The following is a 144,179-nucleotide window of genomic DNA, read 5'->3' on the forward strand; positions in this document are numbered from 1 at the left end:
TCCTGTACCTCAGCATCTTTCCTGAGGATCATCAAATCAAGCATATGAGACTTATTCGATTATGGATAGCAGAGGGATTTATCGAAACAAAGGAAAGCAAGACATTGGAAGATGTTGCAGAGGACTACCTCAATGAACTATTGAATAGAAGTATGATTCAAGCAGCGGAGACAACACCTGATGGAAGGGTCCAAAAGTTTCGAATTCATGACCTCTTGCGCGAAATTATCACCTCCAAGACAAGAGATCAGAACTTTGCCACAATTGCTAAAGAGTACAATATGCCATGGCCAGACAAGGTCCGGCGCCTGTCAATACATAACACACTACAAAATGTACAGCAATACAGGTCTGCTTCTCAACTGCGTTCTCTCTTTATGTTCAGAGTTGCTGAGAAGCCATCACTGCAGAGGTTCTTCCCCACAGGCTTTACACTGCTTAATGTGTTAGATTTGCAAAGTACACCTTTAAATGTTTTCCCAGCTGAAGTTGTCAACCTTTTCTTTCTAAAATATCTGAGCTTGAGAGATACCAGGGTAAAAACTGTTCCGACCTGGATAGGGAAGCTTCAAAACCTAGAGACTTTGGATTTGAAAAATTCTCGGGTTACTGAACTTCCAGTTGAAATCCTCAAACTCCAACATCTGCGCCATCTCCTGGTATATCGTTATGAGTTTGTTCCTCATGAAAATTTTCACTCAAAATATGGTTTTAAGGTGCTAGGAAAAATAGGGGCTTTGACATCCCTTCAAAAGCTCTGTTTCATAGAGGTGAACCAAGATGGTGGTGCCATATTAATAGAGCTGGGGAAACTAGTTCAGTTGAGAAGGTTAGGCATTGTTAAGATGAGGAAAGAATATGGTAAGGCTTTCTGTTCATCCATTGAAAAACTGACGAAAATTTGCTCATTGTCCATAACTTCAGTAGAAGAGGACGAGATCATTGATTTGGAGTACCTTTCTTCTCCTCCTCTACTGCTTCAGCGGCTCTACTTGCGCGGACGACTGGAGAAATTACCTCACTGGATACCTTCTCTTCATAGCCTCGTAAAATTATATTTGAAATGGAGTAGGTTAAAGGATGATCCACTTGTATTCCTTCAGTATTTGCCCAATCTAGTACATCTTGAACTATCTGAGGTGTTTGAAGGAGACACGCTGTGCTTTGGAGCTGGAGGATTTAAGAAGCTCAAGCATCTAGGTCTCGATACATCTGATGAACTTAGATGCATACGGGTGGAAGCGGGAACAATGCCTTGTATTGAACAGTTAAGTATCAAGCGCTGTAAATCATTGGAGAAGGTCCCATCAGGCATTGAACATCTCATCACACTTAAGGTGCTGAAATTTTCTGATATGCCAGAAAAATTAATCAGGACACTACTTCCACATGAACCAGGAAATGATTATTGGAAAGTTGAACATATCCCAGAAGTTTATATCACCTATTGGAGGGAGTGGGAGTGGAAGGTCTACTCCTTAGAGGGCTTGAGCGAGGCACAAAACTCCCACTTCTGTTGTAAATAGCCTTCAAACTCTTGTAACTGTAAATAGTGAATGGTCTCCCTTCCCTTGGTTCAAGTGTTTCTTAATGCTTTCGACCAAAGAATAAAAAAGTGTTTCATAATGTAGAAAGCTGGTTTGTACACAAGAGTCTCTATTATTGGTTGGTGATGCCTTGGTTCATTATTGTGTAAATCTTATGCTGTCAATTTATGCTACTTAATTTCTGTAAGATTCGATTATTAGAATTTCAGGTGTTTTATTTGTTTTGTTCAATATGTCTTTGTTGGGTAAAAAACTTATATATAGATCTGTTCTTCATTCTGCTTCTGCTTGAATCTTTTAGCCTGGCCCTTTCATTTCTATCCATTTTTCAGCTTAAATGAAAGAAATGTTGGTTGTTGATTTCCTAGCTAGAACCATCTTATTGAGCCACTGTCCTCTCCATTCTTCACATGTCTGGTACTTTGAACATTTTCATGTCACGTTTTATTTGTACCTTTTTCTTCTGCAAGTGTAAATTCCCCAAGTGCATGCTTGAAGAAAACGTTTTCAAATAAAATTTTGGTGAGAAAAAGATAGCCAAGAGAAGCAATGTATGAAACTTGTACCCAGCAAGATCTTGGCTGGCAGGTAAAAAATGATTTAAGGGAGATGCAGCAAAAGTCCTATGATCTATATTCTATATCATAAGACTAGGCTGATTAGACTTTTCTTTTAGTTCCATTCATCCTACAATTTAAGCATAAACATATAATCTTATAAATAGCTCCCATTTGATAACCATTTCATTTTCACTTTTTTTGAAAACTGAAAACAAATTTGGTAACAATTTTCAAAAAAGTGAAAATTAGTTTTCAAAAGCACCGTTCTTTTTTAAAAGAACTTGGAAGTATTTTCAATTTTCGTTTTCATTTTTACCTCTCCTTGCTCATTCACCAATTTTACATCATCACACATACATTGCACTTAATTACCAAAGCTCGATATTTTTGACCTCTCGACTTGGACCCAACTGCTCAACTAGGTGCGTAAATTTTGGCAACCAATCATAAGGTGACACATGGATGAAGGAATATTCCTTAGGTCAAATAATTTTGCTAATTGAATCCAATTTAATTAGTCTATTATCTTTGATTTGCGATAGGAATATCTTCCCAAATCAAGGATCTGATTTCCCTCAAATCTCCTTGATATTAAAAGTATCCTGTCATTTATAGTGTGTTTGGATGCGGAAATTTAAAAGTAGGGAATTCATAAATGACAGAATTTAATGTTCTAGAATTTGTAAAGTTTTTTTTTGTTTGGATAACGGATTTAAATTACGGAATTTAACCTTTATTTGTAAAGTTATTTTTTTAAAAAACTCAATCTCTCTTGGAATATTAGAAATGACAACTTTTAGATAGAATTTAAATTTGAGATTTATGACCTCCAAACTCCATTCTTTTCCCCCGCGGAATCTCTAAATTTTTATGTTTTTTTTATTATCCAAACACAGGAATCGGTTCATGTCAATTTAAAAATTCTGACTTTTGTCAAAATTCCAAGTTTATTTCCCTTATCCAAGCACACTGTTAAGGAAAAATAATAATTCTCTTCCATATGAGAATTATTCTCTACAAACCCTAGCCAACAAGGAGATTGTATAAATAGATAGCTACACTTCACACATGAGGTAATTCTAAACTGAATCCTGAAATCCCTCTCTCTCACCTCTCTCACGCCACCCTTTAGCCCCGTGAGAGAAAACTCCATTGTTTTAGTTATTTCTGCATCTCCTCGAGACCATTTAACTGACTTAGACATCGGAGGGCTTTTGGCAACCACCTTCCGAGTGTGCTCCATTGACCGAATCTATTTTGTAGGGATCAAGGAAGAAGAGGTTCGAGTTCAAAGAAGAAAATCATCTGCGAATATTCTCTCGTGAGATTATTTACACCAACAATATAATCTTATAAATATTTAAATTTCTCTGCTAATTAAGTCGACACGTCCGGTTCACAATACACAACTAGGTTTTAAAATACATTTTAGTCATTATCGGTGCATTTGTTTTCATAGGACTTTCAAGAAAAGCCAATACCGTAAGCATCCAATACAATAATACTCTGCGAAAGTTAGATGCTTTGACTTGTAGTTTCTTTATTCTTTATTTAGCACTACGCACAAACCTGTCACCCTCAGATGATGGTTACTTGCTTTTGGCACAAACCTGTCACCCTCAAAATATTGTGAAACTTCAATACAAATGGTGTAGCCGGACTTGGAAGTTAACTAAATTTCTCGGCAAGTATAGACAGATTGAAGTGAGATGTGGATTTTTAACTTGATACTCTATAGCAACTAGGTTTTATAATTCTAGAACAGATTTGATATTGGAGCAATTCTCCTCCAGCAAAGACTTGCGAAAGCTAAAAATCCACATCTTTTCAAGGAATTTTAAGGACGACGTTGTAGTGAGGAAGTTCAAAAATAATAGAATTTAAATTTTAAAAATGGAGATATTTATACTGACACGCCTTGAGGTTTGAAATGTTTTCACAAAACCCCTTTGAGATTTTAGAAATTACACTAACACTCTTGCAGTATATCTTTTTGTTTTCATAAAATCTCCTCCATTAATTTTTTGTCCAAAAGCTGTTTGATGTAATATAAAAACTTCTTCAAATGACAAAACAACCCTCAATGATTGGGCCTCATGGGTGTATATGCAATCTAATCTTGAAGTTAACTTTGTCATTCAGAAAAAAAAAAAAAAAATTACATCAACAATTTTTTGAGGAAAAATTAATATAAGTTTTATGAAAACAATTTGAAACTTCAATCTAGGTGTGTTTGTTAGTGTAATTTTCAAAACCTTCAGGGATTTTATGAAAACAACAATGGGGATTTTAATGTAAATACATTTTTAAGTTGTAGAGTTTGTGAATTTTATTGTTTGACTAACTTATTAAGTAAAATGTTACGGCTTGACAATATATAATTGAATAACAATCTAAAAGAATTGAAATATTACCAATATGTTATAAATATGTGGAATGTGGATGACCACTATAACATCCACTACCTCCAGGTTTTAACAGTTTATAACCTATTGTATTACTATTGTAATATGTACCTTTCACCTACAATTTATGGGTTAATTTTCTATGATTGTAAGCCTATAAATAGGTGATTATCAAGGATGAATGATACAAGTTCATAAAACAAATTCCTCTTATTTCCCTATACAATTTTGCTCTAGTTTTATAACACGTTATCTTTGGTATGTTTTCATTCTTTGATTTTTCTTTTTTCTTATATGAGCTAGAGTCATCACATGGTATAAAGTTTCTTTGTACTCACCATCAGACTTCATCATGCTCATTTCATAGAAAAAAAAAAAGTTTCTTACACATGAATATAATGCCATTTTTTTTATTTGTTTGTTTATTTAATTTTAAGAATGATCTTAATTAATTATAGCGTGTGAAATTACCTGTAGGATGACTAATAATGCCTAATCAATAAATAAAAACAAACTTCGGTAGCAGGATTGATATGGCTCATCAATCCTGAAACGTGAAGAGCATAAAATAAAAGAATACGTAGAGAATTATTTTATATGGGAAAATGTCACCTCTAGGGAAAATCCACGAAACTCCTCAGTCCAAAACAAATCCACAATAGAATGATGATTACAGGAAGTACTCACACACTTATCCTAGACACATTCTAGATAATGTTTGCCAATTTCTTCATACTCAACTTCTGTCACGGGATGATCTTTTGACACTCCTTATATTGAACGTAATACTGGTCATGATTGCTTCAAGCTCGCCGGAGTTCTTCCAACTCTCCTTATGTTGAATCTGATACTGGTCACGATCGATTCAAGCTCACCGAAGAAAAACCTCCACCACGGTCTTGTTGCTCTCAATCGTATGAGTCACCAAACTATGTAAATGAATGCATTATGAATGTCAAAAGTTTTTGATAAATCACCAAGTAAACATGGAACACTTGATGATTTATATCAAATAAAAAAGCAGCTTTCTTAAATGTTTAAGCACACAAAACTAATGTTGAAAAGCTATGCTAAAAACAAAACATCAAGCCTGATTTTATATTACTTTTTCTTCTCTAGGAAGAAAAGCCCACGTCCAAAATAAAATCAATTTCATTGAAGGCTAACCAAATAACCAAAGATATGTTTCCTAGTCAAAACCAAAATCAAGAGTAAACCACCAAATAGATATGAACCAAAGCAAGAAGGTTTTTTTTCTTCACAATATTACTCTTTAATAGAGTATCTGATAGTAAATGTGATTTTGCAAGCAATCACAACTTGATCCAAAAGTAAGACGCTTTTTAGGACATGAAGAGCAGGAAAGCAAATCAATTTGAAACAAACATGCTTAAATAAGACGCACTCCTGAAGGGATTTTAATTGATTTAAAAATCAATAAAATTAAATCATATCAGACTTTAAACAACATTCCCAACATGAATGCATGAAAAATGACATGTCTTACCCCTCAGATCAAATGTCTCATACGTGTTAAGTCACAATTCTGGTATTCAGGGATTGCTGAGCTGTTTCAATCTTGTTGTTTCTAGAAATCAGAGACATCAATTTTGCTTCAACCCTACAGCTAAATGACACTTCCAAACCTATACTAAGATCTAGGAAATTCCAATACAATTTCATACTAACAATCTCTCCCTTTGGCATTTCCTAGACAAAACACCCGTTACAACTCAAAAGGAATTACATAGGATCAAAAAAAAGAAATTCTACTCTAAACTCAGTGCTTGCAATCCCTGCACATTATGAAACAACAAAACAAGTGAAGTATGTAGGAGAAGAAATGTAATGCAAAGCAAAATTACAAGACTACTCCTTTCTTAATTCCACAATTGAAAGGACCCAACCCAAATTCCACTTTGGAATCAGTATCAAACCCGGTGCATGTCCAACACTTGGCAGGTGTCGGGCACGAATGACTAAAATACCCTTCTTGCCCAAATCCAAAAATTACTTTAGGGTTTGACTTCTTCCAGAAAACCGACAGAGTCTCACCTGAAAAAGGCTCAAAGCCCTGAAATCTTCTTACACAGCAAACTAAACTACTCCCAAGCATTCAACAAATTCAACTTACAAAATTGAACATAACAAACAAATCATAAAACTTGTGGCTACAACTAGGTTAGCCTAGGTTGCCTACATACCCTTACTGAGGAATCAAGACACACGTAGTTCTTTCTACTAAAAAAAACACAATTCAGATAAGTTAATATTGTTTAAAGTAAAACCAACAATTAAATTCTAGAATAATTCTTTACTTTATTTTCAGTTAGCTATATAATTGAATGACATGCCCTAAAATTGTGCCTAACTATTCAATCAATTTATCATTGTACATCCAAACACTTACATAACCAAACCTCTTACTTGAAAGCCATACCTGCAACCGTCCGCATAGTGCATATGTCCTGCAATCACCCACTAGGTGGTATATGAGAAATATCATAAATTCGAAGGCAACCAGAGAAGGGAAAATGTAGCCAACCACCTGTGTAGACAAGTCGGGCAGGTGGCTGAGCCGCTGGGGATCTTGGCCAACCCTGTGCAGATAATATGAGCAGAGTGGTGAAGAATATCCTGTTAACTATATAAACAGATAAGTAATGCACTGCTCTCCGTATAGGGGTACCCCAAACATAATTCGTCAATTCCATAGATAATCTATTAATTCCAAGTACTACATATGTAGAACAGTCCACTCCACATGTGCGGTACATCCTAGCAGAATCGGGGGACAATAAGTCATCCTGAGACGCAAATCCTAGTAGAATCGTGGGACACGAAGTTAGCTCGGAATGCAAATTCTAGCAGAATCGGAGTACACGAAGTCATCTCGAGACGCATATCCTAGCAGAATCGGGGGACACGAAGTCAGCTTGCAGCAAATCCTAGCAGAATATGGGGACATGAAGTTAGCTCGAGACACAAATCATGGCACCACACGATTCCGGCGTCCCCGAGGCTCGTTGGGCAATATCATACGCACGTAGACAATTTCGAAGGCAATAGGGGTGTTCGAAGACAATCTGAAGGAAACCAAATGTCCAAAGACATTCCGAGGGCAACTGTATGTTTAAAGACATCAATATTTCTGAAGGCATCCAGGATGTTCGAAGACACCAATATTTTCGAAGGCAACCAGGATGTCCAAATACATCAATATTTCATAAGGCAACCGGGATGTTCGAAGACATTAATATCTCTGAAAGCAACACAATCCAATTATTAATCCATTTAGCACATATATAAAAATAAACATGGATATATCATGCTTAGAAAATACCATTTAAAAGTCAAACAACCAAACCACAAAAAACCCTCAACCAATTGGTCCCAATTGGGCCAGCGAGGCCCACCATCTAGGTCAATTAGGCGTGTGGGGCCCACGACCTCTGATTTTCGATTCGAAAGTTCCTACAGGTCCAACAAAGTTTGCTAAAAAAGTCTCAAAAATTTGGTCTTGATCGAGCAGTCGGATCTAAGCCAATCGCACGATCGGACGGCGATCGTTCGCCTAAACTTAGAATCTTTAACTTGGAGTATCTTGGACTCCAATTTTCGATCAACAAGTTCCTACAAGATCCTAGAGGTACAGAAAACAACATATTTGAAAATGGGACCCATTGAATTATCTGAACCTATTGAATCCGGATATCGCATAATAGGTGCAATATCCGTTTGATAGTCAAACGGTAATCAATTTTAAAAACGAACATAATGGGCTGTCAAAAGGTGGCTTACGCGCCGCCACTCGCTTCTGGCAGTGGTGGGTGGCTTAAGAGATTTTCTGGGGATGGAAAACTCTTGAAACTCCTGTAAAGCCCTATATCAACACAATTAGACTAACAAGGGGAGCAACTTTCATACTTGCGCCGACCTCCAATTTGATTGGGAAGTGGTAGGAATCTATGTTTTTCTGTCGGAAAACCCTAACTTTCCTCCATCGCCGATTTGAACAATTCGGCACGGAATTAGGCTAGGTCTTGGATGGGAAATACAAAGGAGAGGCCGGTGGTCATTTTGGGACCCACATTGTAGTTGGTGGTGGCTGGAGTTGGCAGGAAAAAGCTCTAGAATTGGTAGCTTCAAATGGGTTGGTTTCGGTTTTGATTTGGCTTAATTTTCTGGGCTAATCTCGTGGAATCAAGGCTGGAAGTGAAGAGGAGGAAGAGGTGAGCAAAACCATACCAAGATTGCTAGCAACCATGGCCGGACAGCAGAGATCTCTGGTCGGGAAGTCAAAGAGGCGTGTGCACCGTCCACTGGGAGAGAGAGATAGCGTAAGAAAGCGAGAGAGAGAGAGAGAGAGAGAGAGAGAGAGAGAAGCTATCCATGCATCCAAAATTTAATAAGATACTTCAATCATACTGTCTATCAACATAAGAAAAAATTTATGTATATGCATATTATATGTAACCTATGTAATATATCGCTTGTAGCCTAGTTTGTTAAGAGCATTTATTCATGCATCCAAGGTCCTAAGTTCGATCCCCCCTCCGATGTCCTTTCATATACTATAGGGATAGATTCGCTTGTTAAATTAAACTAGTATGCACTTGTGAAAATGTAATTGCTATATTTAGTAGAAAATAGTGTTGGCGTGACTTGTGGACCATTGACTTTCTTTCCTTACACACCAAGGATTCCCATTATAATTATATTTGATCTATTTTAATTCTTGATTTCCTACTATAAGTAGAAATAGGAATTTATGCCATTAAAGCTCGTTGTATTATAAATATAACCTCCTACAAGGAGAAGAATACACAAAAAATTCTCACAAACAAATATTCTCATATTAGGTTTCATATTTTAGTATGGTATTAGAGTGGTGATCTTGGAATTGCTGACTGTAGTTTCAAACCCCCGTCTGCCGCTATGGGGTTGATGATTTTTTTACCCCTTATGTAGGTAGCACCACCGACTCATTCTCTCATTCTCAACTAACCATGGCCGAGTTGAGTTCCCAGGTGGCTCAACTCTTACAGATGTAGACTTTGACCTCAAATCCGATCCTGAATCAGGATCCTATTTTCCCTACCCGATCCCGATCCCGACCCCGACTACGATGATGACCCCGACCCCGACTCCGATGATGACCCCGACCTTGACTCCTTTGATGACATTGACCCGAATTTGTCTTTGATTCAGACCCAGATCCCTACTTCGAATCTAACTCTGGCCCCGACTCAAGCTCAGATCCCGACCCGAATTCTACTAAACCTGTATCCTATGCATCTTCTGCTGCACAGATTATGACTTCCCGACACATGGACCAGATTGCGCATATTGTGGTGATCCACGTTATACTCGTGAGACTTGTTTTAAATTACATGGCTACCTCAAATGGTGGGCTACTCTCAAAGATCAAACACAATGCGATACGACCAGTAATGGTATTGGTTATGGATTCCATAGTTCAGATACGATTGATTCCAGGAGTTGGATAATTGATTCTGGTGCAATTGATCATATAACGTTTGATCCTGATGATTTTCTGAATACTACACAACCCCGACGAACTTGTATTGCTAATGCTAATGGAGTTACTTATTCTATGATAGGGGCTGGCACTGTTGCACTCTCATCCTCTTTCTCACTGTCTAATAGTTTACTTGTTCCATCTTTATCTAATAAATTGATGTCCGTTAGTCAGCTTACTGAACAATTAAATTGTTGTGTACTCATTTACCCGAGTTTTTGTTTGCTTCAGGATATTCACTCTAAGAAGATTCTTGGTCGTGGTACTAAGAGAGGGGGCTATATTATGTAGATGACTTCAGTCCCGGCATGGCTAACAGTGTGACACATCCTTTTGATAGCAAACACAAGTAAATCTAGTTGTGGCACTGTCAATTAGGACATTCGTCTTTTAGTTATATGAAGCATCTTATACCATATTTATTCTCAGGTTTCAAGGACTCTGACTTCATATGTGACACTTGTATTTTGGCCAAGAATCACCGTGTGCCCTATCCTTTGGGTGCGACCAAGTGTACTACTCTGTTTACATTAATTCACTCTAATGTCTAGAGACCTTCACCTATCACTGCTCCTTCTGGCGTTCGGTGGTTTGTCACATTTGTAGATGATTGTACACGGATGACATGGCTTTATTTGCTGAAGAATACAGATTCTTTTATCAGACAATGGTGGAGAATTTGTTAATCATGACTTTTTGGCTTATTTCCAACAACATGGAATTATGCATGAGACGACTTATCCTCAGACCACAACAAAATGATGTTGCTGAACTAAAGAATCGACATCTTCTCGAAACCGCTTGAGCACTTCTGATTGGCACTCATGTTGCTCGTCATCATTGGGATGATGTTATTGTCACCACAGTTCACCTGATCAACCGCATGCCTTCTAGTGTATTGACCTTTAAAACTCTCTTACAAGTGCTTGTGCAACACAAGCTCCTGCCCTCTGTTTTGGCACTTACACCTTGAATATTTGGATGTGTGGACTTTCGTTCATCTCCACAAAAATCAACGTAGCAAACTTGATCCCTGTGCGCTTCGTTGTGTTTTTGTGGGTTATGCTACTCATCAGAAAGACTATCGCTGTTATCACAATCCTACCCGACGTACCTATGTCACTTTGGATGTGACCTTTCTGAAATATGAGCTATTCTTCCATGACCATCATCCAATTCTACGCTTCAAGGAGAGATACGAAGTGAAGAGCATAATTGGAGCAACTTGGAAAACGAAGAAATTCTCCTTTGTACAGAAATGATCGATCGTCCGAGTCTGGAGCACTAGATTACTCTTTGCCAAAAAGCGATCAATCGCCCATTCATAATGATCAATCACCCATTCATAATGATCAATCACCTAACACCTGATCCCTATGAATATGTTTCTGATCCGAGTCCCACACCTACAGACAATACAGAACAACAAGATGAAGACCCTTTCTAACTCAACAATACCAACAGACCAATCTCCTGAGAATATCTTTGAGGTAATTACTCTTGCTACAGTTGTGAATTTAGAGAATAAATCTATTGGATACCAATTACCTTTCAGGCAAAATCGTGGAAAGTTACCAAATCCTTATTCACCTGATATTAGAAAAACATCAAAGTATCCACTTGTGAATTATGTATCCATTGAGAAGCTGTCTAAACCACTCAAGGCCTTTGTACATCAGTTGTTTGCTATTCATATCCCAACCAAGGTTGTGAAAGTATTTAAAGATCCTAAGTGGGTTCAAGCTATAGAGGAAGAGATAAAAGCTCTTGGGAAGAATCTGACTTGGACACTGGAAACTTTACCACGAGAAAAAAAAAACGGTCGGATGTAGATGGGTGTTTACCATAAAACACAACACTGATGGATCTATCGAGCAATACAAGGCAAGACTTAAAGCGAAATGGTACACACAGACTTATGGTGTAGATTATGAAGAAACTTTTGCACCAATTGCAAAATTGAACACAGTCAGAGTCTTATTGTCCCTCACAGCTAATTTGGATTAACCACGACACCAGTTTGATGTAAAGAATGCCTTCCTACATGGAGAACTCATGGAGGAGGTGTATATGGACATTTCTCCTGAGTATAATCCTACTAAGACTAGAACAGTATGCAAATTACGAAAGGCGTTGTATGAATTGAAACAGTCACTACATGCATGGTTTGGATGGTTCACCATGGCAATGAAGAACAATGGTTTCAGACAGAGTAACTCAAATCATACTTTGTTCTTGAAACATCAGAAAGGGAAGGTAACAGCTTTAATAATCTATGTTGATGACATGATTATTACTGGGAATGATAAACATGAAATATCTCAACTACAAGAATATTCGCTTAAGATTCCTTCGTATTCTTCGCTTCTCTTTCTCCCTACAAAACAAATCGGAGTAAAAGAACCATACCTAGGGGGTGTTGGCCAAAGGCCCTCCGATGCCTAAGTTAGGATGGGTTTTGTAGGAAAATCGGGTGGCCAGAGCCGTGTGTGGTGGCCGGAGCCTTGTGTGTGAGAGAGAAAGAGTATGACGGCTAGGGTTTGTGAGGGATAATTTCTGCAGAGTTTTAGTAGGAATTTAGACGTACCTCAACCCTTGTGCGTAGCCATCTATTTATAGGGGCCTCAGAGACTAGGGTTTCAGAAAAATTATTTCGTAGATGGAAAGGAATTATTCTTCCTGATTTGGCAAGGTTGGTGTAATTAGGGATTTGATTTAGATCAAATCTCTTATTAAGGCAAGAATCAAATACATCCCATTTAAATCAAATAACCTCCCACTTAAATTAGTCAACTCCTAATTAGGTCAAATAATTCCCAAATTGATTGGCTTAATTATTTGACCTAGGAGGAGATATTTTGCTTCCACAATGGTCATCTGAATATTGATGGTTTCACAGATGCAGATTGGGCAGGAAGTATAACAGATAAGAAATCCACATCCAGTTACTTCATATTCGTGGGAGGTAATTTGGTTACATGGAGAAGCAAGAAACAGAAGGTGGTCGCCTTATCCAGTGCAGAAGCCGAGTTCAGATGTATGACCAAAGGAATTTGTGAACTCATTTGGTTAAAGAGGTTGCTTACTGAACTTGGATATAAACCTACATCTGTAATGAATCTCTTTTGTGACAACAAGGCTGCAATAGCTATTGCAGAAAATCTAGTTCAACATGATCGCACAAACATGTTGAGGTAGATCAAAGCTATATCAAACAGAAGCTTGAAGCTAAAGTGATTCAGTTTCCTTTTGTAAAGTCCGAGGATCAATTGGCGGATATTTTGACAAAGGTAATTTCCAGTAAAGTGTTCCACAATTCACTGGACCAGTTGGGTATTGGAGACATCTATGCACCAACGTGAGGGGGAGTGCTGGCGTGACTTGTGAACCATTGACTTTCTTTCCTTACACACCAAGGATTCCCATTATAATTATATTTGATTTACTTTAGTTCATGATTTCTTACTGTAAATAGAAATATGAATTTATTATTTACTTGCCCATTAAAGTTCCATTGTATTATAAATATGACCTCCTACAAAGAGAAGAATACATAAAAAATTCCCACAAATAAATATTTTCATATTAAATTTCATATTTTAGTAAAAAGAATATAATTATTGATTTAGAGTAGACTAACACTTGCTGCTCTTCAACTAAAAAGTTTATTAATAGTTTCAGGTTCTTTAATTTTTTATATATAATATTTGTATTTAAGAAATCTAAATTTGTTTTAAATATTTACAAGAGTTTGCAAACTAACCATTGAGGTCCTTCAAGCCATACAACTTCATCAGAAACGGATTAAGAAATTGAGCAATTGCTTTTGTTTTAAAAGTTGAAAAATAAAAGCAAGCGAAATACGACTGAAGTGGTCAACAACAGCTACCCCAGCACATAAGGTCTAGTGTTTGTATCCTCTTTCTAAACATTTTTGTCAAAAAAAAAGAAGGTAATTTACTAAATTGGACTAATAAAATGTGTCTTTTTCGGAAAAGAAATAGGAAGCTGTTGGGTAGCTCTTAGAAAGTAAACTTTCAAATAACGTATAGAACGTATTAACCATTTCTTAAATGGGAGATTCTCCAATAAGTATTTAAGTTAAGAATTAGTTACATATCTAATCTCGGGCATTGGATTGCATTCATTAGATGTGTTGATAGATTTAAGGGAGACTTTGGAAAAGCCCAAAGGAGAGAGAAAATTTTTAAAAGAAGCAAAAATGGACAAAATTGCCCTTATTTATTTTTTGATTTCCTAAGAAATCCTTTACATTTACATGTCTTTAGTTTGAAAGTTGAGAGGTTATTCTGTCTTTTTTCAAAAAGCTTTGGCTTTTTCCAAAAGTGAAAGTTTTTTTATGGGTAAAACCTAAATTTACTTAGATTTTAATATGCAACCAATCCTTAACATAAAATACTAATCGGAGAATCTCCCAATACAAACTTATGAAGATATTTGTTAACACAACCTTTTGTGGATTCACACACGCAGATAATAAATGTAATGCTTTTTTTTTTTCCTCAGTCAATCTTCTCAATTACTTGTGAAGAGGGTCGTGATGTAAGACATTAATGCGTGTGTATATATTATATGTATTGATGTTGGCATTCATTTGAAGTAATATATGTCAGCTTGGATAAGATCACTAGCATTCCAGATCACACATTTGTTGTCTGCCCTATCCTTATTCATTCTAGACTACTAGTCATCAATGGAACAGAAAAGAAAAGAGCTAACAATCTTATTCCCACAAATTTGGGATATGTAAACTGGGTTTCGTGGAAATTGCCCACCAGCTGTGAAATTAAGCTTCACTGGAACTTCCCAAATTTAGGTAATTACCAACAAGTTTATTTCCCTTTATCAAATGAATTAGTCGCTTTTACTTTTTGGAGTCTGCTTAACCGTTAATGCTAGGCTTTGTAACAAAGAATATTATATTAGCACAAATACTAGTATAAAACTGCAGGGATTGAACTCAATGGACTTACTTGGATGCAGTGCAGCAGCTAGCCAAGTCACTTGGATATGCAGCCAATGTCTTGCTGCAATACAATTTCAGAGTGACAAGTTAGACTGTTGCAATGAAGTGAAAAACAATCCATATTGATGGCAGAGAGTTCTGTTAACTTTCTTCTGGAGAAGCTTGCAACCCTATTCGAAAAGGATGTACACCTGTTTGGAGGAGTTCGAGAAGAAGCTGTGTATCTGAGAGGAGAATTGGAAAGGATGAAGGCCTTCCTAAGGATCGCAGACACACTGCAGGAAAGTGATGAGGAACTCAAAGTCTGGGTGAAGCAACTAAGAGATATTTCTCATGAAACTGAAGACATTCTAGATGAATACACTCTTCTCCAGGGGCATGATCATGATCACGGTCGAGGAATATTTGGCTCTTTATACAGGTTGGGTTGCTGTATTAAGAATGCCAAAGCTTGTTACCGTATTGGTTCCGAGTTGCAAGCCATCAACTCAAGAATCAAAGAGATTTGTGAGGTTCACAAGAGACTTCGTCACAAATTCAGAAAGGCTGAACAAGATCCTGGATCCGACGACAGTGCAGGAAATACATGGCAAGACTGTCGAGGAGATGCCCTTCTTTTAGATAAATCTGATCTTGTTGGCCTTGATGAGCCTAAAAATCAGCTGGTGGGGTGGCTATTTAACGGCAGTTCTGGCCGCGAAGTAGTTTCGTTGGCTGGAATGGGAGGAATGGGGAAGACCACCTTGGCCAAGCAAGTCTATGATGACCCAGAAGTGAAGAAACATTTTGAAGTCCGTGCGTGGATCACTGTTAATCGGTCCTTCAAATTTGGCGACCTACTCAAAGACATGGTTCAACAACTCTTTAAAGCAATCAGAAGACGAATTCCACAAATCGTGGCAAACATGAATGACTATCAGCTGAAGACAACAATAAAGGAATTGCTGCAAAACCGGAGGTACCTGGTTGTTCTGGATGATGTATGGCATCTATATGAATGGGATGCTATAAAATATGCACTGCCTAGCAATGGTTGTGGCAGCCGAATTATGCTCACTACAAGAAATGCAGATGTAGCCTCCACCACGGGTGTACTATGTGAAGGTAAGGCCTATAACTTAAAGCCCTTACCTCCTCCCGAGTCTTGGGATCTTTTTTGCAGAAAGGCATTTCAGTGGAACAAATGCCCTTCTCATTTGGAGGAAATTTGTAAGTACATCTTAAGAAAATGTGAGGGACTTCCCCTTGCAATTGTTGCAATCAGTGGTGTGTTGGCAACAAAAGATAAACGTAGAATTGACGAGTGGGATATGGTTCGCCGCAGCCTTGGGGCTGAAATTGAGGGAAATGACAAGCTCAAGGATTTGAAAAAAGTTCTTTCACTCAGCTTTAATGATTTGCCATACTACCTCAAATCCTGCTTCTTGTACCTGAGCATCTTCCCTGAGGATCATCTGATTGAACGAATGAGACTAATCCGGTTATGGGTAGCAGAGGGATTCATCGAAGCAAAGGAGGGAAAAACACTGGAAGAAGTAGCAGATGACTATCTCCATGAACTCTTGAATAGAAGCCTAATGCAAGTGGCTACTACTACACCTGATGGAAGGGTCAAAACATGTCGGATCCATGACCTTTTGCGTGAGATCATCATCCCCAAGTCAAGAGATCAGAATTTCACCACAATTGTGAAAGACCAAAGCTTGCAATGGTTTGAAAGAGCTAGACGCCTATCAATACATAGCACGCTACAAAGTGTTCAGCCTAACAGGTCAGTTTCCCAGTTGCGTTCCCTGTTTATGTTTGGTGCCTCTGAAAATCCATCCATCTCTAAATTATTCCCAAGTGGTCTTAGGCTGCTAAATGTGTTAGACTTGCAAAACTCACCTTTGGAAAAATTTCCAGTTGAAGTTGTGGACTTGTATTGTTTGAAATATCTGAGCTTGAGGGAAACAAAGGTAAAAACTGTTCCCAGATCTATTGGGAGGCTTCAGAGTCTAGAAACTCTAGATCTTAAGCATTCCAATGTCAACCAACTTCCGGTTGAGATCCTGAAGCTCCAGCGTTTACGCCATCTTCTGGTATATCAACATGAATTTGTATCTTACGAACATTTTCATTCAAAAAAAGGTTTTAAAGTCATGTCAAACATTGGAGTTTTGCAAGCATTACAGAAGCTTTGTTTCATAGAAGTAAACCAAGATGGAGGCACCATAATAAGAGAGCTTGGGAAGCTAAATCAACTTAGGAGGTTAGGCCTCTTAAAATTGAGAAAAGAAGATGGGAAGGCTCTATGTTCATCTATTGAAAAGCTGACGAATCTTCGCGCCCTGTCTATAGCTTCAGTCGAAGAAGACGAGATCATTGATCTTCAACATCTACCTTCTCCTCCTTTGTTGCTTCAGCGGCTGTATATGAGAGGACGTTTGGACGCATTACCCCACTGGATTCCTTCTCTTCCCAGCCTAGTCAGATTGTCTTTGAAATGGAGTCAGTTGAAGGATGATCCACTCATATACCTGCGATACATTCCGAATCTTGTTCAACTTGAATTATGTCAAGTATTCCTTGGCGACAGATTGTGTTTCAGGGCTGATGGGTTTAGAAAGTTGAAGATTTTAAGCATGGATAAGTTTGATGAACTGAGATGCATAGAAGTGGAGATGGGTGCAATGGCTTCTCTTGAGAAGCTAAGCATCCAACGCTGCAAGCTTCTGGAGAATGTGCCATCAGGGATTGAACATTTAACGAAGCTGAAAGTTCTCGAGTTTTCTGATATGCCGGTGGATTTGATGAAGACGATTAGGACAGATGGAAAAGATAACTGGAAAGTCTCCCACATTCCAGAAGTTTATTCAACTTACTGGAGAGAAGGTGGCTGGGAAGTCTACTCTATAGAGAGCATGACTGATGGGGAGTACTGTCCCCTGCCCAGCAATCCCTTCAGCCATGAACTTCAAACTCGTTGGAAGTCCTGGAAATGATACTTGTGCTGCGACTGGGAATGGGAATGGGGTGATACATATCCTTGTAAATACGTCGTAAATACGATTATATATACTTGCATCTGTAATTAATACTTGTAAATTAATATGTAATGTAGTTGGGTCCAGGATCAGAGAGATTACCTGTGGCTGGTAGTTATAAACTGGTAGGTATGGATAGCATATGGCACAACTTGTACAAATTAAAATGGGTGTGAAGCTGCAGTGATCTGTAAATAGTATTAGTATCTGATTGTTTCTCCAATTTCATTTCCCATGCAACTTAACAACTCAATCCCATCAGTATCTCCACAGTAACTAATTCTGTAAATAGTATTAGTATCTGATTGACCCCTAATTCTGTTGCAATTATAGCAATGTTCAAAGGAACTCATCGTTCAGAGGAAGCTCTCAAAAACTATAGCAATGTTCTGCAATAACGGTAGAACAAGTAGAGCTCATTTTAAATAATGTTTTCTTCTCTTCTTATTTTTCTCTTTTTCTGCTTTGGGTGATCTGTCTGGGGATTGACAATGAGCTTGGAGATTTACTGAGGTGTTTGCTTGGCTAATGAGCTTGGAGAATTACTAAGGCGTTGCTTGGCTAGTGTGTTGTTAAAGGGGACCTAGTCTACACTATCCAAAGCCGGCGGCTGTATGGATTCGACGCCGCAACGTCCTAGCGACAACTTGCCTGCCTGAGCAAGATGACTAACTTGAGGTTGAGTCTGTTATATCATAGTTCATATCCAATAGTACCAAAATAACCAGTAGAAGCTACATTTCTTTTTCTTTAAGGAGGAATTTGATCATTACAAAGGTAATATGGAATCGTATCTATTATCCACCGATACCTGTCAAAATTTTCCAACTGAGTAACCAGTGCTGGTGTATCAAAAAATTTCCAGCTGAGGGTCTAACCGTCTAAAGAATGACCGTACCTAACTCTACCACCAGACTTTGCACTCTACAGCTGATGACAACTGTTTGCATGTCTACTGTTGATACATACAAATATACAAAAAAATTAACCAAACGGGCACAAGACCTTTTATGATAGGTTATCTCCTAAATATGTGAACACCCTTTTCTTAAACACTCGAGCTAGGTCTACAATTTCAGACTCCCGCATCTGCCTTGCAGTGCCATCAAACTTGTCACATATCTGGTCTTTCCTGGACAACCTGTTTGCAACATCGATGGTCAAGCTGGCCATGTCTCTGCTCTTTGTTAATAAACGCAAGACAGTAGCAGAATACGTCGGGTTTGATACCAGCCTGTTAAGTAGTATTAGAGCCTCCCGCATCAGCAAGGTCCTACACAACAATGCCCTCACAATATAAGCAAACAATTAAGAGATAGATAGGCCATTTTTGTCATGCAGATATACAGATATGGAACGTACTCCACAGAGACACATGACATGTATTCCTTGCAAGATGCAGAAAGAAGCCTGGAAGAAAATCTCAGTTCTCATAAATTATGCGGGATAGCCTTTATTCAACTGTTACAATGTACTAGAATGTGGGTACAATTGTTCATATGGTTAGTAAATGGCATTTGAATTTGTACAAGCATTCTGATAAATAATAAAAAATAGGAACCACTTGCTTTTCAAGTAATGCTATTTGTACACACTAAATTGACCACATTATGTGGCAGCTTAAATGTTTATGCCATGTCAATTAAAATGAAAACTGTTTTTTATTTTTTTAATTGTCTTTTATTAGGATTCTAATTAATTCTTTTTTGTTTTAAACCTTCTCCTGTCTCTTCTAATCTCCCCGACTTTTCTTCTCCTCCATTCACTGATCCCATCCATGGCTATTGCAAGGACCAATAAAATGAAATTGTTTCATTGGAGAAAACAATCCAACAGAAGAAAGACAATTAACAAGCATCCTTTCATGCCAACCGAGTAACCTCTTGCCTCTTTGATGACTCATAGCATTTAAACTAAAATGATTTTTCAGTTGTATGGATCTACTATATCAACAACTCAACCCAGCCCACTTGTCTATCTACATCATTGATTCCGGTAATAATAGCCTTTGGTGCTGCTGGCAGAAAAGAAAGACCAGTGCCAAAGAGTAATACGAACAAACAAAAAAACCATAAATCATGGATGAGATAAGAGCAGGGAGATGAAAATTCGAAGATATCATAGGAGAGAGGAGTGAGGGTCAGAGAGGAAAAGCTGAAAGATTATAAAAAATACCCTAAATTAATAAAAGACAATTAAAGAAAAAAATACAGTTGTCCATTTGAATTGACATGACATGAACACATAAGGTGGTCTGTTAAATGTGGTCAAAGGTGTGTACTAAGCAATATTCTTTGCCTTTTGTTTTTTAGCACACAAATTGAACTACAATGAAGTCAACACAAATAATAACAATACAACAAGTAATTATGAACTCATTTCAATGTCAGAAGAAGGAAAAAGGGAAATCAGGAACAGAGAAGACAGAAAGGGTAGGTGAAACTGCATTACCAGAACCATGATATCACCAAATAACTATGAGATATTTAGTGGCACTTACAATGAAAGTAGAATACAGAAAAATAGAACTCGGCAAAGTAATGCCCAAGAAAAGAATGTTTGATTCTTGCATCTAAGTAAAAATAAGAGAATATAAAATTCAAGGGCATCCAGAAACCTCTTACTCATCAATTACCTCTCTTTGAAAACCTGTGCATGATCAGCATTAACTGCTACTTCTATATCTACCTCTGATATCAAAACTTGTAAAATCAACATTAGAAAGTTTGCATCTTGATAGAGCTTGTAAGCCACAAGTATTTCGAAGCCAGATTTTTCAGATGAGGATAGGAAAGCCAGCAAAAGAATAGAATTTCTGCGAAGTTTCAGTTCCTGAAAATACAATAACAAGAAAGGAGTTGATATATTGAAATTCATATTACTAAACATAAACCTTTAGCTAAGGTTTGAGGGTTTATGAGATGGGACAGAAGCACCTCCACCTTCTCCTGTGTAATTCAAAGGCCCAGAAGCCCTCCAGTGAATCAAAAATACATAAACTGGGAACTGAAGATAGAATGATATAAGACTGGGAAAACAAAAAGTTAAATATAGAAGGCGATCCCACTGTACGGTATACCACACATGACAGGGGTGGGAAACAAAGTTCTTAATGCCATTCAGACAGAGGTGAGGCAAAAATATGGTTATCGATGAAGCATATGCAATGCAACTAAATTTTTTTACTTTAACAAGCAGAGATTTTAATAAAGGATCCTTTCAAAGGACTTTTCAAATCTCTCAGATTATAAAGATACCTTTCTCTTGACTTTGACAGCAAAACAGACATTTTGAATTGACAATCAGGCAACAAAATAAAATCCCAGCTCAACTTTCAACACGAAATGCAGCATTATCTACAAAGAAATAACACAAATAGAAGGCCTAAATGCATGGTGATTCACTTTTTAATTTACATTACCATCCTATTCCATACAGGACTGAATAAAGTTTGTTGTCTATGATAAGGTTTAAAGCCTGTAGATGAGGCTTCTATTCTCTTTTGAACAAAAGCTACAACGATAGTTTGCAAGTAACATGAATGGGTGGGGACCATTCCAGGAATAGGTGCACGATTAGAAATTCGAACAGAGACTACCTGGAAATACTTTAGTGCACATACAACCAATGTAACATAAGTTCTGTGAAACCAAAAGCAATTAGTATGGCAACTAAAAGATAACACATCACTCAGTCTCATCTCTAGTGACTCCACATAGATTAGTATGGCAAGTCATTTTCTAATACAAGTTTATGTCGGCATGCGCAAGTGTGGTCTCTTGTGACCCTACACATATAAATATGGCAGGTCATTTTCTACTACAGTTTTTTTCCATAGGAGAACAGGTCAATCTACACACTAATATATCTATAAGCAGAGCAAAAAAATAAATTACTTCAAGAAAAGTGTACAACTGAAATGGAGAGAAAAGCAGGGGGGATGCCTACCTGTAAACCATTTCCACAGCAAGTTATACAATCTGCCAATCCTTGAAGGATCATACTATACTTCTGGTAAGCTGAAGCATCTCCTACATCACCATCCATAGCACCAGCACCCTTCCCATCTTTATAATATGAACAGAACTTGACCAGTATTTTAGGACCTTCAAATCAGCAAAGAAACATAAGGTGTTCAGGGTTTAAGACAGGCAAGGAAGCTGAGTTGTGCAGAGTGGTAGGCTGCTCAAGGTTAGCTCTAATAAAATAAGATCTTCAGGCTTCACACAACCAAAATAAACAAGCAGTAGAAGGCTACCAGTTAGAGGGGAACAAATAGCTTAAAAAGCAACGTTTAAACAATGGACTGAACCTAAAACAGAACAGTACCAGCAAACAGAAAGGTTTAAGGTCATAGAATGTTATGAACGCATATAATGTGCACTAACAGTGAGAACGTTAAATTCTTGGTGTGCTCTCTTGCTTCACTCATTGTCATCTTGGCACAATTTCTTTTTATGTTTCCATCAGTTTTGTCATGACGAGGGGGGGCCAATTTTCTAATACAAGTTTATGCCGGCATGCATAAGTGTGGTCTCTTGTGACCCTACACATATAAATATGACCGGTCATTTTCTACTACAGTTTTATTCTACATGGTACATGCATCCATTGTTTGTGGATGGTGGTCAGCATGCATTTTTTGTATGTGCATGGTTCATGGAATTTGGTGCATTGGTTTGTGATATGCATGGACAGTGCAATGCATCTAGAGGCTTCTTCCATAGCTATATAAAGGGAGGTTTGTTCTCATCTAGAGGATTCTTGTACTTGTATTTCTCTCATAGTGAAGGTGGTAACACTCTGTGGACATAGGTAGGTTTTTGCCAAACCACATTAAATTCTTGGTGTACTCTCTCGTTTCACTCATTGTCATCTTGGTGCAGTTTCTTTATCTTTCCACTGGTTTTGTCGTGATGAGGAGGACTAATTTTCCGAACAATTTGTACATTGAAGAAACAGAAGAATTGTGCATGGAACACTTAATTTAAGATGAAATGTATGAAACTCCAAAATCGAAAAATTACAAAAAGTTTTGGAATATATAAGGATTTTTTAAAGCTATAGTGGAGAGGGATGGAGGGATGGAGGTATTATAGGACAAACTCTACAATGTAATAATCAGAGTTTGGTTGTTTGGTTGTTCGGTTGCCTTTTCCTTTTCTTTTTTTCTTTCATTGATTCTTTGTTACATTATGAGGTGGATATCTTGTCCACTTTGATAGTACTCTGTTTCGCTATCGATAAATTTATGTTTCTTAAAAAAATAAACGAAACTACACGTAGTTCCACTAAGCAATAATACCAATTACAATCACTATAAGCTCCAACTCCATGCAATTATTGTAAAAACAAAACAAAATACAAAACGAATAAACTAAACTGATGTGAACTTACAATTCAGTAGCATATATAGAAGTTGCACGGCTTGTATTCGCACCTCAAAACCAGCTGCTTTTGTAAGCAAATGTGAAAGAATTTCAAACACCAGTGTCTGGCCAAACCTGCCTCCAATGGGGCTCCATCAGAAAATGAGGAAAAGTAGCAGTATAGAAATCTCAACAAAAAAGGAAATTTTGATTCTTACTTTTCCCTCTCAATAAAGGGATTACTTCTCATTATAATCATATTCATAATAGAGACTGCTTCTAGCCTTACACCTGGTTTTGAATTCTTCATGGCAGTTTGTAGGATCACCTCAAAGAGAGAAACCCAGTCTATATGAGAAAACAAAGTTGCAATGCCATTATTCCAAATTCCATTCTTGCTTTGAGTTTCGGGATACGAAAATTTCATTCCAAGTGAGCATGCATAAGACATCTGATCCATGTTCACACAAAACAAGGCTCCTTTATTTGCACCTTCAGATCCATGAGGATTTACAATCTTGTTTCTACAGTGAAGTCCTTCAATCATGACATTGACCCTGAGTAGAGTGCACTGGAAAAATCAAATCAAAGTTGATAAGCATGCGAACACACAAAAAGAGAACACAGACAAATATATATATTCTATGTTTCATTCCATTGCCAAGGGGCAGATAGGAAAACTTAACTTAGTTGCTTCATTTACAAAACACACAAATATACATTTAAGTGAACCCACATCTCTTCAAATCTCCAACCCATTACGGTGGTAGCAGGGATGGCACATTAGCAATCACATCTGTTCATCTCTTCTTTTTATCCTTTTTTCAGAAAATAATTGTTTATATACGTGCTAACGCTTTTTACGTACTTCTTTCTGTAAAAGGGCTATGGCACCCTACATATTTTTATATTAGTTCCTTGTAGACATATGATGAACACCAAATGATGATACTCTAAAGTAGAATCATTTTTAAAAAAAGCAGAGTCAATGGGGATCACTCAATCAGCAATACAATCACAGAGGTTTCTCGCTCCTGCAAAATCAAACTGGAATACAGAAAGAGCAAATGAGAGAGAGTATGTTATATACCTTCCCTCGAATTTCCTTTCCAGACTAATCAGGTGCTTCAGATACACATGCAGTATATGTAGAGACGCCTGAACAATGATAACCTATGCCAAAAATAACTGATTCACCAAAAAAAAAAAAAAAAAAAAAAAAGAACCCAACTGAAAGAGTTCAAGGAAATAACTAGCATACTGAACTTATGAAACTTCATTCAATGGTGACATACAATAGTGGACTTACAAAATGATATCAAAAATTAGAGGGCCTTGCAAGCAGGAATATTCTGACAAACAAAACTTATCATGTTGTAATACTGTATGACAAAATTAGAGCAAGGCAATGGGGTTCCAAATGCAATTATGAGAACATAAAGTACTAAATAATTTAACAAAAGAAAAAGTTATCAATCTTAAAATTTGTATCAACAGTTGAAGATGTAAAGATGTCAATGGTGCCAAAATTGATGGCAGCTACTCATTTGTCTCTAAAAATATATGGAATTAGCAGTACGATATTAAATTTTTAATGATAGCTCTTAGAAACACTTCAAGTTTCTAAGATCACAAGCATTACAAGTATAAAATCCATATGGAAGTAAACTACACACCAACAACAATTGCTTCTGGAACAAGGCTTAGCTGAGTTGAGCTTAATAAGGAGGCAAAAGTATATGTGAGACCATATTGGTGGCACCTCCCTCCATGGTGGAGGGTACGGGCTAGGCACTAAAGTTAAAAGACAAACAACGGATGGAAAGAAAGTAGCCCTCACCCTAGCCATAAAACCTTCGAAGTAATTAGTAAAATTGTTAATAAAAGAAAAGTTTTAAGGGTTAAGAAAACTAAGAAATTGAAACAAAAAAGGAAAATAATTACAGAAATAGAGGAATTGTGTGGTGCAGCCTTTGGCTAAAGTTTGCATGTCTGTGTCACTCCTTAACCAATGAAAACAACATTAGAAAACTTCCACCAGTCAAATTGCATTTCAATGTTACCTCACCCTGTGCAATAAACATACATGAGTCATAGCAATTGTCAAGTTTAAAATCTATTGTGTTGGTTTCTCATAGAGCAGACGGGATTTGGAGTTTGAAGCCTTCAGGATTTTTTTTCATGTAAATCATTCTCAAAGCACCTTCTGGACAATCCCTCTATTCCTTCTATCTTCACACCTTCCCATGTGATTTGGAGAAGTTCTGGGAAGATGTGCTATGTGGCAGATTTTTGGTTAGTGTGGGTGGAAAGAAATAGGAGAGTCTTTTATAATCTTAAGGGTGATGAGATAGATCAGTTATGGGATCAGATTCTGTTTTGGGCATCCTTGTGGACATCTACTTCATCAGAGTTTAGGGAGTTTACCCTTCATTTTTATCTATTTGTATTGGAAAGCAGTAGTACCGTAGAGATATTATTTCAAGTGAAATGTGGTAGAGTGGTGTCTTAGTTTAAAGGTTCTGATTGCTGTATTTTTGGTGGATTTCTTGTTCACCGATTGTACATATTGGTTTTTAAATAAAATTGTTGTTTCCTATAAATAAATAAAACAATGTCATTAATACCAATACATTTAAAATCCCCAACACCAATATTTTTAAAATCATGGACCTATCACATCCTAACAGACAACTACAGACTTTCAATTTTAGTAAGTCAATATCAGTAATCAACATCCCCAAATGTATCAGGTGGATTAAACTCAATTCAATTTTCTATTAATTAATTTGATCGTCCAACTTAGATGAAGTTCCATGCCAATCTAATCCAAAACTACAGGCTAGCTTAAATAAAAGAGACTAAGGAGTATTCTTTGAAGAGTACATCCTCTAGGAAGTAAAACCATAATTATATTACCCAGCGTATCAAAAGTTTCTTAAATCAAACATACCGAAAATGCATCTTATTGAACAGTATGTGGTCCCAACTCCCAATCCATAGAGTAAACTGAATCTAGAGTAATGTCAATTTACTCAAACTACACGTTGGTGGATAACAAAAATAAAAGTAGAACATCTATGAAATTGTTGCAAGAAGTCAAAGCACATCAATTCACCAACTTACATTTTCAAGACCACAGAGGTTGACTAATGGTTGAAATAAATCCTCCAACTTTACCATCCCACTTTTAGCCTGCAAAAAGAACAATCAACAGATACAAAATACTCATATCCAAGTTAAAACGAAAAAGGAATAACATCTCCGCAACACTATATGAATGGATTTTCTAATTCTTTTTCCTTGTTTTTTCTTTAAGTTCCACTGCACATGTATGGCATAAAGATTAAAGGTTAAATAAAGTAGCAAAATAAGACTTGGCCTGTATAAGAGAACTTAGCTCAATCACCATAAGCAGTTATACCACCGAAGAAAAAGAAAAAAGAAAAAAAATAATCTGTACTGTTACAGACAACTTGATACGGTAAGACATGGTGTCCCTTATAAAACTATCCCTTAAATATAAGTTTAACAATGATACACAGATTTTACTATTTACTTGGTTATGAAACAAAAACATTGTGAGAAGACCCCTCATGTATTGTGCATCAACCCAAGCCCACGAAATACATATAAAGATGAAATAAACAAATTCCAACAGAATGTATGATGACCAGATAGATTGGCCTGTTCATTACTTCACTTGACAATTAGTGCACAAGGTGGAATAACAGTAGGATCTAATGTGACTAACACCCTTTTTTAAATAGAAGTGGCTAACACCACCTTTAAATCTACAACTTCCTTGTTTCTAGCCATAAATTCTTTCTGAAATAGTCAAACAATCCAATGAAGATGTATCTCCATGTCCAAACTAAAAGAAAAATGATTACAACACAGAAGCAAACATCATTCATCCTCCCTCCTAATCCCTTCCCAACCATATATCAAATAATGATCTTTTTGAGGTTGTCATGAAAATCTTGGAGCAAGTTCTGATCATTATCAGCACATCTAAGTTTCACCAGAAGTTTCAAGTTATATTTTTGGCACTTGCCTTGTAATCTAGGGTAGTAAATTAATAAATTATAGAGTCTCGAGATTTTTCCTGTTTAAACAGTTATATGAAATTACATAATCAAAGAATACCTTGGTCAAGACAGAATAAAGATGAGACACCATTTCAGCTTCTGGAGTATGAGTATGAGACATTTGTGAATAGTACTTTGAAGCTGCAATAGAAGAGCTATCATCTCCCAGCTTGTCCATTGTTAATTTGGACGGCATTTTCATACCAATGCACCCAAAAAGAAAATGGAAATCTGTTTGGCAATCCATAAGCAAATTGCAAATTAGATTTCTTCCCAATTCTTGCTCATTTGGAGAGCCCCAGATAGCTAGTAATTTCTTGGAGAGGTCATCATATGTCCGCAGATCATCATGTGAGAGTGCTTGGGGAACAGCACCAATTTCATCAGTTTGAACGCCTGTGGCTTTAGAGGTTCGCACATCTAGCACAAATCACCATAAATAAAGACAGATGTCAGAAAATACAGCAAAAATAAAATGAAGATGATCTCCAACTTATCTCACCAGTATTAATACGAGAGCCAGGCTGATCACTTGAACACATTGCAGATTGAAATTGTCGAGAAACCTCATGATTGACCAGGACATCTCCAGATTTCCTGCTGCCAAGGGACCTTAAGATAATAATGGAACATAAGATAATGTAAAGCACCCCTTCAGCGTGATTAGTTTAATATACAACAGGCAGCAGATTGAAAATATCACTGGTTTATACTTGCACCATGTAAGGCCAATGCCATGCGACAGAGAAAAAGTTTGTACTTACAAATTTGTACTCTCAGAGTTCCTAGCAGCTGCATCTTTCTTTTCATTCATTGAAGTTACAAGTCTAAGCTGTTTATCTTTTTTGTCATTTTCCTTCCTTAGTTCAGAGGACTCTTTTTCCTGCAGGTATAGAACAATTCATTGAATATAGATACTTTCATAAGAAATAAACCCCAAATACCGAAATGCCATGATGGAAAATAAAGAGAAAAATCAATGGATTGCGAAACTGGATACTATCAGAAATAGAAACTGAATGCTCTTCATATGCACTCATATAAAGTTGTAAAATATAGCATCTAGTGTGATGGCGTAAAAAGTATAAATAAAAGCTACACAGAGCACCTCATTCTCCCCATACCAACATCAAATTTTCTGAAACTAAAATAAAATAGCTTGTGGTATAATAAAGTTCGGAATATGAGACAACATTAAGTTTGGAATGCTTCCCCTTATAGAACTCAGCCAAAGATAACATGCACATCACTCTAAGTATACATCCTGAAAACACAAATGCAAACACACGCACACAAACGAAAAGGAGAAGCATATAAATCATCTGTTATTGCCAATTTTTAAACCATAAAAAGCTCACTTAGGTATGAACATGTAATTCCAACTGTTAAGTACAGAAAACTGTATAATGACAATATTTTTCTTTTCAAAACCAATGAACAAGACTAAAATGCATAACACTATAGAAAAAGTTCACCTATTTGAAGACTTCTACCAAAACTACATTATAGTATGACTTGGAATAACTACAGCACAAGCAAACCAACGACAAAAGCACTAACAGCAATAGTGAAATTGCAGTAACAAATAAACGTACCAAATGCAAAAGCTTCTCCGAGACATGTCCTAGCTCCCTCTGCAATTAAGATTCATCAAACTTTGATTAAAAAACAAAGACAACAAAACTTCTACTTATTCTTCGAACCCAGGTCAGAAATCAAAGTATAAGCCGAAAATCCAGACATAACACACAATTCAAACGAAAATTAAGGAGTTTAAGATGCAGAACGATTCTAGAGAAGAAGAAAAACTGTTTCCTTGACATCTATTTTCCTTCATTTTAGGGACCATTTGAGTTAAAAACCCTTTTGTTAGCAACCAAACAAAACATAAATCTCTTGATCAACTATGGCCAATGCCACATAAATATTAACACTAACACACCCAATTTGTTACATATTAATAAACCATCGATTTTTTAAAAATTTAAACAAAAAACGGTATTTACTTTTCATGTATACATATAAATATATACAGCTATGCAATGAAGCCCTAACCTTCAAGCGGGCAATTTCGAGTTCTTTCTCAAGCTCAGGGCAGCTACTGGAAGAAGAAGGAGGAGGAGGAGGAGGAGCAGAATGGGAAATGCCATTGGAAGAGGACCTCTGAGTGAGCTCTCGCGGAGGGGAGTAGGTAATGGCCCTAATGGGATTGGAGTGAGAAGAAGACGGCAGCAAATGGGGGGGTTGAGGAGGAGGTTTGGGAGGTTTGGGGTGCTGAGAAGAGAGGGCTTGCTCTTCTACTTGGATCAATTGCTCCAAGAAATCTGTGTCCCAGTCTTCTTCTAATCGCTCTTCGCTCATCGTCTTCACTCTTCTGCACACACTCAATTTTCAAACCACTCACAAACTCACACTTTATGCGTCGATGATCGTTTGAGTTGGAGTAACTACAGGCAAGAGACTTTTCATAAGGCAAAACCAAACCCCGTACGGGTTTTTTGTTTCATCTTTTTAGCTGCTTGGTTGAGCTGTTTTTTTTTCTTTCTTTCTTTTTTCTCCTTTTTCTGTTTTACCTCTTCTTCTTTTTTCTTCCTATTTTTACCTCTTCACCGAGAAAAATTAACCTGACTTAAGAAAAAATAATAATAATCAATTAATTTGCATTTAACCCAAAAAGATGAATTAAAACAACTTAATCAATTCATTTGCATTTAACCAAACTAGATAAACGATTCATTAAATAAGAAAAAGGTTTCAAATAAAGAAAGGAGGAGAGAAAAAATCCTAATCGCTCTCTCCTTCTATGAATCCCAAAGAAAAACTCCATAGACGGTGGAGAAGGAAGAAGCATCATTGCTCCTCCTCCCCTCCTCTCTCCCTGCCTTTTTCTATTGGGTTAGTGAATAAGAAGCCCTTTGTGGTGATTTCTTCTAAGCCATTCTCATATTGAAGTTCATCACCCCTTTTAGGCATTCTATCAAATTTCACTCTCTAACACTGCTCATGTTCTCTAAACTTGGGGCTACATCATCTTCGACAGAGGTTGCTGCAAATCACTCAATGTTCTTTATTTGTTCGCTCTTATGCGTAGGTGGATCATTAGAAACCATGTTTTTCTCATATCTGTTATGGATGAGGTGGTGGATGTTGTCGCAACAAAGCTTCTTCAAATGGTGGTGGTAGTGTTCGTTTAGGCTCATGAATTGCATTAAGGGTTCAATTATGTTGGGCACATGGGCTTTGTTTGGACTTATGGTTAATTGTGGTAATGTGAGTTAAGAGTTTTAGTGTGGCTTTTATCCGCTTTAGTTTTGTTTTTAACATATTAGTTTGTTGCCATCTTAGGATTAGTACTTTAGATGTCATTGACGTCTTTGATTGTACTGTTGAAGTTTATCTAATGAAAGTTTATATTTGATAATATTAAAACAACAAAAAACGATTCATTGATTTGATTAAAGAAAACTTAGATTGCAAGAGTTAAAAACACAAACAAAACACACAGTAACTATGGATTTAAAGATTAAGTTATGATGACCTAAGGTTATGAATCTACCTAAGATAATCATGTTTTCTTTTCCTAAAGCCAATTCATATTCAATTATGATGTCAACGTTAAAGATTGTTCTTTCTAAGGTATGAACTAATGTCGAGATCATAAATTGTGTAACCCTATATGCAATTATACCATGTCAAGTTTTTAAAATTAATAGAGGAATTGGGCCAATATATGGCTTGGGCCTGTGGTGGTGGGTAAATAATAATGTCCTAGGTCAGTATTGAATGGTTCTAAATTGAAAATTATCTATTAATTGATAATCAGTCCAAATCAAAGATAAATCCTAAATTGCTTACATGTAAAAGCAATTTGGTTGCATAATTTATCTTAATTGATCCTGATTTATTTGCTTGCTTTCTTGAATCTTGAGCCTTCTGTGGCTTAAATCTTGGAGATTTAGTTATGTTAGTTCCACCACTTGTATCGATTGCCAATTGTTCTATGTCAATTGAAGGTGTTGTTCTTATTTACAATATAGGTTATAACTCCTAATTCGACTGCTATCAGATATCCCAAGCTGTTCCAGAGATTCATAGGCAACTCAATGTGGTAGCAGTCTCAGATTTGACACTATGTTTACTCGTTTTCTGTTCCTTTATTTCCTTAGCTTTGTAGTAGAGAAATAATAAAGTCCTCATTTGTCTTGAGGCATATAAAAGAACTCATACGGAACTAGTTCCCCATTTAATACATAATTGTTTGGTTGTCAATTTTCTTGATGTGCAATATATGTGATTTCTTTCAAGTCTATGAAAAATACACGTAGGATGACTAAAAAAAGCCTAGAGGGGGTGAATAGGCCAATTTAAGATTATAATCAATAAACAAAAAAATAAACTTCAGTTGCAAGATTGATATGGCTTATCAATCCTGAAACATGCTGAACATAAAATAAAGGAACACGCAAAGAATTATTTTATGCGGTAAAACCCCACCTCTGGAGAAAATTCACGGGACTCCTCAGCCCAATACAAATCCACTATAGAACAATGATTATAAGAAGTACTCACACACTTATCCTAGACACATTCTAGATAATGTTTATTGACTTCTTCGTAACCCAACTTCTGTCACGGGATGATCTTCGACACTCCTTTTGTTGAACGCAATACTAGTCACGATTGCTTCAAGCTCACCGAAGGAAAACCGCCACCACGGTATTGGTGCCCTCAAACGTATGAGTCACCGAAGAATGGCAAATAAATGCAATATGAATGAATAAAGTGTTTGATAAATCACCAAGTAAACATGGACGCTTGATGATTTATCTCAAATAAAAACTCAGCTTTCCAAAGTTTATGGACTGAAAATATGATAAGGAAAGCTCTACAAACAATGAAGATAAAGGTCTTATTTTGTAAGCTTTTTCTTTACAAGAAAGAAAACATGTTAAAACCAAATAACTTGATTTGCACGATTTTAATAAAATCAAATAGATATTTTCCTATTCTAATAATGATCACACGTAAAGCCCAAAACCAATAGGAAAGTAAAAACCCAATAAAGGAAATTTATGATAATCCCACCATTAAAGGAGTCCTAATATTCTTAGGTCAACTACCAAGAATATCTCAACACCTTTAATACTGTGATCTGATTAAAACTTGATTTGCAAGTAAATTACTTTAAAAGATAAGTAACAAATCATGGATAAGATAAAGAAAGAATCAATAAAAAGATATTGCAAAATATGAGATGCACTCCTAAATGGATTCTAATTGATTAAAATCAAGGAAGATCAAGGAAATAAAATCATTATTAGATTCCAAAAACTGTTCCTATTATGAGTGCATGAAAAATGACATGTCTTACCTTTCAGATCAAATGTCTCATACATATTAAGTCACAATTCTGGAATACGGGGATTGCTGAGTGTTTCAATCCTGCAATTTCTGGAAATCAAAGACAACAATTTTGCTTCAACCCTATAGCTAAATGACACTTCCAAACCAATACTAAGTTCTAGGAAATGCTAACACAATTTCATACTATCAGTCTATTAAAGTTTTATATTGCTAATAGTGGCACACTTGCAATTTAGCACAATCTCTCACCTATTTCTGAGGTTAGGAAATTTAGGCCCTTTTTGGTTCACGAAATGGATTTGAGGGGAAATCATTTCCCATGTCATTTCCCAAGGAATGGGAATGAATGATTCCTTTCCCATGTTTGGTAATGTCGGGAAAGTAATCGGGAGATTTCACTTTGTTTCCTTTCTCATGTTTGTTTTAAGTAGGAATGGATAATAAAGTTTGTATAAATTTTCAATTATACCCACATTAAATCAAATAAAAAAAGAATGCATTTAATGATACGTTGTAATTATAAATTGTTCATAGGGATAAAATAATGATGAAAATTGTGCATTGAATATTGGCTCATTTTCCCAAACTTTCCCATGAGAAGGGAAAATAAAACCCGAGCTAAGAGGAGGGCTTCACTTTCCCCCTTACTTTCCCATTTGCCAGGCAACCAATTCCCATGCCTGGACTTACCAAATATAGGAAAGCAATTGAATTCCCATTCCCAAGCCTCATTTCCAATGAACCAAACGGGGCCTAAGTGCTTGTGGGAATGGAGCAGGAAAAGGGCACTTAACAATTTCAGAATCATTATTTTCTTTTTCATTATTTTTGGATTTTTCTAAATTCTTTTTATTTTCAACTGTTACTAAATCATATTTCCCAATTATTTTTCCACTACGAAGAGTAGTGACAACCTTCACATATTCATACTTATTTTCATTCAAAGAAGAAGAAGAAGGGGTAGTTACCTCTAACTGTGCATGTGGATTAAGTTGGGCTTGAGAAGGAAATTTACCCTTTTCTTGAATTGACAGTGAAGAAGTGAGTTTGGAAAGAGTGCTCTTAATCTCACCCATGTCCACATTCTTTTGATTTGTAGCAGTTTGGCTTTGTATGAATTGCTTCATAACATCTTCCAAATTTGATGACGATGATTGTCCTTCCACCTGCGGAGAATAATAAAAACAATTAGATTTTTGTTGAGGCACATTATTATTAGTATTATTTCTCCAACTGAAATTTGGGTGGTTTCTCCATCTTGGATTATAAGTTTTAGAAAAAGTGGATGGTTTTTTAAATTGATTCACAAAGTTTGCTTGATCATGCAACATTTCTCAGAAAGCTGGAAGTGTTGGACACTCTTTTGTTACATGTCCCATGACCCCGCAAACTTCACAAATCTAAAAAATTTCTTGACTTGCAATTGGATTAACTTTTTGAGGCAATTTTGATTTTAGAGTTTCAACTTCCCTAGCCATTGTTGCCAATTGAGCTTTGAGACTATCTTTCTCCTTAAGGTGATAAATACCGCCGCTAGAAGGATTAATAGAAGATTTTGCGGCTTTTGGGAATTAGGCTCAAATGTGTTGGGAGTGCTCCAAATCTGAGATTTCTCTGCAATTTCATCAAGAAAATCAAAAGCATCTTCAGGATCTTTATACATAAAATTTCCATTGCACATCATCTCAATAAATTGTCGATCTTTAGGTGTTAAGCCATCATAAAAATGACTTACCACCCTCCATCTTTCAAAACCATGGTGAGGACATAACATTAACAAATCTTTAAATCTTTCCCAAGCTTGAGGTAAAGACTCAGTATCTTTTTGAGAAAATGTGGTCATTTGTCGTTTCAAAGAATTTGTCTTTTGAATTGAAAAAAATTTCTTGAAAAATTCAGTTTGCATTCAAGCCATGTTCCAATTGTTCTTGGCCTTAGCGAATAAAGCCAAGTTTTCGCTTTATCTTTCAGTGAAAATGGAAAAAGTTTTAGCAAAACCGTATCAAGTCTACACCCTTGTGTTGGAAAAGTTCCACAAACTTCCTCAAACTCACGCACATGTGAATATGAATTTTCAGATTCCATTCCATGAAAAGTTGGTAAAAGTCGTATCATGCCCGATTTAAAATAAAAAGTTTGACCATTTAACGGAAAAATGATGCAAGATGGCACACTTGTACAAGTAGGATGCAAATAATCATGTAATGTCCTAACAAGTGGATTCTCATCATTATGAACACTATGATTCTCATGATTATGAACACTATGATTATCTTCATCATTTTGGGGGCCTTCCAATGCATTATTATTATTATTATTCTCAGCCATTTTGTGATGAAATTTGGTCAAATTGAGGTTTCTTTGCAAATCTACCAAACCGATCACGATATCTCATAAACAAAATAAAGAAGCAACAAATAAATAAATAAAAACTAAACTAATTTTTTAAATTATATATAAAAAAAAAAACTAAGACAAAAGCAAACAAAAAAACACCAAAAATAAAAACAGAAAGGAAAATTTGAGTTTGATAAGCCTTACCGAATTAGCTTTTGGAAACTAAAACCGCAAATCTTAACAATGAATTTCTTTGTGCTACTTTTCGCTTCACCGCTCCCCTGCAACAGTGCCAAAAACTTGTTGCATCCACCCAAGTACAAGTAGTCACACTTAGAAATAATCTTGGAAGTCCAAGTATCGTATCCTCAAGGAGCAGGTAGGCAAATATCTGCACACAAAAAAATAATTAAACGTACCACAATAAAAGTGACAAGCAAAATGAAAAAGTAATTTGATTTGATTGTTGTGAAAATTGAGTTTAAAAATGAAATATCAATAATGGAAATGTTAAGGCATCAAGGTTCAATTCTTTAAACAAAATATGTTTCATGCTCTTTAATCCAAATTATAACTCGATTAAAATCATCATTGAGAAACTTTAACCGGAAGATAAAGAAATTAAAACCAATTTAATTTTTCAATGTAATCTTTTATTAATGATTGTTTAGAAAATGAAATTGCTTAATATCTACTCTTTTAATTTAAAAGCATGTCAAGCCAGTTCTTAACAATGAGAAAAATATAATTGAACTCATGAAAAGATAATAGCACTTAATATCAATCAAAATAAAAAGATATGAAAATATTGAACAACCAAAAATAAAAGAATTTAGCAATTCATACCGTATATTGGATTAAAGAAAAATTCACAAACTTAATCAAAGAACATTCCTTTTAGCCTTAGCTAGAGTTCTAGCAACTCATTACAAAGGAAAACATAAAACAAAATGGATAAAGAAAATATGTCGTAGTGGTGTCCTTGCCAAATAAGTTGATGGGTGATTTATAGTCGTCAATGAGGTGAGTGGGAAGTTAATACATTCGTGGTGGGCAATGAAGGGTTTAAGTGAGGGATTAATTGGATTAACATGTGTTGATGGTGGAGAGTTGGTGGAAAAGAAATAACGGTGAGGTAGGTGGGCGTTAAATGGCTATGAATGACATGAAATAGGCTCTTTAGCTTCAACGGTTTTGTCTTCTCTTCTCCCTCTTTACTTCTCTTTACAATCACAATAATCCCACAATCAATTCTTCAATAAAAATCCGCCAGCAATTCTCTTCACACCTAGCTTGAACTTGGACAAATGTATGTCTTCATCTTTTGGCTTTCCAACTTCCTACAAAAGATAAATTCACCTAATAAGTTCACCAAATTAATATAGAAAATTCATAAATTCAGTTGGTGATAATAAAATGTAACAACAAGTGAAATTATATTTATTAAGCCAAAATTATATCATAAAGTCTCCAAAATAATATTAAAAAGATGTAATTTGAGACTCTCATCACCGGAGAGCATGGGTGTATTTTTTTGCAGGAAATATCAGAGGCTTCTAATGTATTTAAAAGCTTCAAAGCACTTGTTGAGAATGAAATTGGAAGAACCATTAAGAATTTTCGAACTGATCATGGTGGAGAATATTGTTCAAAGGAGTTTGAAGATTTTTTGTGTTGAGCAAGGCATTATAAGGCAATTACAGTTGCATATACACCTCAGCAAAATGGTGTATTGGAAAGAAAGAATAGAACAATTCTCAACATGGTTAGAAGCTTGTTGGTTAAGGGGAGAGTTTCGAAGAAATTCTGGCATGAGGCAGTGTTGTGGTCCATTCATATTTTGAACAAAAGTCCTACTTTTTTTCGTTAAAAACATGACGCGTGAGGAAGCTTGGAGTGGAAGGAAACTACCAGTACATCACTTCAAGGTGTTTGGGTGCATAGCATATGCACACATTCTTGATGAGAAGAGGAAGAAGCTTGATGACAAGGGTGAGAAATGCATCTTTCTTGGGGTGGGTGAACACTCCAAAGCATACAAATTGTTCAACCCCATTACTGAAAAAGTAATTATCAACCGTTATGTGGTATTTGATGAGGAAAGAATATAGGATTGGACTAAAAAAGGCGCTGTACAGTAGCAAATTCTAGTTGATTTTGATGAAGCAGAAGATAGAACTGAAATGCAGCAGTAGACCACTAGTGAAAAACCCCCAAATTCTATAAAATGAGTAGCCACTAAAAAACCAACGTATCAGGAAATGACCAGCTTATATGATTCATTATGTAAGTAGTGATGAACTCTCTGATGATGATACTACTGCTCACTTTGCGTTATTTGCATATTATGATCCTACCACATTTGAGGGAGCTGTAAAAAAACCAAAATGGCAAAAAGAAATGGATGCTGATATTAAGTCGATTAAGAAAAATGATACATGAGAGCTTTTTAACTTGCCAAAAGGACATTAAACAATGGGTGTGAAATGGGTCTTTAAAACCAAGTTAAACGAGAAAACCGAGAAAGACAAGCACAAGGCTCGTTGGTGGCAAAGGGATACGAGCAAGTATATGGTGTTGATTACAAAGAAGTGTTTGCCCAGTTGCAAGACAAGACACTTGACTGGTAATCTCTTTAGCTGCCCAACTCTTGGCCTATTTTTCAATTAGATGTAAAATCTGTCTTCTTACATGGTGAATTGCAAGAACAAGTGTATGTAGATTAGCCCCCAGGTCATATGCAACAAGGCTATGAGGAGAAAGTTTATAGATTGAAGAAAGACTTATATGGCTTGAAACAAGCACCACGACCTTGGTACAATCGTATAGACGCTTATCTTGGTAAACAAGGCTTTCAAAAGTGTCCAAATGAACATGCTTTGTATGTTAAGGTTGGAGAAGAAGGTAAAATGCTTATCGTATGCTTGTATGTTGATGATCTAATCTACACAAGAAGTGGTGAGGATATGTGTGAAGATTTTAAAAATTTTGTGATGACAGAGTTTGATATGACATATTTGGGGTTAATGCTTCTTGGCATAGAAGTAGTAAAATCAGCAGTTGGAATTTTTATTTGTTAAAAAAAATACATCTAGGAGGTTTTGGAAAGGTTTCAGATGCTGAATTGCAATCCAGTTGGAATACCAACTGAAATAGGATTGAAGTTGAGTAGAGATCTTGATGGTGTAAGAGTAGACACCACTTTTTACAAACATATTGTTGGTAGTCTGATGTATTTGACTTCAACAAGATCTGACATCATGTATGTCATGAGTTTGATACGTCGATATATGGAGAATCCAACTTAGTTGCATCTCAGGGCAGCAAAGAGAATTTTTCGTTACTTAAAGGGCACAACTGATCTGGGGATACTTTATAAAAGGGGAGAAAAGCCAAGTTTCTTTGGTTTTACTTACAGTGATTATGTAGGTGATATTACTGATAGAAAAAACACTTCTGGGCATGTGTTCTTGATGAGTTCAAGTGTTGTTTCGTAGTCTTAAAAGAAGCAGTAGATTGTGACACTATCTGCTACTGAAGCTGAGCTTGTTGTCGCTGCTTCATGTTCCTGTCAAGCCAATTTGGCTTAGGAGAATGCTTGAAGATCTTTGCCATCAGCATCAAGGTCCAACAATAATATTATGTGACAATGTTTTTGATATTAAGTTGTCAAGGAATCCAGTTATGCATGGGAGAAGCAAACATATTGATGTTCGTTACCATTTCTTGCGTGATATGTGAAAAGATGATGTAATTGAGTTAGAATTCTGCAAAAATGAAGACCAAGCGGTTGATATCCTCACCAAACCACTCAAATAGCCAGTGTTCGAGAAGCTCAGAGACATACTTGGAGTATGCTCTTCACAGGTCATTGTTCAAAGGAGGACATCAACACTGGACTGAAGATGATGTTTGATTCCTAAACTATTTTAGGCAGAAATCAGTTTAAGGGAGGGTGTTAAGGTTTCAAGTTGTTTTATTTATTTAAATAAATCTCTTCTCTTTAGGAAGGTGGTTGTTTGTTTTACCTATTCTTTTGGAGAATCTCATAGACTTAGGAGTTGTTAGTCATGGGATAGTTGTTGCTTGTTTCTGCACATTTTGTTTCTTGTAAGTCTATTTAACTCACACTTCTAGTTAATGAATTATAATTGCATTCAACATATTTTGTTTTAGTAGTCTGTGATAAATCTTATTATTCAACATGCAATTGTTGATGGATTTGAGAAAATTGATTTTTTAGATTATCCATTTTCCAAAAGAGAGAAGATTATTAGCACAAAACGAAAATAAGATTATAGGATTAGTATTAGAATTAGAATCGTACTTCCAAGCTTGTTTAAATAATTTATAGAAATAATGGTCATGTAGCCAATGCTCTTTAAACCAAACCGAATTTTGAGAGTTAACAGTTTGTACCTCTATATAAAAAATAAGATGACTATGAATAATGTAATTGGAAGAGCCCCCTTTTTGTAGAAATGTCATCTAAACTTATACCTCAATTTTAATTTGTCATCTTAAAAAAAATTTAAGAGAAATGTCATCCTAATTTTTCAAAATCCATGATTTGTCATCTGACTTTAACACCATCCAACCCTAACCCCACCCGCCCCCAAAACACATCACACATGACCTCCCCCTCTCTCTGTCTCTTTGAGCATGATAAGGTACCCATACTCCCACATGTATTACTAGGGATGGCAAAAATCCCCTTAGAGGCGGGTCCCCGTCGGGTCCCCGACCCTAACGGAGGGAGATTTCGGGGCTAAATAGGTATCAGGTACGGGGATCCCCGAACTTGAAAAATCCCCGACGGGTATGGGGAGGGGATGGTAATAGCGTCCCCATCCCTGAACCTGACCCGAAAATATATATGTTTATATTTAAATAAATAAATATATAATTATAATATTTATGTTTAACCCTAAGTTAACTTCCCTCTCCTAATTCTTCCTAATTTTCTATGGAATTTCATATTGATGTGATTTTGAATAGTTGAGTTGAACTTTATAGTTAATTTGGATGTGTCGAATGATAATGTAATATGAAACTTAATGTTAAAATGTATGATAAATATTTTTTTATGCAAAAAAATCGGGGATTCGGGGCGGGTATGGGGGATAGTCCCCCGACGGGGACGGGGACGGAGACGGAGATTCCCCGAAACCTAATAAACGGGGATGGGTTCGGGGACGGGGGTGGGGATGGGGAGCGGGGATAAGGATGGTATTGTCATACCCGGCCCCTACCCGACCCGTTGCCATCCCTATTATTACCCACCCCTTGCAAATTTTATAAGCTATACTGATTGAATTTTATTCCACAAAGCCAAGAATGAACTTGTTTGGTTTCTAAATTCTATTGACCAATTCAAGAATCTATTATAATATAGAAGAAGCTAGAGAAAAAAAAAATTTAGCTCAGCCCTATATAAATTCATGGTTCTTCCCTTGTTTGGGTGGGCTGAGGTAATTTGTGTGTTCCATGGTACAGAGAGGAGGAAGAGGAGAGGGAATGGGAATGGAGAAGGGGTTGTGAAGAGGGAAGGGGGAATGGATTTCAAGGTGGGTGGGGTTGGTTAGAGCCACGGTGTCGCACAGGGGATGGGGGAAAGTGAGATTTTTTGTTTTCAATTTTAATTTTTTAAGAGATATACAAATTTTTATATAATGATTTTTCCATTTTTAAAATACCTTTAAAAGCGGAAAGACTAAAATACCCTTAAAACTGGATGGAAAATTGGATGGTGTTAATGTCAGATCACAAATTATGGATTTTGAAAAATGAAGGTGGCATTTCTCTTAAATTTTTATTTAAGGTGATAAATTGAAATTGAGATATAAGTTCAGGTGACATTTCTACAAAAATCTCTTACTTTAATATATAATTAAAATTCCCAGAAATAAGTGTTGGCAAATGCCAATTAAGCCGCTGACTTATCTGGTTCCAGATTTGTAATTGTAAGTGTTTTTGGGGATATTGGTAAAGCCAACAAACATAGAAAAAGGTAATTGAAGATTTGAGTCCCAAATTTCAGTTATGATAAAACGGTTATGCAAGAAATTAACTGTTAAAGATAAATTTTGATCATTCCAGATAACTACAATTCCACCTGAGAAATGTCAAAATGATATAACCCAGTTAAAAAGAAAAAAGAAGAGAGGGAAGGAGGGAGGTAAAAAAAAAAAAAAAAAAAGAGCAGGCAGGGATGTGATGACCAAGTTAAAAGTTAAAATTATGTTGAGTAATGAAGAAATAACAGAGATACAGATCAGACAAAATTAATAATAAAATTAAAGTTTGAAGCGATTGTATTATTAATTATTATGCATATATATGAGCTATACAGGCAATTGGCCAGCTTGGAATGGAAGCTGGGCTGTAGCTGTAGGGTTGACAAGGTGCTTCCGGGGGCTACGAAAGCTTCCATGATTCATCCATGTCTTCCTATCCCATGCCTGCATCCCCTGCAACCCTCTGACCTTATCTTCTTGTAAAATTCTTACTGCTCTTTCTTCCATGGCTGCGGAAGCAGAAGCTGAATTGATCCAAACTGAGGAGGAGGAGGCAAAAATAACCAGCAACAACATCAAAACAATACGATTAAGGGCCCTGAACTGCACCATATTCTGCTCTGTGATATGTGAGCTTTCAGTTTTTTGTGTGTTTGGTGTTTGCAGGGAAGGATGGATGGAGAGTGTGTGTGTTATATAATGAAGAGGTGGAAAAAGGAAGGGTAACTTTGCTTTGGTTGGAAGTCAAGAAGAAAATGATGAAGCTTCTCACACTCAACAAACTCAATGAATGTATGTATAATGTATGTATAGTGTGTGTGTGTGTGTGTTGAAAATACTACTAGTATTTGGGTGTGCTTAATAATTGTGGGGTTGGTTGGCGTGGGGTGGTTGTTAAAATGATTCTGTTAGTAGACTTGAAAGCCTTTAAGGTGCATCACTTTCATAATAAGTTAGCGTAAGTGCTTTAGCAAAAGTAGTTGTCTCTAGATGAGCATGAGGTGAATAAATTAGTCTGCTTCTATTGATTGATATGTCCAGTCCCAGCACACATTTGCTGAGTGAGTTCACCCAATCATATATGTAAATATCCATTTTTTTTTTTCCTTTACAAATAAATTTATTTATTTTGGTGAAAAAAGGGGGCAAAGACCCCCGGAACAGCAGCTCCCTTACAAATATTTCAATGAAAATAAAAAGGGCTAAAACATTTTACCCAGGAGGTTTGGGGCCATTTTGAAAATGGGTTACAAGGTTTTAATTTTGTCAATTTGCACCCGAACGTTTTAAAATTCGACCAAATTACGCATTTCTTCAATTTGACTGTTTCATCTTCTGTTAAATTAATGATGTGGCAGGAGCGGTGCCCACTTTTATAATTATTTATAAATTAAAATATCTTTAGAAAATAAAATAAAATAAAAAATTCCCAAGTTCTGCAACTAGGGCTGGCAATGGGTCGTGTATGGTTGTGGTAGGATTATATACGTGTCAAGAATGCTTAACCCAAAATTAACACATTTAATAAACATCTCGTGTCGGGTTGACCCGCTAATTTTCCTTGCGGGTTTGTATCAGGTTACCCGCTAAGTGGTAGCATAGCGAGGTAAAAATGTAGAAAAAAAAAAACATTAGAGAAAGTGATGACTGTTCGAAGAATTTTTCCATAATCACAGTAATGTGAGAATTGGTTATGATGGGAAAAGAAATATGTGTAATGTACTAAAATAGTATATTTTTATGTGATAGTTAGCATGTAATTGTTTTAAATATAAATATCAAATGATATACATGTGAAATTCTACTTCTTTGAAAGCCAACTTGTAGATTATAAATATAAAATGTTGTAGCATATAAACACAAAGTTATCAGCAACATGGTAGATAAGACTCTAGTAGAGAAGGAAGTGGTAGGGGTTTGAATCCCCTTGTGTGCTCTCTGAAGTTGCCATTTCCATTTGTTTTAGCAGGTTGGCTGGTTATATAGTTATTTTAACAAGTTGGTGTGTTCACTTATTTATTAAATGGGCATGCGTGTTGACCCTGCTAATTTCCCGTGCAGATTTCGAGTCGTATTAAAAATTGCCACCTTTACCTGCAACCTTCCCTCCCATGGGAATCTCATGTAAATACCATAGAATAAGATTTCATCCTATGACCAAACAGTCAAAGTAAGGTAATTTGTAAATTCAACAACAACAACAACAAAGAATGTATAAATTGATTGAATTTTCATTAAAACCTCGTGTCTCATTTCAAGAATCACCCCAAATCTCAAGGGGTAAAATGTTGTTAGCCCAAATAAGAAACTAGAAATGAATGAAATCCCAATTGGGCTCCATCTCAGTCACCGTCGCGCAACCGTGCCTATGTTGCTGGCTGACACTCCTATCCCTTCCACGCCTCTTGTTTTTCCCACATTACTCTCACATGTGGCATCCCTATTACCATTCGAAATTACATATGACATGTACTATTACAATTTTAAATTACGTAATTCACCCCAAGATTTTATCAATCTCATGAATTTCTTATATAAATGTTCATTTATTGGGTGTCATAGTTTAATATAATTGTAGTAGTGCCATAAGACTTGGTTGAAGTGGCCTGAATGAGTGTTTCCCTCTTTTCGGTTGGATAAGTCAATGTAAGGAGTTGGTCATTCTTTGATTGAGTGCATAGGCATGCCACATCACCGAGCCACATATTTGTTTTTGAATGGAAGGTGAGTAGATTATGCCAATAAAATTTGATAATAATTAATCAATTATTTGACCGAACAAGAATCTTTTTCCGGCTTATGTTCTTTCACTATCTCGAGATCCAATAATTTATATGAATAACAAGTGATGCGAAATTGGAATGCATATCCCAATTTGATTTGGAGTCACAATCTTGATCTTTGTCTTATGCGTACACCCAAAACCTCTCCACATCAAAACAAGAATCTTATCACTATGCCAAATTAATGAAATTAAATCTTAGAACAGTTTGGGCCGACCAAATTTGAATAAATATGTTACAACTCATTCGAAAACTACTAGGCCTAGTTTGTACAAAAATAAGACCTAAGGGGTCGTTTGGTACGGCGGACTATCATGGACTGGACTAAATCCTGGGACTGTCTTGAATTAGCTCAGATTGACCTAAGTTGGATTAAATACTGGCCTGCGTTTGGTGATGCGTCGGACTAAGAAGCTGGATTGTAAAAATAGTGAAAACCTATGTTTGGTACTGTGTTGGACTAAAAAAATTATTTAAATATTTAAAATTAATTAGAGATTCTGACCTAAAACTAAATAAATATTGCAAAGAAACCAACGAGATATGTATAATTTATTATATAAAAAAAATTTAAAATATTTTTTAAAGACTAAAACTATCTTCATCTTTTTTCTTTTTTCTTTTTTCTATTTTTTTTTCTTTCTTCCTTTTCTCTCCTTCTCTTTTCTTCTTCCTTCCCAGCCCTGTTTCTTTTTTCTCTTTTCTCTCTCCCTCCCGATCTCTCTCTGGTTCTCTCTCTTTTTTTCTCCAATATTGACACAACATTGGTATCCCTTTTTTTCTATATCCCTCTCCCAAACCTTTCTCTACTTCCCTCTCATTTTCTCTCTATTCTTCCCCCTCCCCCCTCCCTTTTTTTTAGGTTACAGAGGGGGTAAACGCCCCAAAACAAAAACAATTAAATATGACAAAGGGAGGTCTGGCAGGACCTTGAGCATCAACATCTAAAATGACTCTAAGGAAGGCAGGAGTTTCTTCAAAAACATCGAGGCCATGATTAGACTTGTGATTGGCAGCCAAGGTCTCTTGTTCCCTTTGAAGTCACAGATCCTCATCTTCTTCGAAGTCACAAATCTCCATTTGGTTTCACTGAGCCAAGGTCAATGGTTGGTAATTTTTCGAAAGGTTCAATTGGGTTGTGGTTCTACTGGGTTTGATTTGATGGTGGTTGATTCAAGTGGTTGAGTTTGAATTGGTGGTGGTTGGTTGGTGTGACTGGGTTTATAGTGATGATAATTCTAGGTGAAGAAGAAGAAGAAATTGATTCTTGAAGCTTGGATATGGTTTTGGTCATGCGATTGGATTAGTCGGACTTGCGCGTCAAAATAGCACTCTCGCTATTTTACGAACTGCATTTCAGGCTCTCTGTATAATGAGAGTGAGTGAGGAGGTTTTTTAACCATTGGACTCCACAATCCCATTTAACTTAGTCCCCCATTTTACCAAACATGGGCTTGAAGGCTTATTTAGCATAGTCCAGTCTAGCGAGGCATACCAAACACACCCTAATAGTGCTACAACATGACTGGTCTATTAACAAATTATGTCGGTGTAACATTTACACTGAAAAATAGTGCCTTTAGTATTATTGAATGAACAATGTTAACAATCTGAAGGCATTGACGACAATCTTCCATGTGTATCCCTATAATAACTGATAATAATCATAACGAGTCTCTTTACATGCACTTGGCCTGCACAAAAAAATCAAAGGTCCCGTAGTATGTAGAAACGTCTACAGTACACAGGAGAATCGATACACAATTTGTTTTAATAAAGCATGTGCGAGTTTTTATTTTTTTGGACAAACAATAGTAAACCCCCCAACCTATAAGGTTATTTACGAGTTTATACCTGATTTCGAGGACATTTACCAGTATATACTCAACGTCACGGAAACCTACAAATTTCCCCCTCCGTTAACGAGACCTTCAAGAAATCTGTTATCTGTCTACGTGGCATTTAGCTGGACGATTTTATAAGGGCATTTTCGGCATCTCATGTCCCTGGGTTTTGTGCCCAAAACAACACGTGGCTTTCTATAATTCGAAAAAACAAAAACAAAAAACCCCCGAATTGAGTTCCAGATACTCGTCGTCCATAACCCCCTCACCCAAATCGATTTCCCCCCCAAATCGAAACCGATTCCACAAATTGAAACCTAATCCCCATTTCGCATTGATCAAAAGCACAAAGAAAGCTGGTTGCTGTAATTCGAGATGCCGTGGGGTATTCGTCCTTGTGGTTTTCGTGTTCCTCATTCTTGTAAGTTGAAGGCAGTTTTAATACTTCTTGCTTTTTGGTTTCGTCGTAAAGGGTTAGATGCCTGCAGTTTTATTTTGTCTGAACCTTTCATTTGCTTTGAAGTGTGCTTGAGAGTGATATTTGTAGTCCATGGTCTATGGTCCATTTCTGTCGTGTTGTTGGAAAAGCATTAAAAAAAGCACTTTTTATTTTCAAACCAAACTGCGTTCGATTCTAGACAATACTTAGTGGTCCAAAACCTCTACATTTGTTTACGTCCTTGTTTATTCACCAATTTTGTATTGAACAATTGTTTATTGATAGGTTTGACTGTTATGTGGCTTTGTAGGTAAAGATGATAAGTTTACTATTCGAATGAACCATGAGGGTTCTATATGTGACAACCTGTATGTAAATGGGACTCTGGACTTCATTGATTTTTGCGATAAGGACCAAATGTCTATGTTTCAACTTGGTATGATGGTATAGTGTTATATCACTATGAGCTTCCCAACTCTTCTTGTGTAGAAAAGCTTCTGCCTAATGAAGATGTTATGAAAATGTGTGAATGTGTGCCAGGAGTAAAGGAGATAGATATATTTTTGACATAGTTGGCTGATGACCCGTATACCTTTTTAAACAAACAGAAACAGATCGAGTTGCAAAGGGTGGAAGGTTCCGGGGTACAAAAACAGAGGTCAGTGGTGATCGAGGATATAAGATATGCTGATTGTAGTCCTCTTGTTCCTTATAAGACAAAGAGCAATGTTGAGCAGCCAACTAAATATCCTAAGCCACATAAGGTGAAGATAGTGGAGCAAGAAGCAGTGGAGGATGTTGGGGATTTTTCAGAACCTAAGGCAGCAAAGAAGGGAAAGGGTAAAACAGTGGCTGAGGCACCAAAGAAGGGAAAGGCTGCAAGGTCTTCAAAGGATGAAGAAATGGCTAAACCTAAGGCACTAGAGAAGGTAAGGGCTACAAGGAAGCGGCTGAACCTGAGGCACCAAAGAGGGCAAGGGCTACAAGGTCTTCAAAGGGTAAAGGTGTGGCAATGGCAAATGCAACAGCAGGGGAAGATAATGATGCATCCTTATCAAATGCATCTAGTTTTGTTGAGAGTGAGTATTTGGGGGGGGGGGGGGGGGGGTAACATTTAAAAAATAGCTCAGGAAACTAATTTTTTACAACAGTGGATACAGACCATGCCCTAGTTGAAGATACTTTTCAGCCTCTTCAAGATGAAGAGATAAATGAAGGTGAATGTGGTGCTATTAATGAAGGTGGTGTTGTTAATGAGGATGAAGGTCCAAGTGGGGACCAACCTTTACATGCTGGTCCAAGTGGGGACCACCTTTCACATGCTGGTCCAAGTGGAGACCACCCTTCACATGCTAGTCCAAGTGGGGACCACCATTCACAGACTGGTTAAAATGAAGACCAACCTTCATAGGTTGGTCAAAATAGGAAGCAGCCTTCTCGGACTACGGATTTTCACGATACAGATCTTTAAGACACCAGATGGAAGAGGGGGATCCAGCAATTGAGGATGAGTTAAGAAGTGTTCATTTAGATTAAGATGATGAAACAGTTGCAATGGGGAAAAAAATTCAAACACTATAACCATGAAACAGACAAACAAAACCCTGTATTTTATACTGGAATGATATTCAGTGATTGCAAGGTTTTCAGAGAAGCTGTTCGTGAATATTGCTTGTTGAGTGGGAAACAGGTCACTTTCACCAGGAATGAAACGTACAAGTTGAAGGCAGTTTGTAAAGCAGTTAGTTGTCCATGGCAGATTTATGTGGCTTGGAAAAACCTTACAGATCGAAGCTTGGTGGTGAAATACTATAATCCCAATCATAATGTGTCAGAGTATTTGAAAACACACTAGCCTCAAGTAAATGGTTGAGAGATAAGTTCCTGCCTAGGATTCAATCAAATCCCATGATGCCTCCATAGTCTATAGTGAACGCAGCCTCTTCTGAGTTTGAAGTAGGCATATGTAAGATTAAAGCTTACAGGGAAAAGACAAAGGCGCTTCGAATCATTGAAGGAACAGTTGCTGAGCAATATACCATGCTCTGGGATAATTGCCATGAGCTGGAAGACAAAAACCTTGGCTCCACAACAAAGATACACTGTGAGTTTGTTGATGGTGAAACTATTTTTAAGCGGTTGTATATTTGTTTAGAACCATTAAAGAGAGGGTTTAAGATGAACTGTAGGCCTTTTATTGGGTTAGATGCTTGCCATTTAAAAGGGTTTTATGGTGGACAGTTGCTTATAGCAATTGGGATCGATCCCAATAACAAGATGGAAACAAAGGAGTCATGGACATGGTCCATTGATCTATTGGCCAAGGATGTGGACATTGTTAATTCCCATGGATGGGCCTTTATATCTGACAAGAAAAAATGACTACCCGGTGCATTTAAAGACATTGTTCCTAATGCTGAGGCAAGATTCTGTGTGAGGCATCTTTGGGATATCTTCAACAAAATGTATAAAGGTAAAGTTTTGAGGGATAAGTTATGACATGTACTAGAGCTACCAATGTGCCTTGTTTTAACTATCAAATGGAAGTAATGAAGACCTTAGATAGCAATGCATGGGAGTGGCTTGTTGAGAAGCCACCAATACAATGGTCTAAGTCTCATTTCAGAACACATACTAAGTGTGATATGCTGCAGAATAACTTGTGTGAGAGCTTCAACAATAGTATCAAGCCAGCAAGGGACAAGCCAATTATCACAATGCTAGAGATGATCAGGTGCTTGTTGATGAGAAGGATCCAGTGGAGGAGGGACAAGATGAGCAGTTGGCCTCATCAAATATGCAAGAACATTTTTGACCATGTCCAACACAAAAAGTTAGAAGCATGTAATTGTATTGTGCAGTGGTCTGGTGGTCCTAAATATCAAGTGGATGCAGGAAGAGGTGACCAATATGTGGTGGATTTGGATAATCACATTTGTTATTGCATAAAGTGGGACTTGTCAGGCGTTCCTTGTGCTCATGGAATTGCTGCCATACATTACAAAGGAGGTAAAACTGTGGAGGATTATGTGCATTCATACTACAGCAAGGAAAGTTACATGGCCCTTTATAACAATCTCATTATGCCAATTAATGGATCACAGCTATGGGAGAAGACCAACCAGACCGCAATAAAGCCACCAGCCTACACTAGACAACCTGGAAGACCTAGAAAGTTGAGGATAATAGGAGCTGAAGAGAGAATAGATAAGACTGGAAAAAAATGGTTAGGAAGACAAGGAATGCAAATGAGGTGTAGTATTTGTGGCTCAACTGGCCATAACAAAACCACTCACCATCGGAATCTACCTCAAAAGGAAAAACCCCTATCAAGGGGTAAAGGAAGACCAAGAAAAATGCCTAACCAAGACCTTATAGTTGTTGCTGTGAGTGCCTATCTTTATTGCTAGCTTATTGATGAAATGTTTTTTGTTTCTTCCTTAAAATGGAAAAGCTATTTTATTGTTTTATTGTTTGAAGCTGAAAGTGTTTTTTCTCTGTAGGATGAAGCAAAAGCAGTTGCAAGAGTTAGGAGAAAGCTTGCATATGCAAGGGTAAAGGCTGCGGCTGCTGCAAAGAAGGCTGCACTAAATGCTTCCCAGCCAAATGCAGTTGAAACTGCTAGAATAGGATTGAGAGCATCCAACAGACAGAGAACATAGGCTCTTAGTTCTTAGTTCTCAGTTTATGCAAATTCCATTTTATTTTGAACTAGTACAATTTTTGGTTTTGTGATGTGGCCATTTTGTCAACTTTTGGTAGCTTTTTTATTGTATTCCAGATTAGGTGCTCATGTTCATTTTGTAAATTTGAGCTGCAAAGGTTGGAAAAGTATGTATGTATTTTGAACTCAAAATATAATGGAACTTTCCTTCAAGCAATTGTTTATTTGGAAATTGCCTAACAATTGTGCATACATAAACAGTCTATGCATTTCGAAATCACCTAATAATTGTCCATACATAAACATCTTTCATACAAATTGACATGGGAAATTACAAGAAACAGACCTTTCACACACATAAAGCACTTTGATTTTTCAAAATGTCCCACAAATGGCCACAAAAAACATCACCCAAGTCTTCTAAGTTCTAGACCCTAAAATGTAAGTGCTAATTTTACATTCTTGCAAGATCCAAAGTCTCTCCATTCCAGTACTAGCATTCTCAACAACACAATCAAAAAAATCAAAGAACCCAGAACACTTGCTCGTAGAAATCTTTGTGCTTTCAAGGCAGCTTCAACCTCTTTTTTCAATCTTTCATTTCAATAGTCCACATATCACAATCTTGGACCTTTCGCATACTTGTGGATCATACCATTCAAAGAATGCACAACCTCTTCTTACCCCATAGTGGGCGCAGCCCCAAAATCTTCTCCCAGGGTTGTTGTTAGTCCACGACGTCGTCAGACAACATTGATTATCGTAGTGACAAATGGGCTGGCCTACTTCGCATCTTCGATTTGCAGACATCATCGACTTCATCAACATCATCGTTTTTGTCTTCTTCGAATTGGAACCTGGGCAACCACTTCTGTCGATTTGGGGCTTAGGTTTGAGTGGGAGCTTAGATCTGGAACTCGATTTGGGGGTTTTTTGTTTTTTGAATTACAGAAGGCCACGTGTTGTTTTGGGAACAAAACCCAGGACATGAGATGCCGAAAATGCCCTTAAAAAATCGTCCAGCTAGACGCCACGTAGGTAGATAATAGATTTCCTGACGGTCTCGCTAATTGAGGGGGCAATTTGTAGGTTTTTCGTGACGTTGAGTGTGTACTGGTAAGTGTCCATAAAATTGAGTATGAACTGGTAAATCCTATAAGTTGGGGGGTTTACTGTAGTTTACCCTTTTTTTTAAAGGGCTATAACAGGTTAAGGTGGAATCCGTGAGCATGTCCGACATTTGGCAAATGTCAGGCCCATTTTACTAAAATGCCCTTTCATCATAATTTCAAAACAACCAAGAGGTTTGACTCATGCCAAAAATCTGGAAAAGTCTCTCCTGCAACAGGAGCAATTCCCAATTTTTATACATGTACAAAAATAATCTAGAGAACACCCAAACTTTTAGCATGCACAAAATAAGTCACACGCAATATAACAACAGTACTAATTGCCTCAGGCCCCCCTTTGCCACAGCAATTGTTGATGCAAAGAACAAAACTAAAAGAAAAATATTGCCCGAAAATTCAATATGAAGCTATGAATGATTCTTGGGATGAGTCCCATACTAGGTTGCTCTCTTTAAGACGTTTTGTGGCTCTGCTCAATTTGTGCAAGCAATTCAAAAAAAGCCACTACGTCCCCATGATAAAATAGCCCCAGAATCTCCTATGTTTAGGTTCTTCCTTACACTGAGGAAGGACCCAAATACAACACCTTTCTATGTTGCTCAGAAAACTCAGTTTAGGAAATAATAGATTTAGAAAATTTCATGAGATGAAGAGGAAACAAGTTGTAGCTTTTTCCGTGTATTTTCTTTCAGGCTATATATATATATATAGAATTAGTAGACAAAACAGTTTGAGAAAATATCTCATATTAAAGGAATATTAAAGATAATTTAAGATAATTATTGAATAATACATTTTAAAAATGAACATATCAATTTCAACAATCCCCCACTTGTTTATTTTAGAAATAAATTCATTGAGCAACATGTCGGAGGACTATACATAAGTAAAGATGTTTTTCAACTTGAACCTCTACATAATGATGGAGCTCCAGAATATACAAGAGTAACATATAGTTTTGAACTCTAGTTTTGACAACACCACACGCATACTAATGTGAAGTTCAGAAGCGAGCGCTTTACGACCATGTGCTTGTATCCCAGTGTAGTGATTGCTCTAGAAAATTTTCCAACAAAAAATTTCATAAAAAGAGGCCTCATTTTCACATTCACTTAGGTGAGTGTTTCCCTCTTTTCGGCCAAGGCGGGTGACGAAAAGAACTTTTGGTCCTTCTTCTTTTGAGTGCGGGGCGTGCCACCACCAAGCCCCAAATTTGGGCTTGAATGGAATGTGAGTAGATGGATGTGTCGTGCTTCTAACTTTGATCAAACGATTGATCGGCCAAGTAAGGAACCTCCTCTTGGCCTAGGTTCTTTCACTTCCTTGGGCTCGAGGATGGTTAGGCTTCATACGGATGTTTTTGTGATTTTTAGGTTTCTAAATAAAAAATAATGCAATTAAGCTAAATGTGCGTTTAAACGTAAAGACAAGAATTAAAGTGCAATAAAATAAATCAAAGCAATAAATAAAGCAATAAATAAAGCAAGAACAACAAGAATGATAAACTAAAATAAACTGGAAATTAAACTTAATAAAAGTGCAATGACAATGAAAGGTAAAGCAATTGAAATAAACTGGAATTTAAATGACAAAGAATGTAAATCGAACAAGAATTTAAATGACAAGAAAAATATAAATTGAACAAGAATTTAAACTTACACTAGAAAAAGGAAGAACTCGGTACACTAGGTGCTTGAAAATTAAAATCCTAAGTGTGGTAATCAAATTAAATTAAAACCCTGGGTCAAATAATTCCTTCCATTTGGGGATTATTTGACCTAATTGGGAATTACTCAACCTAATTAGGAGTTACTCAATTTAATTGGGAGTTACCTAGTTAAATTGAGAGTTACATAATTAAATAGAGAATTGATTTGATTCTAACCACAATTCCCAATTAAATGAGGAGTTACCTAATCAAATTAGGAATTGATTTGATTCCTACCACAATTAGGGATTTGATTTACTCTAATAAATCAAATCCCTAATTAATCAAATCAATTCCAAATCGGGGAGGAATAATTCCTTTCCATCTATGGAATTATTCCTCTGAAACCCTAACCTCCAAGACCACTACAAAAAGATGGTCACACATAAGGGTTGAGGTACGTCAGAATTGCTACTAAAAACTCTATAGAGATCTTCCCCTCACAAACCCATGGGCTGGCCATTGATTGGCCAAATGTCAATACTTTTAAAACTCTTTCCTTTTGAGGCCCCTTGAATCCGTGGGATTACATTAGTTGAAATATTCTGATTGCTTGATTCTCTCTTGTTTTGGAATATTCTGAACTGTCATCAATCTCCTTGATTTATTTCCTTGTGAGGCCTCCGTCACATGCACACTAACCTCAGAAATCTTGGGTGTGAATCCCTGGCTTGGGCTTGGACCTCCGAGATTTCATCTAGACATCTGGCGGAACCTCTTGCCCTTTGAGTGTTTAGAATTCTAGAGTTGGCTGATCATCCTCCAAGGTGGGTGGTATGAGAACTCCAAATATTAGGATGTTGGGCTTGGCCTCACATTGGACTATCTTTGAGTTCTCAAAATATTTGAATATTAGGAACTCGGCTGACATGCCTCCCGCAGAACTTCAACTCCCTCGGCGGAAATACTTCCTGCTAACTCCGGCGGAAATACCTCCAGCCAAACTTTAACTCCCTCGGCCCAACTTTACTTGCCCAAGTGTTGTGAAGAGGGGGCCCGGGTGAGCAAGGAGAAATCCGCCCCAGCCCAACTTTTTGTAAGAGGAGTGGCTAACCAAGGTATTTAAGGAGTGATCGGCTCAACTTTTTGAGAAGTGCCGTACCACTTTTGCAAAAGGAAGTGTTTGGCCAATTTTGCAAGGATATGCCCAACCACTTTTGCAAAGGGAAGCACTCGGTCATATTTTTGAGAAGGCACCATGGTCTTTAAAGAAAACGCATCGGCCACCTTGCAACAACCATTCGAAAATTCGATCGTGATTTTCCAAAATCCTTCAGGGCTTTCGGGCGCAACAGACTCCTAGCCCGGCTGCATTTTCAGCTCTTAACCCGACCGCATATTTAATCCATACTTGGATGCAGCCTAGTCATGTTCTTCAATAGATCCAGCAGCAACTCGCTGCCAAAGTTCGGCGGCAATCCTCAGCCACACTTCAAACAAAACCCGACCATACTCAAACCCCTTGCCACTTTCGAGCACAACCCAACCTTCTTTTTCAGCCGTACTTCGAACAAGGCCCAGCCATCTTCTTCAGCCGCACTTCAAACAAGGCCCGACCATTCTTCGAACACCTTCAGCCACCTTCAATCTCTAGCCTCACTTTAAACAAAGCTTGACTGCAATCTCAGCTACATTCAAACTGTCCAGTCGAGTCTCGCCAGGCCCAACTGCACCCAATTCTTGACCACCAAAGCTCCAAGACTCCAACAATTTTGATCGCACTTCGAACTTCTAGCTCGAGCTCATCTTTGCTTCCAGCCCAACAATAATTCTCCAACAAAGCTCGAACGCGGCCGGCTTCCTTCTCCAGCAAAACCCGGCCGCTTTCTAGCCGCATAAATCCCACAACACCCGACTGCCAAGCTCTCCAAGTCTCGGCCAGCTTTCGCACGTCATAACCCCAATAGCCCATTCGCTTGTACTTTCGAAAGGGTGCTCGAGTTTAGTGGATTTTCACCACCCCAAAACAGTGAGACCACTCAATATAGAGTACAGATCTCATTAAGAGTTATAAAGAACTCAACCTTAAATCGCTTCAGGATTTCATGCTTCTAAGGATGGATATAGAACAATAGCATGAATCCACTCATATTACTAGATGACTGGTTATTTCTTGGGATTTCCAATCTATAGGTTAGGTTACCATCACAAGTGACTTAACCTTCTATGGGTTTTAGTCCCATTTCTTTTCAGGTTTTCCAAACCTTTTCTCGTGTTAGTCCTTTCGTCAAAAGATCAGCTAATCAGATTGTACATAATCCACCCTTACAGCCCTATTGGAAAGAAACTCTCTAATAGTGTTGTGCTTGCGACGTATTTTTAGCCTCTTGCCATTATAATAACGATTCTTCCCATCTGACAGTAGTTTTCTCAACCAACCTACTTCCTCACTAGCCATTGCTAGGGCTATCATCTCTTACTCCAATATGGAGTAAGCCAGAATAGTCTGTTTCTTAGACTTCCATGAAACTGCACCACCAGCAATATTAAATATACATCCGTTAGTAGCCTTTGAATCATCTGATAAAATATTCCAATCAGTATCGCTGTATCCGTTTAGGACAACGGGAAACTTCTCATAGTGTAATCTAAGGTTCATAATCTTTTTAAGGTATTGCATGACCCTCTCAATAACATACCAATGCTTCAAACTATGTCCAATTGCAAGTCTGCATATTACTCCTACAACATAAGCTATATTAGGCCTAGTGCAATTAGTAGCATATCGAAGGCTACCAATGATGCTTGCATACTCTGTTTGTCTAACACTGTCACCAATGTTCTTGAACAACTTTACACTAAGATAATAAGGAGTAACTGCTGGATTACAATCAAAGTAATTATATTTCTTAAGGATTTTTTCAATGTAATGAGATTGATCCAAATAGAATCCTTTTTCTAAACCAGTTACCTTAATTCCAAGTATTACACTAGCTTCATTTAAATCTTTCATATGAAAGTTTGCACATAACAAAGATTTGACATTATTCACAACATGAATATTAGAGCCAAAAATAAGTAAGTCATCCACATTGAGACATAGGGTAAATTACTCAGATGGTTCTCAAACTTATACACGATTTATATTTTGGTCCGTCAATTAAATTATTCATTCAAATGGTCCATCAATTCTATATTATTCGCTTCATTAATCCCACCATCTAATTTTCTGTTAGATTTAACCAAATTTTAGGGTAAATATGACTTTTCATAATTAACAAATAAAAATTGGAGTATTTCAAAGATTCACTGAAATTTTAAACGAAGCAAAACTTGAAATGAAAACTCTAAACCACCCAACACAATACTCAAACCTCAATAAAAATAAGAATAAAGATTTGAAGCTGTGTTGCCATTACCAATTATATCTTTGAGAATCAGCTGCTTTCGAATATTAGCAGACAGAGGCCGGGGAGAAGAGAGAAACCATACATCAAGGGTCTCCTTCAACTTCAAGACTTTGCTAGAAGAAATGCTACATATCAAATAAATCAAGTTTTCTTAAGGGTGGCTGTGGGACGAGTTTGATTAGTTGTGGTTGTGGGCTTGGGTGAAGGGTGGCTGTGGGGGATTGGGGGGCTATATTTTTGGGTGTCTTGAGAAATTTTTAGTGGTGATTGGGCGATAATTGCTGGGTAGGCGAAGAGTGCTGGGAGAGAGAGAGTGTTTTGGGAGTATAGGGTGGCTGTGGGGGGTGGGGGGGATAGGTTTGCCCCACGCATCTAACCTACTCATGGTGGTTAGATGAGAGAGAGAGAGAGAGCTTTTTATTTTCATTTTTCAATATTTATTTATTTTTAAGGTATGAAATGACCAATTTACCCTCATTTAACGGCAACACTAATAGATGGTAACGGTAGGACCAGTTGACCGAATAATATAGAGTTGATGGACCATTTGAAAGAATAATTTAATTGAGGGACTAAAATGTAAATCGTGTATAAATTTGAGGACCATTTGAGTAATTTACCCTTGAGACATATAATAGTGCAACTATTATTCTCATGCTTAAAATAAATACATTTGTTACTTTCATTTATTTGAAATCCGACATGATTTGATCAAATCACCTTTGGAGGAGCTTTGGAGATGGTGAATGAGGTCGACAATTGTTTCAATCCTCCTTTTGTGTTTCAAATATCTTGTGTGTGTGTGTTTTTTTTTAATATTGTGTGTTTTCTTTTGGATTAAAATTAAATTTATGGAGTTTCAATTTTTTTGGGTCAAATTATTCAAAAAATTAAATTATGACTTTATTTAAAAAGATTAAATGAAGAAAAGTTTTCCATTAAAAAAATATTAGACTTAAACCATTCTTAAACAATTTAATAAATTTGTGAATTTAAAATTTGAGTCCAGAAGGTTGGGAGAAAAAACGATTTGAGTCCGAGCAAAACCCAAATAGTTACTTTTTGGAGAGGAAAATTTGGGTTTAGCCCCTCATGGGTTGGAGAAGGCCTATGGTTGGAGGAAAAAATTGTTTTAAGTCCATACAATACATGAATAATTGTATTTTGAAGGGTCAAAATTTAGATTTAGCCCTTTTATGGTTGGATATGGTCTAGAGACCATAACTCTCTTATGACCCCAGAAAAATATGGGGAAATAGCTCAAAATGCCACACTTTTTATAATTTTAACTGAAAATACCACCCCTCTCAATTTTTTTTGCAACTATCACCAATAAATATATATTTATGGTCCACTTATTGCACACATATCACTTTTTCTGAAATTTAGTTCTCTCTCTGTCTCTCTCTTTGCTATCTCTAGCGCAGCTCTCTCTCTCTCTCTCTCTCTCTCTCTCTCTCTCCATCTAGCTAACTACGCCTCTTCTCACGAAGAATAAGATCAAGAACAACCTACAAAACCCACAACTTTGCCCTCAAAACCCAGTTCTTCCCCTTCCTCTCTGTTTTCTTCTCTACCCAAATCCAAACTCCAACTTCGTCTCTCTTCAAATCCTTTTTGCAACCTAAACAAACCCAAACAAACCATCTTTTCTTAATATGACAACATGTCTTGGCATTAGGTGGCCATTGTTTGAGCATTTTGGTCCAATTTTAGGAGGTTTTGAAGTCTGGGTTTACATGCCTTCTTCAAGAACAACTTCTCCAAAAAATGAATTGTTGGGAATATGTAAGTTTTGATGTTAAATTGAATTTGATTACTAAAATTGGAATGTGATTGATTTCGTCTGTATTTTGTGTAGAAAGTGAAGTATTGAGATTGAATTTGTTTGTCTGAAACAACAAGTGTGTTTGTTCTTTGTCGATTGATTCTTGCATTTGGTATTGGGATTTTCTATGAATTTATAATTATATCATAGTGAGGTAGCATTGTTGATTTGCTATTGCAATCGTATTGTGATTTTATTGCGTTGTATTGTAGTGGTATTGTATTTGTATTGCTATGGTATTGCTGTTATATTGATTTTTTGTTTTGTATTTTATTGATATGTTACTGTAATTTAATAGGAATATATGTTGATATCATTTTTCTTTATCTGCTTGTGATTTTAGTAGGAGTTGAGATTATTCTTGGCTGAAGTATTATTTACGATCTCTCTCTCTCTCTACTCTTCGTATTTTTCTCAACATTTATGTGTTAATTTAATGCCTGGTATTGTTTTGGAACCATAATAATTGTCAATCTCATTGTTTCTTTAAAAAATTGCTGTAAAATTGTTACTTCATTTTCTTATTTCCTTTGTTTTAAGATATTTTTGTTTGGAGAAAAAGAACTCTGTTTTTGTAATCTAAAAGACTAGGTACTCATGGTGAGTGTTTTCTGATCAACAAGATTCAGACTTTATGTATGTCAGTTTACTACTTTTACACTTAAACTTTGGCTGTCTAAAATTTGAAAAGTCTTGTATGCCAGCACAGAGAGAGAGAGAGAGAGAGAGAGAGAGAGAGAGAGAGCAAAGAGAGAGAACTAAATTTAAGAAAAAGTAATATGTGTGCAATAAGTTGACAATAAATACATATAATATTTTCAGTTAAAATTATAAAAAAAGTGGCATTTTGAGCTATTTCCCAAAAATATATACCATAACTCTCATACCCGACCCGACCCGACTTTTAGTTGCAATGCCGGCTCTTCTGTATATTTACGCAAATACACGGATAAAAGCGCAAAGATTTTTCATCACTTTTGTGTTCTTTTCTTTGAGCACAAGCTAAATAAGGTGTTTTTTCGGATTCGTATAAATACAAACCAAACAAGGCCTTAGGTCTCCCTACCCTCGCAAATTCTCTCCGAATCAGGCATGGCCGCGCTGCAGTACCTGGAGTCGTTGCGCAACGCGCATCCGGAGCTCTCCGATTGGTACAATTCGCTCGCAGATCTGTACCAGAAGAAGCTATGGCACCAGCTCACTCTCAAGCTCGAGCAGTTTGTTGCTCTCGCCGTGTTCCAGGTCTGTTTCCCACCCCAATTTTTGGTTTCTTTGATGCTTATGCTTCAGTGTGTGGATGTGTGACTGTGAGTTCGGGAATTTAGGGATTGTGAAATCCTTAGTTTGCGGCTTGAAGTGTTCTTTTGGTTTTGTTGCTGAGTTAGGGTTTTTTTGGGAACAGTAATGGGAAATGGGCGTTTGGATGACAAAAATAGGTTTATTTTTATTTTTATTTTTATAATTTCTTTTCTGGAATTAGGGTTTTCTGTGGTTACGGGGGAAGAAATATTTGGATTTTAATGCTTTGGTTGCATTAAGTGAAACTCTACTATAAATCTCTGAAAGCATGTGCTCTTATTTTTTTTTTTCAACTCATTTTTATGTGATTTGAGTAACTAGAGGTCAAAAAAATGGGTTATGGATTCTAGTTTTGAGAGTTTCTCCTCTGGGAGCAATGAGTTCTTGTAGATCCTAGTTTTTTAATCATTAGAGAGTGGTTTAACCCTCGGGTGACAATTTTTTTTCTGGGTTTTAATTTCCTTGGAACTCATTCTAATTAAATCAAATTTTTATTTGGGAGGGAACTAGTTGGTTTGAAACTGTTGATCCATTCAACTAGCATGGATTGTGGTCTATCCCAGTGGAAAGCCTTGACTTGCAGACCAGTGGTCTCAGGTTCGAATCCCTATGGCACCTTGGTAGTGTGTGTGAGATAAACTCCCCTCCTCCTTGTAGTGTAGACTATCACTTGTATTTAAAAATAAAATAAAAAATAGCATGGACTGTGGTCTCAATGCATCTACGATCCTGGTATTTTTGTTTGTATGCATACATACATATGTATATTTTGTTGAATAATATGACTCTCTTTGCTGCCTGGAGGAGAGGACAACGTAGGATGTTAATTAGGTTCCTGTATTGTGGTTATGGTGTTATGCAATTATAGAAAAATTGTTTAAAGTGTTTTGTATTACCCATGTATTGTATAGCAACTGATGGCTCAAGTAAAGTAAAGTTTAACATGTAACTTTAAGCTACTAACCAAGTGCCTTTACCAAAGTTGCCCCATGCTCTGTGTTTTTTTCTCTTTGTCAATGTATTTTTCACCAGATGCGAGGCTTTCATAGATTAAGATATCAAATTAATTAGATTGGAGAGTCTTAGCACATAAAATGTGGCAGTAGTGGAAACTCCAAATTGTTTACCGTACAATAAATGAACTCTATAAAGGGACTATCTGACAATAATATTTTTCTAAGAGGTTGTATTATAACATATTTGAACATAATTTGAGCACTTCTTGATTGTAGTTGCCCCAAATGTGAGGTAATAAGTATGATAATTTGTCTACAATTTTCAATTTCTGTATAGTGCTTTTATCACGAGATATTTATTTGTAACATTTAGGCATGGTTGTAACTTGATTGGCATTTAACCAGATTAGGCATGCATTAGTATGGAACTAAGGTGTGCTACCCTTATCCCATGGACACTCAATGATTGCTTTGTAAGTTATTAGGCCTGGTTTGTTAGGGAGGACTAGACTAGACTAGACTGGCAAAATGCCCACATTTCATGTGCAATCAAGGCATAATATGGATATTGTTGTCTATCTTGGAGGATGAAGGAGGACTATTCATAAGAGGCTGATGACTAAAACTTATCCCTCATAATCCCACCAATTTCAAGGGGATTAAGGGGATAAATTTTAGTCATCAACCTCTTATAGATAGTCCCCATTCTTCCTCCAAGTTAGGCAACATATCCATATTATGCCTTCAATGCACATGAAATGTAGGCATTTTTCTAGTCTAGTCTAGTCCTCCCTACCAAACAAGCCCTTACTGGTCATGTTTAGCTTCCTTTGTGCCTTCTAAATATGACATGGTGAAGAAACAATCTAGGTTATGGATGTGTGTTCTAAGGAATTTAATTTTTGAATTTTCTTAATCAGGATAATGTTATGTTATAAACTTGTACATCTTGAAATGAGATTAGGTTGCATTTTTTCTTTTACTTTGTAGAAATTGTCAACAGAATTGATGATACCTACAAAGCTAATTTGCATGGGGGTTTATCTGGTTCTATGTTTTCTCATGTAATCCATTTGCACGAAAAATCTCATTAACTTACCAAGTTTTGTTTTTTAATTATTGAAGTACTGAATCTTTGTTTGCTAGATGACTTTATATATGATTTTTTAATGCTAAAATGGTAGTAATAGAACATTTTATTGCTATCAATATGTCTGGATGTAGTGCAAGTGTGTTCTACTTGTTCTTGACAGGAAAGAATTCCAGTAGTATGTTTCTATTTTCTGCATGTCTCCTTCCTTCCTGCATCTGACTTTGGCTTCTTATTATTGAATATCAGGCTGGCGATGCTCTGATACAGTTATATCACAATTTCATCACTGATTTTGAGACTAAAATCAACCTTCTGAAGCTTGCACACTTCGCAGTAATTGTTTCTCGGCAGTATCCAGAGAAGGAAGCTGCTATCAATTACCTTGAAGGGGTGATTGAGAAGCTTCAAGCCACTAGAGAGCAACGGATAGAGGAACCAATCCTTTACATTAAGATGCAAATAGCAATATTCAAACTTGAGCAAGAAGACCAGAAAGAGTGCAAAAAACTTCTAGAAGATGGAAAGAGTACACTTGACAGTATGACTGACATCGATCCATCTGTATATGCTAGCTATTATTGGGTTTCATCTCAATACCATAAGTTCCGTCAGGAATTTGCTGAGTTCTACAAAAGTGCTCTTCTTTATCTAGCATACACATCAGTGGAGTCTCTCTCAGAATCATTTAAGCTGGTACGCAGTTATGTAATCTTATAGCAAACCATTTTTCTTTTGCAGTTCCTAAGTTTTAAAGCCCATCACTATTTTGAAATTCTATGTTATTGGGAAGGCTTGAAACCTGTGGTTGCGTACTTTAGATGAATGGTTTCCTTATAGTTTGTATTTTCCATGCCTGGATTCAAGTCTTCCAAGGCATTTGACGATAGGCTTTATCTTCTAAATCTTTTATATACCAAATGGAAAAAATAAAAACGAAAAGGAAAATCTTCTACCATCTGCTATGATTACTTACCAATATGATTGTAAACATAATCTGAACAGTCCAGTTTAGAGAATGCAACTTAACATAAAGGAGATATTGGGTAAAATGTGGAATAAGGTCAATCTCAGGGAGCTGAATTTTAAGCACTTGAATAGGAATGGTTTAGTATAAAATTTATCCATCGTATTATAGATTGATGAAAGAGGAGAAAACGCGTTCATTTTTGTTTGTCATTTAATTGAGGATTTCTATTTGGTGAAAACCTGGAAATATTTGTTTTATACATGAGGATTTCTAAGAGAATCCAGTGACTTGGCTAAATGGAGTTGTGTGCATTGTTTTGAACATGGACTTTGTTCAATGCATAATTAACTAAGGATTTCACACTTGCCTTTTATCTTTTCACTGGTTCAGTATACATTTGAAAGATTTTGGTTTGGACACAAATGATAGCCTCTGTCGACACTGCAGATCCTATGAATTAATTGTCCATATGTGACTCACTTAATTTTACTGCTGAGTAGCCGTTAGACAGTTTTCGTCTTTTAATCCATGATGTGATTTTGACGGTTTAATTTGCTTTTAACGTATGCAAGGATTTGGCATTTGATTTGTCCCTTTCTGCGCTCCTGGGAGACAACATCTACAACTTTGGAGAGCTGCTTGCACATCCTATTGTAAGACCATTTGTGCATAATTTCTCTCTCTCTTTTTTTCGCTTTCATATTACATTACTTAAAAGAGTTCCCTTTAAAGATAAACAAGATATTTTTGTTTCTGTATTTGAAAAGCTTTTGCACCAAATATTAAAACATTGGATTTGAATTGATCAGAAATGAAGATTGCAAGGCACATTCTTGTTGATACTGCTATTTATTTTACACTTTACAGTTTGGCTTTATTTCCACTCTCCCAGCTGAGATCACTAAGTATGACAAATTACTATTAATTTCGACTGCTATAGATTATCACGAAGTGTTTGTAGTCTCCAACTTGACTTTATGCAGCCTATTATGTGTATGCAGCCTATTATGTGTACATGCTTCTTTGCATGAATAAATAAGTTTGTACAATGGTTTAGAGAACCATGTGGTTTTATGATCTGAATTCCCTGTAGTACCCCACCGAGGATGCCCACACCCTCCTGTCCATTTGTGTTTTTTGGATGACCTACAGCTTTTATAGATATTAATTATGTATCTAGTTGGCAGGTGCTTCTTCTGAAGTGTGTGGACCTCATTATATTAAATTGTTTTTCCTGCTTTTCTTTTTTGATAGATGACTTCTTTTAACAACTTATGCAGATTAAGAGTCTTCTAGGGACAAAGGTAGAGTGGCTTTACTATATTCTTCAAGCGTTCAACTCTGGTGATTTAGTTCGTTATCAAGAATTATGTCGTGTGCATAATGCTGCTCTTAGAGCTCAACCAGCTTTAGTTGAAAATGAGAAGAAGCTTTTGGAGAAGATTAACATTCTGTGCTTGATGGAAATTATCTTCAGGTTTGCATGTTGTAGATCATCCTTTTTTTTCTTTGGTCAATGATCATCCTTTCAATTGTAATCTGTGCCAGATGAGAAATTATTATTCTCTGTGTTCTTTTGAATTACCATTAAGTTGACATGTTCCTTGCAGCCGGCCATCTGAAGATAGGACTATACCTTTGAGTATCATTGCAGAGCGTACGAAACTTTCTGTCGAGGATGTGGAGCATCTTCTTGTGAAGAGTCTTTCTGTATGTTCCTCTTTTCTGAGAACTTGATGGACAGTGAATGAATTCAGATTTTGGTATCTTTATTAATATTAGAATCATCCAAGGTGTACAGCCCCTGCCTATTCAGATTTCCCTACTTACGTATCTATGCTAATATGGAAGACTCCAGTCTTATGGTCATGGTTGTTAATGTATGACTCTTGAACAAGTAAAGATTAACTACCCTACATTGAAGAAAATATAAAAAAAAAACTTTTAGTTTGAGAGACTGAACTTTAACTTGGTAAGAGGGCTAGTATTATAAATTTGGCCAGATGAACATGGTATATCTGATGTATATGGTATTGAGCGTTCAAACCGTATTTGCACATATCTAGTAGGTTCCATGATTTATTTAGTTTTATAGCACTGGCCTTTGATATTTTTGTGTGTACTTTATGGGTATGCAATACAGGTTAAGCTGTGCACATGACGAACATGAAAATGAGTTTAAATAATTATATATATATAGCATTTATGTGTAACATTATTTTACATAATGATTTAGTTTCTGTTGCTTTAATTTTTTGAATTAATCAAAATATTCCTAAAAATAATACTCTTTGGATGTATGATTATTCCTCCCCCCCCCACACTCCCTCTTTTAGAAGTGTTTGTGCTACATACAATATACCCTAATTCTAAAGTTATTGATAAATTCAGCATAGTAATGGCGTGTTTGCTTGCCAGTTAAGAGAATCAGATCTCCATGTTTTGGTAGTTGTATAGCCGTCTTGCATGATCATTATATTAAGGAAAGACCTAGAATGGAAGTGATGTTCTGGCTTTGTTCTTAACCCATCATTTCCTTAACTTCTGTTCTGTTGTCTTTTCAGTTCCTTTTTTTTTTTCGGGTGTTGTGGGGAATGATTTTCCTTATGACTTTGCTTTTGGCACTACTAAGAAATAGAAAGAAAGCAAATACCTTATCAAATTTAAACCGAGATAAAATGCTCCTTGTGTTGTCTATCTGGTCGTTACATGATATATGGTTTATGGTAATGGTCATCTGGACAATTGTATGTTTGTAATTCAAATGTCTATTTTTTTTGTTATTGTGAATTTTCTCAATTGAATAATTATAGGAGATGCTTACTGCAGGTTCATTTGATTGAGGGAATAATTGATCAAGTTGAGGAAACCGTGCATGTGTCCTGGGTGCAACCAAGAGTTTTGGGAATTCCACAGATCAAATCGTTGCGTGATAGGCTGGACGGTTGGTTGGACAAAGTGCATACAGCTTTGTTATCTATCGAGGCGGAAACACCTGATTTGGTTGCATCATGAGTTAGGTCCCTTGCTTTGTTTTCTGCCTTTGGTGTAACAAATCCTAATCGAAAAAAATGGGAGTTTAAAATGCAAGGGCGGCCAAGAAAACAGTAGTCTCAGTTAGTTGAGAACTTGGGCCAACGTTTTTTATGCTGCTTTTCATATTGCTGATGCTTTTCTTGAATCATTTTCCTGGAAGGAGAAGCCTCATGTACTGCATTTCGGACTAAATTCCATTTCATATATAGGTGGCATGCCTAGAGACATGGTGAATCAAATTCAGAGATGGCTGTGTAACCTTAAGCGTTATTAAACTATGTATTTGGAATATTTCTTAGATTTTTACCGTAATGCGATGATCCACTTTACGCAGCTGAACATGCATCTGCCTAACTTTATATCACTTCTCTCAGTTCTCTAACTACTGCTACAGCATTTTGGTTCTCATTGGAAGATTTTTTTTCTTTGGGGTTCCATTCCTTAATACCAAATGGAACTGAGGATGCAGTTAGTTTAAATGAGTCGTGGCTGCTAATGCTGTCCAGTGACCGATTCTGGCACTGATTGATGGTTCTGCAATTGAAATCTTTCACAAGTGCTCACCTGAGGACCAAATTTTGAGTAGCTTAAGAAGTCCAACCAGACCCATTTACATGTTCGAAGGTCCCTTGTGCTCTCAAGAATTTTATAGCGAGGGTCTTATACAAGGTCTTTAGATGAGGTTCTATCTCTTAGCCGTTGGACCAATAGATGAGGTCTTATTTCTGAATCGTTGGATCAATAGATGATGCCATATCTCTTAACCGTTCGATAAAATTGGTTAGTTTGATCCGATGGTTAAGAGATAGAATCTCATCTAAGAGCTGCCTTCACTGTGGAATGATTCCTTATGCTCACTCTTCCTTTCTGTCTCCTGTTCGAGAACTTCCCGAGTGGGTGGTGGGTGTCCATTGGCTTCGTATTGATCTTGAGCAGGCTGAACCAGATCTTGATCTTATTGATGATGCATTGTTGTTGTAAACTTTTTTTTTTTTTCTTCTGTAGACAATTCAGATGAATTAGTCTAACAATAGTAAATATTTAAAAAATAATTTTTAAAAAAAGTTGTTTTGGTCAAGGAGAATTATGAGCTAAAATGCAAATCTATTAAAATAAAAATATAAAATATAGCCGTTTATAGTCATTGGTCTCACTTGTAGCTGTTTATAGCCGTTGGTTCCACAGCTTTTGAAAAAGTGGGTCAGCATGGTGGCAAGCATGTTGTTGACAGAAGAAAAAAAAAAAAGGGTCAGCATGGTGGCAAGTATGGCTTTGTACAGTCGCAATGCAAGTGAGAGACCAAAAAATATGGGCTGCAACTTTTCTCCTTGCAGGACCCACTTGGTTTCAAGGGCTTCAACCAAGCATATAGATTTAGCTAGTGCTCCGGTTGGACTTCAAGTTTTAGAGCCTTTAATTTGCACAATTGGGGATGCTTTTTTAAGAGCGCTCGGATCATGTGAGAACCTTATATGAGAATTAATGGCAGCCGTTGAAATGCATCTGAAAGATTTAGGAGAAAAGCAAGCTTACGCTGTAAACGGGTAGATTGCAGTTTCCCCTTAGGCCATGTGTCAAGTCGCGCCTTTGTTCTTCTTGACAATCGCGCCTTTCTTCTCAATGAATTTATGAATCAACCCTAATCATAACACCCAAAATTTCAACTACGAGACATAATTTTGTGTATTCCTCTTCTTTTGTGGCAAAAACTCTTTGGTCTACTCTTTCTCTTTCACTTCCTTCTCTATGGTCGCAGAACCTCCCTCATCTAGTCTTTCTCATCTGAACGTTTGAATCGGTACATTTCTCTCGAATTCCCTCTCTCTCTTTCATATTAAGGTTTGGATGTTATATTGCATTCACTTAGTGTTTAAATTTTGTTTAGGATTTTAGAGCTTTGATTTTTTGGGTAAGAGTATTTTGTCTCTGTAGTAGTTGTGTTTGCAAAAATAAAAATTGGCTTCAGTTGCTTTTTTGTGTTGTGTTTTCTAGTTTCTAGTAATTTGTTGAATCATAGTAACTTTTTTTTTAAAAGTTGATGCGGTTTCAATATTCTTTCATTATTCCAAAACTTGGTTTTTTTTGTTTTTTTGCAATTCTTTGTGGTAATTTGTTGAAGTGTAGATTCATAAATGTTGCGTTGCGTCTTCATATTTTTTTGGCATTCTGCTTGTTGGTTGTCTTTTCTTCAAATTCCAGGAACCTTTATCGGTTCCTCATTGTAATTCTACTTTGCCCATCTAGTGGTGTGAGTATAGGGCATCATTTTAGTGATTTAATGGAGTTTGGAAAACAAATAATAAGTACCATTAGAAGTAGAACGCAGAAAAGAAAATTGAATCTTAACTATGAATATGAGATGATTGGGGATGCATAAGGATCAATGCATCTTGTAGTAGGTATCAATTCTATATCTTAATTTATTGAAAATAGTGTTGGTAGGTATCAATTCCTTATCTTAATGTGTTGAAAATAGTGTTTGTAGGTGAAAATTATGTATCTTAATGTGTTGAAAATAGTGTATCAGTTATGTATCTTAATGTGTTGAAAATAATGTCAGTAGGTATCAATTATGTATCTTAATGTGTTGAAAATAATGTTTGTAGGTATTAATTATGTATCTTAATGTGATGAAAATGTGTAGATAATACTGTGAGTGGGTATCACTTCTGTATCTTAATGAGTTCATAATATTGTGAGCAGGTATCACTTCTCTTTCTTAAGCAACAGGTGTCTGTTGCAGGTATAAAATGGAATATGGATTTGAGCTTTGTTTCCTGGAGTTAAAGGTTTATTTTGCGCGGGTGAATAATATGTGTGTGGCAAGTACAATCCTATGTAATTTTGGGGCGCATTTTAGTGAGTTGCTTATAAATTTTTTTTAGAGAAAGCTATTTTGGGCACCTATTGGGCCTCCATAAAATTGCATTTATTGGTCAAATTGTGCATGCTCCGGCACTTCGGCTAGTTGGAGGACTTGGTGTGAAGGACATGTTGGGCCTTAGTTATGCAATAGGGTCCAACGTTGCTCAATTTAGTGTAAAGGATTTTTGTTTGATAAGTGGTCGGAAATGTGAAACAGAGCCTAACATAACGTCCGGAGGGATGCTCATAATCGATTTATGAAAGCGCATTTTACCAACATGAGTCACATTACTTGCCATGACTTAGAAAATGCATTCCTAAATTCCAAAAGAGGAAGCGAGAGCTCGTTCAAATTGTGATTGTTGTATTTTGTGGAGTTTGTAATAATAGGTAAACCCCAAAATGTAAAGATAAACGAGGACTACTTACATTTGGTTCATAAAATGGATGAATTCAACAAATATCTGTGGGGATCTATATTGTTTGAGTGTCTACAAGATTCACTGTTGTTTGCTCCAGGGAAGAAAGAGAGTGACGAAGACAATACTAGGAAGGGGAAATGACATAAAAAGGGAAAAAAGGCAGTGCGGAGTTCAGTGAGAAAAAGGAAGAAATACGTGAGGATAAGAAGCGTAAAAGAATTAACAGACCTACATGGAATATAAAGGGATTGAGTGATGCTTTCTAGGTATGATTTAGTTCAAAATTAGTGTTTGTAAAATTAAGTACTGACTTTGATAATCTATTTGTTGTAAATTTGGGGGTATGAATTAATTGTTGAATTGGGAATTCCCCCCCTTAGATATTGTAAGCAAATCGAGAAACCTGCATTAGTCCCTCAAATTTGCCGATGGGAATCCATAGATTAAGTGCCTGAATTTAGAAAGTTGAACGCTTATATATTTCAAAGCAAACAAGTGTGTAGTTAATAATTTATTTCAATAGTATGTTGGTTTCATGAGAAAAGCTGTTTAGTATTGTATATGACCTGTTAACTCTATATTTTTTACAGCCTGTTATACTACGCCTCTTACGACCAACTGAATCGGAGATGAGCCAACCATATTGGAGTTGGGGATTAGATGTTCCTGAATGTGATGCACCTAGTGTAGCCCCGTGGATATGTAAGGACCTTAATGAGTTAAACTTTGTTGTGCAGCAATTGAGGAACAAGGTTGCAGTATTGCACGAGAAGGGTGAGCTAGAGGAGATAGTTTTATGCTTGAAAAAGTGTACCATTCATGCAGATTCTGCTGGGAATGTTCCATTGTTGACCCCCTAAGTCCTGTTCCTCTTGATTACCTTCTAGGGTTGGCGAAATTCTACTAGGAATGGGAACAAGAAGAAAAATAAGTTCCCTTTGCCCGTCCTTAGTGAAATGTAAATGGTTTATTATGATTACTTATTGAGTCATTGGTGAAATGGATTCGATAATAACAATGATTGACAAATATAGTTCACATGTGCGCTTATGTGGAGAAGAAGGTATGGAAGGTTCGCATAACTTCTTTGTTCGATTGCTAACCAAGGACGGTTGGTTGGATGACTCGATAAGCATTGATTGATTTGGGATTTTGTCGAAATGCCCATGCTATGTAGTGATTTATTGATTTAATAATGAAAACAACCCTTTTATTTAGAACATTGACATGGCCTTGATTTTGCTACGGGAGCGGCACAACAGCTCTGCAAATGGGTGGGTTCTGACCGGACGATATTGGACACCACTTTTCAAGTCTGTATTATTTCTTAATTATGCATTGTTTATTTTCAAATTTGATATTCGTTATGATCCATAACTCGTGTGCCACTATGCAGAAATGTGCTGCCTTAGAGTACATGCAAATGAAGACATATATGGGAAAGGAGGACAGGCAGCATAGTAACGGTCTACTACAAATGGTCAAGGGCGAAGGGTCTAAGTTGGCTAAATCATGGTCGTCTGTGAATCAGGTTTTTTTGCCCTTCAAACTACAAAGGCAGAAGCACTGGATCATACTTCTTGTCGATTTAAAAGAGCGTGAGATAAGGGCATATGATTCCAAAATAGATCTTTGCAGAACTTAACCAATCCAAATGGCTGTTTAACCAATGGAGAAAATGTTGCCCTAGTTGTTACAGGAATCTAGATATATTGGCGATGGTCTACTTCGAAAAAGTGAGTGGCCAGTTATTCGCATAATAGATGCACCCAAACAAGTAGGCGGGTAAGTCATATTCCACCTAAACACATTGTCTTATTAAATGGATGTGTTGTACAATGAATCACAGCTTCTTCGCAATGTTTCAGGGGTGACTATGAAATGCACGTTCTCAAACACTTCGAGTTTCTGACCTCGAATGTAAACCTAGCCAATATTTCCCATGACGCTATGTCCTTCTTTCAGTTGAAGCTTGCTGTACTGTTGTTGCAGGGATATTGGTAGCTGTGATTCATTAGGAGAGACAATATGACATAACATGCAAAGTTTTTAACTGGGTGGGTGTAGTATATGAACTTGCAAAGTTAATTTAACTGGGTGGGTGGTTTGTAATTATGTAGGTAACAGTTGTTGAACTGAAAAGGGTTTTGTATTTTGTTCAAATACAAGCTATATAAAACCCTCAACACATATTGTTGATACTATGCTGAGCCCTAAACCCTAAGCGGTGCATGATTCTTTTCAAATGTGGAATAAATAGGAATGTATCTTGTTTTGGGCAAACACGATTGTGAAGTTAATATACGGGCAAATGTTGAAAATTTAATTTTTCAAACACTTTCACTGCTAAATTCATATTTGCAGATTTCCAAACACTTCTTAATTTTTCATAGCTGTTCGGATTATAAAATTACAAAACATATACTTGAAAAGTCAAAAGATTTCCACAAAATACTTTGTCATCAATTTAACTGCCAAATTCAGAAATGATAAAACTAACAACAGTAGGAGGATATTTTTAATGCCCTTCACTATACCGATTACTTCAGCATATGCATTAAGTTCTTTTACATCCAGCTGGTTTTGAATGTGAGATTCAGTTGGCCTGTTGGCTTTAGCCACCCATTCATAGCCACTACACCTTGTAGCTCCCTAAAAAAACATAAAAAAAATTACGTTTTTTAGTTTGGGATTACAATGTAAGAGCATATTCTTTTAGTCTGGAGCAATTTTCGCTGTCTTTGCAATTAATGCCCGATATGGGTTACTATTTTACATGTTAATGCCCGAACTCGATTATTGTTGATTACATACAGCTTATTAGATTTTACATACGAGTTTTGGGAAGATAATACTTACATATGTTGTGAAGCACTTCCAATACGGTCTGCCCAGATTCCTTTCAAATTTGGAAATTAGCATCACCATCTCAGCATTGCAATGCTGATACCTCTTTGCTTCAGTGTTTGTTGAAGAAATCGACATCGCTTTGCCTAAACGTGAAAATGAAGAAAACAGATGAATTCAACCCTTCCAAATATTTGCTCAAAACACCCAAATTATTTTCCTTCAATTCTGAAAAGGAATTGTGTTTTATTTTTTGGTCCAAACATATATGGAGTTTGAATTGCGATTTTAGGGCCTTTTTTGGTCCTAACAATCCGTGAGCAGAAAATTCGAATTTTCAAAGATTTTTTTTTTAATTTTAACCCTAATCCATGAGCGGGAAAGAAAAGCAATGTTGTGGGGACTTTTTATATATATATTTTTACCCTAAACACTTCACAGTAAACCCTACACTATAAACTGTAGGCGGCTAACCCCTAAACCCTTAAAGTCATTTTTTAAATCAAAATTTAAGTGAAAATGAATTAAAAAAATGGAAAAGTGGAGTGTGGCAACATGGTATTGCACTGGGTGTCGCTGAGGTTTGCAGTTCCCCACTCTAGCGCCGACACTTGGCATTTCCTGATTACTTTATTAGTTTTATTTTTTTTGGAAAAATTCATAAATAAATAAAAATGAAAGAAAAATCTGCAAAAAAGGGGGAAAATTCCTAAGTATCTATACGGAAGAATACTTCATTAGGAAAGTACAATACCGGGTTTAGGAGTGGCTGAAAAATAAAATTAGGGAGTGAACCCTAGATGTGGATGATGCAAATGAAAACGCTAGTACACTTTGTAAACCCTACACTCTTATTTGTTCGATCACATTAATCCCATATCCAAATTTGTATGCCGCGATCTTTTTCTGGATATGTCATTGAAGGAAATCTCGTCACGATCCCGGAGGAATTTTTCTGGAATTTTTCCCCCTTAAATTAGATTTTTAAATGAATATTTAAGTGAAAATGAATAAAAAAAAATTAAAATGTGGCGTGTGGCGGCATGGTATTATGCCGCGTGTCGCTGAGGTTTGAAGCTCCCTACTCCAGTGCAGCCACTTGGCATTTCCTGATTATTATTTTTTTACAAAATTCATAAAAATGCAAGAAAAATCCCAAAAAATGGGGAAAATTTCTATGTATCTAGAATGATATCGATATATCTCCTGAAATATCTGTAAATTAGAGGCCCAATATTATTTACACGGTCGATATTTTCATCCTTGAGTCCAATTGGTCCAGTTGAGCTCGAACCTAATTGTCATATATAATTCCCACCTTAACAGGTGGGCTCGTACTATTGGTTATGAAATTGGGCCATTATGGGTAAGGCTGGCCTTAGGTTAATTTACATGGTGTTCATTAAAAGGACTTCTAATCCTAAAGGAGCTAGGATATTTTAGGTTCACTAGGATACGCCTACCTAAAGGAAGACCAAGTCTGAGGAGAACTAAGTCGTTCTTGAGTTCTACTCCCAAAAGGTTTAGATCATCTAGGATGTCAAAAAGGCTGAACGACTGTCACTCTAAGGTATGCAATTCTAAGCACCAGAATCTATCGTATACTTTTCTCTCAAGTAATTGACTGACTTAAGCATTGAAATATCTTTGGCTGACACCACACTGGTGTCAACTCCCATTAGCTCTTCTTTTTTGTAGATTGTGGAGGACAACCTTGTTGGTCATGTCGACCTAGTCTGGTCAAATTGTCCGACCTCGATCTCAAAGAGGTTTTCCCGCTGTTGAATCAAATTTAGGAATCAACAGCCTGGCGTTGTCAGTAGGAATCAGCATCTCGTTGATTTTCACCTAAGTTTTTCGACAACAACCCTTTCTCAACACCATGAGTTGCCAGTTTAGCCTCAAAGCAGTTGCCACACCGACTCCTCCGAATAAAGGATAAAATAAATTTTTGAAGAAAATCATTAGAAAAACATGATCTTTATTTGAACAACTTATTGGCAACGGAAGCTTAAACATACATCTATAAGTTCAAAACAAGAATGACCCAAAGTTCCTTCCATCGGCAATCATGGCTGAAAAAAGGGAAACAATATAGAATAGGAAACCATCCTCTACATTACAAAGGCCACTCTAGATTTAATTCCCTTTTTATTTTCTCCATGCTTTCCTTTGTATCCATGCCTCTCTTGGATTGATTAGGATTTTCCCAAATTCATGATATCTCTACACATCGACATACTAGAAATTAATCTAGCAACTGATTTTCTCTCTTATTAGCAGTGGTTGAGACCCCTCTTTGTGACATTTGTCAGCTATGCTAGAGATTGAGAGTTTAATTCTCGCACTTCCTACTCTTCTTTCAAGTCTTGGGGCTTGTGGTGTCCTACATTTGATGTTTCACGTGTTTTTATAGGAAAAAATATACCCTATAAGACTTAGTCAGATCCCATTGATTGGTAGGAGAATCAAAACCAAATCATCTAGCCTTTGTCTTCAAGTAACCTCCGAATGCTTGTTCTTGCCATATACCTATTCCATTTCCATACAAATGTTTTCTCAATAGATGAGCCCACCTATTTGATAACCTATTGTTTATCCTAAGGCTGTAAAGAAAAATCAAAATCTTGAAATTTTGGAGGTTTTTAAACAAGTGAAAATCAATATACCTCTTTTGGATGCTATAAAACAAATTCCTTCATATTCAAATTTTTAAAAGGATTTATGCACTATCAAAAAAAAGCACAATGTTGATAAGACCGCATTTTTAACTGAAAATGTAAGTGCAATTCTTCAAACTAATACTCCACCCAAGTACAAAGATCCAGGTTGCCCCACAATTTCTTGTATTATTGGGAATTTTAGCATTGAACAAGCTTTATTGGATTTGGGTGCTAGTGTTAATTTATTGCCTTACTCGGTTTATGAGCAATTGGGTCTTGGTGAATTAAAACCCACCTCAATAACATTGCAATGGACTGACTGTTCAATCAAAATCCCAAGAGGTATGGTGGAAGATGTGCTGGTTCAGGTAGACAAATTTTATTTTTCAGTTGATTTTATAGTTTTGGATACTGAACTAGTTATATATTCTAATTCTCAAATTCATGTTATTCTTGGAAGACCATTTCTTGCTACATCTAATGCTCATATAAATTGCAGGAATGGACTTATGCAACTATCATATGGGAACATGACATTGGAGCTCAACATATGCAACATATGCAAGCAGCCCGCAAACAATGAAGATGTCGACAAAGAAGTTTACATGATTGAGACAATTGTTCAAAATTTCTTTAATTCTTCTTTTTCTTATGATCCATTGCAAATTTGTTTAGTAAATAGGGATTGTAATTTTACACAAGATTTTGAAGTACAATATCTTCGTTCTTTGTTTGATTCTGCGCAGGTACAAGAACATAATGGTTGGATACCAAAATATGAGGAGCTGCCAACTGTGAGAGATGAGACAAAATCATCAAGAGAAGAAGCCCAAAATGTGAATTGAAGCCTCTTCCTGCTGAACTTAAATATGCTTTTTTGGGAGAGGATGAGACCTATCCTGTGGTAATATCTTCTAAACTAGAGCTTTTGCATGAAGGTATGTTACTTAAAGTTTTGAAAGATCATAGGACTGCTATTGGATGGACTTTATCTGATATTAAAGGTATTAGTCCTTTGGTTTGCACACACCAAATTTTTCTTGAAGAAGATGCTAAACCAATTAGGCAGGCTCAATGTAGACTTAACCCAACAATGAAAGAAGTTGTACAAAAAGAAGTACTTAAACTTTGGGATGCAGGTATCATATATCCAATTTCTGATAGCAAATGGATGAGTCCTACACAGGTTGTTCCTAAAAAATCAGGAGTCACAGTAGTTGAAAATGATACTGGATGGAGAATGTGTATTGATTATCGTAAATTGAACTCAGTCACAAGAAAGGATCATTTTCCTTTACCATTTCTTGACCAAATTTTGGAAAGAGTTGCAGGGCATATGTATTATTGTTTTTCAGATGGTTATTCAGGATATTATCAAATTGAGATTTCATTAAAAGATCAAGAAAAAACAACTTTTACTTGCCCATTTTGAACTTTCGCTTTTAGAAAAATGCCTTTTGGTCTTTGCAATGCACCAGCTACATTCCAACGTTGCATGATAAGCATATTTAGTGACATGGTAGAAAAATATTTACAAGTTTTCATGGATGACGTTACTGTGTTTGGTGATTCATTTTCTGATTGTTTATCTAACTTGGAGAATGTTCTTATCAAGTGTAAAGAGAAAAATTTGATGCTTAATTAGGAGAAATGCCAATTCATGGTCACATCTGGCATAGTACTTAGACACATTGTTTCTCACAAAGGAATTGAAGTGGATAAGTCAAAAATTGATTTAATTGCTAATCTGCCTATTCCTAAAACTGTTAAAGATATTATATCTTTTTAGGACATGCAGGTTCTACCGGAGATTCATACAAAATTTTAGTGCAATTGCAAGGCCATTAAATAATCTCTTGGAGAAAGATGCTAAATTTGATTGGAATTATGCATGTCAAGAAGCATTTGAGAACTTGAGTAAAATGCTAACATCAACTCCTATAATGCAGCCCCTATATTGGTCCATGCCATTTGAAATAATGTGTGATGCTAGTGATGGTGCTATTGGGGCAGTGCTAGGCCAAAGAAAAGACAAGAAGCCTGTTGTTATCTGCTACGTAAGCAGAACTTTGAATAGTGCATAGAAAATTACACTACAACTGAAAAAGAATTGCTTGCTGTAGTTTTTGCACTGGAAAAGTTTAGGTCGTATATTTTGGGCTGACAAATTGTTATTTTTACAGATCATTCGGCCTTGAAGTATTTATTGACAAAAGCCAAATCACGATTAATTAGATAGATTTTGCTTCTCCAAGAATTTGATCTTACAATCAAGGACAAGAAAGGAGTGGAGAATGTTGTTGCAGACCATCTTTCTAGGATATCTTTTGAGGAGCCTTCTGAATATTTGCCTATAAAAGATTCATTTCCTGATGAACAATTGTTTGGTGTTTCTAAATTGCCATGGTTTGCTAACATTGTGAATTTTCTTGCTACAGGTCTTATCCCACCTCACTGGACCTCACAAGAGAAAAAGAAATTTATGGTTGAGGTGAGAAAATTCTTTTGGGATGACCCGTATCTCTTCAAATATTGTCCCGATCAGGTAATCCGTAGATGTGTTCCTGATGATGAAATATTTAGTGTCATATCTTTTTGTCATTTTGAGGCTTGTGGAGGTCCCTTTTCTCCGAAAAAGACTTCAGCCAAAATTCTTCAATGTGGTTTTTATTGGCCCAGACTTTTCAAAGATGTGTATGAATTTTGCAAGACTTGTCCAAGTTGTCAAAAGTTGGGAAAAATTACTCGACGTAATATGATGCCTCTTAACCCAATTTTAATTATTGAAATTTTTTACTGTTGGGGCATTGATTTTATAGGTCCTTTTCCTCCATCTTTTGGTTACTTATATATCCTTATTGCTGTGGGTTATGTTTCAAAATGGATTGAGGCCATACCATGTCGAAAGAATGATTATAAAATTATTTTGAAATTTTTGAAAGAAAATGTATTGTCCAGGTTTGGTACTCCTAGAGCGATCATCAGTGATGGAGGATCACATTTTTGCAACCGACCATTTGAAGCTTTGATGAAAAAATATGGGATAACCCATAAGATTCCACTCCATACCATCCACAGACAAATGGCCAAGCAGAACTTGCAAACAGGGAAATCAAGCAAATTTTGGAAAAGACGGTGAATCCAACCCAGAAGGATTGGTCATTGAGACTAACTGATGCTTTGTGGGCATACTGTACTTCATACAAATCACCTCTTGGTATGTCCCCATATAGGCTAATTTATGGTAAACCTTGTCATTTACCTGTTGAATTAGAACATAAAGCATATTGGGCTATCAAATTGTTTAACTTTAGTCTTGGAGATGCAGGGTACCTTGAGAAAACTCCAATTGAATGAACTTGAGGAAGTCAGGAATGATGCATATGAGAACTCACGAATTTACAGAGAACGTACTAAAGTTTTGCATGATAAAAATATTTTGAGGAAAAATTTTGAGCCTTCTCAACTTGTTCTTTTGTATAATTCTAGACTTCATTTGTTTCCTGGAAAATTAAGAACTAAATGGACAGAGCCTTTCATTGTTAAAAAAGTTTTCCCATATAGGACTGTTGAAGTTGAGGATCCCAAGAATGAAAATATTTTTAAGGTTAATGGCCAACGACTTAAACCTTACTTGGGGAGATGTGTTCTAGAAGATGAGATAGTTTCTTTGAACGAACCTATTTACCAGGATTGATTGGACTTCCCTTAGTCCATCTCATGCCATAATTTCTTCGGAACTCTCCCCTTAACTAGCAAGCTTCTAACCATGTTGAGAATGGTTCTATTCTTTCTTTCCAATACACCATTTTGCTGAGGTGTATATGCAGCTGTAATTGCCTTATAATACCTTGCTCAACACAAAAAATCTTCAAACTCCTTTGAACAATATTCTCCACCACGATCAGTTCAAAAATTCTTAATGGTTCTTCCAATTTCATTCTCAACAAGTGCTTTGAAGCTTTTAAATACATGAAAAGCCTTTGATTTTTCCTGCAAAAAAAAAATACACCCATGCTCTCCGGCTAAACTCATCGATAAAAGAAACAAAGTATTTCTTTTTACCATTTGATACAGGTGTGATGGGACCAAAAATGTCAAAATGCATCAACTCCAACAAATTATGAGCTCTCTAAGCCTTTCCTTTTGGGAACTCATCACGGTGTCGTTTGCTAACAACACAATCTTCACAAACTTTGGATGGGGGAGTGATCATAGGGAGAACTGTCACCATTTGCTTATGGTGGAATGTTCTTAGCCCAATAAAATTTAAGTGCCCATAACGGTAATGCCACAACCATGTTGACTCTTGCACCTTCGTAGAGAGACAATTCTGAATGTTATTCTAAATATACAATGGAAACATTCGATTTGTTGTCATGTGGACTTCTGCAATCAAACCCTCTCAAGATGTTGAATTTTACAACATCCTCTTTGAATAATGATGGTATAGCCCTTCTCTTGCAACTAACCCATGCTAATAAGATTACTCTTGAATTCTAGGACATAGAACACACTAGAAATTGTCTGCACAATGTTATTACTCAACTGAAATCTAATATTTTCCTTTTCCCATAACATAGATATTAGAATTGTTACCAAGCTTCACAGTCTTTTTAAAGGTTTTATCAAAATCAGACAAAAAGGACTTATTACCGCACATATGCTTGCTGCACCCAAAATCTAAATACCACAAATACAATTTAGACTCCTTTCTATCAAGAGTTGCAACTTCCTTTTTCTCAAGGTACACCATCAAGAGTAGCTCATCTTCTGTTTTTGTAAAGTTAGACTTTTCCTTCCTTTCTGCACATTCATACTGAAAATGGTCATATTTGTGGCAGCGATAACAATCAATGTTTGATTTGGCAAACCTTGATTCTTTGTCAAGTGATCGATGGTTATCATGCCCTCAATCTCTTCCTCTTCCACGACCTCTACTATGGCCTTTAAAAACATCGGACTCTAGTTTTTCCTGTAACTGTGTTGGCTTAATCCTACTGAAGATGGTGGATTCTTGCCTCCCTTGTACTGGATAGACCTCTTTAGATGGTTTGGATAACTTTGTTAAGGCACTGTCCTTCTTCCTTGATAAATGCTCATCTAACACTTGTCCTTTTATGGCTATCTCCAGCTCACATTCACACCTGCATTTGCTACAAAGAACAACTCCATATATAATAGGTGCCTTTGGTCTAATCAGAGCTTCTTTGATAACTCTCTTGTTTTGACTCGGACCTATCTCCACTGTCAACTTCCTTTTCTCTTTCTCTGACCAATTTAGGTTAACCATATTGATATGAGGTTTAGGAAAAGGATTTGTATCAATCATAGGAGCTTTCTCAGCTATTTTTAATTTTTCCGAGGCTAATGCTTCCTGGACAACATCCCTGAAAATGACACAACTGTTGGTAGTGTAATTCTAAGAGTTATACCCTTCACCTCTTTGGCCTTCGGTAACTTGTGTCTAGGTGGTGTATCTATAGCTTTTTGAGAACATTTCATCAAACAAAGTGTCCAACTTCGATAAACTAAAAGAATATACTTTGTTTGCCGGCTGTTTATTTGGAATGAAACCTCCAGTGAAAGATGGTGGTTTTTGATCCTTTGGTGGCTTGAGTAAAGCTTTACAGCTTATAGGACCTTTTATTTTAGCCAATTCTGCCATAACTACCCTAGTTTCCTCTAGCTCTAGCTATTCTTCTGACTCTATCTCTACCAAATGTACTGAAGATGAAGGGGTCATGTAGTATGTACCTTTAAAAGCATTCCTCTTATGTTGTTCTTCCTTCAATAATTCTTCATATTTAGTGACCTTATCTGCCAGTTCTGTCAAGTCTCTAAACACTACTCCTTCGAATCTCTTTCTCAAGGAAATCCTCAGAGATGTTTGTGCCATTTGGATAAAATGTCTTTCTTCTATAGGAATTTTGCACTTCATTTTCAACTTTCTGAACCTAGTAATGAAGTCTTGAGCTGACTCATTCTCACTTTGCTTAAGTGCAGTTAGATCACTGATGGTGACTTTAGGCTGGATTCTATGGTAGTAATCATGAAAAGCATTCTCTATCGGTTCCCAAGTATGGATAGAATAGGGTGGCAAGTTGGTATACCTATACAAGGCTTGACCGAATAGAGAATTCCCAAAAAGCTTGAGTTTTAATAAAGGGTTGTTCTCTATAACTATGCACTGAATATAAAACCTACCTATATGTTCAGCATATGAGGCATATCTATCTTCTCCATTAAACAAAGTAAAATATGGCACCTTAAACCTAGGAGACAAAGGCATTTGATCGATGTAGGCTGGATAAGGTTTCCTGTAAATGGGCCTTTCTACTCTCCTTGCTTCAGGATCTACCATTTCTCTGATCATTCTTTTTAATACCCCTATGTCATTGGGAGCATTGATAAGGGGTGGATTCTGAATTTGTGGTGGTTGAAAGTGATCAACCCTTGCTGGATCAATTCTGAGAGGTCTTGGAATAACGTATTCCTTCTGTTCTAATTCCTCTTCAAATTCATTATTATTTCTCCAATCACCTCCTCCAGCTTTATTCCTTTCATAGAAATGATTAGCACCCCCTTTTCCCCTTCTACCTCATGGCAAATAAGGAAATGGGTTAGGATCCAACCTTTAAGGCCTATATGGGACCATTGGAACTGGTTATGGAACTGCTTGCTCTTATGACTTACGAAAAACAGGGGGTTCGTTATTCAAATGTTGGACTGGAGGTGGATTAGCCCTTTCAATCTGAACTTGTTGGGGCTGAACTGGTGCAACTCTTGCAGGCCGAGAAGGTGGATGAGGTTCATTTTGGATAGGATCTTCTTGGTTTAAAACGATTGCTACCCCTTGTCCAGGATGAGCTTCTTCTAACTTAGGCATTCCAAAAGTTTGTTGAATGAAAGGATCTGGTTGGTATGGCCATTCCAGCCTTGGAGGAGTTCCATATGGAAGATCTAACAATTCCATATGTTCTTGGATGCGCTCAAATTGGATGTTTGTAGCATGAGTTCGCCTATTCCTTGCAGAAGTGCTTCCTTGACCTGAACCTCTTGCATCACTTTTATCTGAATAAACTTGTTATGGCTCTGGTTGGAGCGATGCTTTGCCTAGTTCTATAGCTAATCGTGGATTTTGGCTTGTTCTTCCTGTATTCATATACCAACAATAGTTGTCAGAAATATGTTTATCTAGATATCCCATCGAGCTTGCCAAATTGTTTACCCTTTTATATTTGAGCCTGTTGAAAGCTAAGTAAAATTCCTCATTGACCTATTGACCATTAATTGTCTCGAGAATCAATTTTCTTTTATGTGAGCGTGTCATTGTTAGCAATTAAAACTCTAACATATTTGAATGATTTTATATACTTGCGCCCCAAGTAATAGACTTTAAACAAACAATTGTGATTTTGGGTGGGGAAACCTCCCAAGAAAGTTCTGTTCTATGCCTTAGACTAGTGAGGACTTCCCAATTTATCTAGATAAAAATGGTAAGTAAAGCAAAATACACGAATCTATGAAGGATATAACAAACTAGTCCAAGCAGAACTGCCTAGAACACAAAGCTTAAAATGAATTGCTAAGTCTAGATAGGCCTCAAAGTTTTAGGTTTTGACTTCTGCTTTAAAATACCATCACAATGATGATTTGAGATTAGGCTGGACTGGATCTCTTTTGCTTGGACTAGATGTTTCTACACTGGAATTGCACGTCAGCACCTTCAACCAATAGAGATTTAGCTGGAAATCGATACCAATGTTGAGATTGGCAGAGCTATAAACAAGTTGAGCCGTGTGGAGGTAGAAAAAGTGAGCAGAACTGCAGGCTAGTACCTATTCTGACTGATTTTGAGTGATCTGATAGTTTTTTAGACAATTTTAAGACATTAAGATGTCTTTATTAATTTTGTTGAGTTTTTCATATGATGAAATACCTGACTTCTGCTTGCTTTATCTAATTTGAGAAACCAAATTTGTAAGGAAAATTAATCTCTTTTGAGTTCTGATTGGAATACCTTGTCTAGATTGCAAAAGAAATCTTGTTTTCTCATTGACTGTCTCAGCTTTTCTTTGAGCCGAATTGCTTCCTGAAGAAGATTGCTTGCTTGCTTTTGGTTGTTGCCAAATCGTATGATCTTTGGTAAGTTTTGAATTGATTGTTTGTATTGGGTTTCTGTTTGATTGGTTGGTTGGTTGGTCCAGGTATTCTTGTATTTATAGGAGAATGTGTGATGATGAAAAGTCTTGGATATTTTCGGTTTTGGATTAATCCCTCGTAAATGCACGAGTGGTAAAAGATTGTTAGCCAGTTTCTTTGATGATTTTTGGCTCCTTGTTCATTAATGTTCCTGAATGTCTCCTAATCATTCTTTTTGCAAAAACATTGAACTGAAGTGAATAATAATGCCTAGATTCTTCCAACGTTAGTCCCATAAATACAAATATCCTGGTAGTAGCAAGAAATCCGGCGATGTAATAAGTAGCTGTGATTTCCAACTAAAATAAGTCTGACTTCACTTTCCAGCTTCCATGGTCAATCAAATTTATTTGGAGTCTAGTTACCAACGGTGAGGTGTCATTCTGACATACCTTAATAGTTAAGAATTGTAAACTTAGGATCAACTAATTCAAATAATTTGTTTCTTGGGATCAACTAATTTATTTAATTTAATCCCTCTTTTGTTGAATAGTATGGGTCATTAACCATTTTTGGTAAACAAAGCCCAACACCTTCTGGAAAGTAAAGCCCATGTTTATTTCGGGCTGGCGCACAAATTTCAGGCCCAAACAGCAATTAATCCACAAATAGTAAGGTGAGGTATTTACAACTTATATTTCATTATCCGGATGCAATTTGGTGATACTAGTCATCTTTATCATGCAAGCAGCTGGCACTGCAGAACTATCTACTTACACATCCACATCTCCTAGTACAATTGCACAAGAAATAAAGCTGCTGTAAGAAATATGAAATTCTGAGAACATGGCTAGATTGCATTTATTCTTAAGGTGCAACTCTGACATTATTGTCATGATACATAAAGAAATACATATATTCATGCAATACTATAAAAACTGAAAATTAAAAATATACAATACGAGAGCAATGGTAGTGACAGTGAGAGCGAGAATGAAATGGTAAATTTAAGACCATTAAGGTCCAAATATGAAACAATTTACCGGAGTTTAAATGCCAGATGCATTACATTCTTCTAGGAGATTGAGAAGGTTATGTTCAGGGGCACTAAGAGAGGGTAAAATCATGCGATTGGTTCGTTTTTGTCTTGGTTTTGTCCCAGAATCTTCAGAATCAATAGATCCCCCTTCCTTCATCACTGGCAAGTCACCTCTCCTTGGCACAGTTGCTGATACTCGCTCCTTCCATAGTCTCCCATCCTGAAGGTCAAAGAAGCAATATCAGCATTCTATATAACAACAATTAACAAATTTTGAGTAAATATAAACAAATTAATGGCAATCTTAAGCCATTTCTACATTTATATCCACACCACTTCTACATTTATATCCAATGGTAAGCATGTGATTAGGAGAAGTCAATGCTTATATACAACACACTTTATCCGATAAATCCACAGAAAATGGCAAAGACCAAAGACTTCACAGCTGCCTGTATGGCCAGAGAAACTGTTCGGTACCCTCTCTCAAATAGGCACAAAGTTTTTCTTCTAGGCACTTCTTTGTCCTACCGTATGTTGGAAGCTAGTGACAAAACATCAACAGAAAAACACTCAACATGGTTCCGCCATACCAAACGTAAATGTTTCAAGCAAACCTTACCCAGCAGCACTTAAATTAATACTACAGTTGTACATCTGACATAAGGTATGGCGATCCAGATACTTAAACTACAAAATAAACAAGTAAGGTTTGCTAGGTAACACGAAAAAAACAGGTCTTGGAACAATATATCTTTGTGGGATTGCTTCACAGAAATCTTCTTGTGTGATATTCAACGACAGAGAAATATTTTCATTCTTTTCTAATTGTAACTTTCAAGAATAAAGGAATCTCCGTCTTCCATATATATAGCATCATGACACATTTTTGCAAGCCACATAATGTCTTAGTATCACCACATACATAGGGATCAGAGTTGGAAACTTTTATAACCTTAAACAACATATCCTGAATCCAACACTGAAAAAAATTTCAACGCTCAGGCAGCCAAGGTTGTCATCTAATTCAATCAGCACAAAATAGAGACTGACTTCAATTATTACCATCAAACCTACTTGGACAACATGCAATGTCATCCAGAAGCAGCTTATTGGTAATCATAGTTGACGCAGTTAAAAAAATCAATTTCTACTTCATGCCATCCAAACCAGCTCTAGCACCCTATATTGCTAACTTAAAAAACAAAAAATTCTTTAATGGAAGTCAGGATTTTATCTTACATTAAGAATTGAAGGTTCAGGTAACGGGCACTGGATTGGTCTATCATTGTTGAGAGGCTCGATTGGATGTTCAACTGGCTTAAACTCTACCGCTACCTCAATCCCATGAGAAGCGGTGATGGGGGCAGTTGCTGAACCTGTACCCTCTGAATTTGGGGGCAATACTTCCCTCTCATCCTGCAACAGATAGCAAATTACACGAAATTCTGAATGCACGTATCAAAGCCATAAATTCCATTGCAATGTGTAGCACAATCAGCAAGCGGCCGAATTTAAATCTGTCAGAAAATCTGTTGCTGTTAAGGAATTCAATGTAACTCACAGAACATTGTAAATTGACTTTGCACAACCAAAGAAAAAAGGAAAAAAAAGAAAGAAAAAGAGGGTCAATACCAATAAGAAGAAAGCAAACCACTTAAATTAATCACAGGCCTTGATGGTAACAAAGATTTATCCCCAATCAGTCAAACAGAAATCATCAGTCATATGATTTATTCAATAAATAACAGAATAATGAAATTCAACAAACAGCTGACACAGTAGCTTTGCAAAAACTAATCAATATATTTCAAGGATCAAAGGGTTCATAACCCAAAACCAAAAGAGTCGAATTTGAAGAAATGGTATTTCAAAATAAACATATCCAAAACCAAAAGAAATGGTCAGATCCTGAGAAAAGTTCCACAACAGAAGACTAAATCAAACCCCATTTCACAAATTATAGAAGCAATTAAAAAAAAAAAAAAGTCAACCCCAGTCAAAATAAGACAGTCTAAAATATCTAATAACTACCTCAAAACGATTACAGACCCAGCAAAAGGAACAACAATCAGAGGATTGCAAATAAAAGAACACATCTAAAAAAGTGCAAAATCAAACATTTTGAAGAACAAGCCAATTATTGAAAATAAAAGAGAGAGCAGAAGAGAAGAGTTCTTACAATGGCACTCTGGGTCCGCCGATGAGCAGCTCTGCTGACAGAGAACCTTGAGAAAATACCCACCATAGTTCTTTTACTTTAGCAAAACTAAATTCACACGAAACGGTGTTATGATATTGGCTTTATTTGTCCAACCAACTACTTTCTCTCTCCGTCTCTCCGTCTCTCCGTCTCTCTGTCTCTCTGTCTCAACTCTCTCTCTCTAGAGTACATACACCCAAATGATGCTCGACCACAAGGGTGTTTCAATCTTTGTTTCTGTTCCTTTTCTAGAGAAAGTGATGGATAGAGAAAGTTCGGGTACATAAGATATATTTTTTTTATAAGGCAGATTAGGTGAGGTTGCTTGGCGTAATGGGTTTTGTCCGTTTGAGATTTCCCTTTGTCTTGCTGTAGTTATTTGCTTTGCAGTCAGTAGATAAAAGGCTGTGAACGAGAAGAAACAAAGTGTTAGAGAATCATGAAATGGAGAAATAAACTTTTTTTTTTTTTTTTCGTTTTCACGGAAATTACAACTCAAGTGGTTAAGAATATTTTTTCTACCTCACGACAAGGAAAGTCAGTCCGAACAAGAATGAGACCCATTTACCAAGTGAACCCGAAGGCAATTAGTAATGCTACACTTATTATATTTTTATCTCATATTTCTATATCACATGATGTGGCATGTCCATATTATATGTCACATCAATTAAATCAATAAAGTGTATTTTAATTAAGACAATTAGAAAAACAAATACTTAAATAAATCATAAAAGAAAAGAAAAAATTAAATAATTTTAATGATGTGGTTGTCCACCTCAACTGCCACATAGGATGATATAAGAATGTGGTATACAAATGTGGTAAGAGTAGCATTATTCTTGCCTGAACTGCTGCCTAGAAGAAATTATGGAATAAGATTATACTACCATGTTGAGCCCGTTTGGGAGTGCTTCTAGAACAGTTAAAAGCGCTTTCTGACAACCAAAAGCACTTCTGACAGCATTTAGCAGAAAAGTTTAGAAGCGCTTTCTGGAGAAGCACCAGTCATGTGCTTCTTCAAAAAGCACTCCCAAGTGCTTTCCAATAAGCACTTCAATTTCTTATGAAATTTCAACGTTTTAATAATAAAAGCACTTAAAGTAAAAGTGCTTCATAAAGAAACAGTCTCAAACGAGCCCTTAATTTCTGATACTCTCATTCGAAATTTGTCACTTGTCATTTTTCAAAACAAGCAAAGCTTTTTTTACAGTTGGACAAGAAACCCATTATTATCCCTTGAAATAAAATTAAGAAAATAAAAAATCAGCAAAAGACATAGCAACCCACCCTGACCCGCTCTCTTACCTCGCGCTTCCTCTCCCCTTGGTCACCGCCCCTCCCCTCTTTTTCTCTTCCCTAGTCTCTCTTTCTTCCTTCCTCTCTCTCCCTCACTTTGTGGCCTTCTCACACAGTTCAAAAAATTAACCATTGGTGGCTACCAAAGACCCATCTTTTTTTTGAAGGTCTCGCTCATTTTTTGACAGATTTTATCATATCTAAAAAAGGTTGAGGTGAAAGATGGGTGTTAATGGTAATTGAATAAAATTGGACCCATTTTCAATGCTTATGAGATCTTGCATGTGATTCCACGGGTCCAAGACACCTTGCAGTTTTAGTGAGAGTGAGAGATAGGAGAGAAGATGAGAAGGAGGATAGGTAGTGCTGGGTAAGGGGTTGGGTCGGGTGTGAGGTGGTTTAAGCGTCTTTTTTGTCCTTTTTTGTCTTTTTTGGTTTATTTTTTCTTTAGTTTTATTTTTTTCTCTCTCTCTCCTTGTTACCCGACATTAGCAAGTTTCTCCGTCTCTTTTTTTGGGGTCAAATTCTCCCTCTATTGGCTATATCTTCTATTATCTTGGGTGGGCAACTTGGCAACAACATCTTCTCCTCTCCTTTTGTCAACAAGAAGTATTATTCTCATTCTTTCCTTTGCTATATATCTTTAATTATAGTTTCAATTTAAAATTGAGTATTCTATGGTTTAATTAGGGATGAATTATAATTTTGGGATTTTGTTGAAATTAATTAGGGCTTTGATTAGAGATGAATTATTCTAGGGTTTTGATTTGGAATTTTGTTAAAATTAAGTATTCTAGGGTTTAATTATGGATGAATTATAATTTTTGGTTTGGTATTGTTGAGACGCTATTATGAGAATTTGTTTGATTTTTTGTTGGTATGTTTGATTGAAATTCTTTCTACATATTATTCATAGGCTATGTTTTATTATGTCAAATCACAATCGGAATCTCAAGAGAACAAAGAATTTGTTGTCTTCTTTTAAGAAAAAGAATGATGGGTCATCATCTAGTACATTGCCTTCTAGCACTTCTTTATCTACTCCAATATGTGATGAGCAAAATCTTCCAGAGTCTCCAAATGTTGAGCCTCCAATTGAAAGAGTTGAATCTCAAATACTCAGTGATGATCATGATTTTAATATCAACTATCTTGAGCATGATCCAGGATTACATCATCTAATAAGCAAATATCGGTCGAATAAACAAGATAATGTGCGAAGTAAGGCTCATTATGTCTCCCCCTTCCCCCCCTCCCCTTCTCAGACTAGGTGTTTAGGCCTAAAAATTGTGCGGAGCCCAGCCCATTTTTCAAACCCACAAGACATAGTCTTGGCGCAAGACATAAGCACAACTTGGGCTTGATTTAAATAAACTGAGAGAGCAGCCCAAAAATCGAGAAAGCCTAGTCCAGGACCTGTCAGCCCACAAGGATAAACTTGGGCTTTGGAAAAACAGAGAAAAGGAATCAGCCCACAATCCCAAAAACTCGGCCTGGGCTTGGCGTGATCAAACGAAAAAGAGAAGAGCCCAATATTAAAGCAAACCCACGTGACTGTCTGACTTTGAAAAGTCAGCAAATTCAACTAGTCACAAGAGAGTTGATGGGGAATTAATGAAGGCAAGCCTTACAGGAAGATTTCTCCAGTCTTTACAATCAAGGAAGAATACCAAAATCCTTTTCTATATTTAGAAAAATTCTGCTCCAAAACAGGTGCCATTTCCAAGGGATAAGCAAGCTATATTTTCTAAAAAGATAAGTAGGTAGTAGGGAGTTGTTCACCTGGAAAATCAAACTAACCATCATGGCAGATTGGACTCTTACAAAAAGGAGATAAAAATCAAAGATAGGTTTTCTTTCAAAAAGCAGAGAAGTGATCCCACAAAGAACTGACTGTTGATGGTTTGTCTGCCAGAATAGATAAAATTCCCTGTTCTTTGACATTAAAAATGAAAGATCTTGCTTTTGGAGAAATCTGCTGCCCATTATTAAAAGAATAGAAATCTCATTCCAGCATTTTCTATAAATATGAGAGAGGGTTCAACAGATTAGAGGACAACCAAAAAAATAAATCAAAAACAAAAACTCAAAATGATCACTTGATCTCAAAAGCCTTCAAAACACTGAAGCAACCAAAAGCTCATTGAGCCACAAGAAACAAGTCAGCTATAATCCAGAATCTCTAACTTCAGTTCAGTTTTAGAGAAATAATTATTCAAAGTGAGATTTCTCTCATTACAAATTTGGTTCAGCACAAGCCAAATCAAGCAGAGTCCCGTTTTTTTTTTTTTTAACAAATATGAAAACCTCAACAAATTTATGGAGAGCCCTGATCAAGCAGAACAGGTACTACAGTGCAGTTCCAGCTCAGTAATCATCAAATCCAGCCACTTACGCCCCTTTCAGACTGAAGAAGTTCTAATTTTGCCCGTTGGGCTTGAAATAGATTAAAGCTCTGCCAAACTCGAACATTGGTATCAATTTATAGCTGAAACTTGTCAGTTGAAGGTGTCGATGGTCCAATCCATCACAGATACGTCCAATCCAGCCTGGATCAAAAGTAGCTATCCAGGCAGAAATTAAAGTCCAATGCTTTTTTCTCTTTTTTAGAGTTGGTCTTTCCCTTTCTGAGTCTTGTAAAAGGTAGTTCTGTTTGAAACAGTTTACTTTCTTGTTATTTATTCTGGCCAGAACTACCAGTTTTGTACTGTGAAAAATTGTGAAGTCCTCACCAGTCTGAGGCAAGAAAAGAACTTATTTGGGAGATATTCCTCACCCAAATTCGTAATCGCTTGTTTAGAAATCAGTAACTTGGGGTGCAAGTTATCCATTTTTAAAGAAGTCTGCTAGGATTTTTATTGCAAGTCGTAGCACGCTCGCACACAAAAGAGACTTGTTGACCAGTCAATGGTTTTCGAGACAATTGAGAACTTTACCCTATCATCACAGGAACAAATCAAAAACGGGTGAACACTAGGTACATCTTTTTATGTTTATTAATGAAATTCACTTTCACTCGTATTGTCGAGTTTAGTATGTTAGTTTTGCCCAACCGGCTTTTGAATCCTGAAACTGCCACTGCTCATGCTGACGTCAACAACCAATATAAATACAAAAATGAAAAATGAAAAAAAGATGAAAAAATTCAAAAATTCAGAAAATTTTTTCTATAAATACCTAGTCATGTTCTTCACTTTCTATACCAAAATTTCATACAAATTCCTTTCCGCATATCTCATGTAAATAGTGCTTGTCTTTATTTACCATGATAATGAATGGTAAAGCAAAATTAAAAAGAATAAGATAATCACTATTCACGTGAATAATATTTATCCTTACTTGCCATTTCCCTTTACCATAGCTAAGTAAATGCAAGTGCTCTAAACCCGTATCCCTTACCACTATTCTCAGCCACACTCACCATCATAGAAGAAAAGACAAATTAGTGTGTTTTCTTTTGGGTTTTTTTTTTTATGAGCACTGGATTGGTTGTTGGGTTGTTTTAATTATTTTATTCCATGCAAAAGAGGTTAATATTACATGGGTTTTTTGATGCATTGAGTTTTTTTTTTAATAAAGAATATTGGGCTTTAAAGGCGGTGGCACAATGGTATTAAATGGGATCTTTTAAAACACGTTTTATTGGTTTGGATCCGGATCCTTTATTTTAATTTTTTCTGTCATAATTTACTTTATTTTTATTTTTTAGATGTCATCTTATTAAAATTTAATTTAAGGAATTTAAATTGGACACATCATCCTTAAAATAGAAAGCCAATTTACTCCTAGTTAAAAAGGAAAAAAAAAAAAAAAACCCTAAACTTAACGTACCTAGCAGTTTTTTTTTCCTTCTTCTTCCTTCATTGTTAATTGAGAGAGTTTCTAGTCGGATTTGAAATCAAAAGGCGAAGAGATAGAACGAGAAAGACGACGTACGCATGTTCGTGTTGGACATATTTTTCAATTAGTATTTTGGCGCTCACAGTAATCAGAAGCATTTGTCCAACAAAAAAAATATCATAAGTAACAAAGCCTACTCCATTTAAACCCAATTTAATCGTAAGACTCAATTAAGATAGAAAGCCACTGTATTTTTGGTGCTCAAAATATGTGGATTATTGATTGTTGTGAACCACTTAGATTGGGATTGAAAATAAAAGGGGTATTTTTCTTTGATGGCTGAAATAAAATTGGTGTTTTTGAGTTTTAGAACTGCGATTAGTTGAATCTGATTTCTGAAGAAGAAGAAGAAGAACACCAACGACTTAGCTTCTGTCTGTTTGGCAAGAATGTAATTTTATTTTTATTGTTGTAGGTGATGTTGCAGTTGTTTTAACCTTTAGATTTTATTATGTTGATGTGGCAGTCTTATATTAAAAGTCAAGCAAATCCTAGTATCCTTTGCTCTGATTTTTTTTCTATGATTTCAGACATGCCACCTTGTTAAAAAAAAAGTCAATGATTATGGGTCAGTTTGGCATTGTTGTGCTGTGAAAATAATAGCTGTCAAATTTATTGTGTGATAAATTAGCTGTGAGAGAAAGCAGTTTGGCGTTTGGTAAATTATTTGTTAAAAGTGTTGTTAGTACAATAATCAGTTTCTAAGTGTTTGGTAAATTTTCTTGTGAAAGTAATGTGAGTTGTGTATAAAAAGGGCATTATGTTGAAATGACTTTTGTGTTAAAGTGTTTGATAAAAGGAAAACACTTTCACTTGCACACACACACACACATATACATATATATATATATATTCCATTAAAAATAAATATTATGTCAAAGAAACAAAGAAACAAAAACAAGAATGGGAAAAAAAAGAAGTAAACAAATAAAAACCAACAGCAACAACTATTGAAGTTAAAACCCTAGAAATTAAAGAGAGAGTGAAGAATGAAATTTATAGTTAAAACCATAGAGATTAAAGAGAATGAGGAAAGAATCAAATTGAGAAGAAATAAAAATAATATACCTCTTATTTGAGTCTTGTGGCTTATTAGGAGTGTTCTTCAATTGATTCAACAAGAATAAAATAATAGGAAGAATAGAAGAGATTCAAGAGAAAGAAAACTCTGTGAAAGAGATGGCGTGAAGAAGCAAAGGGATGCGAAGGTGAAAACACGCGAAGAGAAGAGATTGCATGAAATAGATTGGGGTATTTTTGGAAGTTTGTAAATTTCATTAAACCCAGCGCCTCTTAGAAACTGATTCCTGCATAATCAAAAAATGAAAGCACCTAGCTGATTTCCCTTATAACTTTCTCTCACAGTAATTTTTATTAATAAGTGATTTTTTCATAGTTTATTAAACAGGCCTAGCTTCCCAAAAATTTTAAAAAATCACTTATCACCACAAATAAAGAATGCCAAACGGGCATTAAAACTTGCCAATATATATATTTTTTATAGAAAAAGAATGAAAAATCTTACAAATAGAAGTAAATGCTCTTTTAGCTAATGGTTCCTACTCAATTATGTTTTATACCTAAAAAATTTCCTCTCGGGACCCACTTGGAAGAAGCTAATCTGGAATATAAGGCCCCGTTCGGTAGCATTTTAAGGGGATGTTTTCATTTTCAGAGAATAAAAATAAGGCAAAAACATGTTCGGTGCCCCAAAAATAGAAAACACTAAGAATGTTTTCATAAAATGAAAACAAGTTCATGTGTACCTGTAGAAAACAGAAAAAAGTTGTTTTCATTCTCATGTCAAACATTTCCATAAAAATAACTCATATATTATTATTTCAAATTGTATTACCATACACGTTTTCATTCTTTTTGTATTATAAAGATATTTTCTAATTAATCTATCCCAGACGCATTTTCATTTCCTGAAAATGAAAATTCGTTTTTTTGTTTTCATTCTCTGAAAATATCTAAGAAAACATTCTCTGAAAACGTTACCGGACATGCCCTAAAAGCCTGATAGGTTCAAAATTTGTGCATGATAACCGAGCCCAAAACCAAGTTTGTACTGAAAGCCAAGTCCAAAAAACTCACATTTGTTACAAGTTGGGCTCGACCTACCATGATGCTCTCATACTAAATAAAAGCCCAACTACAATAATGTATGGCCCAAGATGTCGGCCCAATAATCATAACTGCATCCAAGGCCAAAACTCATGACAATTCGACTTAAGTTCGAACTCCATAATTTGTTCCTCAGCCTAGTCCAAGGCCAAGTAAAATTGTATAAAACTGACTTTGGAAAAGCATCATGAGGTGGATTTCCGGCAGTGTGTCACCGCAGAAAGGCAAAAGGGTTGATTCGACGTTTAGCTACATTTTGAAACTTATGCACACAAATAGAAGTTTTCAAAAGAAGTGTGTGCAGAAGAATTAACCTCAAATCAAGGGTCGAGGTCTGGTTTGTCAGAGAAAAGGCAGCTTATTTGATGAATTAGGGTAATTATTAGTTAACTACTACGAAGTTGTCCGTATTTTAGAGTTTGATACAGCAAGATTTTTTTGTCTTAGTCGCATTCGTAACGTTTAATCTTGTATCAATTTTATATATTCATTAGTCAATCCGTCAGGACCTCTATTCAAATTTTTGGGGGTTGGTTTTTGAATTTTTTTGTTGAAATTTTAATAAATTTGTAAGGTCACATGGTAGCTGAAAGGGTGGATAACTGATCACATCAACATTTTGGCAGGAATTGTTAAGTACGGGGCCCACTGGATGGATTCACATCAGTTTTTAACAGAGGTCCTGATGGATTGACTAACGAATATATGAAATTGGTACGAAATTAAACATTACAGATGCTACTGAGTCGAAAAAAACTACTTGTGTCGAACTCTAAAACACGAACAACTTCGTAGTAGTTAATTGATAATTACCCTTAAATATATAAACAAATAGCTATGGTTACCAGAGTATTCATTTGAGCACCATCTAAGTCACCCGAATTTCTCACTTAAATCTTTGTTTTAGTTTATAATTCAAAGAGGACTTGAGAGATGAAATTGACATCCTTACTATTCATTTATTCTCCAGGGTTTTTTCTTTTGAAATTATCCAGCATGTTTTCTTACAATAGGTATTTTTAAAATGAGGTGGCATGTCTAAATTAAAAGCCAAGCACATACCAGTAGAGAGAATCAAAGCAGAAGGATCCGAATCCATAAAAGTGAAGCTCCCTATAAATTTTCTTTTGTTGCTTGTGGTAGAATCCTTGTCCAATTATATTTTCTGTTAAATAATAGAAACAAGAAAGAAGAGCAAATTATTGATGCTAAAATTGGTAAGGGAGGTTACCCTTTAAACCTTTCAAGGCATAGTTCCAGATTCCACAATTTAAACAAGCATTTCCTGAGACATTATAGACCCAAAAACAACCACATGCATGCTCAATGTCATTATAATTTATAATTGATGTTCCCAAAAATAAAATATACTTTATTTGGATGAAAATACCACAGAGCATGTTACAAATTTCCCTCGCTCTTCACTTTAATTAAAAAGTAAATACAAAGAAGATCCTAAGCCACATCACTCCTGCCTTACATATGGTGAGGAACTCATGTCTGTACTGTAAAAAGAATCCTCTGGTCCACCATAGTAGGTCTCCTCCTTCTCCTCATCCCACTTAAGAACCTCCCGTATGTACTTGAATGCCTCGTCAATAGTCACTCGTTCCCTTGCCCGAGCTTGCCACACAAAAAGCTTTCGACTTGTGATGGAAGCATAAAGATCTTTGAACTTCATTGCAACATAGAAGTAAGCTTGATGGGCCAGTGACTGGTTATTGTGATGGGGCTTCACAGGACTAAAATCATTGAACCATTCGCAAGTGCTTAAAGGCGCCTGATTTACCTTGTCCTCAAAGAGATCATACTTGTTTAGGATTAATACAAAAGGGGTATCTTTAAAGCAAGGGTGCCTGACCATAGTCTCAAAGAGCTCCTTGCTTTGTATCATCTTATTTTGAAGTAATGTGCCGCTGCCACTGTTGTCTGGGGCAACCCACATCTGATCATAATCACTAAGAGCAACACAAAACACTACCACACGTACATCTTCAAACATTTCTACCCACTTGCACCCTTCATTCATTCCCTTGGCATTTACTCTTATAAGTTGGTATCTGTGATATCCAATACAGAAAGTTCATAAAACTAAGATTGTATATTAAACATCACTAATAGACAAAAAAATCAGAGTTTATATATGTGATGTAATGGAGTCACTGCATTAACTAAGTTTCAATAATTGTACACTGTAACCAATAAAAAGAGAACCGGTGGATTTAGGTGGTAGGCCATGAGCTTTAGGTCAAGAGGCATGTGATGGGCGGGAGTGAGGGTAGAAATCCCAAGTTCAAATCTTCATGTAAGGAGAAAAATGATGGTTTGAGCAGCCCTTACTGTTTGTTAGTTCGAATCTTCATCCTAAGTTCAATCCTACCAAAATATCAAATATTTTCTCCACACACCTACTTTTCCTAGCCCTTTCTTTTTGACAATTTCTGTTGCAGCCACCTACTAACATTCTCAAAATACAGCTAAACCCTAACCTTAGTTTTAGTTTTATTTTTCAAAAAAAAAAAAAAAAAACTTGCAGATTTTCTCATGCGGACATTATTACCGTGCAGACGCTATGTATTTTCTACTACCCCTCCCTGCTTTCCTCCCTGTTTACAATGACATCAGCACGGTAATAACGTACGGACATCCGGATGAGAGAATAACTGTATTTATTTGAAAGGCTGCCATTATTCAGGGCAGGGGCAGGGTGGGCAGGGGGGAGAGAGTGAGAGAGAGAGAGAGTATTTGGGTGGGTGGCAAAGGCAATAGTGCCACTCAACACTCAATGAGATAAGGAAATGAGAAAGGTTCAAGCCCAATTGAGCACCCTACTACAGTGTTGTAAACTCAAGACATGCCATATCACATAGGGCAAGCCAGGAGCTTCATATATGATCACACACAGAACTGCTAATAGCCTTACTTGGTTAGAGGTGGGGGCGGAGCTTCAAGATTTTCTGTGTAGGTTTCAGACATCGGACTTCGATCATCCAGAGAAAATTCTATGAAAGCCAATCCATTTCCTTGAGTGACCCCTTCGGCATATAGTATGTCTCGTTCTGAAGGTTCATACTCATTGCCAGATACCTCAACAGCCTGAAGAAATAAAACCATGTTGGTTAAACTTCTAACACTTATACTAATCGGCAAGCTATTAAGAAAAAAGAATAGGTAGGAGAAGAATATAAAACAACTAATAGCCTCTAAAAAAGATCCATAAATAGCTGACAACATGGTCCAGTTCGAAAGAAAATTCTTAATAACTCACTAGTATCAATCTCATTAAAACAACTAAATAATAATGCAAGATATTACCATCAGAAGATTTTTTTTAATTAAGGTTATTAATCTATAACATGCTGAGATAACACTCAATGCAAGAAGATTGGTTCTAATACCCACTATTTCAATCTACAGAGATTCCTAGGTGAAGATGACTCACAGCTCTTCAATTACTTAAAATCTTATTTCAAAATCATGTTAAATTTAGCACCGCATTGATGACATTTTGTTATGTGCATGCTGTGTGGCATGCGGGCATTAGTGGGCATGTGGCTTGAGCGCGTGGTGACATATCCGTGTAAATAGGAAGTAGTTGAGCGTGCCAGGTGATTCTTAGTTAGAGGAAGCAGTTTGATTTGCAAGAAATAAACCATTATATTATGTTTGTTACAATTATCTTTTGAGATTTTCCTTCACACATTTCTCAAAAATCTTCCTTGAAGCCCCATCTGTCCAACAAACAAAATTATACAACAGACAGTTGTATTGCTTAACACAAATTGAAAAACAAGATGGTGAAATACATGGCTCAAACAATGGGACAAACAAGATTTGTACAACACCAAAATTTGGATTACCACACAAGTTAAAGATGGTTTACCTGGCTTAGAAAGTACTCTGCAACATCTGGGAGGAAATGAAGCTCATCTCTTCTTTTATATGTTTCCTGAATAGCAGGATCCTTCCATACCTCTTCAACTAATGGAGCATACTCACGTGTTGCAGCAGGGAAGAATGCATCTAAATCTCCAGTAGCAATAATGTCTAGAAGCCAATCAGAGAAATGCTTCAATCTCGGGTTGATGGAGTAGACACATTGAGTAGTTTCATCGAGGTCAATCTCACCACCTGAAATAAGAATTCAATCAAATATCACATACTGAATTTACCATAGTGCAGGAAAGAAAAGCTTCTCCATTTCACAACTGGGTTAATAAACATCCCTCTTATTCAGAAAGATTATCTTATTTAGCCTGAATAAATTGTGACTAAAACCTTTTATTTTATCACCCGTGCAACAGATTATCCTCTTTAAGATGAAACAGTCATTACTAAGAGAATAAGTTAGAAACTAATCGCAGGAATAAAAAATTGCCAGATTTCAAGACCAAATTAAATGACTTCCTCTTCCATCTCTTTCTTTTGTAAACCCTACCCTAATGGGTTTGACAAAGATGTCCTCATCACCAAACATGTGAAGCAGCATTCCCCCAACAAGGGAGGAGAAAGGATAATGCAGAATTCTCCCTGAATTAGCTCCCTGAATGATTGAATAAACAGGTTTTCACCCGGAATTATTTCTTGGTCTTCTAAACCCTAATCTCTCATTCTCTTCTTCTTATTTATAATCCTCTCTCTCCTTCTACTCTTCTCATACTGTCTTGTTATTCTCTTACCTTCACTCTATTTCTACTCTCTTGAACCCTAATTTCTCTTCTCTTCTATAATCCCTCCCTAACTTCTGAGTTCTTACTTGTTCTACATCAGGAAAATTGTTGAGGCAAGACAACAGATTAATAAAATTTAAGAATTCTCCCACATTAAGGTTATGCCTAAAGGTCAAGTCCCATGAAACAGATGTAGAGGAAAGCAAAGCAAGACGTTTACTAGAGCCATTCCCCACAACTTGATGTAATGAGAAATGAATTCCCAAGGACAGGAAAACAAACCTCGCTCCACAATCCTGGAATCAGCCAAAAGCTCCAATTTCCTCATTGAATTCTTTTCGGGAAAATAAATTCTATTGAGTGATTTGCAAAGAAAAGTACAGATGGGCACCATGACTCATCATAAAAGTTTGACACCGTGACTCATCACAAACGTCTGACACGACAACTCATCACAAAAGTTTGACAGTACTCACTTCAGTAATTTCCGATGTGTGTGAATTTGCAACAGGCATACATGCAAAGGAAAACTCCAAGGTTAATATAATCACATCCTAGTTTTCAGGAGCTCCTTGCCATTTCGCCCCCATTGTTGCTGAGTTCTCAAAACTCAAAACCATTCATGCATACACAAGTTTCCACCACATTGCGGTGCAATAGACATTACAATTATTGACATAGCTTATTTATACTGATGCAATCCATTAGCAGAACTTTGAGTGAAGATTGAAAATTCATACCATGAAGCAGAATGCTAGACAAAGGCACAGTGTAATTGCGAAAGTACCTGCTTTAGTGTTTTGATCATGAGAACCATGTCCTTCCATCCTCGACAAAGCCTCCTCTTCAAAGCGCTCCCGTCCATCAAGCAGAATGCTTAGATATTTGTACATGTTACTCTGAATCATCAACTTTATATCCTGCAGTTCTTCTGCAGTAAACTTGTTCCCATACAAGAACTTGGCCTACCCAATTGCCACAGAACAATTGTCACTAATAGCAGTAATAAAACTTAGCAATAAAAAGATCTAGAGAGAGACTTTATATTAAGTTTTATTTCAAATGGCACTCATGGACAGCAGAAAAATGTGTCAAACAAATGCACGTCAAATTTGAGATTACTTTACAGTTTCAGTTACAAAACATAAGGGACTAAACCTCAATGAGCTAAACTCTCTTTCCTAAACACAGGGCACAGCTTACAGAAGATGCTCGGCAGTTTCATGGTACCGTACATTTTCCGCTTGATCTATGTATAATATGCGTCTCAAATGGGGAATATACGTATAAGATGAGGTTCTTTTATTTATTTGTTCATAAAATGGAAAGCATGGAAGGTAATACTTGCAACTGTTCCAGCCACGCACATGAGCCACATCTGTCACTAAATGTACATTAGTTAGTACAACTAATGAAATCCCCATCCCCGAATTTCAATTACCCTTATTACCTGAGGCAACAAAGCAACAAACAAATATAAAAAATTGCCTACAAGAAGGTTCAAGCATCTGGAGAAAATTGCGAAATAGGAAAGTGATAACATTTGCAAGAAGAGTTCCACTGCTAACTCAATTGCTCACTACTTTTTTCATACCAGACCCAAGCAAGCAATTCATAAGCTTCTGTTCCGTTTAGCTTTCTAGTTAGTTGTACACTTCATTGTTTATGAAACCAACAAACACATGCAAAACAATAACACTCAGCTTAGAAATCAAGTCAACTATATGAACTCTCCTCTCAATCCAAACCTTCAAGGTGATTTTTTCTGTCTAATCTGTGACAATTCTTCTCTTCACATGTTCATGTTTGTGGCTAGATGAAACAACATATGCACCTATCTATTCTCTAGAATGGCAGCAAGTTTCATCATCTAAACCACTGACTTATACAAGACTAGAAAACCACAAAAGAAACACATCTATTCTTAAGGAAAAAAAAAAACTCCCACTGCTCTCACTCTAGGGCTTTAGAAAAACACATCACATCTCTTCTTTTACTTCTAGGGCTCCCACTCTACCAACTTAAAAAATAATAATAAATAAACAACCATAATAAGCAAATTTCTACAATCCACATCCCAATTGAAGCTTTTACATAAGAGGCTGCACCTGTTTAAAGATAGTGCTGGTTCCAGATCCGTGAAGTCCAAGAAGGAGAAGCTTCTGAATTTTTTTCTGCTCCAAATAATTTGGAACAGTAGTATAATTGCTAGCCTCATCTCTTGGTCCTTGAGGTTGACCATGAGGCACAGGCAAAGAGAACAGGCTACAGACAAAACGAGTTGTTGCCTGTCTAGCAAAAAGCAAATAAACATGCTTCATAAAGAGAGCCATAACCAATACAGGGTCAGCGAAATCTAACTGAGTTTTCCAGTACATACCTTCTCCCAAATATTTCCTCTGATATTATTCTGACCTTCTTCCTCATAGCGTCCATCATCATAGACCCAAAAATGGGTGTCACGTGGACATTGCACATTTGCTACCTGACAGTGTAAAGAAGTACAAAAGTAAAGGCATTAAATTAATTGCAACCAAGGCCAATAAATACAGACACAGTATTAGAGGGGCACTTATCATGTTAAAACTTAAGATGATGTCCCTCAAAAATCAATTTGAAGTGATAGTCCAATAATAACAAACAAGTAAAGAACCCATATACATAATGACAGCAGTGCTCTTCAGCGTGGCATTTATGAAATGTGAACTGTGTCCCTGATTTGGATAATGTACACCAAGTTATTATGTACAAGAAACCTTTTAACTTCCATTGAAAAGTTACATTCCTGCTCTCATTGCTTATTATACTTTTGCATCAGCTGTTACTTCCTGTTGGTTTTAACCTCGTTAATGCACAAAAATGTACTGCTGCTATGTGATGTAAGTCCTATATGCATGGTGATGAGCCTTACATAAAGAGAACATATGACCAGATTATCAAAAGAAGTAAAGAAGAAGCACACTAATCTGAAATGGAATACCAGATTCATAAAACCATCAACTAAAGGGCAATCCACCATAACCTAGTGGCTTACCACAAGCCTATAAGTTACATATCATGACATACAAAAGAAATAATAAGATACATTACCATTAACAAGTCACAGGTCTTACCCTTAGCACCCTCAATTCAAGTTTTGTAATTTCTCGACCATTGATGTAAACCTCAGTGTTCCCATTGCTTGCATCTGGGCTAAGTTTCCCAGTGAAATTTAAGTTTGAACTTATGATTCTATCTGGTTTTTCTCCCTCCTGCCCAATAAACAAGTTGAGATGATCAAGGGAATTCATAAAAGCCTTTTCTTTTCTTTTCAGAAATTGGACAAGCATGTTAAATATGCACTCACCTTTCCCCATAGACCAGATTCTTTATCATACCAGTATCTGCCAGGCTTCAATTTCCGCGGAGGTAAAGGGCAACCAAGTAATTCAGCCATCTCTTCTGGCTTTAGAGGGAACCCATTCACTATCAGCTGCTCTGGTCGAAGCTGATTGGCAGAACATTCTTTTTCTGCTTTCATTATCTGCTTGACTTCCAATGGACTGAGCAATCTGGACAATAGCCTCGACTGTTTACCCAATTTTAACCGCTTTGATTCATCAATCGGCTCACCAATGCAGGTCACACACTTACGCCCTTCAGGCATTGAACCCATTGCCCTAAGCACACAATTGCTGCAATACTTAGCATCACAAACCAGGCATGACTCTTTCGTTTCCCACTTTGCTTTTCGGCACCGATAACAAACTCTACTTTTTTTCTTCTTTTTCTCCTTAGAAACCCCAACATAAGCGGTAAAAACTGGCTGCTCTACATCAACCTCTTTCCTCTGAGACCTATCAACCGTATTAAAAGTGACAACTGGAGCTCGCTTTACTTCATTGGAAACTTGTTTGGGATGGATGCCTGGAGGATTATGGACTGAACCTGGAGAAGCTGAAGGTGAGGCTGAAGAAAAATCAGGGTTTTGCAAGACAGACACTACAGACTCTGAGCTTCCTGATACCCTTGGACTTTGAGTAGGGGAGCTTGTGACACCAGCAATGCGAGACACGGGCAGAGGAATCGGTTCGATAACTGGAGGACCCATATTGGTAACTGATCTTTGTGATTCAGATAGAGGTTCTGCAGTTGGGATTGCACGTGAACTAACATCAAGGGGTTCAACCCTAGGGACATCATAAGAGACAGGAGGGCCTACATACTCCATAGCTATAGAGTAATCAAGATCAGAAGCATCTTCAGGGATTGAAGCACCTGGTGGGAGCATCTTCCTCACCAATTCCCTCCAGCTCTCTCCCTCCTTTTGCTCCATTTACTTCTCTACGGTACCAAATTCCTCTATCCTCAATAATGGTCTGAAAATATGACTTCTTCGAAATGAAAAACACCATATAAGTAATAACTGTGCTACAATCTAAGATAATCCAAATAAAAAGCTTTGGTTTCCTTCTAACATAATACAACACCACAAATGCTACAATCTCAAAAAGATGCACAGCTACTAATATCAGCAAAATCAAGTTGAAGTAATAACTTGTATCAGGTTTTGGTGATGTGCCACTTTTAGAACCCGTAATAGTCTCCGGGCAGCCGCAATCCAACTGTCATCCTTTGAATTCAGAAACTAATCAAACATTTGGACCAAATGAAAAATGAGACCACATTCAACATTTTCAGAGTCCACAGATAACTTTCAAGCAAAACCGGACAAAAACCATCAAGATTTGATCAATTTACAGTCAAAACCAGGCGTACAACTTGGAAATAATAAAAGTTTTTTAAAGCTTGAAAGCTGTAGGAACCATAAACAGACTATCTTACTATAGTGGTTCAAACAGTTGACAAAATCAGAGTCAAACAAACTGTAAATAGAAAAAAGCCCAGCACACCCCTAGAACCACAGAGCAAAGACTGATTCAAAGAGAAATAAATTATTCACCAATCTAAAAAGAAAAGGAATCAGAAAGGAAAATGATAAATTTCCCTTTGAGTATATATTCTACTTTTTTACTTGCAAAAAAAAATTATTCTACTTTTGGAGGTTGTTTACTTGAACCCAACAAACACATAAAAGCTTGAGAGAGAGAGAGACAGAGAGAGAGAGAGAGAGTCAAATACCTGGAAAGGGACCAAATGAAAGGGAATCTGGGATTAAAATCTAAGAAGCATTTTGCTTTCTGAGCTTAAGCAAAAGGTAAAGCTTCTTCTGCAAATCTACCAAAGCTCATGAGAGGAGGGGGGAGAGTAATGAGAGAGACAGGAGAAAGGCAGGTTTTGAAGCACAAGATGAGAGAGAGAGAGGGAGAGAGAGAGGGACCCACAGTTGCAGTTGTATCGCTCTGGCATTTATCGCTCTACACAGTTTTATGACCAAAAAAAAAAATCGCTCTACACAGTTTCACAGTAATGACGAACGAGAAAGACAGTTCGGCTCGTGGGAGAGGTTTTCTGAATTGCCACGCGCCCGTATAGGCGACTAGTAATTTTGTGAGAAACACAGCCCCACGGCCAAGATATTTTTCACTTTCTCTCACTTGTCCGTGGAGAGCGAGATAAAATAAAATATCAAAAATGATAAAAATATGACTACACCACTTTACTCTTTGAATTTCGTGAAATTTATACAATTTTTTAAGGAAATGTTAGCAACTTTCTCTTTTAGAAATTTTTCATTTTTCTTATGACATGTATCCTCTTTACACTTAAAAAAATGTCATTAATGTATGTTACATATTATCTTTTGTTTTCTAAATTTACGTTTATTAATTATATTAAATTTTATGTTTCCTTTAATTTATCTAAAAAAATTTAATAACTTTCTTGTAACCTTATTTAATAAAGAGAAAACTTGAAAGAAAATATCAGTTTTTTTTTTTCAAAAGAAAAAATCTGAGTAATAAAGCCATAATTTTGTGGCACATAACAATTTTGAAAGAAAAACATCACTTCAAAGACCACAACCAAGTAAACAGCAAAAAAATGACGTTTTTTCTTACTTAAATTTTTAATAAGGTGATAAGGTCATCTCTAACCATGTTGGGGCTAAACTCAAATTTTTACCCTCCAAAATACAACTATTCATGTATTTTCAGGACTCAAAATTTTTTTGCTCCAACCTTGTAGACTCATAATTTGAGTCCGCAACTTTATTAAATTATTTAAGGATGATTAACCCCTAAATTTTTTTTTCTTGTTAAATTTTCTTGACATTATTTTTATTTCAACACTCGTGATTTAATTTTCTAAACATTTTTACCTAAAAAAATTAAAATTCCAAAATATAATAGAATTTCAATTTTTTTTTTTTAAACATGAAAATACATGTAGGATATCTATATATGCCTGGAGAAGGTTAAACAAGCTAATTCGAATTTTTTGCAATAAATAATGATCAACCTTTGAAGCAAGATTGATATTAGTTATCAATCCTGAGATGTATAAAGCTTAAAATAAAAGAACACGCAGAGAATTATTTTACGTGGTAAAACTCCACCTCTGGGAAAAATCTACGGGACTCTTCAGTTCAACTCAAATCCACTATAGAACGATGATTACAAGAAATACTCACACACTTATCCTAGACTCATTCTAGATAATGTTTACCGACTTCTTCGTAACTCAACTTCTGTCACGGGATGATCTTCGACACTCCTTATGTTGAACGTAATACTGGCCACGATTACTTCAAGCTCGCCGGAGGAAAACCGCCACCACGGTCTTGGTGCACTCAACTGTATGAGTCACCGACATGCATATGAATGCAATATGAATGATTAAAGTGTTTGATAAATCACCAAGTAAACATGGAACAATTGATGATTTATCTCAAATATGTGCACAACAACTTTTGCTTCAGAATTCTATATGCTCAACCTAATATCAAAAACCGTATGAAACCAAAGAGATGCAAGCTGCTTTTAATCAAAGCTTCCTATACCTAGTCAGATGACCGCACACGAGTACCAAACCCACTTCAATTATAACTATGAACTTTTAGCTTAATTTGGACTCTTAAGAAGACCACAATTGGTTTTCCAACATGAATATTAGTTGAATATGGATTCTTATTGAAAAACGCCAACCAATCAATTTTTAATAGAAAAACAATATCTATTAAAACAAAAAACTCAAACTAGGAATCCTATAATGAATGCATGATTATGTCATGATTTACCTGAAATCAAGTTTCTCATATCGGTCAAGTCAAGCCTCGGATGTATGGGGTTGAATGAGTTGTGCCAAAACTTCCAGTAACAATTCTTCACACACTAATTTTCAACCTATGCTAGAGTCTAGGAAATGACAACACTATTTTCATACTAACAATCTCCCCCTTTGGCATTTCCTAGACAAAACACATATTACAACTCAAAAGAAATTGCATGGGATTAAACAAATGAAATCCTACTCTAAATTAGAAGCTCTGAATCCCTGCACATTATGAATGACTTTCTAGAGTTAGTTCCCGTACTATTAGGATCCGATTAGAGTTCATTCAGGTATATGCTTCCACTCTGATGCTCTAATACTATCCCTCTTCGCTTATTTTGCCTTTTGTCTATTTGTGTTTGAAAGGACCCGCCCCGAATTTTCTCAAAATCCGAGACGAACCCTTTGGAATTTCTGACATCACCCCGATGCCAGGCCCACTTACTAAAAACCGAGACTTCCTGCCGAAATTTCGGCAGAGTCTCCCCTATAATTTGGACATTTCCCAAAATTTCAACCTGCATGAAAACGCATTTAATATTCCCAACTGGCAGCATGCACAATATAATTTCATGCAATTCACACAAATGGCCTTCGGCCTTCCAATAATTCTTAACCGATTACCAAACAATTCAAATACCAAAAATGACTAATATTTAGTCTGCGGCTGCGCCTAATAACCTTAGGCTGCCTACGTACCCTCCTTGAGGGATCAAGCCACACGTAGTTCTTCCATAAAACCCAGTTCTACATTTGGGCGATACCTTATTTCATTTCTCTGTATTTCACATAATCTCCCCATACGCCGGTACAACCAACGCCACGTATGGGGCCTGTCAACACGCCGGATAACCTACGCCACGTGCGACCATGCCATACTATCATAATATCTCTCCATACGCCGGTACAACCAACGCCACGTATGGGGTCTGTCTCAACTCCGGATAACCTACGCCACGCGAGACCTGCACATCATATCACATAACTCCCCATACGCCGGTACAACCAACGCCACGTATGGGGCCTGTCCCAACGCCGGATAACCTACGCCACGCGGGACCTCAATATCATATCACAAATCTCCCCATACGCCGGTACAACCAACGCCACGTATGGGGTCTGTCGACACGTCGGATAACCTACGCCACGTGCGACCTCAACACAATATCACAATAGCTCCCCATACGCCGGTACAACCAACGCCACGTATGGGGTCTGTCCCAACGCCGGATAACCTACGCCACGCGGGACCTAACTTTCACTTGGTGGTACTTGTAGTGAATCCAAAATCCGGGGAGGTACTTACAGTAGTGCGTATAGCACTCTAAACTGACATTCTAGACTCTGTTGTACCCTTGTACAACCATATATAATTTATATAATAATTCTAATATTGTGTAACCCTCCACAATAGTCTAGCTCCCGATAATCCCCCCTGGAAGGGTGAGATTACTCCGGGAGACTCACGATCAACCAAGGGTCAAACTACTCTAACCCTGGTCAAACGGACCTGCGGAACCCACGACCTCCAATTTCTGATCCGAAGGTCCCTATGGGTTCTACCAGGTACAGGACACTTGTCTTGCCAGTTTGGTTCAGATCGGACGGTCGGATCGCTCACGATCGTACGATCTGACGGTTAATATAAAATATAAACTTTAAAATTATTATTCGGAACATCCGGGGTTCCGATTCACGATCCGTGAATTCCTACACGATCCTAGAAATACCTAGATTAACATATATTAAATTTGGGACCATCCGACGGTCCCAACCTATCGAACCTGGATAACGCATAATATGCGATTATCCGTTCGATAGTCAAACGACGTCCGAATTGAGATCCGCAAAATCCTACGCACTCGTGACAACCTAAGGATCTCATCGGAACACAGTGCTATTTTTCTACAGTGCCCATGCGCCGCCGCACGCGCCGGTAGCGCGTGGGTGCCCAAAGCGATAACGCTTGGCCGGAAAATCTCAAAACCACGGCTCCAAACTCCTACCCTAGGTAAAACACCCTATTTGGAGCCACTTTTGTTCTTGGACCTACCCCAAAAAGTGGCCGAAAATGGCCGATCACGGCGGCTGAAGTTTCGGCCGATTTTCAATTCGAAAATCGAGTGATCTAGAGATCGAATCGATCAAAACCCAACCAACAGGCAGCTAGAACAGCTCGAGAGGTTCAAGATCCATACCTGGGTCGACGGAAATGGTGGCCGGAGGAGGGAGATCGACGACGTTGAAGTTTCGACGACTTCCCGGCAGTTTTCTGCATTTTCCGGCCAGCACAGGCCACATCGCCGGCGGGGAACGGTCGGGAAAGGAAGGAGGGACGACGGCGGTTCGAACGCCACCGGTCCCGTGGCCGGTGGTGCCCTGTGGTGGCGCCGGCGCCTCTTGGAAGGCGACGGCAGCGAAACGGGAGAGAGGAGAAAGAGAGAGGTCGCGCGGGAGAGAGAGAGAGAGAGAAAGAGAAAATCAGATTTTTATAAAAATCCCATTTCGAAATATTTACGATTGTGCCACTGAGTTTCTTTTGATCATATCTCTCTCGTTACAACTCCGATTCGAGCCCACTACGTGTCTATGAACTCGTCTCAGTACGACCTATCCAAAAATACAAGTCGCGGTCCCAAACTCTCTCCGGTTAAAAATATGACTAAAATACCCTTAAATAATTAAATAATTAAATAAGGGTAAAATTTGGGGTCGGGGTGTTACAGTGTTCTTATAATTCAAAAGAAATGCTTTATTAGTTGTCTAGGGATTTGATCCTGGGATATTACAATGTTGTCCTTGATATACATTTGTATTAAGTGCAACTTATTTTGCAGTATCTTGATCATATCATAAATGCAACTAGGTCTAGTTATAGTATGAGTTGGCGATCAGAACGTATATGGATAGAACTTATAGTGGGGTCTCGAAAAACAAGTAATTTCTGCTAGGCCTTTATTCTTTTTTTAGGGATGATCGCATACTTATTGATAAGCATATGACCATTTCTAAAATGCTTCTTCAAGATATTATTTATCTTGTATGTTATTCATCTTATATAAATAATCCAGCTCCTTGATTGAAGTTCATACTTAATGTCATCATATGATTTCATTATGATCAAGAAAATTACTTTTTAACTTTCACCATTGCTACGTGGTTGGTGTATCACACCATCAATCAACTTCTTGGAACTTTAAAATGTGGTGAGCTGATAAAAGCAGTTGAATTGTCACTTTGTTTGATAATTCACTTATGGTTTGTAATCATTCAATTTACTTGTTTTGCAACAAGTATCTATTAACTTCTTTAATAGATATGACAACTTTTAGTTCGTTTATCAAATTATAAGGTTCTAAACTTTACGTTTGAGATAACAATTTCAACTATCATTGTTGTTCAATTTGACCTTTCAATATTGTTATCCTTGGGGTATGGCATGAGGAGGAATTTTAATGACTTATCATAAAAGATTATACTTTATTTACCCTTTAAAGCTCTTTAACCTTTTAATAGATTTATTGTTCAAGCATTAACCATTTATAACATATAAAAGAGTGTTGATGCCCTTGACATATTTCCCTTTTCTCTGCTTTCTTGAAATCCTAAACCTTTTAGATTTCATATTAGGCTTTCGTCCGACCGAGAGCGATCATTTGGTGAATGCTATAGAAAGGATAATGGACACAATTGTATTATTACTTAGATATATCTTATACAAATTATATGATTTCTATTATAGTTCTAAACTTCAGAGTGTTTGGATTTCTCAATCTTTACATGCAACTCATAGGCAAGAATTGGAACATTTTTGTAACACCCTGACCCAACAAATTGTTTCTAATTAATTATTTCATTGAGTAGTTACATGTTTTCCCTTGGGAGTATGGGCACTTTAGTCCTTTTTGTTCGGAAAGGAACTTGGAGAATTGAGTAGCATCATTGCGTAAAGCTCATTAATACGAGTTCGCAGCTAGGCGGCATGCTCAATTCCGATTTAAAATAAAGAAGTTATAATCTACTTAAGTGCAATGACACAACCGTAAATATTGCGAAATTCCAATTTAAGTAACATATCACATTCCTTTTTGTGGAATTTCTCTCTCTCCTCGCTCGCGTGACCCTCTCCTTCTTTGGGAAATAGACTGACTTGTTTGGCCGACGTTTTCTCCTCCATCCGGTACGGCCGGCGACGCCACGACCCACAAAACGTTCGTCTCTTCCTACTCTACATGTCCATACCCATTTTCACCTTCAAAACTCTACGATTGGTCGGGATTTCGGACTGGAACCGAGCGAAAACCTTATATCATCACTGGCAATGTTTGTATGATTTCCGGCGATTCCGGCGACCAAAATTGGCAAACCACATATGAAACTACATACTCTCATCATGCTCTACATATTTATGTGCTTGGTTTGGGTTAATTTTGAGGATTTATAGATCAATTTCTAACCCCCCAATTATACCAACGGTTTCAACTTCGTTCCGGCTTGTTTTGGTCAGTTTTTGGCCGTGGTCCATGAACAGATATTGCGCCTATTATACGATATCTGGGTTAGATAGGTTCAGACCGTTCGATCGGTTCCAATTTCAATTATGTTGTTCACAGTACCACTAAGATTGTGTAGGAACTTTCAGATCGGAAATTGGAGGTCGTGGGCCCCGCATGCCCAATTGACCAATATGGAAAGTTTGACCGCGAAGTTGACCATGAGTCTTCTGAGATTGTCTCATTCTTCGGGAAGTACTAGAATGACTCTATAAACCTTCTTAAAGGTTGTGCACACTTCGAGACCCGTGAACTAAAGTTTTGAGTTAAAGTTCGTTGTTGGGTACGTTTGTTAATTAAGACCGTTTATTCTCTCGGATAGGTACCCACACTTTGCATACTCCAGAGAAGGAGCCCTCTCAGAGTTGAACAACATTGAACTTGTTGTGAATGGACTTTGTTTTCAAATGAATATTATTTTCATATTGGCAAGTGTATGCATAACTGTGTTTTGGTCGGGTTTGAAATGTGATTTGATTGGAAATTGGTTTATTTGGAGTTGATGAGATGATGGTATTTCCACGGATTATTATTTATTTATTTATTATTAAAGCATATATGGTGCTAGCAGAAGAACCTCATCAGAGAAATAGAAAGAGGCAATTTAGAAATCCTTGAAGAATTTGTTGGACTGTGGCAGATCCAAAATTCAAGTCCATCACTTCTCAATCAACAACTTATTTCAGTCATCACCCCCTGATCTCCTTCTTTTTTCCTTCTTTTTTTAGGGTTAAAAGATGGATTCATTCAACCGTCACAAAGGTAACGCAAAGCCAGCAATACAATGAGAAAAAGGGGCATCAGCTGAGAACATTTGCTTTTATTACTGAATATTGGGGGTTGTGTTCACCTAATTTTACTTTGTCCCAACTTTCTAGATCTATTTTCCACATTATGTTATCAGATTTTTGTGTTAAGAAAAATACCAAATCTGAGTGCAACACCTCCATAGCTTCTTTGCTTTAGCATTTCATCTCTTGTTCAATTGTCGATGGTGAAGTTTTTCGAGAAACGTGGAGACTATCCAAATGAAAAATAAAGGGCTCCCATATAGAGCCTATTTGGAGGGAAAAATTCAAAGCCGCTTGACATTTTCTAATTGGTTCTTAGTGTGTTAAATTTTTTCTAAAATAAATTAGAAAATGACAAATAGCTAGTTTTGAGTTTTTACCTCCAAATAGATTCTGTATAGGTAATATAATATATCATACTAAAATGGGCTTATTGCTAAAAAAAACCTAAAAATAAACGAAGCAACAAAAAAGTTGGAGAAGAAGAGATTAACGAAGTCAAAATAACACTAAGACTTAGGTGGCTGATGTGGCCTGTTTTCAGCCATAGGATTGCAACATTGTAATCCAGCCCTTGATATTTTCGTGAGATCAGTCTAAATACACTGTGTGATTTTTTAAATATATATTTTTTATTTTTTATGAAAAATCCACTTTGCGTTTTGAAGCTAATATCCTATCCGAAAAAAGTACTTATCCCATGGTCTGACGCAGGTTTTCTGGTTGGCATTTCTCTTTCCAATCTCATGGGTAAGATTGAAGTCCACTCAGCACACTTCTTTTTCCTGCCTCAACAATCAAACAATTGCAAATATTCAAACGCTTTGGACTCAAAATCCCGAACTGGGTTTCACAAGTTAAGATTATTAGTGCACACCTAATTCTTAATAATTGTTGCTTCTATGCCTATTTGATTGGAGGACCCAGAAGCCTTTCTTTGTTTGGAGGGTATCAATGTGGATCTATGTTGGGCAAAATCTATTGGCTTAACATGGAGAACATGCCCAGATGACAGGGGCACCAGTCCTTAACCAAACCCATCTCTTTTTACCTTCCAAAACTCCACTAGGATGCCCAGAAACGAGTTCAAGGTCGAAGGAGCAAGAAAGCTTGTCACTGTTGAAGAGATGCAGGAACATGGAAGAATTGAAGCAAGTTCATGCTCATATTCTCAAGTTGGGCCACTTTTGTGATTCTTTTTGTGCAGGAAATCTTGTGGCCACTTCTGCTCTATCAGCTTGGGGAAGCATGGACCATGCCTGCTCAATTTTCCAACAAATCAATGAACCTGGAACCTTTGTATGCAACACTATGATTAAAGGACATGTGAAGGCTATGAACTGGGATAAAGCTTTGCTTCTTTACTGTGAAATGCTGGAGACAGGAGTTGAACCTGACAATTTCACTTATCCAGTTCTGCTCAAGGCCTGTGCTTGGTTACTGGCAATTGAGGAAGGGATGCAAATTCATGGTCATATTTTAAAGCTTGGGCTCGAAAATGATGTGTTTGTGCAGAATAGTTTGATCAGCATGTACGGAAAATGCGGAGAGCTAGAACGTTCTTGTACTGTTTTTGAGCAAATGGATCAAAAGAGTGTTGCTTCTTGGAGTGCCATCATTGCAGCTCATGCTAATTTGGGTATGTGGTGTGAGTGTCTGATGCTTTTTGGGGATATGAGAAGGGAGGGTTGGAGGGCTGAAGAAAGCACATTAGTCAGTGTACTCTCTGCTTGCACTCATTTGGGTGCACTTGATTTGGGAAGATGCAGCCACGGATCTTTGTTGAGAAACATTAGTGCACTCAATGTAATAGTACAGACTTCCTTGATAGACATGTATGTTAAATGTGGGTGCCTAGAGAAAGGGTTGTGTCTATTCCAGAAGATGAACAAGAAGAACCAATTATCTTATACTGTGATGATCTCTGGGCTTGCTGTCCATGGGCATGGCAGGAAAGCTCTCGAGCTTTTCTCAGCAATGCTCCAGGAAGGTTTGACACCTGATGCAGTTGCTCATTTGGGTGTCCTAAGTGCCTGCACTCATGCAGGCCTAGTAGATGAGGGTCTCCGGTGTTTCAATAGGATGAAAGGCGAACATAAAATTCAACCTACAGTTCAACACTATGGTTGCCTAGTAGACCTTATGGGCAGAGCAGGAATGCTCAAGGAAGCATTGCAGCTCATTACTAGCATGCCTGTTAGGCCAAACGACGTCATATGGCGAAGCCTTCTTAGCGCTTGCAGAGTTCACAAAAACCTGGAAATAGGGGAGATTGCAGCTCACATGCTATTCCAATTGAATTCCCAAAACCCGAGCGATTATGTGGTGCTATCAAATATGTATGCACAAGCGCAAAGGTGGGACAACATGGCTAGAACAAGAACAGAAATGGCTTCCAAGGGCTTGACACAGACACCTGGAATTAGCTTGGTAGAGGTGAAGAGAAGAGTCTACAAGTTTGTTTCACAGTCACACCACCAATGCGACGGCGTCTACAAGATGGTACACCAGATGGAATGGCAACTGAGATTCGAAGGCTATTCGGCTGACACATCTCAAGTATTGCTTGATGTAGATGAAGAAGAGAAGAGAGAGAGGTTGAAATACCATAGTCAGAAGTTAGCAATTGCTTTTGCTCTCATACATACATCTCAGGGGTCTCCCATAAGAATAGTTCGAAATCTCAGGATGTGTAGTGATTGTCACACGTACACTAAATTTGTTTCTATGATCTATGAACGGGAAATTACCGTAAGAGATCGAAACCGGTTCCATCATTTTAAAGATGGAAATTGCTCTTGTAGAGACTACTGGTGAATCTGAACATCCAATTTTCAATTGTGTGTTTCTTTCCTAGTATATTATTGAAATGCAAAATATACGGTTGGATACTGAAGGTTTTTTGGTTCAATGGAGAGGAAAACGTAAAACCATCTTCAACCAGATTTCAGCTGACAGTCAAATGCATAAAGATTCCATTCCATACACAAGTAATGAGACAAAGACTCCAACATAAATTCATTATGCTAATGGAATATGAAAAAAGCAATAATGGCATACTTATTATCATATCCAAGTCACTCTTCTAAGAACTCTAGTTCTCTGCAAATCATGACAATAACAAAAGAGCGGATGCAAACAAAAATTGCTTAAATGAAAAGGTCATATTTCAGGGGCGATCATATTCCTTCAAATTCAAGTGCCACAACCCCCTTCTTCTCTGCTTTTCAATGGTTAACTACTTATCTTTGTTATGAGGCTAAACCAAAAATTCAGCTTAGGAGCATAACAATGCCTAATGATTTAAAAGTACATGAATATCTCAGTAACATATAAACAAAGCAAATTAAAGAACAAGAAGATGGCATAGGGATTTCCTGAACAGTTTAAATAAATGGTACTCATTGATTTTGTTTGAGTAACTTCTTTTATTGTACAATTATTCAAGGAAATTAAGACAAACGGAAGCCTAATTTAGTTGGTTGCTTTACGTACATATTTGTCTCTTAAACATTGACAAATCGATTTACTATCCACACTCTAATACAATTCCTCTTGCAAGTCACATTTTTTCTCCGTATATAATTGTTCTAGTTTATCACAAAAAATTTGAAGAAGACGAGTTTATTCAATGTGAACTGAAGAAATGGATGAAGTAATTTCCTTGGTTCGTGGATCAGCACTCTCTAAAGAAACACCATGAGGATCTTCTCTCACTAACAAGGCCAAAACATTGAACGAACTCCAAGAACTTGCAACATGGCTTCCAGAATCCCCTAAGGTAACAGCAAATACGGCATCAAACCCACCTGCTCCAGGAACTCCAGCCAACAAAACTCCTTCCATATTCATAGTGGCATCCAAAAGACTAGTTTGTGATTCTGGTTCTATCTGAAATTTTTTGAAGCCAAGAAATCAATCAGAGAAAAAATTAAAAAGAAAAGACAAGCATGACAATATTCTGTCTGTGAACTCAAAACGGCAACAATGCAATTAAAAAAAAGGGGGGGATTGTTGGACAATTGGACGTTAAAGTTAATTAAATTGAAAAGCTCTCTGCTATTGCAAATTTACTAGAAATATTGTAATTATTAATTAATTTTTCCTTGGTCAAACGGTAATTAGCTAAGACAAGATTATCCTCTACTCAACTTCAAAATTTGAAGTGTCGGTTCCCCAGAAAAGACACCGCTTAGGCTATGTTATTTTTCATTTTTGGAACTTGGGAATGGGTTTGCACAAAATGGGGGTGTTACAATCCCATGTGCCACGTACCCTTTGTATTGTGTCCATAAAACACTTGTATCCTTCCCATTCACTAAACTGAGAAAACCTTGCAGCAACTTCCATTAATTCGCTCCTCTCACAACACAACACGTAAGCTGCTTCAGGTATGTCTATAAAATTGTGTGTATTATATCCAGTTTTATTCATCACCTAAGAGATGTCTGTATCTCTGCTTATGTTTCTAGTCTACAATGCAAATAAATATGGTGGGTTAGTTAAATAGTCATTGATTAGCAACTTCAATTATTATGAAAAGTACTATAAATATAACTGGTAATTTTTCGTTTTTCCCCCAGCTATAGTGGCTGAGATAATGTGGCATTGTAAACACACCACAAAGAATATCTCTGATTTTTCCCCCTAATTGTTTTTGGTCCTAGTTTTTAAATTAGTGTAATGGGAGAAAATGGAGAATGATGTATAAATGACTTTCGTTAGAATGACAAGAGATAGGTTGAATGTTAAACATTTATGATTGGCAACATGTTTGTGTTCAAATGATTGACATCAGGTTGCTCCCTCTTGCAATTCTAAGTAATGGCTTATTGTCTTTAGTATATATTAAGTACCAGCACCAATGTGTTTTAAGGAGTTTTTTGTTGCACACCTCAAGGCTAGGCGACAGAAGAATTGATGGTACAGCCCATAGGTGTTAGATTACGCATTTAAACAATAGAACATAGAAGAATACAAGAGATCGAGGAGAAGAAATTATAGATTGAAAAGATGAGATAAAGGGCAGAAACAGTAGAACAAAGAAGAATATCGGAGATCGAGGAGAAGAAAATATAGATCGAAGGGACGAAATCAGAGAGTTCTAGGAAAAGGTTTACTCAACCAAATCTGAATTTTAAAAAACTACATGGGGGTATTTATAGCAAACTAAAACCTAGACATAATAGGATAAAAATCCCTTGATTAAACAGAAATCATAACCCAAATAAAATAGGAAACTTAAAACTAGAAATCTGTAAATCTAGAAAAGTGGAAATCCTACTAGAATTTGGAAAACTAGAGAACCTAGGAAACTAACAAATACATTAGGAAACTAACAAATTTAGGTCCTACGCGTCCTGCATCATTCTGCCGTAAGGCATACCCTGCTTGGGGAAAAAAAAACCAAACATTTGCAGTTTCTTGCATTGACACTATTCATGATTCCCAACATTCCCAAAAACTAGAAAGGGGTTCACTGAATTGTATTGATTCCTATAAAACCCAATCCATGGAATGGATTTGGAAATCCCAAGAACCTGTCCCACAAATGAAGAAGATTCTTAATGGCAGGGATTTCTACTTAAGTCTAAGGAAGCTGAGTTTAAAACTTCTTCAATGGTTTCGTTCATGATGCATAACATAAGGCTTCATTGATCATAAAATTAAACGGAATATACTTGGGGGGATAGAGAAAACCAACTATGGCTTTCGTAGGAATCAAAATAGAGAAGTACAGTGACTGACTTTTTTTTTTTGATTTTTGATTTTTTTTTTTTTGGAATAGAGACATTGTATTGAGAAAAAGGAACATAAGGAATCCATCAAAACAATATAAGAAGGAAAAGACAGACTCCACGGAGTCAAAAAAAACAAAAACAAAAAACTAGAGCCACTGCCATACAACCCCCTCAGGAAGGAGTTATAAGACGACCTTACACAGTGTAGTTATTTTAAACAGTGTTGAAGTCTCTCAGGATGGTGGAATAATGGTAATCCTTAAACTCTGCAGAGACAGAAACCCACAGAGAGGCCCCAAATTTCACCCTATCCCAAAGCTCGGCAGGTCCCACCCCCTTATGATTAAAAAAAATCTACAGTTACGCTCCATCCAAATGTTCCAAAATATAGCATGAACAAGGCACCCCCAGAGGACACTGGCCCTTTTTCGGTTACCCGGCAAATCCATTGTAGTACATAAAAGCTCGAAGCAGCCTTTGGGAATCGCCCAGGCAATCCAGAACTCCCGCAATAATGACCACCACAACTTGATGGTGAATGGGCAGTGTAAGTAAAAATGGGCAATCAAATAACAGTTTAATTAAATGTACCAAGTCAAGAACATTTGTTTTCTAGAAAGAAAATGAATCTGTAAGAAGTAACATATTTTATCAAGTATTATTCTCCATCTTAAACACCAAAGAAGACTCCAGTTAAAGAAAGCACATACCGGAACACCTGCAGCCTCACCCATCTGATGCATATGATACCTGATCCGAAGCATAGCATCTCTTGCTCCTAATAATGCTTTAGTAATTGCTTCTTGGTTTGGTTTAGCAGCTTGGTGTATCCACTGTCCATCCATTTTTTTAAATTGACTCAAACATCAAAGTTGGGAAATACAAGCAAAAGGAAGTCATAGGGTAAGGAAAGTATTAACAACAATATGAAGAAGCCAAATTTTATGATGACATGATTAGAGGAGTAAAATGGGCTACACTGGCACAAGCATAGCACGTTTAAGCTGGGCCTTGCATGACACAATCTATACCGTGTTGTTCCAGGCACAACAACACAACACAACACGACATATCCAATAAATCCAAAATGGCCCTGCATTTTAGTTTAGGTTTTTATCATAAAAAAATTCGTGTTGTTGAGAAAAATTGAGTCCAAGAAATACCTTCTCTGATTTGAGAATGCTGCAGCTTTTTATCAAGCTTTCATATTCATCCCAGTGTTGTTCTGCCAATTTGCTCAATGTACTGAGTTGTGTTTCAAGTGCTGAATTTGCCTCTGACAACTTTCTCCATGTTTCCAAGGATTTCTGAGGGTCAGCCTTCTGCCACTTTTTCACAGCACCCACCATTGATGGAGTGGATGATCCTCCAGTTCCTGGTTCTCCAAGTAACTGTAGAAAGAAAAAAGGATTAACCTCAAGTTTGTAATCTAAAGAACAAGAAAGAGCTTAATTAACAAAAAGTAAAAGCGAAAAATGTCAAGATAGATTCCCAAGTTTACAAATATGAAATGGTAGGATACAAAGTAGGAAAAATATAATCTACAGTCGACTACGACAAGTCTCAATACAGATCAATAAGACTGATTTAGAGGATTAAAAAGCAGTATGATACTCTTTTGCATGCATAATCATATTTACAAGTGCAGGCATGTTTAATCAGAAATAATTTATAGATCTCGACGTGCTTACAAGAGTCATCAATGGTGGCAAGGAGAACTTAGTCCTCTCATGGTCCCACGTTCCTTTCAGGATTTCAAGAATGACTTCTTGTAGTGGAGTTCCCTTCACTGCAACCTGAAACCATACAAACACTAAAATTACGAGTTGAAGGTATTAATGGATGGTCAGAGGCTTGCAGTTAAAAATCAGACAGGACAACCCATTATTGTCTGCTTTTTAGCGGCAAGCCTCTCATCATCAAATTATTGTAACCACAGGTAACCTGTAACCATTTCATAAGCTTTGTTTTACACTTAACTATAACATACCAAACTCCAGTTTTCCAATTAGACAAACAGGACCAATGGTGTATTCGTCTGATGCAAATGGTATCCTTTAGCAGAGAGAGAGAAAGAGAGGGGGAGAGAGAGAGAGAGAGAGAGAGAGAGAGAGAGAGAGAGAGAGAGAGAGAGAGAGAGAGAGAGAGACCTGAGCAGAAGAAAGCACTTCCGGTGAAAAGCGGACATAGCGTTGACTTCCATAAACTGCAGAACTAACATCAAACCCACTGCCCACTTTTCCCTGTGCAATGCAATGAGCAGTTTGAGCTATAACATGCACCAAATCAAGATCTGCAGTGTATTTTTCATGTTGATGATCTTCAAGCACGGAGGAAAGATCAACAACTCTGAGGTAATGAAGCAAAGCAGCAACAACAGCTGTTGTCATTGCCGCAGATGAACCCAATCCAGTTTTTGCAACTTCAGGCTTACAATTTTCTCCATTTGATTCCTCAGCATTGAAGGTAATCGAGGCAAAAGGAGGTAATGCAGCCAATGCGTCCGGAGTCAAAGGCAGACCACGGGCTTCAATCTAAGAGGTGCACAACCCACCAACATCTTGAATTAGGAATTTGGATTTAAAATGATAAAACAAGAATCCTTGAAGTTTCAGCAGCAACTGATTCTTGGAAGTTGAATGCTTTAGATTTTTAAATTATTTTATTTAGAAAGATTTACAATTTGATTCAAGAAAACTTAATATTGATGCTGTCATAGTATACCAAGTTGAGATATGTGTCAAATAAAAATTCAGACAACAAAGTAATAAAAAACTACAGAAATAAAAAGAGGTTAGATACCTGGTTCCGATAAGAATAAAAGTCATTGCTGCCTAAAATTGTGATATCAAGACCTGCATGACAAACCCAGTTGAATTTTCAAAGATGGAGAGTTTGTTTATCTTGAAAAATGATGGGGGAACATACAGTGAATCAAACATTACCTTGCAAAAGTAGTTTTTCTAATGAATCTTTCTTGTTCTTGTCAACTGTGGCACGGGCAGCAGCTACACAGTATTGCACCGCTTGTTCCACAAAAGGGTTCTTCGAGTCACTGAAATTCTAAAGCACGTAAGGTAAGAAACACCCTAAACAATTCACCTAACCACAGAAGTATGATTTGCAAAGGAAGAAAAACACTCAAATTAACCACATTTAAAGCAGGTCAATCTTTCTATAATGATGATGATATAAACTGATGATTGGTGGCATTGTTAAAAAAACTAATGATCATTTAACAAAGTTTAATCAAAATTATAGAAACTTGCCTTGAAGAGACGTATTCAAGTGACAAATTTTTGAGGGAGAGTTTGTAGATGCTTTCTCTGGAGAGCTGAGGAGACGTCAATTTCACATCCGTCCAACCCTGAAAGACGAAACACCAAAACATCTCAATCAGATTGTGAGAGAGAGAGAGAGAGAGAGAGAGAGAGAGAGAGAGAGAGAGAGAGAGAAAAGACGCACCCAAGCCCAGCTATCAGGCTTGAGCTGGTGGTAAAGTGGCTTGACAATGGCGAAGAAGCGAGAATTGGTGCTGAGAACAAGGCCTGCATTGGGTCTCTCCAAAATCAGGTAACCTCCCGTCAACAACACCTTCCCTGGAGCTGAAGCAACCCTGTTTGTATTTCAACAACAATTTTCAATCAATCACAAAAATTCTTACAACAATAACAACAAATCTTTGATTCAAAATCCAAAAACTTACACGGCCTCCATTGCTCTCTCTCTCTCTCTCTCTCTCTCTCTCTCTCTCTCCCCTCTTTGAAGATCGCAAAGTCAATTTGTGAAGTTTGAAGTGCTTCTAATTTCTCTCTCGGACTCTCAGTAGTTGGGTTTTGACGTTGTACCGCTGGCTAAAGCCAGCAGTGTTCAACTTCAACCTCGTCAAGCTGCCCACCAACCCTTTCAATGATTTTTCTTTGATCTTTTTTCACTTTTTATCACTAATAATTTTTTTTCCTTCTCTATTTTTTTTAATCTTTGGAAATTGCTTCTTTTATTTTTTAATCTCTACTCATTAGTAAAATAAAATAAAATAAAATAAGATCAATCCCATTTCCTGTCCTTTCTCACACCGGGACATCATGAAACTAACTCTGATGAAAAAATAAAAATAAAAAATTGTGTGAGCTTAGTTTGACTAGCAAGAACTGGACATGTGATGCATTATAATTTAGTTAGCCTTTAATAATTGTTTCTTGCCTCATTTATGGGAGTCTCCAATGCTGACTAAATTTCTAAAACATGTAGGTTTGGTAACATATAGTTAAGACTTCAATGTAGGTTTGGTAACATATATTAATCCAGTTATGAAGTCTATTGGCACGCACTTTTCCACGCATGATATTTTTTCTTTTTTCTTTTTTTGGTGAAGAAACGGAGCTAATGTTCAACAGAGAAATTAAAAAATGGCTCAAGGCCTACAGATTCTAAGTAAATCTTCACTAAGAAAGGACCTAATACTGTCAGGAGGGTCCTGGAAAGTTGACAAACCCAAATCAAGACATGAACTCAATTCAGCTAGTTTATCCGCTACCATGTTGCACTCACGATATACATGATGAATAGAACAAACCCAGTCTTTGTTTATATAATCCTAGCATCCCCACAACATAGTAGTAAGAGGATGAATGTCTTGCACATTTTTGTTAAGCAGGTGTACTGCGGTCGCTAAGTCAGACTCAAGCACAACTGCACTGCAACCTATATTCCAAGAAATTTTCAGTCCAAGATAGATGCCCCATAACTCAGCTTCCAAGACTTGTCCTACACCAAGATTGACAGCAAAGCCTCTCATCACTGCCCAGAACTATCTCTGAGTACACCCCCAGCAGCAATGTGTCCATCCTTACCTTTTCTGCACCCGTCGGTATTGATTTTAATCACTCCTTCATTCGGATATTGCCAACAGAGAGCAGTGAGAGAGCAGGTGGGTTTTCTAGTTTTTTCAATATTGGCCTGTGTCCAATCTATAGCAGCCATAAGAATGACGTGTCTGGGGTTGTTGGGAAACACAAACCCATGATCAAAAATATTTTTGTTCCTCCATTTCCAAAGAAACCAGCAAGTGAAAGCAAACATGGTTGACCACTCCACTCCATAAGCCAAAATTGTAGAGTTGTGTAAATTTTTTGCAACCTAAGTATGAAGATCAGCAGCCTGCAGCAAACTCATATTCATAGGCATAAGTGACTGATGCCAAACTGAAATTGCCACTGGGCAATTCCGTACAATAAGAGCTACATTCTCCATTGGGGCACCACAAATATCACAATTGGCAGTCATGGTCATCTTCCTTTTAACTCTTTGATCATTTGTTAAGAGTTTATCTTGGTGCAGCAACCAAAGGAAATATTTAATTTTGGGGGGAGCCTTAATGTTCCATATAAAAACCCAGCTAACATCCATACTCGACGACTCCCGACAATTAGCCATATATGCTGATTTAACACTGAAAGAGCCAGTGGTAGTATGCTTCCAAATAGGAATATCTGGTTTACAACTTAATCCAGCAGGTACACACGTAATATGACCTACCATCTCAAGTGGTAATCTTCCTTTAGCTTTTCCAGGTCCCAAGTGCCATGAGACAGATAGTCATAAACTTTCAATTGTAATTTACCTTGAGGCACCCTCCCAAACCGACTTATCAATGGCCCATCACCAACCCAATTATCTGTCCAAAAAGAAGTGTGCAGGCCCTCTCCCACTCTTATTTTTATTCCTTTTTTCAAAATATCTGCACCATGTTCAATAGCACGCCATGTAGGAGAAGGATGCGAGTGCTTTACCCTTTCATTGCAAAAAATATTAGAAACATTACCTTGTAGGTATTTTTGAATTAGAGCATTTTACCAGAGGCTCTCCTTGTGTTGCAATAATCTCCATCCTACCTTGGCCAACATAGATTGGTTCATTAGATCAGTTTGCTTAAGACCAGACCGCCTTTCTTTTTGCTTTTACAAACTGTGTCCCACTTCACAAGGTGAGCCTTCGAAACATCATCACTACTCCCCCACAAAAAATTCCTGCTTATTTTATCCAATTCCTCATAGGTACTAGCCGGGAGCCGAACAGTTTGCATAGTGTACAAAGGAATGGAAGCAGTCACTGATTGAATTAAAGTTGCTTTGCCAGGCAAGCTAAGCAACTTGCCTTTCTAAGCAGTAAGCTTTTGCTGCACTTTATCCACCACTTTGATAAGTAGCCTTATTTAGTCTTGAATGAATTAATGGGACCCCCAGATATGTCCCAAGGTTCGAAGTCAAAGGAGATTCACAAATACTACTAATCTCTGCAGCCAGGCTATTTGGAACACTTGGGGAACAGAAGATTTGGGACTTCTCAAAACTCACGACCTGACCAGAAGCTCGGCAAAAATTATCAAGACATCTCTTCATCACTCTTGCCTGTCGCATGCTAGCTTCAACAAAAAGGAGTAAATCATCTGCAAAACAAAGGTGGGAAATCTTAGAACCAGTTCTAGAGATACCGACTGCTCGCCACTCCTTTTTTACAACAACCTCACTAATTAGATGGGATAATTCTCAAGACACAACACAAACAAATAAGGGGAGAGGGGGTCACGTTGTCTCAGTCCTCTTTCAGGAGTAAAGGAAGGACTAGCTTCACCATTCAAATTTACTTGGAAGTGAACCGTGGTAACACATTGCATAATAATCTTGATTGTAGCCACTGGGAGTTTGATTTCTCTAAGCACAAATTCTAGAAAACCCTAGTTGACTCTGTCATAAGCCTTAGAAAGATCAATTTTCCAAGCAACAAAACCTTTCTTCCCTTTGAAGTGTCTAAATTTATGAAGGAGCTCTTGAGCTAGAACGATGTTGTCAGAGATTAGTCTTCCAGGGATGAAACTAGCCTGATTAGGACTGATCAAAGTTTTAAGTAGGGGTCTTAGCCGACTACCAAAATCTTCAAAATGGTCTTGTAGAGGGCGTTACACAAACTAATTGGCCTCATTTGCGCCATAGATAGCGGGCTAGTCAACTTTGGGACTAGAACAATTAAAGTCCTAGTGAGATCATATGGGATTTCTCCAGTAGTAAAAACTTGCTTGACCAAATCACACACCTCAGCACCATATATTTCCCAGCTCTGTTGGTAAAGGCACGCAGCAAAGCCATCCGGACCAGGAGCTTTATAAGGTCCAATTGTAAACATACTATTTTTAATCTCACTATTACTCACAGGGACCAACAAGTTATCTAAAAAACTCTGATCAGCAACATGAAAAAAATTAGGTAGAGTAGCAGTACCTGTGCAAATCATATCATCAGAGAACAACTTTTGAAAATAATTGATAGTAATATTTTTCAGGCCCCCTTTATCAGTCACCCAGTTGCCATTGTCATCTTTGAGACCAAGAATTTTGTTTCTTCTGCGTCGAACCACCGTCGTCATGTGAAAAAATTTAGTATTTCTATCCCCATCTTTGTGCCAGTTGGCTCTTGATTTTTGCATCTACAACAACTCTTCCTGATCAAGAATTTGTGAATATTCCTTTTGCAACTCAAATTCTAAATTAACAAGGAAGGGGTTTTGTTGTTCACATAATACTTTTTGAACTCCAGTGATTCTAGCCAAGACTCTCCTTTTTCTAAGTTTAAGATGCCCAAAAACCTTGGAGTTCCAAATTTTCAGCTGCTTCGATAGCTCCCCTGTTTTATTCAGTAAATTCCCATTTTCTTGGCCCCAAAAGTTAGCCACAAACTGCTAGAACCCTTCATGCTTAAGCCACATGGCTTCAAAAAGATGCGGATGGGACCTAAAACTTGGATCAAGTTGGAGGAGCAACGGACAATGGTCTGATTTTGCCCTAGCGAGATGTCTAACACAAGCTTCAGGAAAAAGAAGTCTCCATTGAAAGTTGCATAGTCCTCTGTCATGTCTCACCATAATTAAGGCCCCGATGTGCCGTTTATTAGACCAAGTGAATTTGGCACCAGTATAACCCAAATCAACAAGACTATTTCTTTCCACCCATAATTTCATACCACCAGTATTGGAAGTATTGGTAGCTGATAGCTGTGGTTAGCTTGGTGGCTACTACCTGTGATTGATTTAGTGATTGATTTACACGTCCTTAATTTAGGGAATTTGATCTTATTGTTTGTAATTAGAGTTTTCCTATAATTAGGGGTTAAAGTTAAGGTTGTGGTGTGTTGGCCAACAGCTCTTAGACTGGCCAATGGTTCTTAACCTGGCTAGTGGATATTAGCCTTCCCTAGCTTATACATATATACCTGTGTAATCTTGTAAACAAAAGATAATGAAAAAACATATTCTCCCCATCATTTTCCATATGGTATCAGAGCAGGAATCTTAACCGCCCTGTCTCCATTTTTACCTTTCTTTCTTCTGTACATGCTATTCAATAATGGCAGAAGATAATCCTTTTGGCTCTGAAGCTGAAAGCTTCACAGTACCTCATTCTAGTTTTCCAGAAGATGAAGTCAACCCAAACCAGCGACTGTGCTCTGTGTTGTTAAATGAGTTTAACTATCTTCCATGGTCTAGAGCAGTAACTCTTGCCCTTGGAGGAAGATCCAAACTCGGATTTGTTAATGGAACCATTGAGGCACCTGAAGATTCGTCTCCGGAGTATGAAGCATGGCTGTGCAAAGACCAACTGGTCATGTCGTGGCTCCTTAACTCCATGGATCCTAAGCTGTCTGAAATTTTCAGTTTTTCAGAATCCTCTCTTTCTCTTTGGAAGGCAGTCAAAGATATGTATGACAATCAAAACAATGCAGCTCGAGTGTTCCAACTTAAGAGGAATCTTGCAAGTCTCCAACAAGGTGATAAATCCTTTGTTCATCATCTCGGTTGAATGAAAAATATGTGGAACGAACTAAATATGTATCGACCACATACTATCGATGCTGCCATACTGTTAAAGAGGTCTGAGGAATGCAAGTGTTTGCACTACTATCCAGCAAGAAGAAGTACGTAGGAAAGTCATGAATGTTGACATCAAATCTAGTGTGTCTGAGGCTAGAGCTTTTGTGACAAACCACAAGTCATCTGGAGATAGAGTGTACAAGGGAAAAAGGCCAGATCTGAAGTGCTTACACTGCAATAATATTGGACATCTAATAGATCGATGCTGGATATTACACCCTGATTTGAAGCCAAAGTTTGAGAACAAGCCTTCAAGAGACTACAAGGGCTCACAAACCAGATCACATACAAACAAAAACCATGCTACTGCTACTGCTACATCAATTGATGGGCTGACGAACTTCACAGCCAATCCGGCTGACTTGATAAATGAATTCTCAGCCTATCTTCAAACCAAAAAAGGAAGCACAGGCGAAGTATTGACTGGTGGAAATCAAACTGCTCTCCTTGGGCAGTTTGCAGGATTCTTAGCTGAGTCTAATCGTGTATACCTCAAGGAGATGTTCCAGGTATTATGTGTGCTCTTTCAACTGCTCTAAATGTTAGTCATTCTCATGATTTTTGGATTATAGACTCAGGTGCCACTGATCACATGACAAATCAATATTCAAAGCTATACAATTTTGAAAGCTACACTACACCATCACTAGTTTCTATAGCAAATGGTAGAGGTGTACCCGTTCTAGGTAGAGGGAAAGTTAAACTGATTTCAGATAGTGTTGAGTCCACATCATTATATGTTCCATCCTTTCCTTTTCAATTGTTGTCCGTAGGAAGGATTACAAATTCTCTCAACTGTCGTGCAATTTTCTTCCCTCACAATGTTGTTTTTCAGGATCTAGCCACCAAGAAGCTGATTGGCGAAGGTCACTACCTAAATGGGCTGTACTATTTTTCAAAGAACCTTAATGTTCCAAAAGGGTTCCAAGTCAGTTCAAATCTAGAACATCAGTTGTGGCACCAACGTCTAGCACATCCCTCAGAATTTGTTTTGTCTACTTTGTTCCCTAACTTATGCAAATCCTCACTTGTATGTGAAATCTGTCATTTGTCAAAATTTACTAGACTTCCATTTAATTCTTCCATATCTAGAGCTAGCAAGCTTTTTGAGATGGTGCACTCCGATGTTTGGGGACCTGCACCTCTAGAGTCTTTTGATGGTTATAGGTACTACGTTACCTTTGTTGATGATTTTTCAAGAGTCACTTGGTTGTACCTCCTAAAATTCAAAAGTGAAGTCATGGATGCTTTCAAGAATTTTCATAATCTTGTCATGAACCATTTTTCGTCTCAAATTCACATACTAAGGTCTGATAATGGCACTGAACATACATCCAAAAATATGACTAACTATTTGAGCACACATGGCATTATACATCAAACAAGTTGTGTAGGTACTCCTCAGCAAAATGGAATTGCCGAAAGGAAGAATAGGGATCTACTTGAGAAAACCAGGGCTCTAATGTTACAAATGAATGTGCCTAAGAGGTTTTGGTCTCAAGGAGTTCTTGCAGCTACCTACCTCATCAACAGACTGCCTAGTCGGGTTCTGGATTCAAAATCACCATATGAGGTCATGCAAAACAAAAAAATTAACCTTTCCCATCTGAGAATTTTTGGATGTACTTGTTATGCTCATATCCAATCCCATCACCGAGACAAGCTAGATCCCAAGGCAATTAAGTGTGTTTTCATGGGTTACTCCTCCACTCAAAAAGGTTACAAATGTTACAATCCATGTTCCAGGAAGGTATTTGTCTCAAGAGATGTAAGGTTTGATGAGATCAAACCGTATTTCAACAAACCAGCAGATCAAAATCGTCAGGGGGAGCACTTACTAGATTTCTTTCCATTACCAAATCCAGCCGAAACAAGTGATTGTGTTCATTCAGTACCTCACAACAGTGACTCTCATGCAACCAATATTGACAACGTGATTATTGGAGATGAAACTGAAGCCTCCGAAGCACAAGTTGTTCCTCATGACAATGACACATCATCTATAGAAGAGAGTGGAGCTGAACCTACTGTGATCCCATCTCAACCTCGGAGGAATCCAACTCGAGATAGACATCCACCATCAAGGCTACAAGACTATGTAATGTTCAATGTAAGGTACCCAATTCACAAGTTTGTAAATTACTCCAAAGTCTCTCACTCCCATGCAGCTTTTCTCAGTAAATTGTCAAATGAAAGTGAACCAAGGAATTTTCAAGAAGCCAATCTTCAAGATGTTTGGAGGCTAGCCATGGAAGAAGAACTCAAGGCTTTGGATGAAAATAAAACCTGGAGTGTAGTCCAGCTTCCAAAGGGAAAGAAGGTGGTAGGCAGTAGGTGGATCTACAAAACTAAATTTAATTCTGATGGTTCAATTGAAAGACACAAGGCAAGGTTGGTGGCTCGCTGTTTTACTCAAACGGTTGGAATTGATTATAAGGAGACATTTGCTCCTGTGGCTAAGATGAGTACAGTGAGGGTTTTGTTATCTGTTGCAGTTAATCATGAGTGGCCATTGTTCCAAATGGATGTAAAAAATGCTTTTTTGCATGGAGACCTTGAAGAGGAAGTTTACATGCAATTACCTCCTGGTCATCCACAAGCACAGAATTCAAGTATGGTTTGCAAGCTTCACAAATCCATTTATGGATTGAAACAATCTCCACGTGCTTGGTATGCCAAGCTGAGCTCTGTACTTGAAAAGTTTGGTTTCAAGATAAGTCATGCTGATTCATCCTTGTTTGTTCGAACTGGATCAGTTGGCAAATTAATTGTTCATCAGAAATTAACACTCTTAAGCATTCTCTTCATCAGAAATTTGCCATTAAAGACTTAGGAGTGTTAAAATACTTCCTTGGGATTGAAATGGCTACTTCTCCCAAAGGACTGTTTTTAAGTCAACGGAAGTATGTGATTGACTTGCTTCAAGAAGTGAAGATGATAGATTGCAAACCGGCCCGTACACCTCTTGATAGCAAATTGAAGTTGGACTTGGAAGGAGAGCCTCTCAGTGATATAAGTTACTACCAAAGACTGGTGGGTAAGCTTATATATCTCACCATTACTAGACCGAATATAACTTACGCCATCAGTCTTGTAAGCCAATTCATGCATGCACCCACTGAGGCTCATTTAAATGTTGTTAAAAGGATTCTAAGATACCTCAAGGGCTCCATTGGTCGTGGAATTATCATGAAGAACAATGGTCATACTCAAATCATGGCATACACCGATGCTGACTGGGCAGGGAATGCTATTGATAGAAAATCCACTACAGGCTACTGCACATTTGTTGGAGGAAACATCGTGACATGGAAGAGCAAAAAGCAAAATGTAATTGCTCGCTCAAGTGCCGAAGCTGAGTATAGAGCCATGGCTTCCACTGCATTTGAACTCATTTGGCTCAAGAGCCTTATCTCAGACTTGGGTTTTTTGAGCAACAAACCTATGTCTCTTTTTTGTGACAATCAGGCAGCTATGCATATTGCCTCCAATCCCGTGTTCCATGAACGGACCAAACACATTGAAGTTGACTGTCACTATGTTCGTGAACAGGTTCAGTCCAAGGTAATTCAAACCACATTCACTCGGAGCCATGATCAACTTGCTGATGTTTTCACCAAGTCTCTTGCTTCCACTCAGTTTCAACGCTTGCTCTCCAAGCTTGGATCAATTAATCCCCTTGATCCAGCTTGAGGGGGAGTATTGGAAGTATTGGAAGTATTGGTAGCTGATAGCTGTGGTTAGCTTGGTGGCTGCTAGCTGTGATTGATTTACACGTCCTTAATTTAGGGGATTTGATCTTGTTGCTTGTAATTAGAGTTTTCCTATAATTAGGGGTTAAAGTTAAGGTTGTGGTGTGTTGGCCAACAGCTCTTAGACTGGCCAATGGTTCTTAACCTGGCCAGTGAATATTAGCTTCCCTAGCTTATACATATATACCTGTGTAATCTTGTAAACAAAAGATAATGAAAAAACATATTCTCCCCATCATTTTCCACAACCAGCCCTAAACGACGACCGAGGACTATGTTTCTCATGGGCAAATAAATATTCGTTAAAATCTCCCATAATGAGCCAGGGATATTGATGAGCCTTTGCCACAGAATCTAAATGTTGCCAAAGAGCCTCACGCTTTGTATTACACGGACTTCCATACACCATAGTGAAGAGCCAACCTTGACCAGAAGGAAGAAAGATCAAAGCTGAAATAGCCTGTTCAAAAACAATCCACCACTTCAAGCTTGCATCTCATATCATCCCAAAGAACCCATATACCTCCAGAAAAACCCATAGCAGCATCCACACGCTCAAACTTAGGAAAGCCCAAGCTTTTAAGGACTTTTAATGAATTGTCCCCACTAATCCTGGGCTCGACCATCACACATATACTAATATCATGGACCCTACAATGGTCCTTAACTGCATTTTGCAGAGACTTTCTACCCGCACCCCTTACATTCCAATAGAAAATGTTTAACATAATGATTGCAATAATGGGTATGGTAGGACCAAACAGGATGATCAATTCAAACCCACAACCTCCCCCGATTGAGTGAAGGCATGGCAAGAGGTTTCATCCCCATTTCAAATATAATCAATTGGCCTTGACTCATTGCAAGTTTCTGGGACCATGGAACATATATCCCCTTTGGAAGAAGCCCTCCCCGCATTGGTGAAATTATTTGTTGATCGAACACCTTCGCCTTCTTTAGGATTCCTTATCCCAGCACTCAAGGAGATGTTGGGGGGTTGATGCCCAAATGTAAGACTGGATTCAGCATTAGGCACCACAACCTGCATATTCATCAAACTTCCGTTTGCACTGTTTCCCTCCTTATTATTATGTGCATGCACATAAGTATGGTGGTGCAAAACTGGAGCAGACAGCTTGTAAGATATTCTAGTCTTCAACCTAGGGGTTTTGGAAACAGCTACTCCTGTCTCATGAAGTTTGGTCTTAGTCCCCAAGACGTCACCATTTTGGGCTGCATTTACCTTAGAGTCAGTGATGTTGTTGAGAGATTTTTTTGGTCTGCCTACTTTCTTTTTTCCATTAGCAAAAGCATGCTTTTCTTTTGCATCATTAGCTTCCTTAGTTGAACTATCCAACTGCTTCCCCGACCCTTGCATGAAATCATGATTACCAAAAATAGTCTCAGTAGCTACAGGCTCATTTCGAGCATCGGTAGCTAAACTTTTTCTTTATCATGCACTCTTTTACAGAAACTTTTGGTTTGTGAAAATTGTGAGAATATGAAGGTGAAAATGTCTCACATTGAAATGTTAGAAAACCTTGCAAAGGCTTATAAGGAATTAGCTACTCACCCAATTGCCAATTCATTTTGAGATAAAACCTCAACTTCCTTCAGAAATATTCATTTCAACATCAACATAAAAACATATGTATTACATATAGCAACATAAGTGTTAAACCAATTTCATTAGTTCAAAAACAAAATCTTTCAACCAAGTGTTTTATAGGTCAAGTGATTGATGTCATGGAACTAAAATTAAACAAGAGAGGAGATAAAATTCACCCATGGAGGGAGTTTTAAACATTATCCAACCATTCCACCAAGTTTAATGAAGCTTAAACTCGATATTTTCTCTTTGAAAAGGTTTCCAAGTAAATTATGCCAAAAAAATGGTGAAATAGTTGGATCCCATTTTTCAGGCTTTAAGAAGGTCCTTACTGAATCGTACTCTTCTTCTGTTGTGGAGTTGGTCCATAAATTGAGGAATTTCATACCTTACGCTCTATTATAATGACAACAGAGCATTGTAGGCAGAGAGCTTTTCAATCATTTCATTCAGCATGAAAACAGTTCTGCGACCGAACAAAATATCACTCTAGCAGCAACCAATATATTTCTTAGAAATTGGCCCCCCATACAGGTGTAGAAGTTCAAATAATACATGATTGTTCAAATAGCAAATGATTTCTAGCGTCCTTAGAACGTCAGTAAAGGGCATGAGTTGAGGTTGATTCAGAGATGTATCAGACTTCAGACAGAATAGATATACTTCCTATGACGCATCTTATGATACATTCTAAGCTGAGGCGGTGCAAAAAAGTGGATATCATTGAAAGAGTTATATAAGTAATCACCTCCGCATTACTTCAAATACACTGTACAATATCACCAACAGTGGATTAAATTACATAAAAGAAGAGGAGATGAAGTTTAAACCAAAACAAGATCCCCTTCCTGTTGATCTTCTTGTTCCTCGGGCAGTCTTCCTTCCCGATATGGCAGAAGAATACGCTTAATATCTTCTGCACTTAGAGTTTCATACTCTAAAAGTGCATTTGCCAATGCATGTAATGCCTTTTCATGCTGAAAAATGTGAAACAAGAAAAGCCCGTGAAGTCCATGATTGCCAAAAACCAAATGTGAATGCTGGCTATTCCTATAGAATACAAACCTTTTTCAGAAGGGCTTTTACACGATCATATGCTTCTCTTAACAGTTTCACAACCTGAAGAACAATTTAAACCAATTTAGATCCAAAACTAATTTCATCATAATTTAATAATAAAGACCCGAGATTCCAAGAAAATACTTCAGCATCAATACGAGATTGCATTTCGGGGCTCGGTCGATCTTTGATATGAACTGGCCCAATTGTGTCGCTCATGCCACAGCTTGAAACCTTAAACCGCAAAGTTGACAATAGCATTAAATGATTAACATAAAAGTGTATATGTCTTAGCAGAAGATGGACATCGAGAAATAATTTGTTCTTCAGTCACCAAACAATGGAAATTGTGAAACAAACATTACAAAAGTAGAGCATATATGTAATAAATAAACAGATGCGGAGGAACAAACAATGACTTCAAACACAACAATTTTATTGCTTAGACAAAAGGGAAACTTGGACTATCCGAGGAAAACATAAATTTAAATAGGAAGAATATTAACTTACTTACATGAGTACCTTAATGGAATTAATACTGGATTTCTTAAAAGATGGAATTTACATACTTGGATAAAGAAAATACCATATAGTGGGCAAGCTCTGAAGCTGTGTGTAGATCACTGCTTGCTCCAGTGGTGATATGATCCTGACCGAAGATTATCTCTTCTGCCACTCTTCCTCCCATGCAGACATCAAGACGGGCTAATAACTGCCTCTTGCTAATTGATGTCTCATCATTGGAGGGGAGCTGGGTGACCATTCCTAAAGCAGATCCACGAGGCATAATTGTTGCCTTGTGAATTGGATGTGCCCCCTCGGTATTGAAAGCAACAATTGCATGACCACTTTCATGATATGCCGTGAGCTGAATGATGTGTAATTATTTTAGTAAATAACAATGCACGTTCAAACTGTAAGCATTTTGGACTTCAACTTCCTTGTGAATGATATGCATACCTTTTTCGAGTCTTCAGATATGAACATTGTTTTCCGCTCAGTACCCATAACGATCCTGTCCTTCGCAAACTCTAACTGTGTAGCAGTCAACTTCTCAGCGCCTTCAACCGCAGCTTTAATGGCAGCAATATTTACCAAGTTTGCAAGATCTGACCAAGATTACAAAGAAAAATGGAAATAAGAAAGTGGGGAGGTTCATGCCAGCAGAGACTAAAAATTTATGAAACAATTTTCTATGAAGATGCTAATAAGCCTACCTGCCCCATTGAATCCTGGTGTACCACGAGCAATAGCTTTAACGTCTACATCATCACCCAATGGTTTATCCTGTAGATAGAGCTCCAATATCTCTTGACGACCACGCACATCTGGATTAGGAACAACAATCTGCATAATAACATTTGTAACTCTACTCTCTTTAAAAGTAAATAAAACAATTGACCAATAAATTGATAATAAAAGCGACATAAACCTTGGTCCAAAAAATAGGCAAGATAAACCTTAAACAGATGCCCATCAATTGATTCTGTATGAATACTGGATTCTCTTTTATTGAGTAATCTTGAAAAATTACAACAGGGGACAAATTGTGTCCTGAAAACCTGCTGCCAAACTTACATAACAAACTAATGCTACAAAAGCTAAGAGACTTGAGTCAGTTCCCGGCACAAAAACATTCCCTCTGGAATGCCATAAGACACCTCCAACTTTTTTTTCCAAGTCCTTGCACAAGTTAAAAGCCAATTCTAAAATTATGTTTTTTTTTTGGCAGAATTAGTGTGGACATATATAGTAGAATTTCTTCTACCAAAACAAATGTAGACGAAACAGAGTTAAAGAAGGAAATAGTACAAAACAATGGACACAATCTCCAGTAGAGAAGAGGTCTACAAAGCCTTAAAGTACAACAAAACTAAAACATCAACAACCTTAATTACAACAGAAAACCAGTTAAGAACTAAAGGAACTAATAAACAGCTTTATTCAAATTTGAAAGAGCTATCCTTAAAATGTAAGGTAATGGAAGCCCGAAGAGATTGCCAAAAACAAACAATATTCCCACAAATAAACCTGTCCCCTCAGCCCTCAGATTCTCGAAAATCCTCTTATTCCTCTCCGCCCAAATTACCCAAAAACTAATCATCACAACAAGAAAGCAGCTAGAGAAAAAATTTAATGGCAGTGGAACTATGTTGGGTAGACAACAATCACAAAGAGATGATTGAAGAATGTGGAATTATCTAGAGAAAGCTACAAACTTGTGGCTAGAATAATAAATCCAAGTCAGTGGACTCGGTGATGTCGGCAAACAATGCCTATAAATATGCACGAATGTACTCATATATGATGGAGTTAACCAATAGAATTCCCAATCTATATGGGAGCAAAAAAAGCTACCCAAACCAATCTATGTTGTGGAGCTTCTAAGAAAGAAGCTCAAGTAGCCAATAGCTACAACAATCAAATGTGGCGGCCAATAGCCACAAGGGAGATACAGAGTGAGCTACCCAACCTAAAGAGGGTGATGATTAGCCAAGAGGTAACCCACTCAAGGTGGCCAATAGCCTCAAGTTCTATGTACACCAAGCTAAGTACTATCCTCCTCCATTCTAATAAAATCTTTCATTTCAACTATTGTCCTATACTTCCCAAACCCCTTCACCTATAAACCAACAATGGTATCAGAGCACACACTCAAAATCCAACAAGTGGTATATCTTCCCCACAACCATAAGCTTCTACCCCATGAGGAGTCGATCTGACAAGGGGTTTGGTAGTTGAAACAGAAGAAGTGGAGATTTCTTGTTTGAAGTTTCTGGATGACACAATTTTCTTCCTTTGCAAGGGGGAACAAAATTTAGAAATTTATTGATGATTTTGGAACTTTTCAATACTATTTCAGGATTGAAGATAAATAAAAGCATAGTCTTTGACTAGCAAACCCTAGCTCATTGATAATCTGATGGGGACATCATTGTCAAACCACTTAGAGTTTATGAGAGAAAGAGATGGAAGAAGAGTAGTCATAATCCAGTTATGTCTTTGTGGCTGGATTAATTGCTCTTCATCTTCTAAAGTTCTCCATTAGAGACTTTTCATATTTCTTTGGGAGTTTCTAGAGTTCTGCAATCTATTTATTTTCTTTAAAAGCTTTAAATAAGTGTCTTTAGGTTTTCTAGTCATAAAGTCTTGGTGCATGTTTCCAGTAATAAAGTCTTAGTACATGTGATGCAGGAGCATCTACAAAGCTCTCTAAGATTACTTAGGCCTGTGAATCAATTGAACTAGGGTTCTATTTACTTTAAATTATTAGTTACTTATTTTCTTTTCCTTTTCTTACTAGGATTTGGTTTAATTTCTTGTTTAGGTTTTTAATTTCCTATGTCAATTAGGTTTTCTGTATTCTAGTATAAATAGGCTAGTTAGAGACTTTTGTATGCATTTTTTGTTGATCAATATAATTTCAGACTTTAGTCTATAGAGTTTCTATTGGGATTTTTCCCTAGAACTCAATTATCTTCATTCCAACTTCGATTCTAATGCTTTATCCTTCTATTCTTTGTATTTTGAGTATGTTTGGGTCGCTGGACAGCAGCTTATAGCCGCTGCCCTGCATCAAATTGGTATCAGATCCAGGTTAATCCTTGCTCCACACCATGGTTGGATGTGCTCGAGGTCGTGGACGAGGGAACCAAGCCTAACAAATAGAGATGGCTGAGATGTGGCGTATCATGGAAGAGTTGTCAAGAGCGGTGCAAGCCCTCCAATGACAGGAACACGCAGATGCCTACATGGAAATTCCGGAACGCAACCGCCAACCTTTAGACATACCAGAAGATGGTCGTAAGGATGACTTTGAAGAAGAGGTAAACCCCTTTCATGAAGCTGGAAACCATGGTGATGGTGATCGAGGTGGATTGGAAAGAGCGGTTCACTCTAATTCTTTAGTTAGTTTCGTAAATTTAGATATCCTTCCCATATTTGATCGTTGTTTAGAAGAGGATTGTGAAATTTGTTTTCAGGTTGAGAAAAGTTTTGATTTTGACAATGTATATGGTAAGAGTAAGCAAGATGAATCTAGTGTAATCTTGAAGATGGTGGATCAAGAAAAGGTTGGGTCTGAACTTTTGAAGGAACACAATCCATACAAGTTTGAAGGCAAGGTCATACAAGAAAGTCTTGAAGGAACCATTAGAGATGAGATGACTTCTAGTGATACTTCTGAGTATATTGATTTTCTTGGAGTTGATTCTTTTGATTTGAAGACTGCCAAGAACTTTGTTGATCGTGTCAATCTAATGGCTTTTGGATTGAACAGCTTTTGGGCTGCGAGGTTGTATACAGTGTAGATAACTTGAATTGTTCTAGAAGGATTAAATATTTTAAGTATCTATTTCTTTGGAGTGGGAAGGTTCAATTTCAAGGCCAAAGTTCTATAGACAGTTTAAGTGTAGGTTGTGTTTGGACAGTTTTCAGCAAAAGGTTGGAATTCGAAGACAAATTCTTCACAATCCGGTGGAATTGATGCAAGAAAATAAACATAAGTATTCAAGAGTGGTTCAATATTCAAAATATCTCTTTGTTTGGAAAGGAAGAATTCAGTTTCAAGCTTCTCATGGAGTATATTCAAAATACCTCTTTGTTTGGAAAGGAAGAATTCAGTTTCAAGTTTCTCATGGAGTCTTCGTTGATAACAGTTTAGACTCGAGGATGAGTCTCTTCCAACCTGGGGAGTTTGATGCAGGAGCATCTACAAAGCTCTGTAGTTTAAATTGGGCTAGGGTTCTATTTACTTTAAATTATTAGTTTTCTTTTCCTATTCTTATTAGGATTTGGTTTAATTTCTTGTTTAGGTTTTTAATTTTCTATGTCAATTAGGTTTTCTGTATTCTAGCATAGATAGGCTAGTTAGAGACTCTTGTATGCAGTTTTTGTTGATGAAAATAATTTCACACCTTAGTCTATGGAGTTTTCTATTGGGATTTTGCCCTAGAACTCAATTATCTTCGTTCCAACTTTGATTCTACTACTTTATCCTTCTATTCTCTGTATTTTGGGTATGTTTCGGTCGCTGGACAGCAGCTTATAGCCGCTGCCCTGCATCAACATATATCCAGTAATAAAGTCTTAGTGCATGAATTTAGACTATTTGTATTTGGGAGTCTTAAATCTTAGTTTTGGGTATAAATATATGTAAGTGCCTTGGGCAAAGGCAATGAACTTTGATAAATAAACAGTTATCAGAAATTTTCCGGCCTACTTTCCTGCGATTGGAATTTTGGTGCAAAGCTAAGTTTGTCCTTATCTTTATTATTAATAGGTTTGCTGTTTAATTGCCATTATTCTATCAAGTACTTGTTTCCTTGTTGATATTCCAGCCAATTCTTCTTTTATTGCCTTGTTTCTAAACTTGTTTTCATTGAAGCCTAGAAAAAGATAATCTCGAGCCTATATGGAATTTAAAGACTTGGCATTAGACTTTGAACACATCCTACACTAGAGGAATCTACACAATTCTTGGAACCACTTACATTCCGGATTTTAAATAGCATCATGCGGGCAACAAAGTTAACTAGTTTCATGCGTATTTCCTACTGTGAATTCCTTGTTTGTTGATGGGTGTTGATGCATGGTAAAATTTAATAGCTTGAGTTGATTCTAAAATTGATCTTGGTACTAGTTAACTCATATGCTGCATCATAATCTGTACAATCTAGGATAAGAACAAGAAAACGAGTTTATGACATGAGAATTGTCTTTCCCAGGGCTAAAATTTGAACCCCAAATTATTGAATACCAATATTGGAATCCCAGGTGCTTGCATGCAGCCTATTTTCTTCTAATGACAGAATAAAAAAGGGCATTGGAATCTCCACAACCATTTTGCCAGTAATACCTCATTCTTCTTCCTCAAACTACCCACCCCAAACCTCCTTTTTCTTTCTCATTAGACATGACATCCCATCTGATAATCATTTTTCATTGAAGCTTCTACAGAAATGAAAGGTTACAAATCTAGAACATTATTATTTTTTTTTAAGAAACAAATTGTATTAAAAGAGGGACAAAATACAAAAGTGGATAAGAAATCTACAGCAGGCAGAGAAGAAGAACAAAGAAAAAACAACCCGGCTCTCACAAACCAAAAAGACAACCCAGAACAACCTTAAGCTCTAAAACCAGACAAACCCCGCTCCCTAGACAACCACAACTAAACTCTCAACGATTTGGTCATTTTGGAACACCAACACCCACTTTTCTAACGATTTTTCTATCTAATTTCCCTCCCTCAACCTTACTAGCAGAGCCCAAACCAATAAATAAAAATAGAAATAAAATAAAGTGTAATCCACAGAAAATATAAATAACTTACATGCCTATCAAATCTACCAGGCCTTGTCAGAGCTGGATCAAGAATATCAGGCAAGTTTGTTGCAGCCATCAGAATTATTCCCTGCAGAAATGTCAAAACTTCAGAAATAGTAGAAAGGAACCCATAAATACAGAAAGATCCTTTAATATACCTCATTCTGCTCAAAACCATCCATTTCAACAAGTAGTTGATGCAGCGTTTTCTTTGTATGCCCTTCCCATTGTTTCCGAGTGGATCCAACAGCATCTATTTCATCAATGAAGATGATGCACGGAGCCTGTGAGAAATGAAAATCATACAAAACGCAATCAGAAGACATGCCAAGGAACCGCTTGCATGACTTCAACAAAGTGCATAGTTTTAGAAAATCTAGAACAGTTAAGACCAAAATTACCCTATGAACACTATTGAGTTACTTAAATGGGGGTCGAATGACTAGACGCATGAGGAAATTTGTAAGTTTCCTTAGGGAGGCTGAACTTAGGGATCTTAGGCTACATCCAGTGTTGGGGAGAGGTTGGCTTGTTCAAAGCAGGATGGTTTCTCTTCTCTCCTTTCAGGGAGGATCTTTTCCCTAGTTTTAGACCAGGAGGTGATGTAGTACAGCCCGTAGGTATTAGATTAAGCACTTAAACAATAGAACAGAGAAAAACATAAGAGATCGAGGAGAAGAAAATATAGATCGAAAATACGAAAGAAAGGGAAAAACAGTAGAACAAGAACAATATCAGAGATCGAGAAGAAGAAAATATAGATCGAAGGGACGAAAGAAAGGGCAGAAATCAGAGAGTTCTAGAAAAGGTTTACTCAATATTCAAATCTGAATTTTAAAGAACTACATGGGGTTATTTATAGCAAAATAAAATCTAGAAATAATAGGATAAAAATCCTTTGCTTAAATAGAAATCCTAACGCAAATAAAACAGGAAACTTAAAACTAGAAATATGGAAATCTGGAAAAGTAGAAATCCTACTAGTAATTGGAAAACTAGAGAATCTAGGAAACAAACGAATACATTAGGAAACTAATAAATTTAGGTCCTACGAGCCCTGCATCAGGAGGCCCTTGTAATGATTGTGTCAGATCATTTTGCCATCATCTTGGATACCAATACTGTGACAAGGTGTCCCTCACCCTTTAGGGTTGACACTTGACAAGATGGAGTAAAACCATAAGGGTTTCAAGGAAAACTTCAAGAACTGGGGGGAGGATGTTGGGTTCAGGAATGGACATATTACGGAAGTTGAGGATTTAAAAAAGGAGCTGGAAATCTAGAAAGAGGATTTGGTGATATTAGACTAAGGCTGCTATTCCAGATCAAACAAAAGAGATTGATATTCTAGAGAAAAAGGGTGAGACGGTACCATGAGGCGCAAAGACCTTAGAAACAGGTTTGTAGAATTGACCAATGTTACCTAGAACGGAGTTCGAGTTGATACGTGGAATAGGGTATGTAGACATAGTTTGTAGGGTGTTTTGGGTCATGGTTTGTTTTGAACTCTTAATGCGATCGATAATTTTTGAATAAATTACACATTAGGAGGTAGCCCATACCTAAGGTTTTTGGGAGCCAGATCTTTAAGGGCTCGTTTGGTACACATGACTGTCTTGGCATGGACTATGCTTAGGGACTGGCTTGGCTTGGCTTGGTCTAAGTTGGATAACACTTATCCTACGTTTGGTGTATGTTTGGACTAGGACTAGAATTTTTTTATTTTTTCAAAAATATCTACATATATGTATATATACATACATATAATATATATATATAGGTGTATATATGTATATTATAATATACATGGGTATAATACATATACATATATTTATATATATGTATGTATATTATAATATATAATATATATATGGGTATGTTATAATAATAATAATAATAATATACATGTATATACGTGTATATACATATATTATATATGTATGTATATATACATATACATTGTATATATTATAAAATACATATGTATATATAATATATGTATATATATTATATATTATAATATACGTATATATACGTATATACATGTATATAATATATGTGTATATAGGTGTATCTATATATTATAATATATATATATGGGTATAATACATATATATATGTATATTATAATATATATACATATAGTATAAATATATAATGTATGTGTATATACGTGTGTATATGTATATTATAATACATACATGGGTATAATATATATACACATATATGTATATATACTTATATATATATATATTACATATATACATGTATGCTATTATTATAATATTAATATGTATGTGTATATGGGTATATTATAATAATAATAATATACGTGTACATATCTATATGTATTTATATATTATATATGTATATATGTGTATATATACGTGTATATATGTATATTAATATGTAATATAATATATATTACATATATACATGTATACATGTATGCTATTATTATAATATTAATATGTGTGTGTATATGAGTATATTATAATAATAATATATGTGTATATATCTATATGTATTTATATATATATTATATATGTATATGTGTATATACATGTATATATGTACATTATAGTATATGTGTATGTAATAATAATAATAATAATAATAATAATAATAATAGTAATATATGTTATTAGTATTACAATATAATATATGCATCTTATACATTGGTGAACATAGGACTAGCTAATCCTCACTTTCTACATGGGCTTAGTAGTCCCCTCCTAATGAGGTGTTTTTAGTGGGCCCGGTATTAGCAATCCCATCTAAGACTAGAATTAAATGAAACAAACATGGTACTAAATTTAGTCCAAGCCAGTCCAAGCCAAGACTGTGTACCAAACGACCCCTAAAAGGTTAGTAAGGGACTAGATGGGTGGAAAAAGGGTTCCTTGTCTTGGGGTGGTAGCTTTGCGCTGACCAAGCTAATGAACCTTCCGCCCTCATACAAGAGCAGAAGGCCACAGCATTTTCTTCATCGGTGGATGAAGATGGAACAAAGTAACTTCTGGTTGACCATGGTCCCAGAAAAAGAATACAATCGAGAAACGACAAGCATAACTAGAGTAGCCATACATACAAAACTATTCCAGATCTATGTGTCGAATGGAACTCAAAGTTCTAGACTGACTTTGGTGAAAATCGGGTAGTGAGTAGTCTTCCAACCTGCTTCATGTCTCCATTTAAATTATCAGTTAGGGTGACAAAAACAGTTGAGAAATTATTTCAAGAAGGATTGTTTGCGGGAAGGTCGAGAAGAGTGTAGAATAGGTCATCTACTCAGCTTAGTCAAAGACGGAAGGAGAAAGGGGGAATTGGTACCTTGTAATCTGAGTAAAAGGAATATTGCTCTCTGGGAAAATAGTTGTGGTCGTTTCCCCTTGAACAAGATTCTTTCTGGCTCACGATTATTAGGAGCAAGTTTGGATTGCATTCTAATGGGTGGATCTTTTTTTTTTTTTTTTTTTTTTTTTTGCTAGAATCAGTTAGTTGATCGAAACTAGATCTTGTGGAATGATAATGAATATCAGACGATACATTTTTTACCTTGCTAAAAAACTGATCCTTGCCAACAACATCTTGCCTAACCCCAAGGGCAAACACAAAAGGAACAGGAACAATTCTCAAGACAAAACACTCATTGTTTGGAATCCGTGTCTAGAATAGGATGTTAACTGTCGAGGTGAGTCTTGAAGAAGCTCAAACATATATCACGGTTCAAGACTTGAAAAGTTCATGATGGCTAAATGAAAAAGCTCTTCCTAGGTATAAATGAAACATAATTAGCATAAGAGTGCATCTTCGGAACAAGTTTCAAATGCATATCATTTGCCCTTGACACATATGATTTACACAAGAAAATTTTCGTTAGATTGTTGTTTTTGTGTACACGATTCTTCATACCTCAGTCCCAACCGATCACACAATTTCTATGATTAATTGTTGCACGTTTACAGTTGGTTGTGTACTCTACAAAGCATTTCTGATTGATTATGCATGGATGATCCATATTGTACCTTCCCTGCGACTCATCATGACTGTCGTGCTGGATCTACTTGATTTATTTGTTTTATTGTAAATATATAAATACTAAGTTGTGTCCACTACTATCTCAGATTGAGTGTTATTAATTCCGTTGTTCAGAGTGATCAATCCTACATTTCTTTGTGGTAGATTTCCCCTATGAATTTCCTTTAACTTACACAGACCAATTCTTCAGTTTCCTCGCAAGCCTTCGAGCCAAACGTCACACAAATTAACTCTGTTGCTTCTGAAAAATCTCCTCTGTCTTTAGTAGCATCACTAAAACACTTACCCGACCACTCTGCACAACCTAAGTCCACTTTTGTGGAATAACTTCTCAATCTATTTCTCATCATCCACCACCTCTACATAGCCTCATCTACCTCTAAGTTTCCTATTTTATTTGGATTAGGATTTCTTTCCTCGAATAGGTTTAATTTTCCTTTTCACTCTAGGGTTAGATTATTATAAATACCCTTCTATGTAATTCATTATGGAGTTGAGATTTGAGATATTAAGAAAAGTTTACTTTCCAGAGATTGGAGACTCCTTGGTGTGAAGCCAAACCCCTGGAGTGATTCCAGACCTATTCTTGTTCGTTCTATTTTCTGTTTTCCATTGTTATCACTTCCCCTAAACTACCTAAATCTACAATTCACCCATGTCCTACATCAACTTCTCTCAAATCTCGCAAGTTCTTTTTCTTAACCAGTCCCATTTTACACTGGAAATACATATTGACAGAATTGCCATCATTCTGGCTCTCCATGTTCTATGTATGCAGCCATATAAGTAATATCAAATTATTCCACCTTTTGATTCTGGTTAATGTTTCATGATGAATAGTTATCTCAATAGCTCAAAGTATTAGTAAGCCCTTGGGGCTAGCCGAAGTGGTGAGGGTGGATGGGGGTAATGGTAACGATTAGGATAGGTCTAGGGTTCAATTCCATCTAGTGTAACCAAAATAGTGGAATGTCGTAGTTGCTTAATTAATCAATTTAGTACATAGTCCCATAAATAATTTTTTAAGGCATGCCAAATTGCCACCAAAAAATGCCTCATAACCAACAAACCTTTTTTTTGGCTGCTTGGAATAAGGATCTTACACGCCGAGCACCAACTCCAACAAACCTGTCATCCAAATAAGTAACATGAGATCACTACAGGCTTGGCAATGTCAAGTAATTCCCAGATATAAGCAATATCAGTTCACACAACACAGCTCATATCGTAAGCAGTGACAACAAAAATCAGATCTCAATTGATTAACGCTCATACATTAAAAGAAAAAAAGGAACTAAAGAGCAAAAGAGCAAATGAGCAAAAGAAAACATACAAAAGCTTCATCTTTGAAGAATGTCACACAAGCATACATGAGTACGCTGTTGAGAAACAGTAAAGGCTGATATATTTGTGGTGCTGTTTATAGCAAAGTAATAAGATCAATAATTATTCATATCTGAACAGCCGGATGGCCAAAAATACCAACAGAAACTTCATAATAATATCCCAATCTAAGTATATGTATCAACTAAATAGCTTGAAAGACCAACAGAAGCTTGATAATTCACTGCCACAAATAGGGAGTAGCAATGCTTTGAAACCCATCCAAGATCTGACATTCAACAACATGCTTGAAGTTAAACAATTCTAACTTTCTAAGACCAGAACCACTGACTAGCAAAGCTTTACGTGGACCTGATAATGATCAAGTTAATGTGAAACAAAATGATGGGTGTAATTCAATTTTCAGGTACAGATCTGATAATAATGGGTTAGACATGATTTAACAAGCCAAAAAAGACCGCAGGGAAAAGGTTCATACAGATGGAAGGAAAAAAGCATTACAAGGAAAATGGTAATTCATTGAGAGATATGTAACAGGACATGACGTTTTTAAAAGCTGACATGGATAACAGGTAAGAATTTATAATAACATATTCATTGTACTGCATTCAACAATTTTAAATCTGCTACAATTGATTTTAACCATCACTGGGAAAAGTATAATTATTTAACCAGTCCAAAAAACCAAGACTGCAAATTATCCTCAAAACAATCTAGCTAAATAGCATGCGACAAGACTTATTTAAATGAAATGAAAAGTAGAGATACCTAAAATAAAATATTGGAAAACATAAAGCTTACAAAAAATAGCACAATATTGAGAGATTTTTTATATGTAAAAGCGTATAAGATGGCTCACATTTCCTCAAATTCAGATCCTGCTCTATAGAAAAATGGTACACCAGCTTCTCCTGCAATAGCCTTCAAGGTCCAACATAAATCAGAATTTTTTTTTTTTTGGAATGTTTTTATGAGAAACATAATTTCATTAAAAAGGAACAGAACAATACAGAGGACAAGCAGTCCGCTGATCTAGCTAGAAAATGCCAGCCAGCTAAACACAAACAAAGATTGCAAAACATAGCAAAGAAACAAAGTTACATGGCAGCAGACCAGTAAAGACTAGTGAACACCAGAACTCCAAGCATACAACTAAGCTTAAGAATTATCCCAAAATTCAGAAGATACCGACACCCCAAAAACAAACTCTGTCCCATAGAAGATCCATCTCCACATCCCTTGCTCCACCAATAAACCTATATTTCCCACATAACAATGAAACAAAAGAGGCTGGAGTCGGTCAACT

At 36.8% G+C, this 144,179-nt stretch overlaps 9 protein-coding genes and 1 long non-coding RNA gene across 17 annotated transcripts in view; 5 read left to right on the plus strand and 5 right to left on the minus strand.

Annotated features, from left to right (window-relative positions):
* Positions 1 to 1,840, plus strand: part of LOC18777212 (disease resistance protein RPM1) — a 3,249-nt gene extending 1,409 nt beyond the window's left edge. Inside the window, exon 1 of the mRNA XM_020563333.1 lies at positions 1 to 1,840. This exon is cut by the window's left edge and continues 1,409 nt beyond it. Coding sequence (XP_020418922.1) covers positions 1 to 1,526 — 1,526 coding nt within the window. The 3' untranslated portion in view covers positions 1,527 to 1,840.
* Positions 14,690 to 18,312, plus strand: LOC18778061 (disease resistance protein RPM1). Its single transcript, XM_007210329.2, has 2 exons — positions 14,690 to 14,891; positions 15,059 to 18,312. The coding sequence occupies exon 2, from the start codon at positions 15,167 to 15,169 to the stop codon at positions 18,023 to 18,025; it is 2,859 nt and encodes a 952-aa protein (XP_007210391.1). The 5' UTR covers positions 14,690 to 14,891; positions 15,059 to 15,166; the 3' UTR covers positions 18,026 to 18,312.
* On the minus strand, positions 18,778 to 30,257 carry LOC18777211. Of its 3 annotated transcripts, none has more exons than XM_020564592.1 (13): positions 29,583 to 30,257; positions 29,123 to 29,161; positions 28,292 to 28,410; positions 28,030 to 28,127; positions 27,586 to 27,947; positions 26,563 to 26,631; positions 24,527 to 24,609; positions 23,655 to 23,993; positions 23,465 to 23,571; positions 22,016 to 22,173; positions 20,703 to 20,899; positions 19,430 to 19,477; positions 18,778 to 19,340 (listed from the first exon to the last, which is right to left on the minus strand). In XM_020564592.1, the coding sequence occupies exons 1-13, from the start codon at positions 29,886 to 29,888 to the stop codon at positions 19,076 to 19,078; spliced, it is 2,190 nt and encodes a 729-aa protein (XP_020420181.1). In that variant the 5' UTR covers positions 29,889 to 30,257; the 3' UTR covers positions 18,778 to 19,075. The 3 variants fall into 3 exon arrangements, with proteins under 3 accessions (XP_020420181.1, XP_020420180.1, XP_020420182.1); XM_020564591.1 differs by having other exon boundaries at positions 28,030 to 28,139; XM_020564593.1 differs by lacking the exon at positions 19,430 to 19,477 and having other exon boundaries at positions 28,030 to 28,139.
* Positions 58,888 to 65,701, plus strand: LOC18777565 (26S proteasome non-ATPase regulatory subunit 13 homolog B). Its single transcript, XM_007209174.2, has 6 exons — positions 58,888 to 59,233; positions 61,586 to 62,032; positions 62,879 to 62,959; positions 63,587 to 63,783; positions 63,917 to 64,016; positions 65,136 to 65,701. Exons 1-6 carry the CDS (start codon positions 59,084 to 59,086, stop codon positions 65,319 to 65,321), a joined length of 1,161 nt encoding a protein of 386 aa, XP_007209236.1. The 5' UTR covers positions 58,888 to 59,083; the 3' UTR covers positions 65,322 to 65,701.
* LOC109949241 lies at positions 74,302 to 77,665 on the plus strand. The gene is made up of 3 exons (XR_002271799.1): positions 74,302 to 76,196; positions 76,323 to 77,356; positions 77,454 to 77,665. It is a non-coding gene; the product is annotated as an uncharacterized LOC109949241 (long non-coding RNA).
* Positions 83,118 to 85,787, minus strand: LOC18776107. The gene is made up of 3 exons (XM_007209675.2): positions 85,506 to 85,787; positions 84,566 to 84,742; positions 83,118 to 83,543 (listed from the first exon to the last, which is right to left on the minus strand). The coding sequence occupies exons 1-3, from the start codon at positions 85,569 to 85,571 to the stop codon at positions 83,334 to 83,336; spliced, it is 453 nt and encodes a 150-aa protein (XP_007209737.1). The 5' UTR covers positions 85,572 to 85,787; the 3' UTR covers positions 83,118 to 83,333.
* LOC18776572 (extra-large guanine nucleotide-binding protein 3) lies at positions 94,146 to 102,966 on the minus strand. Of its 6 annotated transcripts, XM_020563640.1 has the most exons (10): positions 102,644 to 102,966; positions 102,060 to 102,149; positions 100,869 to 101,880; positions 100,636 to 100,773; positions 99,903 to 100,007; positions 99,631 to 99,810; positions 98,310 to 98,487; positions 96,736 to 96,983; positions 95,776 to 95,948; positions 94,190 to 94,912 (listed from the first exon to the last, which is right to left on the minus strand). In XM_020563640.1, exons 3-10 carry the CDS (start codon positions 101,835 to 101,837, stop codon positions 94,318 to 94,320), a joined length of 2,586 nt encoding a protein of 861 aa, XP_020419229.1. In that variant the 5' UTR covers positions 101,838 to 101,880; positions 102,060 to 102,149; positions 102,644 to 102,966; the 3' UTR covers positions 94,190 to 94,317. The 6 variants fall into 6 exon arrangements, with proteins under 6 accessions (XP_020419226.1, XP_020419228.1, XP_020419229.1 ...); XM_020563637.1 differs by having other exon boundaries at positions 94,146 to 94,912; positions 100,869 to 102,149; positions 102,644 to 102,805; XM_020563639.1 differs by lacking the exon at positions 102,060 to 102,149 and having other exon boundaries at positions 94,188 to 94,912; positions 100,869 to 101,895; positions 102,644 to 102,805.
* Positions 110,753 to 112,969, plus strand: LOC18777192 (pentatricopeptide repeat-containing protein At1g31920). Its single transcript, XM_007210812.2, has one exon. It carries the CDS (start codon positions 111,087 to 111,089, stop codon positions 112,893 to 112,895), a length of 1,809 nt encoding a protein of 602 aa, XP_007210874.1. The 5' UTR covers positions 110,753 to 111,086; the 3' UTR covers positions 112,896 to 112,969.
* On the minus strand, positions 113,452 to 119,736 carry LOC18777683 (phosphomevalonate kinase, peroxisomal). Its single transcript, XM_020564058.1, has 10 exons — positions 119,526 to 119,736; positions 119,285 to 119,435; positions 119,089 to 119,186; positions 118,765 to 118,874; positions 118,622 to 118,674; positions 117,970 to 118,353; positions 117,511 to 117,615; positions 116,983 to 117,210; positions 116,530 to 116,652; positions 113,452 to 113,969 (listed from the first exon to the last, which is right to left on the minus strand). Exons 1-10 carry the CDS (start codon positions 119,534 to 119,536, stop codon positions 113,703 to 113,705), a joined length of 1,530 nt encoding a protein of 509 aa, XP_020419647.1. The 5' UTR covers positions 119,537 to 119,736; the 3' UTR covers positions 113,452 to 113,702.
* The window catches only part of LOC18777405 (ATP-dependent zinc metalloprotease FTSH 11, chloroplastic/mitochondrial), a 24,698-nt gene continuing 11,088 nt past the window's right edge, over positions 130,570 to 144,179 (minus strand). Inside the window, exons 8-17 of the mRNA XM_007209406.2 lie at positions 143,733 to 143,794; positions 142,600 to 142,657; positions 137,647 to 137,772; positions 137,496 to 137,576; positions 132,379 to 132,508; positions 132,122 to 132,270; positions 131,748 to 132,029; positions 131,306 to 131,395; positions 131,168 to 131,221; positions 130,570 to 131,079 (exon numbers count right to left, since the gene is read on the minus strand). Coding sequence (XP_007209468.2) covers positions 130,927 to 131,079; positions 131,168 to 131,221; positions 131,306 to 131,395; positions 131,748 to 132,029; positions 132,122 to 132,270; positions 132,379 to 132,508; positions 137,496 to 137,576; positions 137,647 to 137,772; positions 142,600 to 142,657; positions 143,733 to 143,794 — 1,185 coding nt within the window. The 3' untranslated portion in view covers positions 130,570 to 130,926. The remainder of the gene's footprint in view (positions 131,080 to 131,167; positions 131,222 to 131,305; positions 131,396 to 131,747; positions 132,030 to 132,121; positions 132,271 to 132,378; positions 132,509 to 137,495; positions 137,577 to 137,646; positions 137,773 to 142,599; positions 142,658 to 143,732; positions 143,795 to 144,179) is intronic.

Source organism: Prunus persica, chromosome G5 (genome assembly GCF_000346465.2).
Source record: "Prunus persica cultivar Lovell chromosome G5, Prunus_persica_NCBIv2, whole genome shotgun sequence".
Lineage (NCBI taxonomy): Eukaryota > Viridiplantae > Streptophyta > Magnoliopsida > Rosales > Rosaceae > Prunus > Prunus persica.

Excerpts from the sequence above, each read along its gene's own strand:
- LOC18777192 (XM_007210812.2), top strand. The coding sequence starts at position 111,087 with ATGACAGGGGCACCAGTCCTTAACCAAACCCATCTCTTTTTACCTTCC.
- LOC18778061 (XM_007210329.2), top strand. The coding sequence starts at position 15,167 with ATGGCAGAGAGTTCTGTTAACTTTCTTCTGGAGAAGCTTGCAACCCTA.
- LOC18777683 (XM_020564058.1), bottom strand. Across the intron at positions 118,875-119,088 it reads CTTGAATACGTCTCTTCAAG|TGACTCGAAGAACCCTTTTG; the intron begins GCAAGTTTCTAT and ends TTAGAATTTCAG. Across the intron at positions 118,354-118,621 it reads TTTATTCTTATCGGAACCAG|ATTGAAGCCCGTGGTCTGCC; the intron begins GTATCTAACCTC and ends TGCACCTCTTAG.
- LOC18777565 (XM_007209174.2), top strand. The coding sequence starts at position 59,084 with ATGGCCGCGCTGCAGTACCTGGAGTCGTTGCGCAACGCGCATCCGGAG. Across the intron at positions 62,960-63,586 it reads AGCTGCTTGCACATCCTATT|ATTAAGAGTCTTCTAGGGAC; the intron begins GTAAGACCATTT and ends CAACTTATGCAG. Across the intron at positions 63,784-63,916 it reads TTGATGGAAATTATCTTCAG|CCGGCCATCTGAAGATAGGA; the intron begins GTTTGCATGTTG and ends TGTTCCTTGCAG.
- LOC18776572 (XM_020563637.1), bottom strand. The coding sequence starts at position 101,837 with ATGGAGCAAAAGGAGGGAGAGAGCTGGAGGGAATTGGTGAGGAAGATG. Across the intron at positions 100,008-100,635 it reads TTGAATTGAGGGTGCTAAGG|GTAGCAAATGTGCAATGTCC; the intron begins GTAAGACCTGTG and ends TTACACTGTCAG. Across the intron at positions 98,488-99,630 it reads CCAGCACTATCTTTAAACAG|GCCAAGTTCTTGTATGGGAA; the intron begins GTGCAGCCTCTT and ends GCAATTGGGTAG.
- LOC18776107 (XM_007209675.2), bottom strand. The coding sequence starts at position 85,571 with ATGGTGGGTATTTTCTCAAGGTTCTCTGTCAGCAGAGCTGCTCATCGG. Across the intron at positions 84,743-85,505 it reads GGCGGACCCAGAGTGCCATT|GATGAGAGGGAAGTATTGCC; the intron begins GTAAGAACTCTT and ends TATCTGTTGCAG. Across the intron at positions 83,544-84,565 it reads CTGAACCTTCAATTCTTAAT|GATGGGAGACTATGGAAGGA; the intron begins GTAAGATAAAAT and ends TTTGACCTTCAG.
- LOC18777211 (XM_020564591.1), bottom strand. The coding sequence starts at position 29,888 with ATGAGCGAAGAGCGATTAGAAGAAGACTGGGACACAGATTTCTTGGAG. Across the intron at positions 28,411-29,122 it reads CGGAGAAGCTTTTGCATTTG|GAAAAAGAGTCCTCTGAACT; the intron begins GTACGTTTATTT and ends CTATACCTGCAG. Across the intron at positions 20,900-22,015 it reads GCTGTGGAAATGGTTTACAG|GAACTGAAACTTCGCAGAAA; the intron begins GTAGGCATCCCC and ends TTGTATTTTCAG.